This window comes from Cervus canadensis, chromosome 15 (assembly GCF_019320065.1).
Source record: "Cervus canadensis isolate Bull #8, Minnesota chromosome 15, ASM1932006v1, whole genome shotgun sequence".
Classification (NCBI taxonomy): domain Eukaryota; kingdom Metazoa; phylum Chordata; class Mammalia; order Artiodactyla; family Cervidae; genus Cervus; species Cervus canadensis.
This window is the reverse complement of record NC_057400.1, coordinates 54,972,171-55,116,349: the sequence shown is the minus strand read 5'-3', so window position 1 is coordinate 55,116,349 and position 144,179 is coordinate 54,972,171. Positions and strand designations below refer to the sequence as shown.

The 144,179-nt window shown below is 35.9% G+C and overlaps 1 protein-coding gene and 2 non-coding genes across 5 annotated transcripts; 2 read left to right on the top strand and 1 right to left on the bottom strand.

Annotated features, from left to right (window-relative positions):
- Positions 1-51,054: 51,054 nt before the first annotated feature.
- Positions 51,055-136,386, top strand: LNPK (lunapark, ER junction formation factor). 3 transcript variants are annotated; one of them, XM_043487569.1, is made up of 14 exons: positions 51,055-51,191; positions 56,409-56,497; positions 58,057-58,098; positions 58,861-59,048; positions 72,971-73,029; positions 76,874-76,914; positions 87,947-88,030; positions 88,110-88,161; positions 117,165-117,377; positions 125,313-125,418; positions 126,845-126,915; positions 127,682-127,852; positions 129,399-129,481; positions 135,371-135,513. In XM_043487569.1, exons 2-14 carry the CDS (start codon positions 56,471-56,473, stop codon positions 135,377-135,379), a joined length of 1,146 nt encoding a protein of 381 aa, XP_043343504.1. In that variant the 5' UTR covers positions 51,055-51,191; positions 56,409-56,470; the 3' UTR covers positions 135,380-135,513. The 3 variants fall into 3 exon arrangements, with proteins under 3 accessions (XP_043343504.1, XP_043343502.1, XP_043343503.1); XM_043487568.1 differs by lacking the exon at positions 129,399-129,481 and adding an exon at positions 54,183-54,210 and having other exon boundaries at positions 51,064-51,191; positions 135,371-136,386; XM_043487567.1 differs by lacking the exon at positions 129,399-129,481 and having other exon boundaries at positions 135,371-136,386.
- On the top strand, positions 89,506-89,578 carry TRNAG-UCC. The gene has a single exon. It is a non-coding gene; the product is annotated as a tRNA-Gly (tRNA).
- On the bottom strand, positions 120,924-121,030 carry LOC122454037. The gene has a single exon (XR_006273259.1). It is a non-coding gene; the product is annotated as a U6 spliceosomal RNA (small nuclear RNA).
- Positions 136,387-144,179: the final 7,793 nt, after the last annotated feature.

The window sequence follows — 144,179 nt, the reverse complement described above, 5'->3', positions numbered from 1 at the left end:
TTTTCTTTCTCCAAACAACTGGTCATGTAGGTCCCAAAGAAACAGTCATTTAACTGTTTGGTTAATCTCTAGCTGAAGGTCAAAGACAAGTGATTTTTAGGCATCTCTCTGATCAGCAGAAACCAGAGAATGTGAGGTGCAACACTAAAGGCCTGGGAGCTGGGAGCAGGAGGCTGGGCGTTGGGCTCAGTATCTGGTTAGTTTTAGTGTTGCCATGGACCAGGCCCTTCTCTTCTTTGGACCTCAGCTTCTTTCTTCCCCACGTGAAGGAACTGGGGCATCTGTCAGATCTAACACTCTGAGACTCTGTGGAGCTTTGTGTTTTCTACAGAGCCTTCCCTGGAGTGGTCCGGAAATTCCCAGACTGAACTCAACATTTTCTTCTCTAAGTTTGTTCCTCTTCCTACATTCTTTTTCTCAGCTTCTCAGCACTACCCTTGTGCATTCATTCATTCTGCAGATGCTCATTGAACCCACAGTGGGTTCCAGTGACTGCTCCAGGTGTTGGTGATACAGCGGTGAACAAAGAGACAAGATCTCTGCCCTTAAAACCCTCACATAATATAATGGGGGGGGAGATAGATGGTAATAGAATTGTATGATGTGTTAGAAAGCTGTAGAGAAAGAGGATAGGGAATGTCAGGAAGAATGATGTTGTAGTTTTTACGGGGATGGCCAAGAAAGACCTCTCTTGGAAAGTGATGGTAGGTAGATGCATGGAAATTGATTGTTCTTAATCCACCCCTATTGAACACTCCCCATGCTTAACCATCTTGTGAGTGTTCTAATTTCGCCATGTAATATTTCTCAACTTTATTTTTTCCCCTAACTACTAACACTCAGGTTCAAACCCTAATCATTTCCTCTCTGGATTACTACAAGAGTCTCCTAACTTCTGCCTGTCCCTTGTCTTGTCTCCTGAAATCAATTTTCTACAAAGTCATGCCAGAGTTGTCTGAAAGGCATATCTGACTATGTCATTCTCCTGCTTAAGACTCAACAATGGCTCTCCCCTGCCAACAAGGTAAAGTCCAGATGCCCTAATGAGGTCTTTAAGCCTTTTGTGACCTGGCTCCCAGAGTCTTCTCCAGCCCCATCCCTCACTCACACTTGACTTGATGGCTCTGTCCCAAAGTAGAATTTCCCCTGCATACACAACACAACGCAATGCCAAAATGCTGATATCTCTCTCTACATACCAATATAAGTCCTACTTTTAAGATCCATTTTATTAATTTTATTTTTTGGCCGTGCCTTGTGGCTTGCGGGGTCTTTGTTCCTTGACGAGGGATTGAACCTGGGGCCTTGGCTGTGAGAGCATTGAGTCCTAACCACTGGACCCCCAGCGAATTCCCTTAAGGTCCCTTAAGATCCACTTTAGTAATCTCCTCTTCTACCTGATTTCCAGACTCTGTAACTTAACCCGCATTGACTGGGTACCCCTCCTTTGTGGTCCCATGACAGCTTGAACACATCTTTTTTTAAAATCACTTTATTTGCCATATTGTTCTAAAGTAGCCTGGAGTGGCTCTGTTTCCCCTAGGTTATGAATTTCCTGGGCCTAGAACCATTTCTTAATCTTGACTGCAACCAAACATCAATCAATGACCGCATCTGGGTTCTGATCCTCCCATTCCCTGCCTCTCACTCATCTCAGTGAGCCAACATGATGATTTATAACTTGTGACTGAAAGACAGATATAGGAAATATCCCTATTTCAAGGCTGATTTCAACTCAAGTTAATCATCAGAGGATTACAGATACTTAGATTTAGGAGAACAATTCCAGGTAGTCCAGGTGCTAGTTCCACTACTCACCTAGCACTTGCAAGCCTTTCATCTTTTCTACAAGTTGTAAAGTTATACAGTCCTTCAAATGTGGTGTAATTTGTGTGGCTAAAAGTGTGGGGAATCCTCACTTCACTGAAGGCTTCCTCTTTCAGGATGTTGTATGAGAAAATCATGAAATAGAAAGTTATTTGTGTTAGAACAAACATGTTTTTCCTTATAGACACATGCATATACACAGTATAATTTTAAATCTGTAAATTGCTTAAGATGATAAATGGCAGTCTATTACCTAAAATGTTAAACATAAGTTAGGGACTGAGATTGTACCCAGAGAGAAAATTATTTGTAAATCGAAATTAAAACCATCTGTCAACGCAAGAGGCTCAGAGTCAAAAGCACATGGGTAGGTGGGCTCCCTAGATGGACGGCAGGGGACAAGAACCCACCTGGGAAAGTGACTGCCAGCTGGAATTGGCACTCTGGGCACCAGTCTAGCTCTATAAACAGAAGAGGAGACTGAGCTTGAAGCAGAAGCTTCAAGTATCACTTTGTCTCAGAGTTTTGTGAAGTATACCTTACTAACTTTTGCATATCCCAGTTGAACTCAACGTGCTTGACTTGCTTAAGCTTATATTTTATGAGTGAAGAGCTTCTCTCTCATCTTTTTTTTTTTTTTTGCCTGCTGATTTTGTAGGAAATAGAGACTTACATGTAAGTGAGAGGAATAACAAACTCTTAAGGAATCAGATGACAGAGGATGAGAAGGTTGAATGGTATCACCAGCTCAATAGACATGAATTTGAGCAACTCCAGGAGACGGTGAAGGACAAGGAAGCCTGGTGTGCTGCAGTCCATGGGGTCACAAAGAGTAGGATATGACTTAGCAACTGAAGAACAACAAAAGAATCAGAATTCTTTAAATTCTGTCTTTGCCTCTTGTTCTTAATCTCTAAGTAGTTTGGAAGTAAAAACCTACAAAGGAAAGCATTGAAGTGTTGAAAAGTGGAAAACTTACTTTGTCCAGAAGTCATTCAATCCATCTAGTATAGCCTCTTTGGTGGCTATTCCCTTGGTTGAGTCAAGGTCTATATTTTTATGGCTTCCACTCATTGATCCTAGTTCTAATGCAGGACCACATGGAACAAATCCAAATGACCTGTCACATTATATGGTCTTTGAATATTCTGAGGCAGTTGGCTTGTGTGAATGGAAGTCACTGAACTCATGAATATTGTGTGCTTAATACAGTGCTAAGATGCTTCAGCTGCTACATGATTCAGATGCTTCTTAGACCAAGAGCCATAGCATGAAAACAGGACAAGGTTTTTCCAGTACACTGATAAAACAGCTAAAGTATAAATGTTTAGAGCTGGAGGGAATTTTTAAGATTTCTCCAGGTCTTATTCCTCTGTTTCAGTGGTTCTCAACCTTAATGGAAAGTATGGGGGAATTTTAAAAACTCCGGAGGACTGAGTCCTACCCACAAAGATTCTCATGTAATTGACCTGGGGTGTAGCCTGGACATCAAGATTTTAAGTATCTTGTCCTAGGTTGCGGATTCCAGAGTGCTGATTTTGCGGATGGCGAAACTGGCTTCCAGAGGAGTCACACATCTTGCTCAAGTTGCATGGTGGGTGGCCACGCACAAAGGACTCAGCCCCCTGACATCTGTTATAACATACTATTCAGAATATATGAGTAGTACTAGTCATTTTTGCCTCAAACAGACACCCCTCTCCATTGAAGACTGAGGAGCAGGCCTCAGTTCAGCAGGGTACAGCTGAGCCTGCTCACCTTTCAATTTTAGGACAAGTTATTAGAAAGCAGCTTTCATCATTCTGCTTCTCAACTATCACCAAATAGTAATATTTTGTGTGGAAAAGTAGTATCACTTTCCTCATTGACATTTTAGTAAAGGGAATAATCTTATTTTTTAAGACATTTATTCCTCCTGTGGGACTTAATAAAAGTAACTCAATTTCAAGTGAAAACAAAATGCAGTCTGTAAACTTTTAAATTTATGACTCAATTGGCCTTTGTCTGTAAAGGATGTTTACCAGCAACCTTAGGATACAATGTTGAAGGCAGATTGTTGTGGTCTCTGCCTTCGGTGAGGGGGACCAGCATTGCACACCCACCAAATGCTTCTCCAAACCTCCTAAAACTTGACCGAGTGGCGTTTTTACTGATGCCACTCTTATAGGTCCATCATAAGAACCATCAGATGGATAGGAAGTAGGGGAAGCATGCTCTGGTTATCTGTTTCTGGGTGACAGAATTTGGTAATTCTGTGTTTAGTTTTTTGAGGAGCCATCAAACTGTTCTCCATAGCAGCTGCACCAATTTTACATTTCAGTAAGCAGTGCGTGAGTGTTCTAATTTCTACACATTTTCACCAAAATTTTATTTTCTGCTTTAAAAAAAAACCAAGAATTATTCTAATGGGTGCAAAGTGGTGTTTCATTGTGGTTTTGGTATACATTTTCCCAGTGACTAGTGATGTTGAACATCTTTTGATATACTTATTGACCATTTGTATATCTTCCTTGGAGAAATGTGTATTTAAGTCTTTTGCCCACTTTTATTTTTTTCAATGTGAAATATTTAATTTAAAAATTTTGACACTACAATATATAAAATAGCTGTTATAAATGCACACAGTGTATTCTATAGCTGCCAAGTTTACCTTTTCTTTTTTTTAAGGAAACTGTAAGTTACACTGTGGTTAAGACTTGTATCTTCACCCCTTGAAAAAGCCCACATTCTATCACAGTGACGTGTGGTCAGACTTCACAGCCCCAACTTTTAAACACTTGAATCAAAAGTCATAACCAGTTTTACTGCAAAAGGACTTTGTACATGTGTGTCAATTCTACTACCATAATAGCTACCCAACAACTCATTAACATACAGAAACATGCATCATGAGAAGCAAGAAATATCACTCATCCCTTCTGCATATCAGCAACTTGTCAGTCCTGACAAACAGTGCTCACATCACTAAAGTCTGTGAACATGCTCCTTTTGCATTCATCCTGAGTGAAGGATGGAATGACTTAAATACAAATGCAACATATTATAGAAAATTTCTTACCAAAAGAAGTCACAAGCCAAACCAAAGTGTTTTACAGAATTCACTACAAGATACCATAAAAACTGTCTTCACTTAAAGCTCTCCCCCTACCCCACCCCCTGCATCTAAAGAGCCAACTGGATGTCTTTGGGCATGATGGTGACTCTCTTAGTGAGGATGGCACACAGATCAGTATCTTCCAACAAACCAACCAGGTTTACTTCACTAGCCTCCTACAGCACACCAATGTTTGTTGCCCACTTTTAAATTGAGTTATTTTGTTTTTAAGTTGTACATTTGGATTTCTTACATGCCAAGTTCATGGTATTCAGAAAGAGGATTCCAAGAGACCAAGCTAGAAGCTGCAAGACTTCTTACAACTTAGCTTCAGAAGGCCTAGGACTTTACTTCTACTCTATTTCATAGGTCAGGTAGGCCAGCGAGGTCAGCCCAGATTCCATGGAGGGCTAGCAAAAATGCATGACCATCTTTAATCCAATAGAGTACAGTATTAAAATGAACTAAAAGAACTCAATTGTTTCAGTAGTGATAGCAATAGAAACGAATGCTGCTACAATTTTGGATTAATATGACTTCTTTTCTCCTGAGGTCTTGAAGTGCTGTCACCCATAAAAGCCTTCACCATGGGAGTTTTACACATTTTAGAGATCTTTTATTATGATAAGGAGCACAGTTACTTGCTTTTTAAAATCATTTAGCCAATTTGCTTTATAATGATGGGATGAGGCAGGGGACTTGGGTTTCAGTTTTGGCTCTGTTGTTAACTGGCTGACTGGCCTCTCTTGGGGGATATCCTCCAACTTCTCTTCTAGCTTGAACAAAGTATTGTTTTTAAGAAGGAAGATGAATTGATCAAGAATTAGGATATAGAAAATGTCTAAGTACAGGGCAATTTGTTGCCTAGAAATATTCCCATGTGTTATTTACTCACTGGGACAGAGAAATAACTTCAACTTAATGACCATTATTATAATAAGATTAAAAACAGCATCAGTAAACACACAAACACAGTTATGATAGGAGCTGAAGAGGGGCTGATGAAATATCTTGGAGTTTTGATGCAGAAGGGCAAGAAGATAAGACATAGAGCTGTTCACATCTCAGTCAGATGCAAAGGAACGAAGAATACGGTTTTCTGGATCAAAATCTTAGTTAAAGAGTTGTATATAGCAATAGATCTGCAAACCATGGCTAAATCCATAATACAAAATATACAGCAAAGGGGGTGGTGGGGTGAGGAGAAAAGGCACCTAGCATTTGTAGCATGTGTCTTTTATATGCCAAGTGCAGGACTGGTTGTTTTATACTAGACTCATTGGGCTTCCCTGGTAGCTCAACTGTACAAAATCCACCTGCAGGAGACTCCCGTTTGATTCCTAGGTCAGGAAGATCCCCTGGAGAAGGGATAGGTTACCCACTCCAGCATTCTTGAGCTTCCCTGGTGGCTCAGATGGTAAAGAATCTGCCTGCAATGTGGGAGACCTGGGTTCAACCCCTGGGTTGGGAAGATCCCCTGGAGGAGGGCATGGGAACCCATTCCAGTATTCTTGCCTGGAGAATCCTCACGGACCGAGCAGCCTGTCAGGCTACAGTTCATGGGGTCGCAGAGAGTTGGACACAACTGAGTGGCTAACCACAGCATTTTTCAAAAATAATTTTATTGAAATATAGTTGATTTACAATGTGTTTAATTTCTACTGTATAGCAAAGTGACTGAGTTATACATACATATTCTTTTTCCATATTCTTTTCCATTATGGTTTATCACAAGATATTGAATATAGTTCCCTGTGCTATTCAGTAGGACCTAGTTGTTTATCTATCCCACATATAATAGCTTATCTGCTAATCCCAAACTCTTAGTCCTTCCCTTCCCTCTCTGGCCTCACCCTTGGCAACCACAAGGGTGGTTCTCTATGTCTGTGAGCCAGTTTCTGCTTTGAAGATAAGTTCATTTGTGTTGTATTTAAAATTCCACATAGAAGTGATATCATATGGTATTTGTCTTTCTCTTTCTGAATTACTTTGCTTAATATGATAAGCATTAGGTCCATCTTTAGGTCCATCCATGTTGCTACAAATGGCATTATTTCATTCTTTGTAATGGCTATAGACTATATTTATTTGATTTTCATAGGCAAACACATACATAAGTAAGCATCACTTTCTCCTACTTCCTGTTTTACGAATGAGGAAACTGATGCTTAGCATTCTGCATGTGGTTCCACAGCTAAAGGCCTGGGAGATACCAAAGCTCATGTTTTTCCTGCATCAAGCTGCCTGCAATAAGCCAAGACACTATATTTACAGGGGAACACTGGGAAAAATTCTTATTGGTAGAGACAGTCCTCTCAATCTTAGAATGTAATCACCATCAGTTTTATAGGTCCTCTTTGAAAATGAAGAGAATATATCCTCTCAAGTTTAATTTGGACGATCACTCACTAGCTGTTTCTGATTACTTGCAAAATTCTTTACTATCATCTGATTACTTCATATAGAGAAAAATGATTCTTAATAGAAGAGATAATTTTAGTAGTTTAAGTAAGTTAGCTCTTTAAAAAGTATGCAATTTTTGGGTGGGTCTCAAGTACACTTAAATTGAGTCTAGAGAAGGTAATTATCCTGTTCTTCCCAGTGCAGAAAGGACCCCTACTTTATATTACCGCAGGATCTCAGGCCCATATATATATTTTTTTCCATAATTGAGATTTTTATTGTTTTTTATGAGGATCAGTACACAGACATTTCAATTTGTACACAATTCTTCACATATATACCAAAAATCTAAAAAATCATGTAGTTGTGATTCTTCTTTTAACAGTTACTCCAGTGACTTTCTAGCTTAAAATTTGGAGGTGAAATTTCCTTAACAGGGTATCAAGTACCAGTATCTTCAAATATTGATATGCTGTTACATCATAAATCCCACTGATTCACAATTAATTATCATATACACTACATACTCAAACTGTCAATCATTCACAGCACATCAACAAGGATATTAGGAAAACTGGACTACCAGGACCAGATGTTAGAGAGTGCACAAAATTCTAGCCAGGAGAACCAAGATCAAGGAGTGAGCAGCTTGCTGTTGGAAATAATTCTACCAAAACAATACAGAAAGAGAAGTAATTTAAAGTGTTCAAAAAAAAGTGTACAAAACATTAAACACGCAACTGACTCCAAATTGCCATTTAGTATGCTTTGTGTTATAGGATATAAAAGCTACCCCCTATCTATGGAATGTTAAGCTGACACCCAAGACAATCAAAGCCTCTCATATTCAATATCCCACTATTTTCTGGTTGTACCAAAATATAAACAACCAGCAAGTGATTTCACCTCTTTAAAAAAAAGCATTTTTACACTTAAAAAATGGGAGGAGGTGGGATTCCCTCCTTTTTGAAAATGTTTCTAGAGCTACTAAAACACTTACATTTACAAAAGAATTGGTAAAAATATTCCTCTGGATTGTACAAGAAGAGAGACAGGGACCACTGACAGGACTGGGTGTGTGACGTTAATCAGAGTTGGCTTCTTTCACCTCTGCTTCATCAGAGGCTGGGCTCTCCTCGTTTTTAGTCTCTCCATTTCCTGCAAGTGAGTCTTTTTATAGTCTTCTGATTGGCCACTGCCGCCTGTTTTCCCTTTGTTCCTCTTTTGTCTGAAATTTTTTGCCTGTAGATTGATCTTTTCCTGCTGTTTTTCTTGGCTTCGTTTTCACTTAAAAAAATTAATCAATTTATTTTAATTGGAGGCAAATTATTTTACTGGAATTTCAGTTGAGCTATTTCAAATCCTAAGAGATGATGCTGTGAAAGTGCTGCACTCAATATGCCAGCAAATTTGGAAAACTCAGCAGTGGCCACAGGACTGGAAAAGGTCAGTTTTCATTCTAATCCCAAAGAAAGGCAATGTTAAAGAATGTTCAAACTACTGCACAATTGCACTCATCTCACACGTTAGTAAAGTAATGCTCAAAATTCTCCAAGCCAGGCTTTAGCAATACATGAACCGTGAACCTCCAGATGTTCAAGCTGGTTTTAGAAAAGGCAGAGGAACCAGAGATCAAATTGCCAACATTCGCTGGATCATCGAAAAAGCAAGAGAGTTCCAGAAAACCATCTAGTTCTGCTTTGTTGGCTATGCCAAAGCCTTTGACTGTGTGGATCACAATAAACTGTGGAAAATTCTGAAGGAGATGGGACCTGACCTGCCTCTTGAGAAACCTGTATGCAGGTCAGGAAGCAACAGTTAGAACTGGACATGGAATGACAGACTGGTTCCAAATAGGAAAAGGAGTACGTCAAGGCTGTATATTGTCACCCTGCTTATTTAACTTATATGCAGAGTACATCATGAGAAAGGCTGGGCTGGCAGAAGTACAAGCTGGAATCAAGATTGCCAGGTTAGGGTTAGGGTTACGGCAATCAAGATTGCCATATTAACCTTAAATATGCAGATGACACCACCCTTATGGCAGAAAGGGAAGAGCTAAAGAGTCTATTGATGAAAGTGAAAAAGGAGAGTGAAAAAGTTGCCTTAAAGCTCAACATTCAGAAAACTAAGATCATGGTGGCCGGTCCCATCACTTCATGGCAAATAGATGGGGAAACAGTGCAAACTGTGGCTGACTTTATTTTTTTGAGCTCCAAAATCACTGCAGATGGTGATTGCAGCCATAAAATTAAAAGACGCTTATTCCTTGAAAGAAAAGTTATGACCAACCTAGACAGCATATTAAAAAGCAGAGACATTACTTTGCCAACAAAGGTCCATCTAGTCAAGGCTATGGTTTTTCCAGTGGTCATGTATGGATGTGACAGTATGGACTGTAAAGAAAGCTGAGCACCGAAGAATTGATGCTTTTGAACTATGGTGTTGGAGAAGACTCTTGAGAGTCCCTTGGACTGCAAGGAGATCCAACCAGTCCATCCTAAAGGAGATCAGTCCTGGGTGTTCATTGGAAGGACTGAGGTTGAAGCTGAAACTCCAATACTTTGGCCACCTGATGCGAAGAGCTGACTCATTTGAAAAGACCCTGATGCTGGGAAAGATTGAGGGCAGGAGGAGAAGGGGACGACAGAGGGTGAGATGGTTGGATAGCATCACCAACTCAATGGACATGGGTTTGGGTAGACTCCAGGAGTTGGTGATGGACAGGGAGGCCTGGTGTGCTGTGGTTCATGGGGTTGCAAAGAGTCAGACACGACTGAGCGACTGAACTGAACTGAACTGAATTATTTTACAATATTGTGGTGGCTTTTGCCATACATTGACATGAATCAGCCACAGGTGTACGTGTGTGCTCCCGTCCCAAACCCTCTTCCCACCTCCCTCCCCATCCCATCCCTCTGGGTTGTCCCGTGCACTGGCTTTGAGTGCCCTGTTTCATGCATTGAACTTGGACTGGTCATCTGTTTCACATATGGTAATATACATGTTTCAATACTATTCTCTCAAATCATCCCACCCTTGCCTTCTCCCACAGAGTCCAAAAGTCTATTCTTTATATCTGTGTCTCTTTTACTGTCTTGCTGATAGGGTCATCATTACCATCTTTTTAAATTCCATACATATGTGTTAATACACTGTACTGGTGTTATTCTTTCTGACTTACTTCACTCTGTATAATAGGCTCCAGTTTCAGCCACCTCATTAAAACTGACTCAAATGCATTCTTTTTAATAGCTGAGTAATATTCCATTGTGTATATGTACCACAGCTTTCTTATCCTTTTGTCTGCTGATGGACATCTAGGTTGCTTCCATGTCTTAGGTATTGTAAACAGTGCTGTGATGAAGATTGGGGTACACATGTCTCTTTCAATTCTGATTTCCTTGGTGTCTATGCCCAGCAGTGGGATTGCTGGGTCTCATGGCAGTTCTATTTCCAGTTTTTAAAGGAATCTCCACACTGTTCTCCATAGTGGCTGTACTAGTTTGCATTCCCACCAACAGTGTAAGAGGGTTCCCTTTCTCCACATCCTCTCCAGCATTTACTGTTTGTAGACTTTTTGATAGCAGCCATTCTGACTGGCATGAGATGGTACCTCATTGTGGTTTTGATTTGCATTTCTCTGATAATGAGTGATATTGAGCATCTTTTAATGTGTTTGTTAGCCATTTGTATGTCTTCTTTGGAGAAATGTCTATTTATTTCTTTGGCCCATTTTTTGATTGGGTTGTTTATTTTTCTGTTATTGAGCTGCATGAGCTGCTTGTATATTTTGGAGATTAATTCTTTGTCATTTGCTTTATTTGCTATTATTTCCTCCCATTCTGAAGGCTGTCTTTTCACCTTGCTTATAGTTTCCTTCGTTGTGCAAAAGCTTTTAAGTTTAGTTAGGTCTCATTTGTTTATTTTTGCTTTTATTTCCATTACTCTGGGAGGTGGGTCAAAGAGGATCTTGCTGTGATTTATGTCAGAGAGTGTTCTGCCTATGTTTTCCTCTAGGAGTTTTATAGTTTCTGGTCTTAAATTTAGATCTTTAATCCATTTTGAGTTTATTTTTGTGTATGGTGTTAGAAAGTGTTCTAGTTTCATTCTTTTACAGGTGGTTGACCAGTTTTCCAAGAACTCCTTGTTAAAGAGGTTGTTTTTCTCCGTTGTATACTTTTGCCTCCTTTGTCAAAGACAAGGTGTCCATGAAGTGAAGTGAAGTGAAAGTCGCTCAGTTGTATCTGACTCTTTGTGACCCCCATGGACTATCCATGGGGATTCTCCAGACCAGAATACTGGAGTGGGTGGCCATTCCCTTCTCCAGGGGATCTTCCCAACCCAGGGATTGAACCTAGGTCTCCCGTATTGTGGCCGCATTCTATACCCGCTGAATGACAATTAGGCCTTTAAGAATTTGTTAAAAGTTTAAGTGTTCTCTTCTTACCTACCTTAATGGTGGCCATCCCTTCCTTCCATGATGTGCCAAAGGTAAAATTTTATATATTCCCCTTTCCCTTTAGAAGTCTTTGTGACTTTTTAGAATTTAGTTCATTTATTTGCCTTGTATACCCAGTTCTGTAATGATTAAAAAATTTTTTTGTAGATTATCTGGGTTTTTCCTATTCTTAGGATAAGAGTGATGGTCTCTTGAAGTTTTCTAGATCCTAAGCAGAACTCTAGATGAAATTTTAAAAATTTGTATTGATATTATGGAAATATTCAAACATTTAAAGAGGTAGAGAGAGGAGTAAGTACTCACCATCCAGCTTCTGTAAGAATTTATCACTAAAATTTTTCCATATCAATATCTACACATCTACTTCATTATTTGTAGCAGCAGAATTGTATTGTAGAGAATCAGAATACTTTAGTTTATATAACCATTTCCATACTGGTGGTTATGATTATAACTAGTTATCTCTAACAAATGATTCAGTTTGGTCAGTTCAGTTCAGTTACTCAGTTGTGTCCAAATCTTTGTGATCCCCATGGACTGCAGCACTCCAGGCCTCCCTGTCCATCACCAATTCCTGGGGTTTACTCAAGCTCATGTCCATTGAGTTGGTGATGCCATCCAACCATCTCATCCTCTGTCATCCCCTTCTCCCACCTTCAATCTTTCCCAGCATCAGGATCTTTCCAATGAGTCAGCTCTTCTCATCAAGTGGCCAAAGTATTGGAGTTTCAGCTTCAGTATCAGTCCTTTCAATAAATATTGACTGGTTGGATCTCCTCCTGTCCAAGGGACTCTCAAGAGTCTTCTCCAATGTAACAGTTCAAAAGCATGAATTCTTTGGTGCTCAGCTTTCTTTATAGTCCAACTCTCCCATCCATACATGACTACTGGAAAAACCAGAGCTTTGACTAGATGGACCTTTGTTGGCAAAGTATTGTCTCTGCTTTTTAATATGCTGTCTAAGTTGGTCATAACTTTTCTTCCAAGCAGTAAGCGTCTTTTAATTTCATGGCTGCAATCACCATCTGCAGTGATTTTGGAGCCCAAGAAAATAAAGTCTGTCACTATTTCCAGATTTCCTCACCTATTTGCCATGAAGTGATGGGACCAGATGCCATGATCTTAGTTTTCTGAATGTTGAGTTTTAAGGCAACTTTTTCACTCTCTTCTTTCATGTTCATCAAGAGGCTCTTTATTTCTTCTTTGCTTTCTGCCATAAGGGTGGTGTCATCTGCATATCTGAGATTATTGATATTTTTCCTGGAAATCTTGATTCCAGTTTGTGCTTCATCCAGTCCAGCATTTCTCATGATGTACTCTGAATATAAGTTAAATAAACAGGGTGACAATATACAGCCTTGATGTACTCCTTTCCCAATTTGGAACCAGTCTGTTGTTCTTGTCCAGTTCTAACTGTTGCTTCTTGTTACAGATTTCTCAGGAGGCAGGTCAGGTGGTCTGGTATTCCAATCTCTTGAAGAATTTTACACTGTTTGTTGTGATCCACACAGTCAAAGAATTTAGGGTAGTCAATGAAGGCGAAATAGATGTTTTTTTGGAATTCTCTTGCTTTTTTGATGATCCAGTGGATGTTGGCAATTTGACCTCTGGTTCCTTTGCCTTTTCTAAATCCAGCTTGAACATCTGGAAGTTCACAGCTCACATACTGTTTAAGCCTGGCTTGGAGATTTTGAGCACTACTTTGCTAGCGTGTGAGATGAGTGCAGTTGTGTGAACTGTCTTTGGGGTGCCTTTCCTTAGAATTGGAATGAAAACTGACCTTTTCCAGTCCTGTGGCCACTGCTGAATTTTCCAAATTTGCTGGCATATTGAGTGCAGCACTTTCACAGCATAATCTTTTAGGATTTGAAATAGCTCAATTGTAATTCCATCACCTCCACTAGCTTTGATTTTATAACTAATGATTATATTGCTTCAAACATTTTTTGTACAGATTTCTTTGTGTTCTATTTTATCATTTGGGATGGATTTCTAAAAGCAAATTCAATGGGTTAAAGGTTAAGCATATATTTCAATAGATAATGTCCAATTATCATTCAAAAAATCTGTAAATCTGTGCCAATTACATTCCCCCCAAACACTGTATGAGTGGTACCAAAAATCTTAACCTAACTGAAAAATCTGAAGCTACTCGCTCTAAAGAAAATGATAAAGCAATTAAGTTTCCAGTTTGATCTGTTGAAAGACATTCTCACCATAAAATCCAATTTGCCATTTCCAAAGAGCATTTCCCAGAAGGAAGTAAACATTGGTCTTTATTCTTTCAGGCTATATCTGAAACTATTTGCTATTTAAATGCAATTCACCAAAATTTAGTGCTTACCTACATGAATAACACTTCTGGTTTCTATTAGCTTACTATCCTCGCATATCAGTGACTTTAGTAATGGCTTTGATGATTTATCTAATAAGTAAAGAAAGTGTTTAACTTTTGGCATTAAGGAAGAGTGACTAAATGATATTCTATAGCTACCATTAAAAAAGAGAGAGAAACATCAAACACAGATTTGCCTAAATTCTCATATTTTTGATTAAATTCTATCATCTCATGTAAGCTTTTTTTGTTCAAAAAATGCTTATATTTAGTTCATATAGTATACATGATGTATATTGTGCTATGTATCGAGAGGATTAAACATTAGCTATGGTAACTTCTTCTAAGAACATTTTACATATACCTATGTACATTTAGAGGATTCTATCCATCTATTCATCCTTCTAGTCATCCACTGTTCACTCAATAAACATGCGTCTCTAGTGTCTACTCTGTTGTAATAATGCAGTGGGAACTCAGAATTGAAGAAAAGATAGTTTCTGTCATTTAATTCAGTCGCTCAGTTGTGTCGGACTCTTTATGACCCCGTGAACCGCAGCACGCCAGGCCTCCTTGTCCATCACCAACTCCCGGAGTCTACCCAAACTCATGTCCATTAAGTCGGTGATGCCATCTATCTCATCCTCTGTTGTCCCCTTCTCCTCCTGCCTTCAATCTTTCCCAGCATCAGGGTCTTTTCCAATGAGTCAACTCTTCGCATCAGGTGACCAAAGTACTGGAGTTTCAGCTTTAACATCAGTCCTTCCGATGAACATCCAGGACCGATTTCCCTTAGGATGAACTGGTTGGATCTCCTTGCAGTCCATGGGACACTCAAGAGTCTTCTCCAACACCACAGTTCAAAAGCATCAATTCTTTGGCGCTCAGCTTTCTTTATAGTCCAACTCTCACATCCATAAATGATCACTGGAAAAACCATAGCCTTGACTAGATGAACCTTTGTTGACAAAGTAATGTCTCTGCTTTTTAATATGCTGTCTAGGTTGGTCATAACTTTCCTTAAAAGGAATAAGTGTCTTTTAATTTCATGGCTGCAATCACCATCTGCAGTGATTTTGGAACCCAAGAAAATAAAGTCTGTCACTGTTTGCACTATTTTCCCATCTATTTGCCATGAAGTGATGGGACTGGATGCCATGATCTTAGTTTTCTGAATGTTGAGCTTTAAGGCAACTTTTTCACTCTCCTCTTTCACTTTCATCAAGAGGCTCTTTAGTTCTTCCCTTTCTGCCATAAGGGTGGTGTCATCTGCATATTTGAGGTTATCGATATTTCTCCCAGCAATCTTAATTCCAGCTTGTGCTTCTTCCAGCCCAGACTTTCTCATGATGTACTCTGCATATAAGTTAAATAAGCAGGGTGACAATATACAGCCTTGACGTACTCCTTTTCCTATTTGGAACCAGTCTGTCATTCCATGTCCAGTCCTAACTGTTGCTTCCTGACCTGCATACAGGTTTCTCAAGAGGCAGGTCAGGTCCCGTCTCCTTCAGAATTTTCCACAGTTTATTGTGATCCACACAGTCAAAGGCTTTGGCATAGTCAATAAAGCAGAACTAGATGGTTTTCTGGAACTCTCTTGCTTTTTCGATGATCCAGCGAATGTTGGCAATTTGATCTCTGGTTCCTCTGCCTTTTCTAAAACCAGCTTGAACATCTGGAGGTTCACGGTTCATGTATTGCTAAAGCCTGGCTTGGAGAATTTTGAGCATTATTTTACTAGCGTGTGAGATGAGTGCAATTCTAAAGAAATGATTATAAGCCAGTAGTACTGCTGTCATTCAAAATATACATTTTGACTCATAGCTATTTCAAAATTTATTTTCATATTAATTCTGGGACAGTTTCAATTAGAGAGATTTAGGAAAAAATCAAGTCCCAACACTTTGAAATATTCATGTAATAAAATGTAGTTATACTCTGTCTATCAAACCTCAGCATCTGGTTAAAGATGTTTGGAGAAATACACCTATAGAGCCTTATTTAAATTTGGTCAAATTATTTGGACAGCCTTAATGTAATTACTTTCTCTGCTTTCAGTGGGAAGTCTCACTGTTATTTTGGTCCTGAATAAATACTGTTTTCATGACCACACAACTAGCTATTGATTTGATCACTTTTTAAGTGAACACATTTTGCATTGTTATGTAGACATACCAAAGTATTGTATGTTTAGATTCCTATCAGAATATGTGAAGAAATTTATATTTAATTTGATTTCATTCTAGCCTTTTATGTATTCTTAACTTATTTTGGGTTTATAGGGCCTGACATTTTCAATTCAGTAGTAGTAATATGGAAATTAGATTTAAGTAGTATTTGTTCCATAGGGAATCTAAAATCAGCATTTGGTAGGGTCGATGTGGGCTAACCTATTAGTATAATAACTTCATTTTGTTAGGTAATTTCTGGGAGTAAGCACTCATTTGAGAAAATAAATTGTCAGTTCAAATCATCTCCTCCTTCACCCATTGTTTGTCCTTATTGATTATTTCTTATGTTATATATAGTATTGGTTAAAATTTATAAGAATCTCATTATATGAAGAAACAAAGACAATACACACAAGAACGAAACATCCCAGGCCCTCACTTGACAACAAGGCATATTTTTTAGTTCATAAAACACAAATAAGACGGATTTTTGTATGGCTTCAGGATCTGTTCGCATTTTCTTTTTGTAAATCACACATCTCAGTCTTATTTTGTTCTGCTCATGAAAACATTTTCGACAAGTTTGCAATCATTACATGCTTCACAAAACTGAAACAGGAAATTGGCATTTCTTTGAAATATTTCATTTTTTGAGATGTTCCTGGCTGTTTGCCAAATCTAAGCTGGATTTTTAATATCCCGTAAGAGGACTGACTAGCTCACCCTGGTGAGGTGAAAATAGACAGTAGGACATCAGGGTTCCAGTCCTATTTCAATAGGAATTTGGGGTGACTGCCCAAGATTTCCATGTCTCAGTTTCCTCATCCATAAAATGCTTTGTAGGGGTGCTCAGTGTTTATTGAATGAATTAATTAAGTAATAATGATCAACACTTACCAAATGCTCACCACAGGCTAGACACTTTATGTGCATCATCATAGTGAAGCTCTATGAAATAGATGTTGTTATTAACTCTCATAGAGGGAAAAGCAGTTTAATTAACTTGTCCAAAGTCACACAGCTAGCAACGTGTGAAATTTGAATCCTGGCCACCTAAACCCAGTACCTGTATTCCTAAACATGCTAAGTCTAAATCTTCCCCTGGCTCCAGGGGCAGAAAATCAGTTAAAGGCAACTAACAGCCCTCCAGCTATCCTTTGCCTGGTGAATTCCTGTCTGCGCTGTGTTGTGTTACACACTGAAGAAGAATTTGGCAGGGCTGGAATCTATCACCATGTGGTGTCAGTGATTTTGGGTGCAGGAAAATTCCTTTACCTTTTGTGTCTTGGAGATTGCATAACTAAGATCCTTCTAAACTAAAGAGACAGAGTAATTGACCTCAAAATAGGTACTGCCCTTTGATCCCTCTGGGAGTAAGCAGGGGTTAAGCAGGAGCTAAGTAATACTGCCATCTCTTTCAGAAATCTCAATGTAACACTCGCAAAAAGAAATTTGACACCTGGCATAACAAATGGCCAATGGATGCTTCAGACACAGATGGCTGTGGAAATTTGGAGGAGGAGGCCTCACTATAATTTATCAAAGCTGCAGAGTATCCTAATTACTATTTAGAAAGTGTAAACATGGACATTGAGATTGAGTTTATGTCACTCTGAAAACCTCCATTTCATTTTGAAAACAGTGCTACAGAGTGACCTGGCTATGTGGAGTTTGAGAATAGATCTATCCTCTTCCTTATGGTTTAGAAATATACTCCCTGTTTTGGAGTTTTATTGAAATCTGATTTATAAAGTGAACACATTCTGGGCTATAAACTGAATATTTTACCAAGCTGAAGTTAAGTAAGAGTGACTCCAGTGGCATCGTGGGTGTCAAGGGTATGCGGAGGCAGAGCTAATCCCGTGTGTCTTGAACAAAATTGGAGATGCTGCTGCACATGTGAAAGATCAAGGGGAACTTACAACCTATTCAGTCAGGCATGAGAAACAGATATCACAACCGAATAAATTAAAAATTTTTGTTTTTGTTTTGGCTGCATTGCAAGGCATTCAGAATCTTAGTTCCCCTACCAGGGATCAAACCCCTGCACCCTGGCAGGGGAAGCATAGAGCCCTAACCACTGGACCTCCAGGGAAGTCCACAGCCAAACAAATTTATACCTTCCTGAATATATCTTTAAAATATATTTAAAAAATGGCAGTTTGGCTCAGAGGCAGAGAACAGAGAAGCCACCCCAATGTACAAGGAGGAGAGAGAGGCACATAGTAGAGGAGAGAATTGCAAAGAAAATGGAAGAAATATGATCTATATTTCCTTAACCAGAATCACACATCTAAAGAGATTAATGATTCATAAGCTCTCAAAAGTACCTATCAAAACAAAGACATTTAAAATGCCCCCTCTACAAAAACCAAAACCAAAAAACAAAACCCCCAAAACTATCAAGACTCTGATACAAGCCAGTAGGCAGCAAAATACTCTGTTAATTTTGGAAGCCTACCATATGTCATCGGAACACAGCCGAATGCTGTTTTAATGACTCTCTTAGCATACCCTGCGGTGTTTGAGTATTGGATGACACAGTATCTTTCTGGTGTAATTGTGCATTTCCTTGCTTCCTTTCCTTTCTGCATGTCAAAATAGAAGTATTCTAATGTTATGCATATAAATACAAAAATTTTAATAGTTAATAATGTAACAATTTAGCCTGCTCCAAATATTTTAAAAACTCAAAGCAAAGGATACATAAATATTTAAAAAACGTTCCATAGGAATCTCTAAAAACAGTTTTCTGTGTTAATAATTTATCTTCTAAATTGGATTCAGGGAGTGAGGTTTTAAGGTGGTTATTCAAACCATGCACAATACATAATTATTAAAATGATGAAAAAAAAAGATGTAAAAAATAGAAGTAACTAGTTCTGAAGAAATGAGTTAAATTATGTTAAAAAAAAAAAAAAACCCTGGTAAATGGCATAAATGTTCGGTGTACATTTATGATATCTTAGCACAGTAACTTATATTTACTGAAAGTACTTTTCCTTGTAGATATATCTGAAGAGTTGCACTTTAATCATGAAAATACTTGCATATGCATTTAAAATTTTGTGTTTTTGGAATCAAAATCTATTAAGAAAATATCTGAATGTTTGATTGTATGTAATTTATTAGGAAAAACTAAAAATAAGATGAACTTGCTTAGCATACTTTAAAGCAATATTAATACCAATGAACTCAAGAATGAGGACAAACAGAGGTCTTATTCATATCATGATATAGGTGAAGATTTCTTCCCTTTTCTCCACATGTCCTCTTATTTCCACATTAAACTAAAAGGAAATTCCTTTTTAGAAGAAATTGAGTATAATGAAATATTATGATTAATTTAACATTCTGAATAACAAAGACATTGCCACATATGTGAAACCTTTAATCCTGGATCATACGTTTCAAGGAAATAATACAGTGACTTTAATGGTGAGACTAAGTCAAGCATAATTGTACTGCTTTGTGCTTCAGAAGGCACTTTCATCTTGCAGAGTCATAGGACCATCTATAGGAACATGAATTATTGCCTATGACTACAAAGAATTCTGGTTATTTGGGTCTGGCTAGATGGGAGCTTATGGTATTTGTTTCAGTTCTCTTTTCAACTTCATATAAATAGAACCTTAAGTGAAATGGTTTTTAGAACTTCTCTTAATAGTCTTTTTACAGTACAATAGAGTATTTATGTTAGATGTTTTCTTCAAAACTACAAGTCACAAAAGACTTGCAGTAACTTATGTCCTATTTGTTAATTTACTTCTGATTTAATATACTATATTATTAACTAATATTATAATACAAAATATAATATATATTACATATATTAAGCCAGAAGTTAAAGTTTCTATCAGGAAAATCAATATAAAATTATGGTTATAAAATGCATGACAGCATAGTGCCTCCAATTAAAGAAGTAAGTTTATTTGGGAGATACGTGAGGTAGTATATCATTTCAAACTTTTCAATTTTTGAAATTATGTACATATATTACTGTTTCAAAAAAAAAGAAAACAGAATAATTAAGATTTTTTAGGCCAGACTGGGGACAGTAATATTCTATTATTTAATATAGGTAAAGTGGACTTTCTGCCTTTAAAAACCTTGTTTTTTTTTTGGAGTATAGTCGTTTACAATGTTGTGTTCAGGAGTACAGCAAAGTGAATCAGTTATACAGATACATATATACGCTCTTTTTAAAATCCTTCTCCCATTTAGATCATTACAGGGTACTGAGGAGCGTTCGCTGTGCTCTCCAGGAGGTCCCGATTGTCTGTTTCACAAATAGTAGCATGTACCTGTCAACCCCAATCTCCCAATTTATCCCTCATGGCTTTTTCCCTTTGGTAACCAAGGTTTATTTTCTACCATCTGTGACTCTATTTCTGTTTCATAAAAAAGTTTATTTGTGCCTAAGATGGCTTATTTTTAAAATTTTTTACTGGAGTATAGTTGCTTTACAATGTTATATTATTTTCTGTTGTACAGCAAAGCTAATCAGCTAGATATATTTATATATACATACACACACATACCCTCTTTATTTTAAAAGTAGCTTATAGAATTAGAATTATAATTTCACTCAATTCTATCTCATTGCTTTTTTCTGGTATTACTGCTTGATACTCAGTTACTAAGTATGGTTATTTCTTGAAAAAGTAGCAAAAATCATTCATTTTATGAGAACATTGTGACAAAGATGAGAGAATCCTGGAAAAGTCCTTTAATATTAAAAAAAAACATGTATCATGTTTTAAAAAAGCATGATTATGTTGAGTTTAGAAAAATGTAATTAGAAACCAGGTTCACAGTAGTTGTTTCAAAGAGAGTTGACGTTTCCCATATTGGAATATGTAGAAAACAGGTGGATGGCGGCAAGGGAGTTTATTTTCCCAGTTGACCTAATAAAACCACATTTATCCACTTATGTTTTATTCAAAGGAAGACATAGGACATGTACATTATTGTTAATACAACTTAAGGGAATTTAGGACAAAAGACAGAACCTAATAATCTGGTGTTTTTGTGGAATTATGAAGGCAAAATGATATTAAATACTTGGTTTTTGTGCCAGAAGTTGAGATTTGGAAACTAGTGACATCTCATCAATTTTTTAAATTGATCACCAGGCAACCTAAGTAATGGCAGTCACATAATTCTCATTTGGTTATGTCTCCAAATTTATTGGTGGTTTTTAATAAAAATATTTTATGGACTCCACTAATGAGATGACTTTGTAAGATAACTTTCTATCCACATAGAGAATTTTTCTTACTTACAAGTGTTTAACTGAGTATATATCATAGCAATAGTTCATTTTTATTGAGTGCATACCATGTGCAAAACATTTTATGTGAATTTTCCCATTTAATCCTCACAAAATCCTTACAATGTTGGCATTATTTTTATTTATACTTTACCAATAATGAAACTGAGACTCAGAGAAGCTAAAATATTTGTCCAAGAACCTGTTCATAAATATCAGAAGTGGTATTAATTCAGATCTGAGTCTAAATTCTGAGCTCTTCCTATTATGCTGTCATCAGACTCCAGACCTTAAGTTCATAACCAATCGCATAGATCTTATTTTGTGAAAAGCACATAAATTTATGAAAGATTAAACACCTCTAAGTGCTTTGACAAATTCTCTTATTCATTGCACTATCAGGTGGGTCACCTATTTCTTTTGAGGGTGTTTTGTTCCTGTACATCACTAATTGAGTTTTACGATCTATTGTTTCTTTTATATTTTTCCGGTTTTTCCAGATTAGATCCTAATCTGTACTGTGATGTTCCAGATGTTTAAAAGTGACTTATATAAGAAGATATTTTACATTTTTAGTTTCTTGCTGACTTTGGGGGGAGTCATTTTCTTTACATCATTATACAAGATCCCCAATTTCATCCTTATATCCTTACAGGGTAAGGAACCAAATGTTAAGAAATGGTTCTATCTATAAGATACTACTCATTTAAAAATAACAAAAATCTGAAATTTGTTTTCACAAGAAAATAATCAGTAACACAGAGAAATTGTGATGAAGAAAGTAAATAAAAGATAATTAAACATCAACTAAGGTTTATGTCATCATCCCTGGGTACTTTCCCTTTAATTTCTACTCCATTATTTTTCACTTATTCATCTGCCACTCTGTCACTTTTCTACAGTTTCATACATTCCTCTTTTGTCATTTCAACTACTTCATATTTTCACTGGAACAGAACCCCATCTTCTAGTTTTTTGTTTTTGTTTTTTAGATTATGATCCTGAAGATCCTGGTATTATGAATAAATTAGCACTCAATAAATGCCTACTAAAAGAATAATTAATCATTTATGTGTGAAGGGAAGAATTAACTCCGTTAACTCAGAAATAAGCTTTACTTCTGAGTCAGAGAAACAAGATGGAATAAAATACCTTTTTATAATTCTAAAATCCCAGTGTACTTTTAAAAAACATGTGCCTGCTTAAGAGCAAACGCCAAAGGATTAATTTATCAACCAACTTAGCATTTTTTATAGAAAAATCATGAAGAAAAAAATGTTTATTAAATTTTATTAAGGCAAAGTCTTCTGCTACAAGGTGTGAATATATCACAACTCCCTCTTGTAGGTTCTTAAGATGGAAATGGTATGACCATAGAAACCTTATAGTATTTGGGCATAGGAGCATCACACTCTCCCTGAGAAACTGCTCGAGTTTTGGCTTGTGGGAGTGTTACCCAGGCTACTAGTCCTTCATTAGCAACCCAAGAACTTTGGTTTTACTACGTAGTTTTTCTTTCTGTGTTAGATGTATTTGTGATCATTTGTCAACTATTTAGGCGCGTATTACTTGAATCTGGTCAATCTGGACTAAACCTTTTTCCATGACAGGAAGTGAAGGTATAAAAAGAATGAGTGACTTGCCCAGAGCATTTTTCTATTCAGATTCGATTTTTTCCCCCTTCTTGGAGCCTGGTTTTGGGGTATGAAATAAAAACCAGGTGAAATTAGCAATAAAACTTACCTCTAAAGATCCCAGAAAAGATGCCTGGATTCTATTGGTAGTGTTTGATTTATAATTTTTTGTTTTGGTTGCTAAGTGAAGTAAGGATTCACGCAAAGGACCCAGGATATTCCTGACTCCTCCAGTTGCCCCCTCCCACCCCACCAAAGTACTTGCTGGATTTCCTGAAGCTGGGACAGCAATTGGACCCATAAAATGAAGTTCATTAATGAAAGCTAATTGAAAATTAATTCACCACAACTCCAGGGAAGAGCTTGCATTTAAAATGTTGTGTTGTTAGCGAGCAAGTCTCTAATCATCAGAGCATGGCAAAATACTTCAGAATGACATATAGGTTAATGAGGTGGTGAAGCATCAGAAGAACAAAGTCTTGTAATACTAAAATAGCCACCAGGCCTGAAAGGACTGCCATGCCCCTCCCTCTGACTTCCCTTTGTGCTTTATTCCACCTTCTTGTTTCATTGTCACTGGACAGAACAGACCTCATGTTGTTATCCCTTCCCCCAAAAAGTCTTTCCTTGAGATGAAATCCCACAATAATCTCCAAGTTTTGGTTACTAAATATGAATTTTGTATATGCCACTTTACACTGCAAATCCTGAGGAATACACTTTTTCATTTTTTAAATATTTATTATGGAAGTTTTCAAACCTATACAAGAGAGAAAAATGAAAAACTTTACCTGACTCTAATAGTTATCTACCATGTATCCATTGAAAAATACATTTTAGTAAACTTGAAAGAGCAAATATTTAGATTTATAGTATTTTCTTTCTCACAAAATAGATACTGTGCTGTAATAGACTTGCTTTTCTTCTTTCTTTCTCATTCATCTAACAAAATATTCATTAATTATGTGCAAGATGAAACTAAGAAAGATTGGACAGTTATTCTTTAAAAATTCCACCCATATCTCTTCTAAAAAATCATCTAGGATCCTCTTGAAGCATCTTTACATGCAAATAGTTTCTAATCTTATATTTATATTTATGGATTTTTTTTCTCTGTTAGGTCTCAGTTCTCATTAACATTTTGTCATCTTTTGGGCACTCCAAGTGGGATTGTTGTCCACGAAAATATCTACATACATATTTTCATTTTGCTCTTAACACAATTCATAGTTATGCTGGTATTAAAAATATTGGTAAACTGGTATGTGAAAGAATCTGATGAATCACTGCCTTTCCTCTCTATAGTATTATTTTATTACTTTTGAAAATGATAAATTAAGGGAAAAATTTTGAAGATAAATCCTTTCTCTCCATTTGGTTGTTACTAGAGTCAATTTATATTTCCTTTATCATTATTTCTTTCAGCAAATCTCATCTCTCAACTTGTCCAAAATTTATTATTCAAGTATTCTAGCTTCAATCTCAATTCAAAGAAGATAATAAATACAATCTCTTTGTTATATCTCTTAGAAAATTTTTAAGAAAGCTATTCAAAACTATCCAACTATTCTGGAATTCTTTCAAAGGATGGAGTTTACATGTACTTTCACAGTAGAGCACGGCCCTCTTAAAATTCCTTCTTCACATCCTCCTGTATATGAGTTTAATTTTTCACTTCTTACAATATTATTTCAGAACAATTCTGCTTTGGTATTTTCTTTTTCAGATTTCTTTTTATTTTTGTATTTCCTCCCATATCATATCATTCTGATTTTTCCAACTAAAGGGTTTAGGCAAACATATATTTGTGATATGGCTATACTGTTATAATGTTTTGAAATAGGAACATTTTAAGTGGAGAAAAGGAAACTAGACAGTAAAAAGTTAACCAGCCTATGAAAACACCTAGCACTGCCCCAGGTGGCCAAAGAGGTTGGTATTGGGCTCTGTGATTTTGTTATTTATTTAATTACGAAGAAAAGGTCTTGTGTAATTCAGTTTTCAAAAGAAGGTTTGATATAAAACTAGCATCCACAACCTTATTAGTACTATAGCCAGTTTCAGAGGGAAAGTGGAGACATGAACCAGACACAGATTATCTCAATTTGAATACGTCAATTTAATATACTGGGTCAGGTATTTTCCTCCTTTCCTCCTTTCTTCTGCATTTTCTAGTTATTGATTGAAAGGAGGATTACATAGTCTATTTTGGGTTCCTTCCTTGCTCTGCTATGCAAGTATACTAGGCTTAGTAAGAAACAATGTGATGAGTTAACAAGAATCCTGCAACCGGAAGAGAAGTAAACTGTTTAACTGAAGGGATCCATTATAAGAGAGGAGCCCAAGATCGGATGCAAGAAGCAGCACATAAACTTGTCTTCTCCTTCAGAGAAATACGCGCTTAACCACCCCATGTGTACTAAATGAAACACATGCACACAACATTTCTTGAATTTTTGCACTAGTCTTTAGTTTCTAAAAGTCATACCCATTTTCTGTCAAGTTCCTTGACAGTGGCCAATGAGGGGAATTTTAGGATATGAGCAAAGTTTTTGAATGACGGTATCAAAGAAAGCTTGAGTGTTTTCCTTTATTAACAACTAGTTAATTAAATATCTCTAATTTTCCTTAGATAACTTACAGTGGAACTTATAGCTCAGACTTGATCTTGTAAAAAAAATTTTTAATGTAAAAAACAAAATAGAAAACAGCAAAAAAAGAATCCTTGGCTTAATTTGAGTTTGAGCATTTCAAAGCTGGTATTTGCAAACTCAGAAAAGAGCTTTTCATTAATCCATGATTTTGGAAACAGTTACTTTAACCCACAACCACATACAAATACAAAAATCCTAATGGGACTATTTTCTTACTAAGCCTGTAACAGTTTACATTCACCTAATGGCCTGGGGTTATGAGCAAACTACTCAATTAGAGAATTTAGGCTGGTTGCCCACATATTTTAGAGCAAATTATCCTTTCACAAATGCAGAACCCCCTATATAAAACGCCTAACCAGTATTTCCTGTAAAAAAATACTATTCCCTAAATTCCCACCTTGAACCTACTAAGAATTTCCCTTTTTGCTAGGGCAAAGATTTTATGGAAATATTTGTTTTTATATCACATACCTTACTGTCGGTCTTCCTGTGGGCTTGTGTTTTTGACCTTAAAGCAGTTAAGAATTTATAATCAAAACACTTCTAAATAAGATATTTCTTTTCTAAGTACTTTTGCTGAGTACTTAAGCTAAGAACCTTAAGTTGGAAGGTGTAGAATCCTGCCAATTCTTTGATAACAGATCTTCTGCTTGGGGGGTTAAATGAATTTCATGGTTATCCTTAACACTTACTATTTCTTCTTAGGCTTCTTTCATTTAAAAGGGGGTCGATGCTTCCAATCTATAAACACCTATTAAAAGTTCTCCACCCTTTTATACTTGGCTGCTGGTCTTAATTGTCTGCAGATGGGTGGATCACTGCATTTTTATTTCAAAGGTAGAGATTTGCAAAATGTAAACGAGCCTATTAAAAGTTCTAAATCAAGACTCTCAACATCCATTAAAGGGATCCATGTGTAAATGGGGATAGAACTCAGTCTGAAAGTGTCTTTTTGTAACTAATGTTTTCACCCACATCTCAGTAAGAGTGCCTGTTACCATCCGTGTGTCGCACATGTATTCAATACAAACAGTGCATCACTAGAGGGGTATTTAAAAATTTCCTGCAAAATTTGGAACTAAGGAAAATATGTCTGAAAATAATTTTCCCTTTTATAATAGTTGATAGATAAGAGATGCCATATAACTTATTCTACATTATAAGTTTTCACTGGGTTGAAAAGAAGCAAAAATACTTTTTACATTTTATTCAACAAAATAAAAAATCAATACCATATAAACCTATAGTACCAAGAAATATTTTATTGCCCTTACTATGAAATCTCAAAATATGACTGTTTTCAGTTCACCTACTAAATTATTATTATTTCCCCTCCTGGTAAAATTCTTTTTTAAAAATTGAACTTCAGTTCACAGTGTTGCTTGTGATGGAGAACTGAAACCTGAGCTAGCTGTTCTTGGCATTGTGGTGTTCTGGCTTATCTTGCCTAAGGGACTGACAGTTTATCTCAGATTCTACGGTTTCTTCCATCCTTCTTTCACTAGCATTTCCCCTTAGTCTTGCTTTTCATTAGCCCACCCTGATGGCCAGCCACTTCTAATCTATAAATTAAACAAAACAAAAACACAAAAGTATGCTTCTTTTATCTCTGGAAATCAAACCCATCACAAACGCGATTTAGTTGGAGTTCTTTAGGTCCAAAACAAGATATTACAAGTAGCACAAAATGTTGCTAGAAAGCCTGCACTTAAAAACCAGCCTGAGATACTAACCTTGCAATGGAGGATGTAATGAAATTGCTTTGGACTACTTTATTAACTTTGGCTTTGAGCCCCACAATCTGTATCCAGTAGTCAAATCAAGGTTTGAACATCTGACAACTATATTTCCTTCATACTTTCTCTAAATGCAAGACACAGTTTATTTAATTTTAGAAGAATGGTATTTTCCAGTTTTAATATACAGATTACAGTGACAATATTTCAGACACGGTCCAATCTTTAAAACTCCACTTTCTTTTCTTAATTGTTCTCTGTTACAAAAAGGGAAGCAGAAGTTGGGTATCTAAATAGAAACAAAAAGACAATTCAACTCTTTCTCCTTCAACTTGCAAACATACATTTACAAGCTCTCAACAAAATTTTACTTTTAAAAGCCATTTTAATATTTGTTATCTTTTTCTGAGTAAAATAAGCTGATGCTTTTACATGTGGATCTTATTAAGTGAAAAGCTGTCTAAGTCTGCCATTGAACATAATCATATGAATTACGAACTGTGACTTTATTTCTTTTATAATCTTTGTAGTTTTTGCCATTACTTTTACATGTCTATGTCTGGCATTATGTAGCTTTGAAACTATGCCAAAAATATTTATTGTCGTATATCTGGCATTCTCATACTATGTGGCTGAGTTTGGTTTCCAAGCTAGGCAAAACTTACTAGCAGATACAGTTCTTGGCATTTGTTTGAAAAAAAATCATATGTAATTTAGTCCTGCTCCCCGCCCCCAATACAACCTTTGCACTCTTCAAACACATATGGAGTTGAAATTCCAGTTTGAGCTGTCTCTTTTTCCAATTTTGAAAATTCCTCAGTTTTAAAGTATATAACATGGAGCAAAATAATGACAACAAAAGAAAACAGAAAATAAAAGAACAAATTTAACTGCAAACCAGGACAAGTGTTTTGAAATACTTGTACGGATGATCTCTGTAAAATATTTTCCTAGTATGCAAATCCTAGGAAGCTAGGGAAGGGTCTGAATGATACACTGCAGTGCTGGTACTTTGTTACATGAACTAACAATAGTGATAAAAAGCAAAATAGTAATAAAAAAGCTCCTTTAGTACTCTCTTTGTAGCTTGACTAATAAAATTCTTTAAAGAAGTATAGTCAGTTCCTGCTTAGGCACAGCATACTGCTCATGTAGTTTATTCTCATATATCTTCATATACATAAATAGACTATTAGCTTTATTTAAGATGTTTTTAAGGTATTAAAGCATACTTTCTAGAAGAAAGTAGTCATGATTCATACAAATACAAATACCTATCAAATATTTAACGCATTGATTAGTGAAGGAAACTGTAGAAAGTTACAAGCGATTCAAAGAAGAATTCAAAGAACCACATACATGTGGGCAATATGGAAAGCTAAAATATATTTGCAAATGATGCAAAACTGGTCTATGCATAGGTTAATAATCAGTGGCATTCTATTGTATATAACTTATTTGCATTTCTAAGGATAAGAATCATTTGTATTATCCATTTTCTATAATTTACAGAGTAATGTATGAGAATTCTTACACCAGGTACATTAGATGGTAAAGACTCTATTATTTGAAATTTAATATAAATTATTTTTATTTATATATTTATTAATTGCTTTGGATCAACAAAGTTTTTTTTGAGTATCTATGATGTGTTAGGCATTGCATTTGATGCTGGAGATACAACAATGATCAAAAGTAGCCCTCATAGATCTACAGTTTAATGTGGAGATAGATAATTAATCAAATAAGCACAAAAATAGATATACAATTTTAACTTTGAGTAAAGCACAGAGTCTTAGAGGAGTCCAGAGGGCTCTGACAGGGTAGAACTTGTAGAATTTTACTCTAAGTAAAATTTCCTAATTTTTTTATTTATCAAAGGTGATGCTTTAACTTAGAAATCTATTCCTAAAAATTTTATCTTGTTGGGTTAATTACTCATACAAAACCTAGTAATTCGGCAATACACAAATAAGTCTAATATTTACATATTTTAATATTATTATAAAACTACTGTGTAACATAAACTTCTTGTTAATTTATTAATTAGGATCATAGAAGAGATTCATAGATGGTAAGAATTAGTAAAGTCAAAACTAAATCAGTTCATCTTTTGCCAGTTGCTTCTTCTGCAGTCCTTCTTCCTCCTCACACCCAACACCCCCACCCCATTTTCCATATAGTTCGGCAATCATTACCCTTATTCAAAACAATGGCAGGCAATATATTTGGCCCCCCAAAAGAAGCCACTCTTCAGTGCTTTGGAATCCATGACATTCTGTATTTGGAAAGACTCTAAGTACCTGAGGGTTACCCAGTGCTGAAGTGTCACTGAGCACTTCTATTGCCCATTCTAGTAATTTTATTCCCTTTATCTTCAAAGATCCAATTCAAAGATTGCTTTTATGAAGCTCAAATTGATAATACACAAGATACAGATTCATTCACTTTTTGAACAGATTGTTCAAAAGCTAAATATGAATGTGCCCCTAGCAACAGAAATACACATTTTAGTTTTTCTTTTTTCCCATAGTAATAGTGATAGCTATGAGCTAAGTCATTCCTACTTTTCCAGATACTCCTTTTGATCTTATGTGTGAAGCCACTGAAAATGATCCAGCACCTTTAGCCCTTTACCTAGTGTCTTAGATCAGGCTTCCTAGAAGCAGACCATCAGATGAGGATTCGTGTGCAACTGATTCATAAAGAAAGTACTCCTGGGGGAAACTAAGAAGGGGATGTGGAAAGCAGGACAGGAAAGAGAAGACATACAAGCAAGGATGAATCTCAGGCCAACTCTGATAGAGAGTAGTTTCAGCCTGTGATTTGCAAGGGAATCTAGAATCTAAGTTATATCTCAGGATTGTCCTAATAGCAGAGGGTAAGGGGGCTGGTCTTTCATACTGTGGCACACATCAGTTCCCCCTGGGTGAGGTAGAGTGGGGGGAAATAAATTCCTAAGACTTTCTAGTGTTCCTAGGACATCTTCTGAAAAATAGTCCAGTGTTTGACTTTGAAAGCAGAAACACATAAAGAGGTAAAACAGGATCTGAGGCTATTGGGGAGAAACATGGGCAGTGCTTGCAACACCCTGTCTGGGCACTCCCCCCAAATCCATTCTCCTTTTCTTCATGAACACATAGTTAGCTGGTCTCCGTTGCCAAGCATGGCCCTGTAACTGTGTTCTCTTCAATGGTACAGAGTGCAAGTGGTATGTGCCACTTCTGGGCCTAGAATAGCTTCACCCATACTGTCTTTCTCCTCTCTGCTGGCTGGAACTCTGGGTGATCCAGCTTATACTATAAAAATAATGACAATGACCTAAGGTTTGATGATGCAATATGATGGAAGGGCTGGGGTCCCTGAACGACTTCTTGATGATCCAGAGCAGTCAGGGTGGACTGTTAGGTGAGAAACAAACCTCTTCTTCAAACCACTGAATTATTGTTGGGTCTTTATCACTGCGGGGGCTTTCTCTGGTGGCTCAGTGGTAAAGAATCTGCCTGCCAATGCAAGAGCTGTGTGTTCAATCCCTGGGTTGGGAAGATCCCCTAGAAAAGGAAATGGCAACCTACTCTAGCATTCTTGCTTGGGAAGTCACACAGACAGAGGAGCCTGGCGGGCTATAGTCCATGGCGTCACGAAAGCATCAGACATGACTTATAGACTAAACAACAACAATAGCTCATCACAGCAGCCTAGCTATTTTCTAATTAATACAAGATGCTTTTTTCTTATCATAACATTATATTATAGATTCATTTTAATTGCTTATTCTTGATTTCTTCTATTAAAATACATATTATATGAGAGCAGGAGCTTTATCTTTTTCTTGCTGGCATAAAATACTCAGTAAGTATTTATTTAGTGAATAAGCAAAAGCATAGTTACTTTGTCCCATAATTATTAAAAAATTTAAAACTACATTACAATTACAGAACTTACTATAAAACTAAATTCAGTGATATAGAAGAAATGAAAAGAGTTTAAGGAAAAGTAATCAAAATTTTAATGAGATCAAAGTGATATGAAGCTAAAAATACTGACATATTCAAAATGGATGGCAGATAAATCGTGTAAACTTGAAAAAACAAGGCTGAAGGGCACCTTGATAACTGTCTTTGCGTATTGGATAGGTGATTATAAAGAGGTTGCTGACCAACTGTTTTCCATGTCTGCAGAGGAAAAACTATCAGGAAAGAGCTTAAACTGACCTGACAGTAATAGTGATTAAACATTAGAAAAGGCTCCAGAGTAATATTGTAGAATCTCTGTCCCTGGTGAATTTTAAGAACAAACCATCTGTCTTAGACATTTCAGGCAGAGCCTTGCAGGAAGAGAGAGGTCTGGATTAAATGACTCCTTGAGCTGGCTCCCTTTCAATTCCAGGAGTCTGTGCCACTATACAAGGCATCAGGGGATCTGGCAGTGACATATTTCACTCCAGTGCCCAGCCAGATTGATTAACTGGCATCTCTTATCTGTAACTTGGGAGAACTATTTCTCTGGATGAGGATGATGGGGTGGGTTGAAAGTAGAGAATAAGAAAACTTATTTCCCCTTCCCCCAAAAAGATACGAAAAAGTATAGTTTGCACCTACAATTCTAAGATACTAAGTGATTTCCCTACTATCAATACAAACTAACTAGAAGAGTTCTAAGACTTTTATACCTTTCAAGTGCTAGATTTTATTTAGTAAGATTAACTTCTACAACGATTGAAAGATAATGGTTTACTACTATATATAAAATAGATAACTAATAAGCACCTACTGTATAGCACAGGGAACTCTACTCAGTACTCTGTAGTGACTATATGGGAAAGGAATCTAAAAAAGAGTGGATATATGTGTAACTGATTCACTTTGCTATATAACAGAAACTAACACAACATTATAAATCAACTACATTCCAATAAAAATTTTTAAAAATTAAAAAATATAGTGGTTTAATACCAACAGTGAAATGACATAGAATAGAGAAAAATGTTACTTTTGACATTTCTTTATATTTATTTACATTGTTTTGCAACGCTAGCAACAATGTAGGAATGCTATTTATGATATTGTGTTGAATTTATACTATACTTGTGTTACTCATCAATAATAATGTTAGAAGGCCCCTAAAGATGAGCTTTCATTAGAAGAGGGATTTTCTGTTTCAGAAGTTGACTTTTTTATTACTGAATAATATCACGGCTACAAAAGCAATTCAATAATCTCAGTGAAATTTCACATTTTTGCTACAATCCAAAGATATACTTTTGAATTCTTCCAGAAAAGGTGGAAAACCCCTTTAAATTCTAAGGTGTTTTAGTGTTTATTTATTTATTTCTCTCTATGTATTTATTCATTTATTTTAATGGTAGCTGTTGTAAAGTTACAACTCAGTAGGAGTCTTTTTTTTCATTGAAAGCAAAAAAATCGAGTCAAATTTGGAAAGAAATATTGACTACTCTTTATGTAATGAGTTTTGAAAGTAAATGTTGCTCTTAAATACAAAAGTGATAATCCACCTCCCTCATAATTAGAAAACTACAAAATTACAATGAGATACCATTTAAAAAAATTTAATTATAGTTGACTTACAGTGCTATGAGATACCATTTTTATCATACACTGTGTTGGCCAGGGTTGGGGAGAAAGACATTTCTGGTGGGAATGTAACTTAGTGCAACCTCTATGGAGGATAATTTGGCAATATCTATTGAAAGTATAGTTGTCTAGACCCTTTAGCCCAGCAGTTCTACTTCTAAATATTCTTTCTTACAGATGTACATGATATAGAAAGAAATGGCACATGTAAATGATTACGGGCTTTTTCTTATTGCTTGTAACTGTTAAAAGATCAGAAGCAACCTAAGTATTGATGATGAAGAATGCTACATCCTTTTAATTGAATATAACACAGCTATTAAAAAGACTGTCATTCTTAAGATATATGCTTAATAGTGTATAGGATGAACTAATCTTTGTGCAAAAATAAAAACAGTGAGTGAAATATATCCTTATATTCACAAAAGACGTCTGAGAAGCTAACCAAGAACTGGCAATAGTGGTTGCTTCTAGGGAAGGGAACTGTAAGTGCTGAGAACAGGGTAGAAGAGAGACAATTTTCACCTATGCCCTTTTGCAATTTTTAATTTTGTATCATATGCATGTGCTACCCATTCAAAAAGTAAACAAAATAATTAAAAAAGAAAAATATTGTGAATAATTCATTTATTCTGAGTTTGAGGATTTGTTTACATTAACACAAAATTATCTTTAATTTCAAAGTGTAGAATTATGGCAATATCAAACTTTTTTAGACTCTGCTTGTACTTTCTGTGTGGGCTATATTTATGGGTTATAATTGCTATTTATAATATGAAAACCCACTTTGAAACAGTTTTAATATATTGCCCTATGTAAAGACCAACATTATTCATTTCTCCTTCATCCTTAAAGTATGAGGTCCTTGAAGCCAGGGATCATGTACTCTTTTACCTAGAAAGATAAAACAAGACAAAATTGCTTTTTAAAAAATTATTACTTTAATTATAAAAGTAAGATATGCCATGCATATTTCAAATTTGGTGGTTATTTTAAAACTGACCTTAAGCAAGGGCCGAATTATACTTTCACCCACAGTGTATGAGAGTACACATTACAGAACTTGTGTCAGGTAGACTATGACATGTTTTACTCCATCACCCCAGCGCATGTGTGTGAGCTCAGTCGCTTCAGTCCTATCCGACTCTGCACCCCCATGGACCATAGCCCGCCAGGCTCCTCTGTCCATGGAATTCTCCAGGCAAGAATATTGGAGTGGGTTGTCATGCCCTTCTCCAATCACCTCAGAGAAATAAGGACAAATAAATAACTTTGGCTAAATAATTTAGATGGAAAATAAGAACAACTTACTGGTATAAAATAGAATTCCTAAAGGAAGCATAAGATCTCTGAAGTACTCTGAAATGAGTCATTTTGCAAAAGGTTGAGAGTGAAATTTAAATAGCTCCATTGTAGGAAAATATGGAGTAGATAATTCTAGAGTGAATTTATCTCTAATGGAAATTGATTTCCAAAGCAGTAACCTACTTTTCAATAATACAAACAATATTTCTAGGATAAAACAAAGATAATTTGCTCATAATAGTTTGTTGTGGAGGGTCAAAGTTTAATGCCAGAGAAATTAATACTGGAGGTGTTGAAAGATGGCATGTGTAAAAACAGCTGAATATAAAAACAATAAATTTGCTATGAATAGTTATAAAAAGTAGTATTCTAAATTCTTTCATCAAGATTTGATCACCAGTACCAATATTAATCATATTGGAGCCTAAGGCAAAGGAAAAATCTGCAATAGTTACTCCATTAAAAATTTTTTTGACATTTTATTAATTACAGATTTTTTTTGCATTGATCTTAACAAGTATAAAGTTTATGTTGATTACAGAGTTTTTTGACACCTCCCTATAGTTTGGACTGGATGCAAATGCCTCATTCACTTCATCCAGTTCTTTTGAACACTCAAATCATAAAATAGTGTTAAAAGAAGAGAACAAAAATAATTTAAAGCCTCTCTTATGTACCATTTTCTCAATGTTCCCAATATTCTATGGAAAGATATTAAAATGAGAAAAAATAGAACTGATGAAATGCTAAATTTTTAAAAATTCTTACAATTCAGCAAGATATGTATATTTTCTCCATATTTTATATATGAAGAAACTGAGGCTCAAAGAAGTTAGTACTTTGCTTTGGACACACAAAAAAACATGTGGCTCAGCTAAGATTGAAACCATTTCTCTGTCATTTACCAGAGCCTAAAGTCTTTCCAATACACTGGGTTCTTTCTCAGGGAATTATTGCCATTTGAATTAAGCCTCAAAAGAAGAGTAGGGATTTGCTAGGAGTAGAAAAAGAGACAAGACATTTCAGGCAGTTGGGAAAATTGTGAAGAAAGCCTGGAAGTAATGTCCAGAGGCAGATTTACCAAGAAACCAAGGAGGTTGATAGGTCAAGACTCCTTGGAATAAAATGTTAATAAAGCTTCTTGATAGGGACTCTAGTGATGGTGCTTTTTCACTCTCCTCTTCCACTTTCATCAAGAGGCTTTTTAGTTTCTCTTTGCTTTCTGCCATAAGGGTGGTGTCATCTGCATATCTGAGGTTAGTGATATTTCCCTCTGCTATCTTGATTCCAGCTTGTGCTTCATCCAGTCCAGCATTTCACATGATGTACTTTGTGTATAAGTTAAATAAGCAAGGTGACAATATTCGGCCTTGACATATTCCTTTCCCAATATGGAACCAGTTCATTGTTCCATGTCCTGTTCTAACTGTTGCTTCTTGACCTGCATACAGGTTGCCCAGGAGGCAGGTCAGGTGGTCTGGTATTCCCATCTCTTAAAGAATTTTCCACAGTTTGTTGTGATCCACACAGTCAAAGAATTTAGGGTAGTCAGTGAAGCTGAAGTAGACATCTTTCTGGAATTCTCTTGCTTTTTGTATGATCCACTGGATGTTGGCAATTTGGTCTTTGGTTCCTCTGCTTTTTCTAAATCCAGCTTGAACATCTGGAGCTTCACAGTTCACGTACTGTTGAAGCCTGGCTTGGAGAATTTTGAGTATTACTTTGCTACTGTGTGAAATGACTACAGTTGTCTGGTACTTTGAACATTCTTTGGCATTGCCTTGCTTTGGGATAGGATTGGAATGAAAACTGACCTTTTCCAGCCCTGTGGCCACTGCTGAGTTTTCCAGGTTTCCTGGCGTATTGAGAGCAGCACTTTCACAGCATCATCTTTTAGGATTTGAAATAGCTCAATCGGAATTCCATCACCTCCACTAACTTTGTTCATGGTGATGCTTTCTAAGGCCCACCTGACTTCCCGGGATGTCTGGCCCTAGGTGAGTGATCACACCATCGTGTTTATCTGGGTCATGAAGATCTTTTTTGTATAGTTCTTGTGTGTTTTCTGTTTGTGGGATATATTCACATGTTTCACAGCCACTCCTGTGCTTATTGCTAACCATCTCAGGGTAAGAATAACCTCTCAGCATACTTCAGTTGCCCTTTCTGCCAACTCACTTGGCATGGTGATATGAAGGTGCAAGGGCCAGGGGCTTCTGCCAGATGAGTGTTACCTGGATCATGGGAATAGCTTGCTAGTGGAGGAGAAACAAGGTTTTCAATGCATGGACTAGAAGACAGTTTGTGGAAAATTCTTTCAATCATCAGATGAGTAAAATTTTAAGTTGAAATTTGAGTTTTCGTTAAGAAAGTGTCCTTCTTAGAAGCCAAAAATTTAAACTGAAGACTCACAAAAGCTTCAAAATACCAAAAGATTTCTTATTATCTTGGAATACATGCTAAAAATGCCAAAATCATAAAGAAAAGGAAGGATCCATTAGAGGCAAGAAAATATAGATGATTATAGTGACAGTGGAAGAGATAAAGATTATGAGAATCAGGGCACTCCCAAAGAGGAAATGAAAAATCTGGAGAAACAGAAAATAATCAAGCAAAATACAATTTGTATAGTCAGCAAATGTTGGCAGCAGCTTCATGTTTATGACTTCATTGACTTTAATAAGAACTGTGGTTTTTTTATTATGGCCCTATTGCTAAAAAGTAATAATGTCATTCAGTATTTTAATTAAAGACATTTTTTCCTTCAAAATTGTGAGTCCAATAATATTTATATAGAATCAAACAGAACATAAAATGAGCAAGAGAGATGTTTCTCAAAAAGATATTTTGAAAAAAAGTTTTAAAGAGTCATACTCTTAGGAGATTCTGGCTAGGTTATCCCAAGCAAAAAAAGATTATAAATATTGTTTCATTTGTAAATTATTTTCAACAAGACAGACATTACATGCACTGGATGGTTTTTCAGACTAAATGAATTTATTGATAGCCCTCAAAAGCTGTGACTATTCTATGGAGCACAAGACAACTATCTTTTCTTAGATTACCCATAAATCAAAAACCAGCTGCGTAAGAACATTCCAAATTATTCTGAAGTGCTGAAAAGAAGTAGTTGAGGTTATTGCATTTTTAAGGTGACTTTCAGAGGTCATGATGAAATATAACCATTCAAATAACGGAAATTTAATGGGAATCCTAGAAATAACTATTAAATTTAATTCATCTTTGCATGAGAGCTTGGAAAAATGCCCAAAATGGGGGGAAAAAAAGTAACAGTTTATGAAGAATGAGTAGAAGTAATGGGAAAATACATAATAGAAGGGTTAACAGATAAATAAACCAGAAACCAAATGTTACTCCATTTTTGTAGATTCTAGGCCAGATGTATCTGACACTGATTAGTTGGCCACTGTTGTGCTCTACCGCTGTGATCGAAAACTCTATATATGATTTTGACATTTTTCACCAACTGAAAACCAGCCTTTGGCTTTATCCAACAATGTGAAATAACTTTTGGAAATAGTAACCTGTGGTTGAAAACATTCATGGAGTGTTGTCTGTCTAGACATAGGTGAGGAAAAGGGCTCCCAGCACTCTTTAAAGATATTAATAAGTATGCAGGATGTATACCATGTGCAGTTTATTCCTTTAATCTATAAGAGAAAAAGCTGCTTCCACAGTTGTTAACCATGTTGGCATTTTACGACAGCTATTTTCATTTCAATTTCCTCTCATAAATGGAGTATTTTACATAAACATATCAACTTGGATTTAAAAAAAAGTCTAAGGGTAATACAATGGGTTATCTACTGTAAAGTTGTTCAAGCTCTGCAACATGGGTAAAGGAAATTTTATAGGCTCTAAAATACATTTTTCAAAGATTTGGAAGGAAACCCCCAACACAAAAGTAAACCAAAAAGCTTATTCAAAAAATTGACACCCAGCAAATACATCACTATAACTGTAATATAGAAAGACACTTTAAAATGTTTCTATAAGATATTTAAGAAATTGCAGTCACTATATTTGAATTATATAAAGGGGACCATTTTTCTTCATCTTTAAATCTATTTGTAAAAAAATTGAGAAAAAATTCAGATAAAAATTAATGGAATATGAAACAAAAGTGGAAAAGGTAAGCAATTAAGTCAATAGAAATTATTCTGACATCAAGATGTATTTGTAAGAACAACAAAATGATTTGAAATCGTCACCAAAGGCAGGAATTAACCAAAGGAAGAGATACATTTCAAATAGAACTGATGAATAGGCTTCCTGTATAGTTTGATAATGCAGTTAATGAGAGGGAAGAATCATATGAACACAATAGAAAAGGATCTATAACTCTTTGATTTGACACAAAATGATTACATTGCAAAAAGTAATATAAAACTCATAGTATGCTATTGCAACAAAGACATCAAGAATGAGTAATAACTGTTATTGATTCAGACTATTTTTGATTAATTACTGCACAAAGAAATGTGAAAACTCTGACATTTTATGGTGCCTAGATGAAAAAAACTAGCAATCTGGTAGCACTTTTCCCACACTTGATAGCCATTCTTGAAATTTACATATTAACAGAAAGCTGAAATGTTTTCCTAAACAATCAATAATGCAAACCATTTAAATCAACAAAAAACTGGATTATCTTTCTACTCTTTATAGAAAATGATATTATAAAATTATTGTCACATGAAGAGTCAATGAAAAACTAGCAGGCTGAACTGATGTGGTCAAATTATAAGCCTACTAAAGCCTATCTTTCTGCTGATTACATCTAAAAGCACTAGACGAAATGCAAAAAGCAACTCTCTGAGGACTTTGGAAAGTAAAGAAAAGCAGGAAGATTGGGGAAAGGAGTCAAAACCTGGAGAAGTGAGCTGTATGGCGGTGAATTTCCCATATTTTGCCTTTTTCTTGCTCATGGTGTTAAGTGTAGGCTCCTGGTACAACTGGCACATCAGTACTACAGATAGCTAAAACTCAGAGAAATCCCATCTTTCTGTCCATAAGACCAGAAAAGGGGACCCCTGTGGGCCAGAGAGTATGGGGGTAACACTCTTTTCTCTCTCTTCTTTTACTTCCTTTTTTGTTTGTGTCTTACAGAGGGCTGACCTATAGTGGAGTTAAAGCGTGGGTTTCCTGTCTTTCTGTCCAGAAGAGTTGAGAAAGGGGAGCTGAGGGCCAGAGAAGGTAGGGAGCATTCCCATTTTTTAAAAAATCTTTCTTCCCACCCACTGCCTTGCCCAGTGGGTCGCCCCAACTGTGGGGAACTGGCAGCAACATGGACATCTAGAAATCCAAGAGAAATCCCACCTTTCCGGCCAGAAGATCAGAAAACAAGGCTTCAGAGGGCTGGAGAATGGGAGGAAAATCCTGGAAGGGAGAGACTTAGAGAAGATGATTCCCCCAAATCTGTGATAAACCAGCATAATGCCAGCCGACATGATTTAATTGCACATGAGTGGGTGAGGTATTTTACTCACAATACATCTAACACCAACTGTTTGGGTTTTTTTTTCTTTACAATGAACCAATTTTCTCACTCTCTGGACATCAACTGAGTGCCCTACAATTCAATTCAATTCTGACACTAATTATCAGAAATTAGCATCAGACGCCACAGGGTTAAGGGCTAGGTCCCGGAAGATTGGACTTCACAATGGCTCAGCAGTAAAGAAGCTGCCTAGAATGTAGGAGCTACAGGAAATGTGGGTTCGATCACTGGGTCAGGAAGATCCCCTGGAGGAGAGCACGGCAACCCACTCCAGTATTCTTGCCTGGAGAATCCCACAGACAGAGGAGCCTGGCAGGCTACAGTCCATAGGGTCACAAGGAGTTGAACACAAGTGAAGCAACTTAGCATGCATGCACGCCTGGATGATTGTCCTCACTTCAGATGCCAGTCACAAAACTATTGGGTCCCCAGGTTACCCATGCTTCTGTCTTACAGCTACAAATCAGGGTTCCCACAACCTCCCTCCCTCAGGTTTAATAATTTGCTCAATCAACTCATAGAACTAAGGAAAATATTTCACTCACTAGTACCAGTTTATTTCTGCTTTATGGCAGAAAGTGAAGAGGAACTAAAGAGCCTCTGGATGAAAGTGAAAGAGAAGAGTGAAGAAGCTGGCTTAAAACTCAATATCCAAAAAACGAAGATCATGGCATCCGGTCCTATCACTTCATGGCAAATAGATGGGAAAACAGTGGAAATAGTGACAGACTTTATTTTCTTGGGTTTCAAAATCACTGCAGATGGTGACTGCAGCCATGAAATTAAAAGATGCTTGTTCCTTGAAAGAAAGGCTATGACCAACCTAGACAGCATATTAAAAAGCAGAGACGTTACTTTGCCAGCAAAATTCTGTATAGTCAGAGCTATGGTTTTCCAGTAGTCACATATGGATGGAAGAGTTGAACCATAAAGAAGGCTGAGTGCAAAAGAATTGATGCTTTTGAACTGTGGTGTCGGAGAAGACTCTTGAGTCTGCAAGGAGTCTCCAAGGACTCTTGGACTGCAAGGAGATCCAACCAGTCAATCCTAACGGAAATCAATCCTGAATACTCACTGGAAGGACTGATGCTGAAGCAGAAACTACAATACTTTGGTCACCTGATGTGAAGGGCTGACTCAGAAAAGTCTCTGATGCTTGGAAGGATTGAAGGCAGGAGGAGAAGGGGATGACAGAGGATGAGATGGCTGGATGCCATCACTGACTCAATGGACATGAGTTTGAGCAAGCTCCTGGAGATGGTGAAGGACAGGGAAGACTGGCGTGCTACAGTCCATGGAGTCTCAAAGAGTCGGATGTGACCAAATGAGTGAACAACAACAGCAACTAGTTTATTATAAAGGAATAGCCGAATGAGAGAAATGCATATAAGGCAAGGTATGGGGAAAGTGGGTGGTTTGGAGCTCCCACACCCTCTCCAGGTGTACTCTCTTCCTAGTACAACATGTTTACCAATCTGGAAGATCTCTCAACTCATAGGTTTGAGATTTTTATGAAGGTTTCATTATGTAGGCATGATTGATTAAACCTTGGCCATTGGTGATTAACTCAATCTCCAGCCCTTATCCCTTCCCTGGAAGTTGGGAGATGGATCTGAATGTTCTAAGCTTCTAATCAAGGTTTGTCTTTCTGGTGATCTGCTCCCATTCTGAAATTATCTAGGAGCCCCTCAGCCAAGAATCATCTCATCAACATATCAAATGCATTTTTATCATATACAAGATTCCAAGGTTTTAGGAGTTCTATGACAAGAACCTGGAACAAAGCCCAAATATATATTTTATATTTTTTATTTTACCACAGTGGGACAGATCCAATTTATATAGCTAAGTCTTTGTAAATGGATCTACAAATCTCAAATCTCAGGCTAACATTTAAGTGGTACATGAAAAAATATAAAATAGCCTAGCAAATAAATTTAAAAAAATCAATCAATCAAAACAAAAGAAACCCCCAAACTAATATTGGGACCATGACCTACAGATAGTGAAGACAGAAGAAGAGATGAAACTTGTGTTCTTGAATGTAAATATGTTGATTGTATGCTACCTCAGTTCAGTTCAGTTCAGTTCAGTTGCTCAGTCGTGTCCAAACTCTTTGCGACCCCATGAATCGCAGCACGCCAGGCCTCCCTGTCCATCACCAACTCCTGGAGTTTACTCAAACTCATGCCCATCAAGTCAGTGATGCCATCCAGCCATCTCATCCTCTGTCGTCCCCTTCTCCTCCTGCCCCCAATTCCTCCCAGCATCAGGGTCTTTTCCAATGAGTTAACTCTTCGCATGAGGTGGCCAAAGTACTGGAGTTTCAGCTTCAGCATCAGTCCTTCCAATGAACACCCAGGACTGATCTCCTTCAGGATGGACTGGTTGGATCTCCTTGCAATCCAAGGGACTCTTAAGAGTCTTCTCCAACACCACAGTTCAAAAGCATCAATTTTTCGGCGCTCAGCCTTCTTCACAGTCCAACTCTCACATTCATACATGACCACTGGAAAAACCATAGCCTTGACCAAATGGACCTTTGTTGGCAAAGTAATGTCTCTGCTTTTTTTGCATGCTACCTAGAGTTAGTAAAAATGTGAAATTTGAGGGTTCAGTGCTCTAGACTTCTGACACCAATCTATATTCACATTCAATAATTCACTCAAAGCATTCAGAACTCATTGAGGATTATTATGCTTGTGGTTACAGCTTATTATAGGATTCAAGATTTGAAAATCAATATCACTCATCATATCGACTCACTAAAGAAGAAAAACTATGTGATCATCTTAATAGATGCAGAAAAAGCATTTGACAAAGTTCAACATTCAATCATACATTCGATATCAAACCATATTATCCCATCTATAACATTTGTATATATAAATAAAATTCCATACAAAAAATGGAATTCCTACAAAAAATAAAGGATTGATTTGATTGGTAAACCTCTGAAATTAGACAACTGGAAATCCTAACTACATAAACATTCAACATCATGATAAATACTTTCTGCAAACTAAGAAGGGACTTCCTTAATCTAATAAAAAGACTTACAAAATATTTACATCTATTATACTAAAATTGAAAGACTGAATGTTTCCCCTTAAGATTAGGAACAAAGCAAGGATGTCTGCTTTCAATACTTCTATTCAATATTGTACTAGAAGTACCATATAGTGCAAGAAAGCATGAGAAACAAATGAAAAACACAGATTAGAAAGGAAGAAAAAAAAAACTCTGTTAAAACTATGTGATTCTTCTACACAGAAAATACCAAGAAATTTATAAAAAACCTCCTAGTACTAATAAACCATTTTAGAGAAGTCACAGGATAAAAGGTCAAAATACAAAAATGTTTTATTTCTACATATTGCCAACAAATATTTGGGAATCAAATTTTAAAGCACAGTGTCATTTAAAATAGTACCAAAGCCATAAAATACTTAAACATAAATATAGCAAAAATAGGCAGGACATGTATGCTGAAAACTATAAGATAATGATGAAAGAAATCAAAGAATATCCAAGTAGATAGAAAGACATACTCTGTCTTTGGATTGGAAGACTCAGTATTGTTAATATGCCACTTTTCCTCAAGCTAATCTATGTATTCAATGCAATCCCAATAAAAATTGGAACAAAGTTTTTCCTAGAAATTGATACATTTACTTAAAACTTCATATAGAACTAGGATAGCCAAAACAATTTTCAAAAAGAGCGAAGTTGGAGGACTCACACCACCTCATTTGTTTACTGTAAAGGTATGTGAAAAAAAATGAAAGTGTTAGTTGCTCAATGTACTGGACTCTTTGGGACCGCATGGACTCTAGCCCGCCATGGAATTCTGTCCATGGAATTCTCCAGGCAAGAATACTGGAGTTGGTAGCCATTCCCTTCTAATAGGAGATCTTCCCGATGCAGGGATCAAACCCAGGTCTCCTGCATTGCAGGCAGATTCTTTACCACTAATCCACTGTAAAGGTATAGTAAACTTATTAATAAAAAGACAAATAATGCCATTTAAAAATCGGCAAATGTTTTGAACAGATAATTTCCTGAGTATGAACTATTTGGATAATAAAGAGAAAACTGTAGAGCTGCTGTGTCTAAAAAGGTAGCACAGGGAGGTGGTTTGTGCCCTGAATACACTACACAGTAAGTTTACCCTTATCTTGGAGAGAAATATTGGGTCTGATATCAGTATTGCCATAGCACTCAGACTTTTCTAGAACATATGTATATGTTAAGAAAACTAGTGCTTTTGAATATATGTATTTTAACACGAAGTTTCTTGTGCATTATCAGCTCAGTTCAGTTCAGTTCAGTCGCTCAGTCGTGTCTGACTCTTTCTAACCCCATGAACCGCAGCACGCCAGGCCTCCCTGTCCATCACCAACTCCTGGAGTCCACCCAAACCCATGTCCATTGAGTCAGTGTTACCATCCAGCCATCTCATCCTCTGTCGTCCCCTTCTCTTCCTGCCCCCAATCCCTGTTCATTATAGCGCAAAAATATTCATAAGCTTTATTGTTTTTTTTTTTCATTTTTTTTCTTCTTTTTTCCTTTTTTTTTCCTTCTTTTTTCTTCTTTTTTTATTCATAAGCTTTGAAGTTGTTCACAATTCAGCTGCATATAGAGTTGTATGGAATTTTATTTATATATACAAATGTTACAGATGGAATAATATGGTTTGAGCAAGAAGTTTGGTTTAGGGTCTACTGTTTGGGAAATTTAGCTTTTAACCTTTCTAAGAAATGAATTGTATAGTTAGGATTTCTGGTTGTCTATTTTCAGAAGTTTCCCAAGCAAATCAACCCTACATTTTTTTCTCATGTATTTGCTCATGCCTCACAGCAGCAAGTCTTTTCTTCTATTTTTACCTTCAGTTTTTTCTCCTTCCTCATTTCTTAGAACTTTCTCTTTAATTTCTCACATCTTTCATTCTTCCTTCAAGCTTTTTTTTCAAATCCCTGAGATTTCCCAATTCTCTGTTTTCATAAGACATATTTTTTTTTATATACCCAGTCTCCCTTTGGTGATCACCTGTAAATCATCATGACTTAATATTTTTCCTGTTAGCTACCACCTACACGTGTTTTACTAAGCTCAAGGCAGAAAATTTGTCTTCTATATTTTATGATTTGTAAAATCCCATGTACTCTTATGACTCTTATTAAAAATAAATCTCAGTGTGAATTAGTGAAAGCTATATCTTCCTTGTTTTATGTGTAAGCTTTACATGCATACAAGAGAAGACTCAAGTTTCACCAGATCCCTGATTTGCCATGTGTACCCTCATTTTTCAGGAAGCATTAGAATGCCATCTTTTTTGGACTTACTGGACAGCAAGCCAATAATTTATTTTACCTTAGTTTATATATATTTTCCAGAACAAGCAAAGTTTTTTTTTCTTTTCATTTCAAGAAGGAAATGTTTCTTTCTTTTACGATAATTAGTTTGGACTCACATGGAATTATCTACATGCCAGAATACTTTGTATTCTAATTTTAAATTATGCCTTTCAGACACAATTGGTCTCTGGAATTATGCATTACTTATGATAGTAGGAATCTTTAGCATTAGACTTGATGTCAATATTTACTTTCAGTTATTTCACTGCTATCTAGACTTTATGTCCCTTCTCTCTTATTGAAACACAGGAACCACATTTAGTGCTCATTTGCTTCTGGAGTGTGGGCTGGACTCATCTAAACGTGATATGAGCAAACAGGCTGAGGAGCTGTGGAGCTCCTTTTGTGGCATCCTAAGCGCTTGGCTTTTGGTGCTGTGCTTTCCCTGATTTGCCGTCCCTCTCCTCCCAAGTACTGTCTATCTATCAAACGTAGCTTCAGAGGCAGGTGTAGATACAGGTGCATTTTTAGTCTGGATTCTAAATGGTGAAGCAGTCTCAGCTGCAGGTCTTGAGTAGTGTGACCTCTGTGGTTATCATCCTACTTCAAGTGAAGGCTTACTTGATAAGCCACCAAGAAGATTTCTGCTCAATAAGAAAGGTGCATATTAATTTTCTTTTGCTGCTGTAACACATTACCACAATGTTAGCATCTTAAAATAACACTCATTTATTATCTCACAGTTCTGTAGATCAGAAATCCAGGCACGCTGCAGCTAACGTGCAGTTAACAGCATGCGGTTTAGCCTGGTGCAGGGCCCAGCCATGGCAGCATCTGCCACCTGTGTCCACCAAGGATGCACCGAACAGCCTCAGGTCAGAAAGCTGATTCTAGAGGCTAGTTTTAGAGTGGAGCCTGCTCACCTCCTGGTCCACACATGGGCCCTCCAACACAAACACATCCTTCAGGGTGTAGTCCCTGGAGTCTGGATTCTCTGGAGCTCAGAGTTACCTCTTTTACATCTGCAGAAATCCTTCACAGCAGTACTTAGACTATCGTTTTATTGATTAATCAGGGGGTGGGAATCTTGGAGGGCCATTTTTAGAATTCTACCTACTATAAAGGTATGAGACTCATGTGATGAAAATGAAAAAATTTTTTGGAAAACACATGGGCACACCTGAACAAATGTGGAGTCATATCATAAGCCAGAAAGGGGAGGCTCATGTTGAAAGATATTATTCTCCCTGAAATTAATACCTACAATTACAGAAATGTGAATAAAAACCTACAGCCACATGGATGAATCTTAAAGACATAACTTTGGGTAAAAGAAATCAAGGCATGAAAAAAAAATTTACTCTATGATTCAATTTACATTGAGTTAAAAACCAGGCATGAAATATACTGTTTGAGTAATTAAGCAATACAACTATAAAGAAAAGCAAGGAAGTCAATATTTTAATAATCATGATAGTGTTTATTAACCCTAGGTACTTGGGGGATATAAAGGAAGGGGCACTTTGGGGCCTTTTAGGGTGTTGGTAATGTTCTACTTTTTGACCCAGTGTGGGTTACATGAGTGTTTGGGTTATAGTCTTTAAGTAGTATACATCTGTTTGCTATATTTCCTATTCAAAAAATAATTCTAATCTCTTTTCCCCCCTTACTTTCTGATTATTCCTCTACATCTACAGTGCTTCATAGAGAAAAAGATGTTACAGTGAGACTACACAAACAATTCAGTCTTTAAAAAACAAAATGCTTACAAATTAAGTTCTTGAGAATTTGTTGAGAGTGAAACATAGCATTTGAACCTATTTCCCTCTCAACCCTGGCCAGATTAGCTAAAAGAAACCTCTGAATTGGTAGGAGTATATGGAGCATAACACCCATAACACCTTCCCCAGGGAGGGAAGGACAAGGTCTGATGGGAGTGGCAGAAAAAGAGAGCACTGGAGCAGGCTGAGCACCATGTCAGTGGAGAAGGCAGGAGTCCTGGGCTAGGAGCCAGGAAAGCTGGCACAGCAGCCTGTCAGGGCTGCCTGGTGCCCACATTTGCATCATTCAACAAAGGACACCAGCTTTCCTCTGAACTGCCTGATGGAGCACATAGGACACTTCTGTCAAAGATGGAGGGTGAAATCTTGGACTACCTGGTGCTGCATCATCTTTCTTTCTCCTGTCCTCGCATCCCTAGAGGGATGTGCTTTTAATAAGCACTTAGGATAACACTCCGGAGAAGGCAATGGCAACCCACTCCACTACTCTTGCCTGTAAAATCCCATGGGCAGAGGGGCCTGGTGGGCTGCAGTCCATGGGGTCACAGAGTCGGACACGACTGAAGTGACTTAGCAGCAGCAGCAGCAGGATAACTCTTATGCAGGTGGCCTCTGGCACTGCAGTACCACTGCCCAGAGAAACTCCCTGAGAAGAAGACTCGCTGGTGGCACTTGTTAAAATTCCAAAATTTGATGCCTCATACTAGAGAACTTTTTTTTTTTTTTAAATGAAGGCCCCAGGTAATGTGAAAAGAAGTTTGGCAAACAGCTTTAGAGACTTATACTTTTTGTTTTTCCACAATACTTATAATAGTTGCATTTTGAAAAAATAAGTACTTTGTGAAAAAGAACACATTACAAACCTGAACACTTTTTCTCTAGCTCAGACTTCTCAGTGCTGCAGACCCATAGATCTGTTTATGTGACATCTCTCCCTGAAGTCATGAAAACATCTGAGACTCAACCTGTTGAAATCAATTGAAGCCACCGTCTCCCCCCAAATCTGACTCTCTCTCAGTGTTCTCCACACCTCAGTGAACACTGCTTTCCATCCACTGTGCCTGCCAGATATCCTGTCATGACTCCTTCCTCTCCTTCAATCCCCATTCGTTCCACTCTACCTAAATCCATTCCCTAGACCTATTTCACTTCCTAAATTGTTCCATTTTCCCCACTTGTCTCCATCTCCTTGTGCTCATCCCAATCCACTTGAACTACTTACTACCAACATTAGCCATGATTCAAAGATCCTAACTGGTCCAAGATGGACCCTGTTCATATCTCCACGCTGCAGCTGGAATAATCTTTTCCAAACACGGATCTGATCTGGTTAAATCTCTACCCCATTTTGTTTTCAGTATGGCCAAGCAAGTCCTGCTTTGTCTGCTCTCCCTGCAAACTATGCTCTAGTCACAATGACTCCTTTCAGACCCTTGGGCTTGCACTGTTCATTCCCGACAAAAGGCTGTACACATATTGTTCCCTGTTTTCTTTTCTCCTTTCTTCAGTTTCTCATCCTTCAGATCTGTATTCCAGGCGACCTCCTCAAGCATGCCTTACCTAACTTTCCTGACCAGATAAATGACTGACTCTAAGCTCTCAGAGCACCTATTTCTTGCAACTTTCACTTATCTATCTAAATAAATGTGGCTCACTTATTTGTTGAATTGCTGCTGCTGCTGCTGCTGCTAAGTCGCTTCAGTCGTGTCCGACTCTGTGCGACCCCATAGACGGCAGCCCACCAGGCTCCGCCGTCCCTGGGATTCTCCAGGCAGGAACACTGGAGTGGGATGCCATTGCCTTCTCCGGTCAGTGGCTTTAGGGAAGCTATTTTACTTTTTTCTGTATTCTCAGCACTTAACACATGGTCTTGTCTTCAATAAATATTTGGAATGACTGTTGGAGCCTAGTTCAGCCATATAGTGCATATGCTGATCTTTCTGTTTCTAATATCTTTTCTCACTTTGCCTACAAACTCTTACCTCTTGATATAGAGGAGGCAGTGATATAGAGAAGGATAGCATTACTTTCAACAATATATGTATAATTTTTATTCAGTTCCTTTTTCTTTTCAATTTCATTTGAAAACTGATAATTACCTTAAAAGGTTATTGGGAGGGTTAAAAAAGTTAATGGTCTAATTAATACTCCTCTGTCTCCCCTTGTCAGGTCAAATTTCTCCTCTTTTATATCAACTACCTAAGGTATTTTGTCTCAGGATTAGGTTTTTGGAATTTCTTGCACCCAGTTAGCTCTTTTGTTTTTCCCCACCTATTTCTGTCCTCTTTTCAGTAAGTCTTGATGGATCAATTAAAACTAGAAAACAAATCATTAGCAAATAGAAAACATCTCTTCCTTGTTCTCTTAGGAAAAGAGATTGTCCTGAGGTGAGGAGCTGTATTTGCAAAACTGCACAGGCCTTTCAATTATTTATTTTAAATATATATACATATCCAAATTCTTTTCCCATTAGGATGTTATATAATACGGAGCAGAGTTCCCTGTGCTATACATAGGTCCTTGGTGGTTATATATTTTAAATATAGCAGTGTGTGCATGTCAGTCCCATACTGCCTAACCATCTCTCCCCACTACCCTTCCCCCATGGTAACCAAAAGTTCATTCTCTAAGTTGCTTTTTTTTTTTTTAAAAACTTTAAAATAATAAAGGATGAAAAACAAAATGGTTAAATTTCCATACCAAAATAAGTGAAATGTTTCATTTTCTTTTAGATATGTAAAGTGTCTTACCCAGAGTATGAGAAGAAACTTTGGTTTCCTTCCCCTCACGTTTACAAAGCTGTAACTAAACATTTTAGCAGTTAAGCAACTCTACAATGAATTATCTGGTAGCTTCCAATATAATAAATTACTCTTACCAACTAAATATTATGCTTTCTTTTCATAATTTACCTGTTTGGTTGTCAAAGTTTAAACATAGCATAATACAACGATTATACTCTTTAAAATACCATGGGCACTTAAAATGTGTAACTGAACAAAATAGAAAAATTCCATGAAAAATGTTTGCACACAGGGGTAAATCGTGACAAGAACTTTTGCTGAAGTTTCTCTATGCTTCTCCAACATTACCTTGTGTGATTCAAGTACTATTTGTTATTGAGACTTGTCATTCTCAGTTGACTAGTAAATTTAATGCACTTTAGCCAACGTTTCAAATCTGAGGCAAATAAAACCTAGGTGGTTTATTCGTGGGCCTAGTACCAAGACCTGCCAAGGGAGTGTTCTTAAGCGTTTTAAGAGAGAAAACTCAGTTTATGTTGTTAAGCCACCGGTTTGAAAGCAACATCCTCGGGCAGTTGACGTTTACCACATAATGGTGAGGTAAGCGGCCCAGTCATCAAAGGACCCTTTTTGAAGTCCATGAGTCATAAAAGTCTCCAGCAGTCCTGGAGTCCAGGCTGAATTTCTTCACTCGCTTGTCTGAGAACCCGTCTCTCCTTAGCTGTGTAGTATTAACTGGCTCCGCTGCCGGCAGGATGACAGCTGATCCCGCACTCTTCAGGGCGGGCTCGTGTCCAGGTGCACCTATCTCCACCGTCAAACCCACTCCTCTCTCGCGCGGCGGTCTTGGGCCATCAGGACCAATTTCGGGGTTTTCTTTAGCCAGTGAGACTCTGCAGAACAGGTTCCAAAAGAAAAACAGGAGGCAGAGGAGGAGTAAGAAGTAACTATTGGTAAGAGTCAAAACAAATGACACTCCACCTGTAAGACGCGACGACGAGCACCCCACTTGGCTGCGGAAGCCACAGGGATGCACTGAACTCCTCCCGCCAACCGCCCGCCTCTTCCCCCAACTGCCCGCCCTAGTCACGGTCACGTGACGAGGGAGCGGCGCGCGCCGGCCGCGGCGCCGATTGGCCGGCGGCGGGAGCGCGGGGTTTGATGGGAAGGAGTTGGCCGGGCTCATCGCTCTGTCACTGGCTGCTGCTGTCCGCTCCGGAGGCGGACTGCGCGGTGGTGGCCGAAACTGGCCGAGGTGGACGCCAGCGCCGGGCTTTGCCCGTTTCTCCTTGAAGGTAGAGGGCTCAAAATGAGGGTCATTGGGATGGTTGGGCAGAAGGGAGGCGCGCTGAGCTTTTCCCTGGGAAATACGCTTCCGATTACCTCGCTTGCCTCTCCCAGGCGCCTCCGCCTCCCGCCGAGTGGCCTACCAGTTCGGCGGCGGCGGCTAGTCGGGCTCCTGCCTGGCTGAGCGCTGACCCCGTCTCACCGCCTGATCCCCTTGGTTTCCCGGTGCAGTGGCTGGGATGGCTCTGGAGTGCTGGAGACACCTTTTTGTCTCCGGAGGGGAGTTGGTTCCCCAGCCTTTTTTCGGAGATTCGAGGCGGGGGTGGTGGTGCGGTGACTGGGTTGAGCTGAGCACCGTTCGTTTGGCCCACCTCCCTGTCCGAGCGAAGGGTCAGAAGGTCCTACAGTAAGCCATCGCTTTGCGTGGGTTCTACCCTTGTCATCTTTTGCTGAGTTGTGTGCGGAGGCGCCGCGAGTTGGAGAGATCGGGAGGGACCGAAAACTGTCAGTGTCATACTGCTCGGCCCAGGCGTGTGGGCGTGGATTGTGTGCTGCTTAGAGAAGCCTCTTTTCTGCCGTTGTCCTTATTTGAGCGACGGTGGGGTGAAGGGAAGGGCGAGATTGCGTGGGTGTCATAGGCCTGGCAGAAGAAGAGCAAATCTAGACCGCATCAATAGTTTTAATTCTTGAATATTGTGTTGGGGGATTAAGAGAAAGTTGGGATTGGTGCACTCAGTTTTGCTGATGGTGCGCTCGCTGTACTAAGTAAAATCTGTGACTCACTGAATTTTCCATGTTCCGTTTTTCCCAGTATGCTTCTGGTTTGTGGTTCCTATTGTCGACTGTTTTCTCCTTTCTCTGTGGCCTGGGTGTCACTGTTGACAAAATTGTTACCACACAAAATTCAACAGCAGTTTGTGTGGTTGTTGAGTAAGCTTGGTTTCAGGGATGTGTTCAAAGTGGCAGGGCATTGCTAATTTCTTGTCCTCAACAGCCCCCGTAGTTCAGTTTTAGGAGAATCAAGTTGGTTTTGAACACATTTTTAAACGAGTGATGCATTTACAATTAGAATTTCAGTTTTTCTGTCATCTACTGGGATGAGCACAATACTGTTAAAAACCTTAGTGTTCATATATTATTAACTTGAAAGAATATAAGGAAGAAATGGCTTACAACAGGTATGCTTTGTTATAGAAATCTTTCCAATCAAATAGTCATTTTTTGAGTAGTGTTTAGTTTAGAATGACTATTGACTTACCGTGAAGACCAGAACTTAATCATTAAATAATAAAAGTGCTTTTAGAAGTGTACTTCTTTTCAGTAATTTTGTTTTTGAGCAATAAATGTGGTGATTTGAGATATTTCAGAATTGTCTTTTCAGTTAGGATATTTGGAAGTTAGAGTTCTAGAACAAACCTTTTTAATCTCAAGTTGAATAGTCCAGTGTATTATAGAGGTTTCTATTGGTGGTGGCTGAATGGTTTCTACTTAAGTTTGGAACTTGATAAAACTAAACTTCCTTTGCTGTTAAAGGCCCTACAGGGTTATTTTAATGAAAGAGTTATCAGAGTATTTTGCTTTATTTTTTATACTGGAGGAAACGAGGGCAATACAATTTCAGTTTAAAATGCAAGCTAATTTTGTTTTCCAATTTTAAAATTATGAAACAGTTTCTTTATAAGAAGGTAGAAAGAAATGTGTTCCATATGAGAAGTGTTGCTGTACTACATGTGTTTTCTGGTAATAGTAATAAGTTCTATAGTTTATTATACACTTCATTATTTGTTGAACACTGTGCCAAATGATGTATGATTTCATTTAACTCATGCAACAATTATGTGAAGTGTATTTTCACGGCTAAACAAATGCTGAACTGAGGCTTGGAGAGTTTAGTTTATCCAAGATCACATAGTTAGTGTGTGGTTGAGTCATATTTTGAATCCAGACCTTTTTTATTCCGTTATGTCAATATGACTTGAAGTAAGCTGAAAATTTAAGAATAACATGTCCTGAGATTTTAAATTCTGACACCTAAACCTGAGTGTGAATAGCAGTTAGCAGAAAGCATTTGAATAATATGGTGGGCATCGTTATTTATTGAAAAACACATTAGATGCACCCAGCTCTTACGGTCATGTCAGGTCCCATTATATCAAAGTGGAAGGAGACTCTTTGTACATGTTCATAGAAGAGTTCTTGGAATAGGCCAGTTGAGATTGAACCATCTGTCCACTCAAGGGCAAGCAAATTGATTTATGCTTCAGAAAAAAATGCTAGTAGTCTGATTCTCATGTATTTTCCATGTGTTGAAAGGAAACAGAGATGGACTGGAGAAAGGGAACAGCCACAGCAGTAAAGACAATTTTTGTTGAGAAATTAGGATGTGTCCGACACTGCTGTAAATACTTGAGAATGCGTTATGTAAATACTTTAGAATGCTTTTTAACATTTGAGAGGGTTCTTATCTATTACTCTTTTGCACATGAAGATAATGAGTAACTGAGAGGTTAAGTAATTTATTTGCCCGAGGTTTCATAGTAATGTTAATGTTTCATTAATACCAAAACAATTCTCAAAGCAAATAATTGATGTGAAAGTTGGTATTAATTGTAGTATTATGCATATATTTCATATGACATGTATTTTAAAAGTGATATGCAGTAAACAAGTAGAGGCAGTACTTGCAGACTTCTAGTACCAGTTCTGCCCCTACCTGGAGGTACATGATTTTGGCACATCATTTAGCTTCTCTTCTATGTAGACTTAAGCATTCAAATTTAATCAGATAAAGGAATTGGGCTACTTGATACACTGTACCAACTCTGGATCTTGTGTTTATAACTTTCCACTGCAGTAACCCCATTTACCAGATGTTTGAGAATGTCTGAGGTGCTTTTATGTACAAATAATTCAGTCTAATCTACAGAAAGATTTTATTTCTGATTTTGAGTTGCTGGAAATAACTTGGTTTTTTTTTGGCCTTTTTTATTGAACTATAGCTGATTTACAATATCATATAAATTGCAGGTATGTAACTTGATGATTTACAATTTTTAAAGATTATTCTTGATTTATAGTTATAAAATGTTGGCTATATTCCCTTGCTGTACAATATATCCTTGTAACTTATTTGTTTTATACATAGTAGTTTGTAGTTCTTAATCCCCTATCCCTAACTTGTTGCTTTTTACAAAATCAAAACTAAAATACTGTGTCTGGCTCTTCTATTAGTACTTACTGTCTTTGGGAACTTAGCAAAATATTTCACTTCTGTAGCCTCAGTTTCCTCATTTGTAAAACAGATTGATAATAGTATCTATTTGACAAAATTTATGAAAAACATTTGTTTTAGGGCTTGCTAGAAGATTGAGTACTAAGTATTTAAATATTATTGTTGTCATTACTTTCAAATGTTAAAAAATCTAGTTTATGGTAGCTGTTAACTTGGAGGCACATCACTGTTTCAAACCAGAATGTGTAGGTCAGTTGTGTACAAATCACTGTCCTATACATCATGCATACGTGGGATAACGTATACTTTGAAAGTATACAAGTTAAGTGGTTCATCTGAATCTTCCCTCCTCAGTCACGTGTCTTGGTGATTTTTAGCATTTTATGGTTTTGAGATCTATTTAATGTCTTAGCTTAGAAATTTTAACTTTTATTCATTAAAGTTCCTGGGTTTCCTACAACCACATTTTAGAAATTTGAATACTGAGTTACTATTGAAGGATTAATAATAATATTTAGATTGCAACTTAAGTGTGACTTTATAGCATTGATTACATTTATAAACTGCAGGAATTGTTAGGATAGATGATAGATATTTCTGTCCATGAAAGTCACTTTGTAAGTTTTATAATTAGATTTTTTGTTACTTCTGTAACCAAGAAAGTCCAAGGTAGGCATGCCTTATGCTAATTCCAACCTAAAAGTAGTATCTCAGAGTGTATGTACTTACTTGGTGCTGGCATTATTTGGTGATTACATTTATAGGTTTTAAAAAATGTAAGAATTATGGCCTAACTTTTTTTTGGGTGGAAATGAAGCAGTTTTATGTTGGTAGTATATAACTGTAACCTTGTAAAAATATGTAAGTTTGAAAATATACCTCCACTATTTCAATTTAAAAGAATTAAAAATTATATAATTATTGACTGGTAAATTGATTTAGGTTATAATATTGCTGATACATTTTTTAAATGTATGGTAATATTTAATATAGCTTCCCTTGTGGCTTAGTGGTAAAGAATCTACCAGCAATTCAGGAGACTGCCTGCAATGCAGGAGATGGCGGTTTGATCCCTGGGTTGGGAAGATCCTCTGGAGAATGAAATGGCAACCTACTCCAGTATTCTTGCCTGGAGAATTGCATACATTTGAGAGTCATAGAAAACCAACCAAAAGATGGGGCTAGGAGATGCAACTAACTGACATGACACTTTAACTGGAGGGACTCAAACAGAGTTTCAGAGAGAAGTGCTTATTTGGGTGTTGACTGGTTGTGGACAGACCAGGAGTCTGAAGATAGAGTTCCTTTGGGTAATGTTTCTTCTGAGTTATTGGGCAAATCACTTGATTTCTTTCCACTTAATTTTTTTATCTGTGAAATGGTAGTAATGAGGATTGTTCTGTGAAAAGTGGTAATATTATTAACTTTAATGTACAGAAAAGAAAATTATGGCTCAGAAACATTAAATGATATGCTCATTGTCACAGGTAGCCTTGTAACCCTTATTTTCTTACTTAGAATCCAGTTGGCTTTCTATTATTGTAAAGTGATGTTATTCTGAACATTGTAGAGCACCCCTAACTCCAAATAACTAGTTTAGTTGGGAGACAGCCAAATGATAGAAATGGCTGTATTTAAAACTGGAGAATAAAAGTATAGCAGAACTTTTCTTGCAAGAACAACATAGGGGACCTACTTTAAGGAACAGAAAATTGCAAAGTGGTATAAATATACACTTTTAAAATGCCTCGCTACTTAAAAAGTCCTTCCAGCTTTATTTTCACTTTTAAATATGTTCTGCCTTGGAAGAAAGATTTTTTAAAAGGTGGACTATCTGCAAGTCTATCTGAATTAAAATCTCACATAAGTGGAATCCAAGGAAATTAATATTTTATAGTACTTTATTTATTTTATAGTATTGCAACATTTAAATTTTATAGTGAGTATGCTGTATATTTAACTTAAACTTTAAAAATAATTGCTTTATTTCTAGCTGTGAATTCCTTTGGACAACTGATGATATTTATTATTGTGCCCAGTTTCTACAAATGAAAAATGGGTGGATTATTTTCTCGATGGAGGGTAAGTTAGTTTTCTTTACAATAGTTCCTAGTCTAATGTAAAAGTGTCCCATAAAGTTATTTGTAAAGGTCTCCTTTGTGGTGTAGACTTGAGTAGTAGTTTAATATTATCCCTAACTATTTAATTTTTTTTCCTTCTTGTGAATTTGTTTTTTATTTGGACTTTAATGGTTATACTTGCTTTATAGGTGTCTCATGTCTCTGTTTAACAGGATTATTTCACCTTGACTTATGAATTATTTTTATTTCTCTCTTTATACCTTCATGTGCAAATGGTTATCTTTTTTTGTTTTCATAGTACCTAAATTTAAATCTTACTTGAAAGATAGTTGAAATTATTCTATGCAGTACCTAATGTTTTTATAGGTTGTATCTTTTTGCTTAAAGCTTATCACAAATATTTACTGAAGTCATACTAGATGTACTTTTAGGAATTACTAGGTTAAACACAATTAAAAATAGAGTTTTATTTTATTGGCTAAGTCTTTAAATTTAGGGTTATAAAATATATTGGTAAATGCTCTTCTTCAATATAGGAGAAGGTAATGTAGTCTAGGACAAACTGCTTTGCCTATTTTTTTTACTCCTTTTTACCATAATAATGGAATCTAGCAGTACTTGATATGCAGTTTAGTTTTTAAACTATTGCTGGAACTGCTTTGCTTTGGATTGATGTTTTATTGATACTCTCCACCTCCCTCACCCCACCTTTAAAACCTGATAATTGAATTTATCTGTTTTTCCTTTGTCTTTCTTGTTAGGTTGAACCATATGAAATTACCGGTCTTCAGCAGTTTTGACTACATAAACAGCAATTTCATATGGTTTAATCTAATATTAATAATTCCTGTGGGCACTACAATGAATTGGTTATCACTACCCTGTTAGATGGTTGAGTATATTTTTTCAAGTGTTATGTGAGCCATTTTGGCTGATTTTTATTCTAGGTGATATAAAAAATGTCTCTGAAAAACAAGCTCTGTTGTAACGAAGTATTCTTAGATGCCCTTTAAAAATCTGATCTTCAGAAAAGTACTTTAGGAATTCAGAGTGAAGGTAGCTAATTGGTTTTTGACCCCCAGCGTCCTAAGTGAACTTTTAGCAATAGTAGATCAGAACAACTTTAGTTTTGAATTTTAAAATAGAATTTATAGTTATAATAATTTATTATAATTATTTAGAATTAATAATTTATAATAATTTAATATAATTCTTTTGAATAATCATATCTAAGAAAAGCAAATTATCTCTCAGTAGTTTCTGAGTATGTTTTATTGGGGTTAAGAAGGGTAAACATTGAGCTACAGAGTTGAAAGTACTTTTGGGCCTAAAAATAAGTTAAATAGGAGCATCTTATTTCTTATTTCGTTAGTCTTGTGTAATTTTGTTTATATTTATAATTTTTATTTAAATCTAAATCTCATCTGTAAATAAACAGGAATACATATTGCTTGATAATACTGAAAAAACTTAGTTTTGGATTAAAATGTTCTTTTATGATTAAAAAAGTCAAAGTGTTTCCAAGTTAGCAATAACAAGCTATTTCTATTTATATAACAGACGAAACCTTCCACTGTAGAGGTTCTGGAAAATATAGATAAGGTATGTTCTTTGGCTCTGGGGTGTTACATAAATATTATTCCAGTATATATTACTTTGGAGACTAGATCTGGTATGGGAATTTAGAGGTGATATACAGTAAGCCTGAGAACTTTCATGTTAATGTCCAAAGTCTTATCAGTGACTTAAGAACTCTGTGTCAAATAATAATGACTGTTAGAATGAAATTAGATCTACGGCATGGTGTAAATCAATGTTACACCATTATAGATAAGTAGATTATAAAATAGTCTGCAACTATTTATATCAGTTTGCAAACTTCACAGCTTTTTACAGTTTCTATCATAAAAAATACTTATTCCTTGGGAATATTGAGAATGATGAATAGATTGAGGGAATCTAGTATGGATCATTGTTTCAATTTTTATTAATCCTTTTTATAGTCACTTTTTTTTTGGCCTTATACAAGGAGAATTACTACTTGTTTGTTTTAACAAATACTGTTTATTGATGCCAATTTTATACCTCTGAGCTTTGCTAGTTTGATAGGTTATCAAATATCATTTTTAAATATCTTGCATAAAAAGATGTGTCAAATCATTTTAGGCATTTTAATATATTTTAAACTTCATTTTTAATTGTCTTTTCATATTATATTCTGTTTCAAATATCAGGGTATTATATTTCATTGAATTTTTTTTTTTATTTCATTGAATTTTAAGGGTGGTTTCTCTATAACTTCTCTATCATGTTAAATGTTTTTTTTAAACAGTTTATTTTCTTTATGAATTTTTCTCTTCACAGGAAATCCAAGCATTGGAAGAATTTAGGGAAAAAAATCAGAGATTACAAAAATTATGGGTTGGAAGATTAATTTTGTACTCTTCAGTCCTCTATCTGTTTACATGTTTAATTGTATACTTATGGTATCTTCCGGATGAACTTACAGCAAGACTTGCCATGACACTCCCATTTTTTGCTTTTCCGTTAATGTAAGTAAAATATTCTTTTTGTTGACTTTTCTTCTTTCTGACTAGATAGTTTTAATATAGTCAGTTTCTTTTTATTATGAAATATAGTACTGTTGCAGATTGAATAAATTTCCTTTTTTTTTGCAGTTTGAAAACTATTTCTTTAAAAAAGTAGAACAGTTGTTCTAAACCTTTATTTACAGTCCAGTATACTTGACGAATATGACCCAGTGACATTTGTAATAATGGTTCTATGTGGTAAGCTTTTTGTGATTCTCTAATAGATGGTCATGCTCCCTAGGAGTATTGGGCATGGAGTGGGCATTTCTGATTGTGGGTAATAGTAAGTGAGGGAACGCTTATAAAACAAAAAGAACAATTCCCCCAGTGATTCCGAATGTATTCCATTCTCCCACTATTCCCCTCTTTTTTGTAACTGCTATAAAGCAATTGACCCTTATTATAGAAATATTTTGTAATATAGTACTTTACAGGAGGTGTGTCATGATTGAAAATTTTGACAGAAAGTTGAGTGAAAAATTTGTTAAGTCAGCAAATGTTTATAGGTACCAATTGTGTAGATGTTGGATTATTGTGGTTTATGGTATACAAAAATACTAAACCTTTGTCCATAGATCTTAGACTGCATACATTAAGTATAATGAGTATTATGAGAGTGTCAAATGGTCTGGGAGCATTTGACAGGGTCCCTAACACAGTCTGGAGTGGAGGTGGGGGTCAGAGAGGTGGAGGTGGGGGTCAGTCCTTTGTTTTTTACTACTGCTGCCACAAATTTAGTGATTTAAAGTAATACCCATTTATTATATCACAGAAGTAAGTCAGAAGTCCAGGTAGTTTGGGCTTTTTGCTTAGGGTCTTGTGGGTTTAAATCAGTTATCAGCTGGCCTGGAGTCTCTGGTGGGGAGAATCTGCTTCTAGGCCCAAACGAGGTGTTGGCTGACTTCTTTTGTCTCTCTCTGATTTCCTATTTTGTCCTTGATTGGGAGAAACTTCTGCATTAAGGGCTTAGCTGATTATATTAGATCCACCAGAATAATCCAGGTTAATCTTCCTATCTTAAAATCAATTGAGTAATAATTATATCTGCAAAGCCCCTTTATAGCAGTACCTAGATAATTGTTTGTATAACCAGAGAATGGAAATCTTGGGGAGAGAGAGGGAGGATATCTTTAGAATCCTGCCTACCGCAGCCTTTCGGAGGAAGTGATGTTTGAGTTTGAGATCTGAAGGTTGAATATGTGTAGCAAGGGTGGTGTGATATGGGTAGGTAGTGTAGTAGACAGAAGGAACGGCATATGTGAAGACGCCGAGGGAAGATAGAGCATGTAGGTTAAAGAACTGAAAGAAAGCTGAATACTGGATTATGGAGAAAAATCTGGTTAGGTGAAGGATATTTCTTGTGGGCCTTATAGTCCATGATAAGGATTTTAGCTTTTAATCTAAGAATAGTGGGCAGCCACTGAAGACTTTTAAGAAGTATGACGTGATTGTATTGTTATCTTGAAAATACCACTGAGGCTACAGCATGGAGAGTAAATTAGAGGGGGTAAGAGTGGATCTGGAGCAGCAAGGTAAAAGGTTATTGTAGCTGTCCAGGAGAGAAATAACGGTAATTTGCACTTGAATGGTGGTAGCAACATTGGAGAGGAACAGATGGTCTGAATGAAGTGGATGGGTTGAAGAGATTTAGGAGGTAGAATTGAGGTAATATGGAGAGGTTCTTCGTGATTGGTTGGATATGGGGTGAGGGGGAAGAATTGCATCAAGGATAAAATTGAAGTTCGTAGCTTGGGAAATTTGGTTGATGGTAGTGTCATTCATCTGAATAAGCAACAACATGAGGGGGAGCAGGTAGGTGACCCACTGAGACCGCAATACTTGTGTTCTATCCAGATAGAGCTGCTGAGTGGGATGGTTGAAATTTGAATAGAAGGTACAAATTTAGGATTTGGCAGTATGTAAATATTAGTCAAAGCCATCACTTGTTCATTCAGTAAATATTGAGTACCTGCAGTGTATTAGGTTTGGAGCTAGCCCCCAGAGATAATATCTTTGTCGTCATGGAGCTTGCATTCTTTTGGGGTTGGACAGACAAAAAATGAGAGCCAAGTAAACAAACACAGTTAATTTAGAGAAAGATAAATACAATGAGGGAAATAAACAGGTGATGTCATAGAGAGGAGTGGTTCAAAAGGCCTCTTTTGAGGACCTGGTATTTGAGGTGAGAACTAAAGTATGAGACAGAACCAGTATGGAAAGAGTTGGAATATATGGAAGATTATTTATATATACAATGTAGAATAGCACGTATACCTACAGAGAGATATAGGAAAGGATTATCCTCAAATTAATTATCCTCAAAATTATCCTCAAAATAATGTAATTTTCTCTAGGCTTTGGAATTTTAAGTAATCATTTCTTTCCATTTGCTTTTTTGGTGTTATTTGAATTTTTAATATCAATGTATTCTTCAAATTAACAAAATTCCAAGAAGATCTTTCCAAAAGAAAATGCAAAGGCTGTGAAGTATGAGAGTGTTACTTAGGCAAGGGTCAAAAACATAGGTATATCTGGAATGTGTGAGGAGAGGGTGAGCAATGGAGAGGAAGAGCAATACAAGGTAAGCTTGCACAATCTAGATCATGGAGATCACAGAGAGGAGTCTGAATTTCATTTTGGGTGAAATGGTAAATGTGTAAAGGTTTAGGAGAAGATGGCATGATGATATCTAAGTTAAGATCATATGCGCTGTCTTAGGGAGATGGAGTAAGAGGAGGACAAAAGTAGAAGCCAGGAGATCAGCTCAGAGGCTGTTATAGAAGTTTAATTTAAAAATGAATTGGATTGGACTTCCCAGTGACAGTAGAGATGAACAAATGATTTGGAAATATTTTGGAAGTAAAACTGAGACAACTTGATGGGAAGAAATGGAAGGTAAGGGAAAAGGAGGAATCAGGGTGATAAGTTTTTTGCTTTGACATTGGTGGGTAGGATCTTTTCCTTTGGGACTTCTATAGTAAACATTTTTTGTTTAGTCTTTAGGAACTCCTGGAGCTGATACAATTTTAACTTTGTGTGTAGGTTAAAGAGCCAAAAATCAAGTGCATGCATATTACAAAATAACTGTTTCTGCCACTTAAAAGTTTTTTCTTCTCTTTTGAAATCTGTTGGAATGCTTCTTAACCCCACATGTAGTCACAGATTTCATAATGCTGAGCTGCTTTCCCTTGTTTCCTTCCTATTTTTTTTTCCTTTAAATGAAGAGAGAAAAATTCAGAAAGCGAGTAAGTGGGAATATTATTTAAGTGTCTTTACATACTTAAACTTCACTTGACATCCATTTCCGTATAAAAATTAATTTTCTGATTATAAAAGATTTTTTATCTAGTTGTAAAAGAACACCTGTCAGGAAACGCTACTGTGTTAATTCCAGTGCCTATCCACAGATTGTCATCAGCTATTTTGACTCAAGAAGACTTTTTTTCCCCCAAATAAATCATACACTGTTTTTAAAAGTAAAAAATACTTAGTTTCTTTAAAAATGTTTGTTATTTCTTCCGTTTGATCTTTCTACTCTTTTGAGTATGAAACTTTGTTATCCTTACTGTGTCCTTCTGCTTGTTCTGCATCAGCTACATCTAGTATTTCTCGGCATGTTACACTTCAGAGCTGTTTCTCGGCCTCTCATTCACATCTGTGACCTGATTCTCTGCTGCAGCTTCTATTTCAATGTGCTCGTCACTTTTGGGAGCATAGCCCAGTTATCCAACAAAGAATAGAATTGTCCTTCTGATTGATGACAGTCAAAAGCGTGAAATAAAATATAGCAACCTGAGAGGGAATGTGGTAAATAGAAAGAAGACTCACCACAGGACATTTTCTTTTGCGTGTAATGTGAGCTGTTGCCCAAGCTTACCCCTGGGCTGTTTTTCATTGGAAACTTTTTTTTTTTTTTGAGGTTTTTTTTCCCTTTGGAAACTTTTTTTTTTTTTTTTGAGGTCTTAGCCAGGTTTTGCTTAAAGAAATGGAGGCAGAAGAAGCAATAAAATACTTTGCTTCACTCTCATCACTGTCTACATTGTTAAAGTTTAGACATCTACCTCATAACTACAAGAAGTGACTGCTGTCTCTGCATTCCAAGTTTCCCAAATGCTTTTACTGGCAGAGAAGTTATAGATTTAGGACTGAGCATATATTGCCTAATCATAACTATTCCAAAATTATCTTTTATGATAGAATATCAGTACTCAAGATTTTATTATGTCTTCTTTTTAGGATGTAATATGGAGGAACTTGGTGAGATTCCAATCTATTGTTTTTCTGTTTTTCAGATTTGATAATATATTTATATTTTTCTGATCTCTCCAACTGTTACTAAAACTGAAATTATGGTGAACTGATTTCATAGGAATTATTAAGACTGCATGCTCCATAGTGAGGGAAGTTCTGGGTTACAATTAAATTTTTATATTTCTGCATTATGCTGGCTGATAAATGCATTACTTTGGGAGCTGGCTCATTTTTTGGGTGAACAACCATAAAGTTCATCTCTATCCTTAACTAACTCTTGGAGCAATCTTATAAACTTTTATTTCTGGATACCTTATTCTTACAAGTTATACGTTTCTAGAAATTCCATTCAAAGATCATTTCAGAGACCAATTAGCATAAAATATTGACTTCCCCATAGGATTTAACCATGTTTTCTTACCTTGTATGTGTGTTTTCCTCTTAAAATGAGTTTATGAGGGGGAGAATTTAAGCAAAGTAACTGAGGCAGGTGGTTTTGTTCTGTTTCATATGTTTTCTTACTTTTCTGCTTGAAAGCTGTTTGAGGATAGAGCTTTGATCTTATATTGATACAATTTTTATGCCTCTTTCCCACTTTCTCTTCTCCCAACCAGCTTGTGATATGTATTTCCTCAATCCCTCTAGATAGCTAATGGACATAATTTGTAGCCTTTTGAGGAAAGTTAAAAGTTTGTTTCATGGACTCTAATAATAAAGTATCAAGTATAATAAAGTATCTCTCATCAACTATAGTTGTAAAGAAGAAGGTATCTGAACATCTCTTGATATTTACTCAAGGAGACTACTTAGTTTTTGTAGGTAAGAAAATAGTTTTGCAAGCATCCCTTTTATAATATTGATAGCTATTAAAACATAGATATTCACTTGATATAAATTTGTATTTAAAGAATTATGTACTGAGACATAATTGAGACAAATCCTGTTCTTGGATAGGGAGATTCAGTATTGTAATGAGATTGGTTCTCCCTAAATTAATCTAAAAATGTGTAATCACAATAAAAATACTAATGATACTTAAAAAATCTTGGTACACTTATTCCATAATTTTTAATGGAAAAATAAGCACATAAGAATGTCTTGGAAAATCTAGAAAAGGAGTAGAGGTCTACCAGGCTTCAGATGCATTATAAAATTTCATTAAGTAAAAGTTTGGTCTAAATAGAGACACAGACCAAAGGAAGAGAGACACAAGAATCCAGAAATAAATCTCCAAAGGAATTTTTATTGCATATGGATTTTATACATGATAAAGATAACATTTGAACTCATTGGGGGAAAATGGTGTTGAGTTATATCTCCCTTTCCATTATAAAATAAAATTAAAAAAATAAAGCTTGTATATATATGGAATTTAGAAAGATGGTAACAATGACCCTATATATGAGACAGCAAAAGAGACACAGATAAAAAGAACAGCCTTTGGACTCTGTGGGAGAAGTCGAGGGTGGGATGATTTGAAAGAATAGCATTGAAACATGTATATTACCATGTGTGAAATAGATGACCTGTCCAAGTTCGATGTATGAAACAGGGCACTCAAAGCTGGGCACTGGGACAACCCAGAGGGATGGGATGGGGAGGGAGGGGGGAAGGGAGTTTGGGACTGGGGGACACATGTACACCCATGGCTGATTCATGTCAATGTATGGCAAAAACCACCTCAATATTGTAATTAGTCTCCAATTAAATTGATTAATTAAAAAATAATTCTACTCAACATTGTGTAATAAAAATTATTTTCTTAAAAAAATAAAGCTTGTTCATTATACCAAAATAAATTATTTTCATTTGTCTGAATGTGAAAATAATTTTTGCTAAAGCCTTTGATGATTAAATAAACTGACAAAATAGTCAGTTGAGTTCAGTTCAGTCGCTCAGTCGTGTCCAACTCTTTGCGACCCCATGAATCACAGCACGCCAGGCCTCCCTGTCCATCACCAACTCCCGGAGTTTACCCAAACTCATGCCCATCGAGTCGGTGATGCCATCCAGCCATCTCATCCTCTGTTGTCCCCTTCTCCTCCTGCCCCCAATCCCTCCCAGCATCAGGGTCTTTTCCAGTGAGTCAACTCTTCGCATGAGGTGGCCAAAATATTGGAGTTTCAACTTCAGCATCAGTCCTTCCAATGAACACCCAGGACTGATCTCCTTTAGGATGGACTGGCTGGATCTCCTTGCAGTCCAAGGGACTCTCAAGAGTCTTCTCCAACACCACAGTTCAAAAGCATCAATTTTTTGGTGCTCAGCTTTCTTCACAGTCCAACTCTCACATTCATACATGACCACTGGAAAAACTATAGCCTTGATTAGTTATATATACCGAGACCTGTATTTTTTCACTTTTAGCTTTATGTATTGCTAAGTCTCATCTTAAAACGTTTCAATAAATTGGATGGGTTTTATGTAGTTGTTAGAAAGCACTTAAATTTGGCAGAAAGGTCCAAATAAGTAAAAACTCCTTTGTATATGATGATTGCTGAAAAATCATCAGAGATTATGGAATGTTAATCCTTCAGTAAAAATGAGGAAGGTTTATGTTGCTAAGTTTTAGACATTCTGATGCATTTAACTTTTATCATTTTTAACTTTAATACAATAAAAACACTTAATATGAAGGATTTAAAATGTTTACTGAATCTAGGATATAATTCTGTTTTATTGAAACTCCAATTTTTCATGTTAGAGCACCTTTATAAATTTACAGTGCAAGTCACTGATAATATTCAACAGAAAATCATGCTGACTGACTTTTCAAATAACATCAAGTTCATTCAGAAAGGAATAACAGAAATAATTTAATGAATGTGAGTTAAGGGTTTTTAGTATGTCTTAGTATTACTATCTTGGAACTGATTGTATATATGAACTTAACTGATTTTCTATACTAATTTTGTATTGAACCATAATAATTGTCTTATTGTTTCTTTTTAAAATTTTACTTTTTGACCCTTTTAATTTTGTATTAGAGTGTAGCTGACTAACAATATAGTGATAGTTTCAGGTGAACAGTTTCTAATAAGTATTTTAGTTGATTCTCTGAGAGTTTACAAGTATGCAATCTTATTATTTGTACATAGCAATAATTTTACCACCTCCTTTTAGATTTTTTGGCTCTTTTCAGATCTTTTTTCCCCTCTTTGCTAATTGTGTTGGCTAATACTTGCAGGACAGTGTTAACTTACAGAGAAAATAATTGTCATCCTTGACTTGTTCTTTGGGAATGTTTCTAATTTCCCCATTGGGCATTATTCTGACTTTTGGTTTGAGACATATATTTTATGTTAAAGAATTTTCTAGCTTTCTGTATTTCATTTAGCTTTTTTTAAGAAACATAATTGAATTTTGTTAAATGCTGTTTCATCATCTATGGAGATAGCCAGATAATTTTTCATCTTACACCTCTATATATGATAGATTATATTAAATACTGAATTCAAATGCTAAAATCTAGGTTTCTAGGAAAATTTCTACTTTCTTAGTTGCAGTCATTTTATGAAAAATTAGAAAGCTTTTCTTTCTTTTTAAATGGTCTGTAACAGTTTAAATAGTATTGGCATTATCTGTCCTTTATAGGTTTAGTAGTATTCCATTTGAAATCTTTTTGGCTTAGTGTTTTTTAATAGTGGCGAGCTCTTAAGAACTTTTTAAAATTCAATAGTAGTTAATTTTTTAGGCTTTCTTTCTCTCCCAAGTTTAGTTTTGTTAATCATTCTGCAGTTTTAAAATATATTTGCAGTGTTGTAATAGTAGTAATCACTGGCTCTAGTTGATTTTTAAAATCTTCCTTGTAGCTATGATTGTTGCTTCCTTATTGTTTCTTATTTTGTATATTTATAATTCTTTTTTGATTGGATTGTTTTTATTAGCTATTTTATTCCAAACAACCAGCTTAAAAAATGACTTCTTTTTATTAATTATTTTTTCACACTTAGATTTACTTTATTCTTGTAACTCAAAATTGATGCTTTAATATATTTATTTTCATTCTTACTTCTTAAAACAATACACAGTGCATATATTTGAGGCCATGGTATTTTCTGACTTTTAGTTTTATCCCACAGGACTTAATATGTAGTGATGTATATTTACTTTGGTTATTTTAAGACATCATTGCATTTTTTTTTAGTTTTTTCTTTTTTAAGTTTTTGTAATTTAAGAGTTATTTCTAGATGGCAGGGTGTGTTTGTATGTTTGGTTTTTTGGCTTTGTTATTATTTCTGTTTTTTTTCCACAATAATAAAAGATATTTATCAGTTTTCACAATCAATAGACAAAAAAATAAAAGATAGTCACAGTTGCAAGCCATAATAGGAACATGATTAATCTAACAGTATAAAATAATTGCAAACAATTTGGAAGATCAAGCAGTGATGTAAGTGAAAGTGTATACATGCACATGTTTTCATCCACCCAGCCAGTCTGTGTCTTTTGGTTGATAACGTTTAATCCATTTACATTTAAGGTAATTATTGATCTGTATGATCCTGTTACCATTTTCTTAATTGTTTTGGATTTATTTTCTGTAGGTCTTTTCCTTCTCTTGTGTTTCCTGCCTGGAGAAGTTCCTTTAGCATTTGTTGTAAAGCTGGTTTGGTGGTGCTGAAATCTCATAACTTTTTTGGAATTGGCTTTTTAAACTCAGCATATTCTTGATATCCACCCAAAATGTTATATTCTTGTGATCCATTCAAAATGTTAAGTATAACAGTAATGCCTTTTTATTGCTGAGTAGCCTTTCATGGCACTAATGTAGCACAGTTTGTTAGTCATATACTTGTTGAAGGACAGTTGGATGTTTTCTAGTTTTTGGCTCTTACAAATGAGGCTTCCATGAATATATGTGTACAGGTTTTTTCTGAATGTAAGTTTTCATTTCTCTGGTGTATATGCCTGAGTGTAATGTCAGAGGCACATGTAAATACATGTTTACTTTTATAAGAAATTGCTGAACTTTTTTTTCAGAGTGTGTGTGTGTGTATTCAGTCGCTCAGTTGTGTCCGACTCTTTACAATTCCATGGACTGTAGCCCGCTGGGTTCCTCTGTCCATGGAATTCTTCAGGCAAGGATGCTGAAGTGAGTTGCCATTCCCTTCTCTAGGGTATCTTCCCAACCCAGGGACTGAATCTGGGTCTCCTGCATTGCAGGCAGATTCTTTTCCATCTGAGCCAACAGGTTTTTTTTTTTTTTTCCAGAGTGGAGGTACCTTTTTACACTTCCACTATAATGTTTAAGTGATCTAGTTTCTCTGCATCCTTGCCAGCATTTGGTATTATCACTATTTTCTAATTTGATCATTCTGATAGGTGTGTATTGATAGATCACTGTGGTTTTAACTTACATTTCCCTGATGGCTGTGATGTTGAACATCTTTTCATGTGTTTATTTTCGATTTGTATTATCTTCTCAGTGAAATGTCTATTCATGTCTGCTGTCTGATTTTCTAATTGAATTATTAGTCTTTTTGCTGTTGAGTTTTGAAAGTTCTTTATATATTTTAGATAGAAGTTTTTTGTTGGATATATGGTTTGTAAATACTTTTTTCCAGTCTGTAGTTTGTCTTTTCATCCTTATAAAGGATTTTTCACAGAGCCAAGTGTGTTATTTACAATTTTCCTTTTATGGATTGTGCTTTTGTTATCAAGAACCCCTCTGTAACAGGCTCACAGACTTAGGCAATGAGCTTATGTTTGACAGGGGGAAGGATGGGGAGGGATACCTAGGGAGTTTGGGATGGACATGTACACATTGCTATATTTAAAATGGATAACCAACAAGGACCTACTGTATAGCACGTAGAACTCTGCTCAATGTTACGTGGCAGCCTGGATGGGAAGGGTGGATTTGGGGGAGAGTGGATATGTGTATGTGTGTGGTGGAGTCCTTTCGCAGTTCACCTGAATGTATCACAACACTGTTAATGGCTATACCTCAATGCAAAATAAAAAGTTTAAAAAAAAACCTCCCCTGTAGCTGTAGGTCTTGAAGATTTTCTTCTTTATTTGCTGTACTTTTTTCCTTCTAACATTTTACATTTGAGTTCATAACCCATTTTGAGCCTGTTTTTAAATATAAGATGTGAGGTTACATTGAGATCCTGTCTGTCGCTTTCTTTCTTTGCCTGTGGATGCCCATTGCTTCAGCTGTATTTGTTGGAAAGAAGCTTCATCCTTTTTAATGCTATAAAATGACCTTTTTCTAGTTTAAAGCTTTGTTTGGTTGGGGGAGGTAGTCTTGAATTTAATTTTGTATCATATTATGATCAAACCTTATTTTGTGTGTATTTGCCTACTATATTTTTTGTCCATTGTTTTATTTTCAACCTTCAAAAAACTTAGTTTTAGGTGTCAGTTTACGTTATAGGGTTGTTTTTTATTTTATGATATAGCCTGAAAGTCGTTTTCTTTCGCTCTGGTGAGCTTAGCTCATTTACATTCATTTAAATGAAAGATGTTGGTCTAAGTTTTGAAACATAATTTTCTATTTTGATTTTGGTTTTTATAACTTAGAAACAAAATATCTAGGTATGTGGTATGTTTACCTTTCGTCCAGTTATTTGTAAGAGGTTTATGTGAGAGTATGGGAGAAGGCGATGGCACCCCACTCCAGTCCCCTTGCCTGGAAAATCCCACGGACGGAGGAGCCTGGTAGGCTGCAGTCCATGGGGTTGCGAAGAGTCAGACACGACTGAGCAACTTCACTTTCACTTTTTACTTTTATGCATTGGAGAAGGAAATGGCAACCCACTGCAGTTTTCTTGCCTGGAGAATCCCAGGGATGGGGTCGCACAGAGTCAGACACGACTGAAGTGACTTAGCAGCAGCAGTAGCAGTATGTGAGAGTATAGAGGCAAATCTTCCTACATTTTAGGCTATCTGTAATTTTCCTTATGATCCAGGGTTTAGTATGTTAGTTTATTCAGCTTTTATTTGTCTCTGGCTAATAAGGTTAGGCAACTGTATATAAAATTTTTCATAATACAAAACTCTGCCCTGCTGCCATAGAAACAGAGTATTCTTTGTATATAGGGCATTTATGAGTGATTTCTCTTTAAGCCCTGATTTTTCTGTTTCATTGTTGGAACCAAACTGGGGAATTTCTGCCTGCAGCATGTGTATCTTGTTCTCACTGTAATAAACAGGAGTTCTAACCTTTACACTTTGAGAAGTTTATCTTCCTGTCTTTTAGTGAGATAAGCAGTTTTCCTTCTCTGCTTTTATTCTTTTGAGCCCCTGCATGATCTCTATTGTTTTGGGGAACTCTTTCACGTATTTTGAGAGATGAGTTTTAGCTTATCTTAATTTTATCAGAAAATGAATTTGTGTTTTTGTTTTTGTTTCCCTGCTGTTTGGATGATTTCCAAGAAGAGAAGGGGGAAATGGAGACTATGCCACTATTCTACAAGTAGGAGTCAGTAGAAATATCCTTAATATCTTGACAAACATGTTACTGTATTGTCATAAATTATGTTTAATTATTGGGAGAACAACATCTTTGTTGGGATAACTAGAACACATATTCCTGAAGTACTTTAGTTCTTTTCCTAAATTTTATTTTAAAGAATTATCTATTTAAAAGAATTTCATTTAACTCCTTAAAAAATAGCTAACTCTATTACAGTCTGTCTTTTTAAGTCTTGAAGACTTGACACTTAAAAATGTGTATTGTTTGACAGCTCCTTTTCTCCACCAGTTGTTCTGATAAAAACCAAAAGAAGAATTTGTTGTTCAGAAAGGGGTATTAGTAAGTTTTATTGTGAAATAAGGGACTGTATTTTCATTCTTATAACTTTTACACTTTGAAAATTACATATACTTTAACAAATATCTACCATTTAAGAAAATTAATAGGTTTCCTACAGAGTTTTAGTCTTTATCTCTGCAGTTCCTTCTCCTGTTTTCTCCTTATATTTTTGTTTTCACCCCCAAATCATCTGTCAGTTTGCCACTGTTTCAGTGGGTTTCCAGCGGGGAAATACTGTGGGACTTTTCTACTTTGTAGAATATTTGAGGGTTGTCAGTTGTGTGTTTAACCTTTTTTTTCATCTCCCTTCCCTTGATAAAGAAGGCCGATGTCCTTTTTTTTCAGTATGAGGGTAGTTGTCCAAGAACCATGTAGGAATCTGCTGCTGGTTATTTTGGTGTTTTCATGTCATAAAAATGAACTGTCATAATACAAAAAACATGGACAAGTTATCTGTTGCTCTGTAACAAATTGCCCTAGAACTTTAGAGCTTAACAAATGTTTATTCTCTCTTTCAGTTCTTGAGGGGCAGAATGTGGGAGCAGCTTATTAGCTGGATGGTTCTGGCCCAGGGTCTTTTTTCATATATAAATTGCAGTTAAGCTATTGGCTGGGGCTACAATCATCTCAAGGCTTAACTAAGGCTGGAGAATTTACTTCTAAGCTCACGCGTGTAGTTGTTGGCAGGCCTCAGCTCCTTCCTGGCTGTTTGCCAGAGACCTCTGTTCTCATGAAATGGGCTTTTCTATAGAGTTCCCTGAAGGTCTTCATGTCATAGCAGCTGGCTTCTCTCAGAGTGAGTAATCTGAGAGAGAGAAAGATAGCAAGCTGAAGAGGAGGCCTGAGATGGAAACTGTATTTTTATAACCTAATCTTGAAGTGACATACTATCACTTCTGTCATATGCTATTGGTCACAGAGACCAACACTGGTGAGAGAGGGCTACACAAAGTTCAGAGTTGTGAATACCAGGAGACAGAGTTCTCTGGTGATGACCCTGTAGGCTGATTCCTAAGAAGAGCAATGATATATTTCAGAGTGAAGAACTAGTTTTCATACATATTATTTGAATTTACATTTAGATACAATGTATTTCTTTTATAAAATGATGGATAATGTTTGTATACTTATTCTGATATGTTCTATGGAGAAAGGAATTTTGGTTTATTTACATTGAATTTAAGAGATGACCTGGACCAGTCTGTGATTAGGATCATTCTTCGATTTTCTTTTAATTCTCTTAATATCATTTGATGTCTTACTAATGTAAAACCTAAAGAATAACTCACAAAATTTATGAAAGGAGATGTTTAGCTAAATTTACTTGTCAATTATTTATTTGATTGTACTATTTTGGTTTTTTCTCAAGATAGCTTAACTTGTTTGGTAAAGTTCCCTCTAATATTCAATAACGGGGAAGGAGTATCAACTTACATTTGTATAATGCTCTGGATTTGTAAAATGTGTTTTTCCTAATGTATAGAAATAGATAAAGCTTTAGGGTTCTTATTTACCTAGTAAGAAGGAATTTTATAATTTGTTCTTAATCTTTTGGAGGATTCATAGATCCCTCTGAGAATGATAAGGGCAATGGTCTCTCCAGAGAAATGCACTTAGGTGCACAAAGGCAATTTCGTAATTTGGAGGGACCGTCGGGAGGTTCATGAATTTTGGATTGAGAATTCCTCCTTTGAAAACACAGGTAGATTTCTGCTGGCTTCTGAAAGGAGTGCTTTTTTATTTTCAAAATACAAAGGAAAACATTGTCTCTGACTGTAATTAGAAATGTGTATTTGTTTTCATTTAATGTGGCTTCTAATTCATGTATCCTAATTATGGTTTTTGTTTCTGATTTTTGCTTCTTGTATAGCATCTGGAGCATAAGAACAGTGCTTATTTTCTTCTTTTCCAAGAGAACAGAAAGAAATAGTAAGTTTAATTTTGAAGTTTTTATAAATACATTAAAAAAACCCATCTTATATGGTGTGTTGGTTTGTAACTGAATGACAGGTTATGAAATGGTATACTGAAATGACAGTGTGGTAAATATTGAGAAGTTGTTCACTTTAAAGCATCAGAAAGTTTATGAATGATCAAACTGGTTCTATTTTTCAGTTGTGTTATTTCTGTCTTGTCCATTTAGAATTTTTTTTACTCAATACACAAAATAAGTCATTTCTTTAGGTGAAGAGAAATCATACTGCTTATCTTTATAGGAAATTTATGTTATTAGGGGGTAAAATATAGTTAAACATCTTGTGATTTATTCCATTAGTTGCATCTATTCCTTTCAGTCTCACAGTGGTGTGGAATGTATTATTACCAAAACATAAAGCATGGTGCTTTTTATGCATTGATGGTATAATTGTACTAAAGAATACACATATATACTGACTACCATGTTAAGTATTCATCATGATAGTCCCAACACTCAGAAAAGCAATGTTAAAAAAATTAGAACATTTAAAATAGGATATCTCATCATAGCAGAATTTCTTTGTAAAACTAAAAAGTGAAAATGGATCTTCAAAGTAAGTTTCTGAGTGGCTTATTTCTGAAGTAAAGATAGCTATTTACCAGTTGTGAGTTAATTAAATTATGTAATTGCAGCAGATGAAAAAATGTATTTAGGGAAGATGCTTGCTTGGCTAGTAGCCTTTTTAGCAAGAACAATTGGTTGAAGAGTTAAGAACACTGGAAGCAACGTAGTTCATTTAAAAACAAGACAGATGATTTCAAGTGATTGTCAGCTGGCTCTTTTTTTTTTTTTGGCCACACTGTTTGGCTTGTGGGATCAGTTCCCTGATCAGAGACTGAACCTGGACCATTGCAGTGAAAGTGCTGAGTCCTAACCACTGGACTGCTAGGGAATTCCCTGTCATTGGTTCTTGATGAGTTGACAGATGTTACTGATACAGCTCAATTGTAGTTTATTTGAGGCGTCAGTACTGAACTTGAAGTGACTAAAGACAGCTTCTGTAAACAGTCTGTGTAGAGCATGCTGGGAGAGAATATTTTTAAAGAAGTTGAAAAAGCACTAATTTAATACAACCAGAAGTGGACTCTGCCGAGATTCATTTACAACTGTTGGTGGTAAAAATATGTGTGAAGCAGAAAAAGGCTTAGTGGATTAATTTACAAAGCTCATGAAACTGTAAGGTGTTTAAATTCTGTGGTTATTCACTGTGTTACTCAACAGAAGATAGCAATACTTGCAGAGCATATTTGAACTTGTCATGGGTTATTGAACTCATAGTCAATGGGGAACTTCATTTGCTTTCACAGACTTAATCATCATCAGTTATGTGATCTTTTATCAGAAATAGAAGTGGGGGTACTTCCCTGGTAGTCCAGTGGTTAAGAATCTGCCTTGTAATGCAAGGGGTGCAGGTTCAATCCCTAGTTGGGAAACTAAGATCCTGTTTGCCATGGAGCAATTAAGCCCATGCACTGCAACTAGGGAGTTGTGTGCCTCAAAAAAGGATCCTGCATGATGCAATGAAGATCCTGCGTGCCACAACTAAGACCTGACACAGTCAAATAAATAAAAGAAATAGAAGCAGTTGGATGGATTAGTAATAGTAGTAAAGTTTTATTATGATATTTTGAGCTCAGCCAGGACTGACATGTTTCTGAGGCAGACTGCCTTCAATCACTGTGAATGAACTGGCTTTGGAAATTAGGTCTTGTAGACTTGATAATGGTTCTTAATGAACTCAGCCTAAGATTGCAAGGTGAAACAATCCTCATATGTGAAACCTACAGTGCTATAAAGTGATTTAGAAAGCAAATAACAATTTAATGACAAAAAGTACTTTTTAAAAAAGTGCTATGAAAAGTTAAGAAGCAAGATCTCCATTCCCACACACATTTGTAACAGATAGGTTATATGAGCTCAAACTGCAGTTCCAGCAGTGTTTTTCACACCTCATGCAAGTACAAAGAAAATTTCCATATTTCAAAATCCATTTAACTGAAAGTGATTAATTTGCAGTGACATAATAAAGACAAATATCAAGAGAAGGATCTAAAGAATTTTATAAATGCCTTTCACACAGTGAATATGCTCAATTAAAATCATGTGGTTATTGATTAATTTAAATATTTAGCAGCACCTATCTGTGTGAAAAAGTTTTTTTTTTGTTTGGTGAAAAAGTTTTCAAAAATAAAATGTGTGAAAAACTACAGATAAACTAACAGATTGACTTTTGCAATCAGTTTTGGTGGTAGGGGATACTAATTTTGAATCTCAATTAAGTGAAATGTTATCCCCCACCTACCTCCTAAAATTTTTCTTTTCATTGGTAGACCTGCGTTATGAACAATTGACCACAACAATTATTATTATATTTGAATTTTGTCATTAAAAGTTTTGTGGAAATTCATTTACTATTTTGCTTTAAACCAATTTAACTTTGGCTTTTGGCCCATAAAGCCATTTGTTGTCTGGCCCTTTATAGAAAAAGTCTGCTCATCTCTGCATTAGAGGCTAAATATTTGGCTTGGTCTTATCTGAGTAAAGATGATTGTTCTCTTTAAAGATGTCAGCAGTTTTTTTCTCCTTTCAGTAATAAATCAGCTATAACATTAAAGACTACTTAATACATTTTGGAAAAAATATAGTAAAATCATCTTTTCTGAAGTTTATATTTCTTTGAATTTTTATGTAAATAATATTATTTGAATTGATATTTAGATGTTTGCTACTCCAAAACTTCAATGAAGAGATAATTTTGTAAGTAAATTTAATGAAAAATTAAGAACAATTATTTAAATTCTATTTGGTAAAAGTTTTAAAAATTAATCTAGTTTTTAATTGAAGGATAATTGCTTTACAGAATTTCGTTGTTTTCTGTCAAACCTCAACCTAAATCAGCCATAGCTATACATATATCCCCTCCCTTCTGAACCTCCCCCCATCTCCCTCCCCATCCCACCCCTCTAGGTTGATACAGAAGCCCTGTTTGAGTTTCCTGAGCCATACAGCAAATTCCTGTTGGCTATCTATTTTGCATATGGTGGTAAAATGTTTAAATCAAGTTTTATGTCTCTTCTTTCTTGCTGAGATAGTACTCCTATTTATGCTAGTTCAATATTTCTAGAGAGAAACTAGAAACCTAAAATAAATTTGTAAAGCAGATACTGATGTTCATAAATTACGTAAATTATATACTTTGAAATGATTCTTTATGTTTTACCAGTGCAACCTAACTAAGCATGCAAATCTTGGGAAAGTTTAATTTTGAAAAGTAATTAGTAACATCTTTCTTTCCAAGTCCCTCCTCAGGTGTAATACTGTAGGTTTTCAAAGGTTTTCTTTTTACTGCTCATTTTCTTGAAGATCAAATAGCTTAATAAAATGTTCTTTCCTTATAAATAAAGAGAACATTTTTATTACCAATGTATAAAAAGAGAATCAGTTTTAATTTTGTAAATTAACATGGGTGGGATGTTGAAAGGAAGGAGAAATTATAAAAAGTGATGTGTCTGAAAATATTTAAAAATACATATTTTTTTACATTTGGGAAAAGTGTTTTATCCTATGTAAAGTCCATTTATTTCCAGCTGAGCTTGTAGTATATAATATAGGCAAATATATAAAATATATGTGGGTAAAGATGAGATAACTTCTGTCAGTACACATCAATGAGAAATCCTAAAATGAGAACGTTTTCTTGCAGTTGCTTAATGTATATCATTTGACATGATTTTTTTCTTGTATCTTAAGCATCTTAGTATCTGATTTACTTTTGGTTTAAATCTTGTTTTCTAGATGAAGCATTGGATGATTTAAAAAAAAAAAAAAAAAAAATAGTAAGTTAACTTTTATTTAAGTTAATTTGTATAAAGCTAATAAATTAAGGACTGAATAATTAATGTTTATATGCTGTAAGTAATGACTCTCTAAGGAACACATATGCTTTTAAATAGCAATTTAATGGTGAAGCTAAATTATGAATATTTTTGCTAGTAAATAATGATTGACAGGAAGAAGTAGTTAGATGGACTTATGAGCTTCTGAGAGTCCATGTCAGTTGGAAACTGAGAAGTTAGTAAATGAATTATTTTGGAGCACTAAATGAGCAGAGGGGTAAAAAGGTGAGTATCTAGTTTTATTATTGGGGCCAAAAAAGGACCAAACATCATATGTCAGTTCTCAGATTTTTTTGACATAGTAAGACTAAGAGAGAGGGGAATCAAGAGGATTGGCTATAAAAGAAATTTAACAGTGAAAAAAGAAAAATAACCCTAAAGAAAAGGTGGGGGTGGGGAAGAGAATATTTCTTATTTGATTTCTTCCATTGTCTATCAGCAGTTCTAATTATATGGGCATCTTTTGTGGGGCCAGTTAAATGCATCCTTCAGATGACTTGGAAAGATGAGGACCAAGAGAGAAGAAGGACTTCAGATATTTAGAGATTGATATTTAGTAGTTTTACTAAGTGAATTGAACTTGGTGTTTGACTTGAATTTACATATACTTTTTTCACATAATTATTTTTGAAATATAAAAATGATAGTTGACAGGAGTATCATGTTATATGGAAACTTATTTAGTGATATTTAATCATATGCAAAGTCAGTTTAATGTAGTTTAGTCTAACATCCCATCTGAGCTATTTAAAATCCTAAAAGCTGACGCTATTAAAGTGCTGCATTCAATACGCCAGCAAATTTGGAAATCTCAGCAGTGGTCACAGTACTGGAAAAGGTCCTTTTTCATTCCAATCCCAAGAAGGACAGTGCCAAAGAATGTTCAAACTACCATACAGTTGCACTTTTTTCACATGCTTGCAAGATAATGCTCAAAATCCCTCAGGCTAGACTTCAGCAGTATGTCAACCGAGAACTTGCAGTTGTACAAGCTGGATTTAGAAAAGGCAGAAGAACCAGCAATCAAATCTACAGCATCCGTTGGATCATAGAGAAAGCAAAGTAATTTTAGAAGAGCATCTATTTCTGCGTCATTGACTTTGCTAAAGCCTTTGACTGTGTGGATCACAACAAACTGTGGAAAATTCTTAAAGAGATAGGAGTACCAGACCACCTTACCTGCCTCCTGAGAAACCTGTATGCAGGTCAAGAAGCAATAGTTAGAACTGACTGGTTCAGAATTGGGAAAGGAGTAAGACAGGCTGTATATTGTCACCCTCCTTATTTAACTTATATGCAGAGTACATCATGTGAAATGCTGGGCTGGATAAATCAGAAGTTGGAATCAAGATTGCCAGGAGAAATATCAGCAGCATCAGATATGCAGATGATACCACTCTAATGGCAGAAGTTTAAGAAGAACTAAAGACCATCTTGATGAGGATGAAAGAGGTGAGTAACAAAGGTGGCTTGAAACTCAACGTTGAGAAAAGTTAAGATCATGGCATCTGGTCCCATCACTTCACGGTAAATAAAAGGGGAGAAAGTGGAAGCAGTAACAAATTTTATTTTCTTGAGCTCCAAAATCACCGTGGATGGTGACTTCAGCCATGAAATTAAAAAATGCTTGCTCCTTGGAAGAAAAGCTGTGACAAACCTAGATAGCCTGTTAAGGAGCAGAGACATAACTTTGCTGACAAAGGTCTGTATAGTAAAAGCTATGGTTTTTCTAGTAGTCACGTACTGATGTGAGAGTTGGACCAAAAAGAGGACTGAGCACTGAAAAATTGATGCTTTCAAACTGTTGCTGAAGAAGACTCTTGAGAGTCCCTTAAACTGCAAGGAGACCAAACCAGTCAATTCTAAAGGAAATCAACCCTAAATATTCATTGAAAGGACTGAGGCTGAAGCCGAAGCTCCAATACTTTGGCCGCCTGATACGAAGAACCGACTCATTGGAGAAGACCCTGACTGAGGGAAAGATTGAAGACAAAAGGAGAAGAGAGAGGGTGTCAGAGGAGAAGATGGTTGGATGATATCACTGACTCAATGGACATGAATTTTAGCAAACTCAGGGAGATAGTGGATGACAGAGGAGCCTAGAGGAGCCTGGTGTGCTGTAGTCCATGGAGTGGCAAAGAGTCAGATAGTACTTAAGAGACTGAACAACAACAATGTAATAAGTAACAATTATGGGTGAAACTAATAAAAGTTATGAAGGTTAAGATTAATGTTAAAAATTGTTCTGTGAACTGATAAGATACTAGTCAAGGGATTTAAGTACCTGAAAAATAAAGAAGCTTTAATTTTGAAAGGATTCCTTAATCTTTTTTTGTTTGATGTCCCTCAGTATTCTGTGAGGTATTTATCAAAATTGCATTGACATTTTTGATGGTCGTAAATTGAGTTGTAAACATATTCCCATTGTATCTTATTATATTTCTGGCATTTTACATGTTATGGAACAGCCAGAAGTTCAAAATGAGGAAATGCCAACAATTCTCAATAATATAAAAGTTGTGATATGATTGGTTTGGTTTGCTGGTGTGATGAAGAAGATCTGATAGTGTTGATGAAAGCCAAGCCCTACTTGTACCAAAATGGAGAAATACTGATTAACATAGAAAAGGCAAAGAGGAAGACAAAAAAGGAAAAAAGAAAAGTTCCAAGTGATGAGAAGCTGATTCAATGTCAGTGGAATTACATGACTAGAAAACAGAATCTTAGAGAACATATATGATTGGGGAAAAATTCTCAGTAGAGGAACAGAACAGACTTAGAAAATTCTGTGAGAGAGCAAACTAAGCTATTTACTTCTTAAATAGCCCTTGATGGAATTGCAAAATAGAAAATGTGCATCTAGGTCTGCCAGTTGGGAAATTCAGTTCAAAGTTCTATTGTTTTGTATGTATAAATGGTTTATGAGGCATCAGTGTTAAAGAATAGTTTAGAATGGCATTTCTCTTGCAGTATGATTAGAAAAAAATAAGTTGGCTGCACTCTTAAGGGAACACAATTTGCATTGAATTGATTGTTGCAGGTTACAGTACTGTTGCTATTAGGAACTAGTCCCTTGTCTTTAATGCTCAAGCCCTCAACAGAGCTGCTTTGTTTCAGAAGTACTTTATACTTTGTTTAGAACAATGGGTGTTAAAAGGTGAATTTATAAGGAGTACAGTGTTAGCTAATGATTGTACTGGTAATGAGAGGAAAAAGAAGGGACATTGCTTTTCAGCGAAAACAAAATGTAATCAAAACTGATATTGTTCATTGATATTTTACCCTACATTTAAAGCTTTAAATATACTGACATGACAAATAACTATTAGTTTAAAATTACCCAACTCTTAATTCTTTCATTAAAAAAATTAATATAAATTGTATTTACTACTTGATGTTTTATTGAAGGTGGTTTCCTCAGGGATGCATCTCTTTAATCTGGATAGATCTGTAATGTAATTTGTAATTTGTGAACGTGTAATTTGTAACAGTAAACATGAATTATCAATTGATTAAAACATTACTTAGAAAGGAAAATGAGTAAGAACAATCTTTTAAAACAATGTTTTAAATCTAAGAACTTAATATAAGTATTTACTTACTAAAATAAAACTAGGAATTAATCTTTAGTTACCTAAAAAGTCTCCCAAGTCAAGATGTGAACATTTTGCCACTCACATATTTTGTGGTCTTTTTTTTTTTTAAACTTTTAGTTTTAAAAAATATCACTGTTCAACAGATAATCTGTCTCTATCCATGAGCATTCCATTAAAACAGTTCAAAGTCAAAATCCATCAAAACACGAGTCAAAATGACCTCTTTAAGTGGCTTCATGAAAATTCTGTGCTTTTTTCTGAGTAGTACAGGTATTTCTGTGTGGTAAGTCCTTCCTGCCATTTCTCAGGCAATTTATATTTTTCCAAGTCCTGAGGAGAATCGTTTGAAAAATTGGGAACATGGGAAGAAGTATTATAACTCTCTGAGAATTAAAACTTAACAATCACTACAAATGTTACTGGTTCAAAAGAATCTACTGCCAATTGAAAGCAGGAGCTAAAAACTGCTGACATGCTTGCTGCTAAGTCGCTTCAGTCGTGTCCGACTCTGCGTGACCCCTTAGACGGCAGCCCACCAGGCTCCCCCGTCCCTGGGATTCTTCAGGCAAGAACCCTGGAGTGGGCTGCCATTTCCTTCTCTAATGCATGAAAGTGAAAAGTGAAAGTGAAGTCACTCAGTCGTGTCCGACTCTTTGTGACCCCATGGACTGCAGCCCACCAGGCTCCTCTGCCCATGGGATTTTCCAGGCAAGAGTAGCTGTCAGTTAATGTGGACATTTCAGGTAACAGGACAGAAGCACATAGAAGAGAAGTGGCACAATCTACATAGTCTTGCTTTTGTGGCCGTGTTCGAAGTATGTTTTGGGCCTTGTCTCTTATAATAGTGAGTTATTCTTACAAATTAATGTTAGTAAGTTTATTTATTATTTTTTTAAGGACTTCTTTTGCTTCTACAGTTTATTCCATGGAATGTCACTCACAGTATACTGTAGTATACTCTGTACAGAATCCTGTGCAAAGTGACATTCCATAAAATAAATTTTGGAAGCAAAAGAAGTCCTTAAATTGACAATTTTAGCATATGATTCTGTGTGGGGCTATTAACCACACTAGAAGTTTCAAATGTTACATTTTTATATTACCCAATAATATTTTCTGGCATTTTCCAGTGTTTGAATATTCACTATAGGCTACAGATCTTTGTAAATACTTTAACAGAAGAAATGCAGAGAAGTTAGTGTTATTGTGGACTATGCCTATGTGAAATCAAAAAATAATTTAAAATCTGAATTGTTAAAAAAATATTGATTTCAACAGCAATACTAAAATCAGGGTGAGCAGACAATATTTTCTGGTTCAAAATTGGGAAAGAAGTATGTCAAGGCTGTATATTGTCACCCTGCTTTTTCAGCTTATATGCAGGGTACATCATGTGAAATGTCAGGCTGGATGAAGCTCAACCTGGAATCACGATCCAGAAGAAATATCAATTACCTCAAATAGGCAGATGACACCCACCCTAATGGCAGAAAGCAAAGAGGAACTGAAAAGCCTCTTGATGAAGGTGAAAGAGGAGTGAAAAAACTGGCTTAAAACTCAACATTCAAAAAATGAAGATTGTGGCAACTGGTCTCATCACTTCATGGCAAGTAGATCAGGAAACAACGGAAACAGTGAGAGACTTTATTTTCTTGGGCTCCAAAATCACTGCTGATGGTGACCGCAGCCATGAAATTAAAAGATGCTTGCTCCTTGAAATATAAGCTATGACAAACCTAGAAGTGTATTAAAAAGCAGAGACATCAGTTTGCTGACAAAGGTGCATATAGGCAAAGCTATGATTTTTCTAGTGGTCATGTGTGGATGTGAGAGTTGTACCATAAAGAAGGATAAGCGCAGAAGAATTGATACTTTTGAACTGTGGTGCTGGAGAAGACTCTTTAGAGTTCCTTGGACAGCAAGGAGATCAAATCAGTCAATCCTAAAGGAAATCAGCCTGGAATATTCATTGGTAGGACTGATGCTGAAGCTCCGATACTTTGGCCATCTGCTGAGAAGAGCAAACTCATTGGAAAGGACCCTGATGCTGGGAAAGATTGAAGGCAGGAGGAGAAAGGGACGACAGAGGATGAGATAGCTGGATGGTGTCACTGATTCAGTGGCCATTAGTTTGAGCAAACTCTGGGAGATGATGAAGGACAGAATCCTGGCATGCTGCAGTCCATGGAGTTGCAAAGAGTCAGTCATGCCTGAGTGACTGAACAACAACAGCAAGACATTATTTTATCAGTTTAAAAATATGTGTTTAAATGGTGAAACATGTACCCTGATGCTGTGAATTGAAGATGTTTTGGGGCACACTCTTAATAATTTGACCAAAGTCAATGCAAAACAGAAGACATTTTTAAAGAAAATGTTATGTATTTATTTTCTGCTGCACTGAATCTTCCTTGCTGTGTGTGCGCTTTCTCTAGTTTCAGTGATCAGGGGCTGCTCTTCATTGTGGTGTGTGGGCTTCTCGTTGCAGTAGCTTCTCTTGTTATGTCGCGTGGGCTCTTGGGCATGCAGTCTTCAGTAACTGCAGTTTGTGGGCTTCATTGGTTGTGGTTGCTCTGTAGCATGTGGGATGTCCCAGACCAGGGATCAAACTGGTGTCCCCTGCATTGGCAGGTGGATTCTTAATGAATGGAGCACCAGGGAAGTCCAAAAGACATTTTTCTCTTTTTAAAAATTTTATTTTTTAATATATTTTTGGCTGCGTTGGGTCTTTGTTGCTGTGTGGGCTTTTCTCTAGTTATGGCGAGCCGGGGCTACTCTCCAGTTGCAGTGTGCAGGCTTCTCATTGCAGTGGCTTCTCTTGTTACGGAGCATGGGCTATAAGGCATGTGGGCTCAGTAGTTGTGGCTCCTGGGCTCTAGAACACAGCCTCAGTAGTTGTAGTGCATGGTCTTAGTTGCTCTGAGGCCTGTGGGATCTTCCCGACTCAGGGATAGAATCTGTGTCTCCTGCATTGGTAGGTGGATTCTTTACCACTGAGCCACCAGGGAAACCCCAAAAGATGGTTTTCTACATGTGGAATATTCATTATGAGACAGGGAACAAGAATATTGGATAGGGCAATTAATGCTTTCTGTGTTTTAAAATTTTATTTCAAGAATTATTATTTAAATATTGTAGAATTTTCTCTCAAAATTAAAAAAAATTGACATTTATTTTGTGTTAGTGTTCCCTTCTTTTAGTGTTCTCTGATGAAATTCTATATCAGGTAGAAATAATTTTTATATGTTCTCAAAGTATATAAGCTTGCCAAAATAATGTTGGTTCATAATAAGCAATCATGTGTTTATTTTTCTCTTTTTTATATTATGTATTTAAATTTTTGGCTGTGCCGGATCTTTGTTGCTGCCCAGGCTTTTTTCTAGTTGCAGCAAGTGGAGGCTGCTCTCTGCTTGCAGTACGAAGGCTTCTCATTGCTGAGGCTTCTCTTGTTGAGGAGCACAGGCTCGGCCTTTAGTGTTTGTGGTGCACGGGCTCCGTAGTTGCAGCTCCTGGCTCTACAGCCCAGGTTCCGTTCTTACGGTGCACGGGCTTAGCTACCCCGTGGCATGTGGAAGCTTCCCGCACCAGGGATCAAACCCGTATCTCCTGCATTGGTAGGTGGATTCTGTACCACAGGGTATCAGGGATGGGGAAACAGTGACAGACTATTTTTTGGGGCTCCAAAATCACTGCAGATGGTGACTGCAGCCATAAAGTTAAAAGACACTTGCTCCTTGGAAGAAAAGCTATGACCAACCTAGACAGCATATTAAAAAGCAGAAACATTACTTTGCCAACAAAGGTCCATCTAGTCAAAGCTGTGGTTTTTCCAGTGATCATGTATGAATGTGAGAGTTGGACTGTGAAGAAAGCTGTGCACCAAAGACTTGATGCTTTTGAACTGTGGTGTTGGAGAAGACTTTTGAGAGTCCCTTGGACAGCAGGGAGATCCAACCAGTCCATCCTAAAGGAGATCAGACCTGAATATTCATTGGAAGACTGATGTTGAAGCTGAAACTCCAATACTTTGGTCACCTAATGTGAAGAGCTGACTCATTGGAAAAGACCTGATGCTGGGAAAGATTGAAGGCAGGAGGAGAAGGGAACAACAGAGGATGAGATGGTTGGATGGCATCACCGACTCAATGGACATGAGTTTGAATAAACTCCGGGAGTTGGTGATGGACAGGGAGGCCTGGCGTGCTGCAGTCCGTGGGGTCACAAAGAGTCGGACACGACTGAGCGACTGAACTGAACTGAACCAGTGGCTCCCTCTCTATATTAAATAAAAAACTCTGGAACTTTCAATATAATCATATCACAGAAAAGCAATCCATTCTTTGTTACATCATTCATTATTATCTAAAGTATGTAAAATATTTTGAAGAATACAGAGTAATTTATAATTTCGGGTATTCTGAGAATTCAATTTCTCATTCCTGAGTCCTGGTATTAATATGTTGGGTAGTTGAAAATGTGTTTGAAAACTTGTTTCAGTTCCACTATGAAAAATTGAAGGTAATCTCTGAAGATCGTGTGTTTTGTGTTAGGTACTATTGTAGACTCTCCTATATTATTTAAATTACACAACAGTATTATGAGAAAGTAGTAGTATTTTTTCAGCTCTACAAAAGGAGAAACTGAGGCTAACAGATTTGTTTAAAGTCTTTCTACAGCTAATTGAGAATGGAGATGTACTTTGAACCTAGATCTTTTCTGATGCTGTGGTTTCAAGTTTGTATTCTTCCCACTGATCAGATGTCTCCCTATATGAAAGAGATTATTCACTTAAAATGTGGTAGGAATAAATGTGTGAATTAAGCTATTACCTGAAAAAAGATTTTTGATGCAAAGAGCTGACTCATTTGAAAAGACCCTGATGATGCTGGGAAAGATCGAGGGCAGGAGAAGAAGGGGCGACAGAGGATAAGATGGTTGAATGGCATCACCAACTCAATGGACGTGGGTTTGGGTGGACTCCGGGAGTTGATGATGGACAGGGAGGCCCGACGTTCTGCGGTTCATGGGGTCGAAAAGAGTCGGACACGACTGAGCGACTGAACTGAACTGAAGTGCAAAAGAGAATGGATTTGTATTTTTTGCTTTTTAAAATGATTTTAAGGTACTTTACATGTACATAGACATAAACATGAATATTTGCTGAATGATGTACTAGGAGTGACAGTCGTTTGTTAAAGTGGCATTTTAGTTTTTAGTTTTGTGTATTGTTTTATAGATCACAGTTATATCTAATCTTTTTAAACCTAGCTATAGTCTTACTCTCGGAGAAGGCAATGGCACCCCACTCCAGTACTCTTGCCTGGAAAATCCCATGGATGGAGGAGCCTGGTAGGCTGCGGTCCATGGGGTCACTAAGAGTCGGACACAACTGAGCGACTTCACTTTCACACATTGGAGAAGGAAATGGCAACCCACTCCAGTGTTCTTGCCTGGAGAATCCCAGGGACGGGGGAGCCTGGTGGGCTGCCATCTATGGGATCACACAGAGTCAGACACGACTGAAGTGACTTAGCAGCAGCAGCATAGTCTTACTCTAGAATTGTGCTGTCCAAATCAGCCACTAGACCCACGTAGCTTTTAAAATTTACGTTATTTGAAGTAGGATAAAGAGGCTTCCTAGGTGGTCCTAGTGGTAAAGAAGCCACCTGCCAGTGCAGAAGATGCTGGAGATGTGGGTTCTATCCCTGGTGAGGAAGAAGATCCCCTGGAGGAGGAGATGGCAACCCATTCCAATACTCTTGCCTGGAGAATTCCATGGACAGAGGAGCCTGGCGGGCTGCAGTACATGGGGTCCCAAAGAGTTGGACATGACTGAGTGATTGAGTACAAAGTAGAATACAAGCTACAGTTGGGTTCCTTAGTTGTACAAGCAATATTTTAAGTGATCATTTATCACATATTGTATTGTAGCTATTGTATTATGTGCATATAAACCACTTTCATTATTACATATAATTCTGTTGTTATAACTGGTCTGGACTATCAAAAATTAATTTGTAGAGGTCAGGGATTCAGTTCTCTGCTATTTCATGTAGATTATGTTCATTTGGGGATAGATCATATCTTGCCTTCTGTCCCCACTCCCAGTTTTTCCCCAACCCTAAAGAAATAATGTTACAAACATTTTCTTTACATCAGAAATTTAGATGTGCTTGTTTTAAGACTTTATGAAGATTTTGAAATAATTAGAAAAATGTTTTAGTTTCACTAAACCAAGATTAATAAATCATTCATCTAAGCACTTTAACTTCTTAAATATTATATTGAGTTTTTAATGAGAAATCTATTAACTACTATTGTGGCACCGTATTTTAATTATAGTTTAACTTGGTAAATGTGCTCTGCTTTGCGTTTTAAAATAAATGGCCTTTGTAATAAACATGACATTTAATGAATCTAAGTGGCTGTCAGTGGTCACTGAAAAGGAAGTTCCTCTTCCAGGTTTTGCAAAAGCATTTTCATTCTGTATATTAGCTATCTGTCATAATTATGACTGTCTTGCATTAAAGTAAAACTTTTTCTGATATTGGGCTTTAACTGCTAAGATGATGCTTTACTAGTGATTGCTTTTGAAATTAAACCCACATATTAAGCCATAAAGCGACTTGAGTGCATTGTAAATAAAATGCTATAATAATGAAGTGCTTTAATTATAGTCACTAGTGTGAGCATAGAACTCAGTAAGATTTTTACTTAAATTCTTACTGTGTTCTCTTTTTTTCCCTCTAAAGTTGTTTGAATCTAAGTAAAAAAGGGAGAGCTTCACCTTGTAAAGTCATTTGAGCAAATTCCATGAGAGAGCATGGCTGTTCTCCCAGTTACTGAGTTTTCACTGCATTTTGCAGCAAGCTAATTGCTTCTGCTAATAAATAATCTAAAATCGATGCTGACAGCAGTTAATTGGCACAGAGATTTTATTTTGTAAAGCTCTTGGCTAACGACCTTCTTTAAATTAATAGCATTAAGTGCTATGAGGAAATAAATCTGAGGAATTGCCTGTCATTTGCTTGTCATGTCTAATAACTTCCAATAATGATGGCTGATAGATTTTTGCACATTCCATTATTGAAGTTGGTGCATGTAATTATTCTCCTCATTATACATAAACAATTAGCAATATTTGGTATTTCCTTGTAGTAAAGCTGTTAACTACAAGTAGCATATTACAGGTTAGAAGCCATTTTAAATTCTGAATTTTATTATTTGAATGTAGGAAGTCTTTCATGCTATCTGGATGTATTATGTGCTATTTATTTTAAGCCTTGTACTTGAATACTTTTTGAATAGGGTTTATAAAAATATGTAGTGTATGAGTGTTTTAAAATGTGACAATTTGTGGAAATTCTTGTTTGCAGCTTGAAGAAGTCATGGAAAAAGAAACTTATAAAACAGCTAAATTAATTCTTGAAAGGTTTGATCCAGATTCAAAGAAAGCAAAGGTAAGGCTGTGATATCACCATTTCATTATAAATTGCTCATTGTAGTAGGACACTGTAATAACATTTCTGTATTTGATAGGAGTTTGAGCCACCATCTGCTGGAGCAACTGCAACTCCCAGACCTGGACAAGGTAAATAAACTTTGTAGAAACTGCTGCTGCTGTTGGAAAGATCCCTGTTTACCCAAGTGAGTTCAAAAGTGTGATAGAGGTGTGAAAAACTTAATGTAAAATGCTTTTATATTAATTTGTATTGGTTATTTGGGATATGACTTAAAGTAGATGGCAGTAAGTTTATTTCATTTTCATTAAAGATGTTATCTATTGAGATTAAATATATAATTGGTTACAGTCTTTTGAAATTTAAGTGATTTCACCAGTATTTTGTAATCCCCCCCCGCCCCCTTTAAATAAGAGCCTCCTGGAATATCTGCTATTATGAAAATTCCTACATCTTTATGATTTATTTTTGAGGAAATTAAATGAAGGTTTCTGTCAAATTTGAGTTTCTTCTAAAATAACACTTTTAGTTAGGAAGAGGAAAATAATTTAGAAATGAGAAGAATATTGAATTACTGCTATATAAAAGCATTAACTCTTGCTTTTTGAGGTTGTATTGCCAGATTACTAGTGAAACCATTACTATTATATCATTAAATATTTTGTAATTTAAAAGTTATTAATTTAAGTGATTATATAGAGAATTCCCATGACTAGTGTGTGAAAAGATATTTTTGAGTTTGCTTTGGCTTCCCTTTTTGTTCTTGTCTCTAGAATATAATAATACATAGGCATACCTCAGAGATACTGCAGGTTTGGTTCCAGACCATCCCCAAAAGTAAATATCGTAATAAAGTGAGTCACATGAATTTTTTGGTTTCCTGGTATATATTAAAGTTATCTTTACACCATACTGTAGTCTATTAAGTGTGCAACAGCATTATGTCAAGAAAAAAATGTATATCCCTTAATTAAAAAATACTTTGTTGCTAAAAAATGCTAATCATCATCTGATAATGCAGAGTTGCCATAAACCTTCAATTTGTATAGTTTATTTTGTAAAAAAAGAAAAAAAGAATTCAGTATACATAAAACACAATAAAGTGAAGCACCGTAGAATGAGGTATGCCTGTAGTTTGTAAGGCTTTTGTTGCAATACAGAATATACTGTATTTAATTTTTACTCTTATAAATCATCAGAATTGGAGCTGGTTTATAAAGTTAGGGTGATATTTAGAACTTTGAGAAGTCAGTACTTTTATTAGTTTCCCCGGTGACCAGGGGTATTAATAAGCCGTAATAGTTTTAGGTATTCTAATTGGTGGAGATATGTGGATAGAATCTCATCTCTGCCATCTTTTATAAGTAGAATTCTGGTTAATAGAAATATTAGCCTGCTCTTTCAATGAATATAGAAGTTTATCAAAAGTTATGTTAAAGTTTAAAGATGATTAAAATAAATTAGTTTTAGGGAATTCCCTGGTGGTCCAGTGGTTAGGACTCTGTACTTCCACTGCAGGGGGTTCGGGTTCAATCCCTGGCTGGGGAACTAAGATCCAGCAAGTTGCATGGCATGGCCGAAGAAAAGAAAATTATTTGCAGTATAACACCTACTTTCATAATCAGTTTAAATTTTTCTACAATTTATACTTCTTACTAGTAATTATAAGAAATATTGTGGCCTGCAGGCCAGGTTTCTATACTTTTTACTTATATAACTGGTACTAACTTTACAAAAGTACTTTTTAAATAACCTTCGTGAATATATTTTTAAAATGTGATATTTTGCAGAAAGCTGGTGCTGTTACTTTAAAAAAATCTATTTTCTCTCATTATAAAAGAACAGATGTATGACTTTCTTAAGCATTTATTAATAATTAGGCAGCATTAATTCATTTAGGAATCTGAACTTATCTTTCCTTAGAAACTTTTGAAACTCCAACTTTTTTTCTTCTGATGTCATATTGTAACTATAGAAAAACCATCTCTGGTCTCTCTGATTTGGATTCCTGAGGCACTACTTTTGGATATTCTTTTAGGGAGAATTAACATTTAGCTATAATACAAATGAATTATTCACTTAAAAAATGTACTAAATTACTCTTATGTGTAGACACCAGGGGGAATAAAGAGATGAATATAGTATAGCTTTTGACCTTAAGAAGCTTATAATCTATTTTTTGAAATATTTTTTCTGGAGTACACTATTCTAGTATTCCTAACTTTTCCAGATCTGTAGATATTAATTACTATTTGGAATTTTTTCCTCTATTTGAAAAAAATTCTAAACTATATCTCAACTTTATTCTCCTTATTGAGAATTACAGTTTTCTTGTTAATTTGATCTTGTTACTATTATTTTGATAGGTGACTTAGTCATACATTTTATTTATGTTTAAGTTCTGTGTTTCTGTGTGTTTAAAATTGTCTTTATTTCTTTGCTTTAAACCATTGTTGGTCCCTTCCTCCCTTCCTCCCCATTACTCCCTCCCTCCCCATTACTCTTTTCTCTCCCTCCTTTTTTTTGCTTTTGTTTCTTTCACCTATTTCTGAGCTTATATAATAGGAAAGGGGAAAAACTACTAAAGGGTGTTTGTATGTACATTATATGGCCCTTGAACAAATCTGCTCTCCAAACTGAATCTAATTGGGGTGTCCTTATTTTACTAGCTTTCTTTAATGTTTAGTAAACCGGAACTTAGATTCATGTATAATAGATAGCTTTCTCTCATTTTTTATTATTTAGATGTAAATGATATATATTATGGACTTCCCAGGAGGCGCTAGTGGTAAAGAACCTGCATGCCCTTGCAGAAGACGTAAGAGATGTGGGTTCAATCCTTGGGTTGGGAGGATCCCCTGGAGGAGTGCGTGGCAACTCACTACAGTAGTCTTGCCTGGAGAATCCCATGGATAGAGAAGCCTGGTGGGCTATAGTCCATAGGGTCGAAAAGAGTTGAACATAATTGAAGTGATGGGAGGGATTGGGGACAGGAGGAGAAGGGGACGACAGAGGATGAGATGGCTGGATGGCATCACTGACTTGATGGGCATGAGTTTGAGTAAACTCCGGGAGTTGGTGATGGATAGGGAGGCCTGGCGTGCTGCGATTCATGGGGTCGCAAAGAGTCGGACACGACTGAGTGACTGAACTGAACTGAACACAATGTATATTATACTCAGATTTATTATGAAATTTGTGAATAGTTTTTATTAATTTGTTTAGGTTTTAGCACTAAAAGGAATATAGTATTTACTGACATAATACTAACCCGACTGCCAGCCTCCTACCCCCCTTTTTATCTCTTGTATTTAATTTTTAAAAAATTATTGAAGTATAGTTGACATACAGTATTGGTTTCAGGTGTACAACATAGTGATTCATCATTTATATGCATTAAAAAATGCTCTCCTTGGAAAGTATAGCAACCATCTGTCACCATACAAAGTTATTATAATACTATTGACTACATTCCTCATGCCGTACATTATATTATATCCTCAAAACTTATTTATTATGTGACTGGAAGTTTGTACCTTTTAATCTCTTTCACCTATTTTGACCATTTGCCAACTCCCCATTTCTTTGGCAACTACTAGTTTGTTCTCTGTATCTGAGTCTGTTTCTGTTTTGTTTGTTCGTTTTGGTTTTTAGGTATGACGTATAAGTAAAATCATCTGGTTTTTTTTTACCTTTCTTTGCCTGACTTACTTCACTTACCAGAATAACCCATAGGTCCATTCATGTTGTTGCGTATGGCAAGATTTCATTCTGTTTTATGGCTGAGTAGTAGTCCATTGTATACATAAATGTATACCATATTTTCTTTATCTATCTATGGGTGAACACTTAGTTTGCTTCCATATCTTGCTATTTGACATAATGTTGCAGTGAACATAGGTGTGCATATATCTTTTCAAATTAGTATTTTGTTTTCTTCTCAAATAGAAACCCAGGAGTGGAATTGCTGGATCTTCTGGTAGTTCTTTTTATTATTTGAGCAACCTTCATATTGTTTTCTGTAGTGGCTGCACCAGTTTATCCCACCAACATGTGAGGGTTCGTTTTTCCTTTGCCAACACTTTTTATTTGTTGTCTTCTTGGTAATAGCCATTTTGACACGTGTGAGGTGACACCTCATCATGATTTTGATTTGCATTTCCCTGATAATTAGTGATATTAAGCAACTTTTCATGTTTCTGTTGGTCATGTGTGTGTCATCTTTGGAAGAATGTCTCTTCTGTTCCTCTGCCCATTTTTTAATCAGATTCCTTGGTTTTTTGATATTGAGTTGTGTATATTATTTTTATATTTTGTATATTAGCCCTTTGTTGGCTATATCACTTGCAAATATCTTTTCCCAATAAAAAGGTTGGCTTTTTCTTTTGTTGTTGTTTTTCTTTACTATGCAAAAGCTTTTAGTTTGATTAGTCCTGTTTGTTTATTCTTGCTTTTGTTTCTCTTGCTTGAGGAGATAGATGCAAAAAGATACTGTTGTCAGGATTTATTGCCTATGTTTTCTTACAGGGGTTTTATATTTTTAGTCTTTAATCCATTTTTGAGTTTATTTTTGTATATGGTATAAGAAAGTGGTCTAGTTTGATTCTTTTGCGTTTAACTGTCCAATTTTCCCAACACTATTTATTGAAGAGACTTTCACCACTTGATATTTTTGCCTCCTTTGTCATAGATTAATTGATTATAATCATGGCTTATTCCTGAGCTTTGTTCCTTTCTGTTGATCTATGTGACTGCTTTTGTGAGTACTACACTATTTTGATTAGTATGTGTGCATGCATGCTCAGTCACTTTGTTGTGTCTGGCTCTTTGTGACTCCACGGACTTCAGCCTGTCAGTCTCCTCTGTCCATAGGATTTTCCAGGCAAGAATACTACAGTGGATTGTCATTTCCTCCTCCAAGAGATCTTCCCAGCCCAGAGACTGAACCCGTGTCTCCTGCATTGGCATGCATGCTAAGTTGCTTCAGTTGTGTCTGACTGTTTGCTACCTCATGGACTGTAGCCCACCAGGCTCCTCTGTCCATGGGATTCTGCAGGCAGGAATATTGGAGTGGGTTGCCATGCCCTCCTCCAGGGGATCTTCCTGACCCAGGGATCAAACCGATGTCTCTTATGTCTCCTGCATTGGTAGGTGGGTTCTTTACCACTAGTGCCATCTGGGAAGCCCTTTGATTATTATAGCTCTGTAGTATAATTTGAACTCTGGGAGTATGCTAACTCTGTCTTTGTTCTTCTTTACTTATTTGGAGTCTTTTGTGGTTCCATATCAATTTTAGGATTATTTGTTCTAGTTTTGTGTAAACTGCCATTAATATTTTGATAGAGCTTGCACTGATGTAGTATGGACATTTTGAGTGTTAATTCTTCCAACCCATGAGCATGGTATATCTTTCCATTTATTTGTTTCATTATCAATTTTTTTCATTAGTATCTTACAGTTTTCAGAGTACAGGTCTTTCACCATCTTACTTAAATTTATTTCTAGTTATTTTATTCTTTTTGATACAATTATAAATGGGATTGTTTTCTTAATTTTTTTCCTTTCTGATAGTACATTATTAGTGTATAGAAATGAAACAGACTTCCATATATTAAATTTGTATCCTTCAACTTTATTGAATTCATAAGTTGGTTTGAAAGTTTTTTTGTGATGTCTTTAGGGTTTTGTATATTCAATATCATGTTCTCTGCAAATAATGACAGTTTTATTTCTTCTCTTCCAATTTGGATTCTTTTTCTTGTCTGATGGCTGTGGCTGGGACTTCCAATACATGTTGAATAAATGTGGTGAGAGTGGGCATTTTTGTCTCTTTCCTGATCTTAGAGGAAAAGGTTTCAGCTTTCTCTGCTGAGTCTTAGCTGTGGGTTTGTCATCAGTTCAGTTCAGTCACTGAGTAGTGTCCAACTCTTTGTGACCCCATGGATTGCAGCATGCCAGGCCTCCCTGTCCATCACCAGTTCCCGGAGTTTACTCAAACTCATGTCCATTGAGTCAGTGATGCCATCCAACCATCTCATCCCATCTCATCTTCACATCAGGTGACCAAAGTATTGGCGTTTCAGCTTCAACATCAGTCCTTCCAATGAATATTCAGGACTGATTTCCTTTAGCATTGACTGGTTGGATCTCCTTGCAGTCCAATGGACTCTCAAGAGTCTTCTCCAATATCACAGTTCAAAAGCATCAATTCTTCAGCACTCAGCTTTCTTTACAGTCCTACTCTCACATCCACACACAACTACTGGAAAAATCAGAACTTTGACTAGGCGGACCTTTGTTGGCAAAGTAATGTTTCTGCTTTTTAATATGCTGTCTAGGTTGGTCATAACTTTTCTTCCAAGGAGCAAGCATCTTTTAATTTCATGGTTGCAGTCACTATCTGTAGTGATTTTGAAGCCCTGAGAAGTCGTCATTGTTTCCACTATTTCCCCATCTATTTGCCATGAAGTGATGGGACCAGACCATGATCTTAGTTTTCTGAATGTTGAGTTTTAAGCCAACTTTTTCACTCTCCTCTTTCACTTTCATCAAGAGGCTCCTTTGCTTTCTCCCATAAGGGTGGTATCATCTGCATATCTTGAGATTATTGATATTTCTCCCAGCAGTCTTGATTCCAGCTTGCGCTTCATCAAGCCCAGCATTTCTCGTGATATACTCTGCATGTAAGTTAAATAAGCAAGGTGTCATATATGGACTTTATTATATTGAGGTGTATTTCCACCATACCCATTTTGTTGAGAGTTTTTATCATAAATGGATGTTGGATTTTTTGTCAAATGCTTTTTTGACATCTATTGAGATAATCGTGATTTTTATCTTTTTATCTTTTGTCTTGTTAACATGATATATAACATTAATTGATTTTTGGATATTGAACCATCCTTGCAACCTTGGGATAAACCCCACTTGATTGTGGTGTATGATCCTTTTAATGTATTGTTCAATTTGGTTTGCTAGTATTTTATTGAAGATTTTTGCATCTTTGTTTATCCAGGGGTATTGGCTTATAATCTTTTTACAATGTCTTTATCTGATTTTGGTATAAGGGTAAAGGGGACACTGTTGGAATGCATTTGGGTGTGATCCTTCTTTTTTTGGGATAGTTTGCGAAAGGTAGATATTTACTCTTCTTTAAATGTTTGATAGAATTCTCTTGTGAAGCCATTTGGTCCTGGACTTTTGTTGGGGTTTTTGTTTGATTACCAATTCAGTTTCATTATTGATAACTATAGTCTGTTCATCTTTGCTGTTTCTTTATGGTTCAGTCTTGGGAGATTGTATGTTTCTGGGAGTTCATCCATTTCTCCTGCTTTGTGCATTTTGTGGTGGTGGTGGGGGGTTAGTTGCTAAGTTGTGTCTGACTCTTGCAACACCATGAACTGTAGTTTGCCATGCTCCTCTGTTCATGGGATTTTCCAAGCACGAATACTGGAGTGGGTTGCCATTTCCTTCTCCAGGGCATATTCCCAACCTAGGGATCGAACCCAGGTCTTCTACATTCCAGGTGGTCTCCTGCATTGCCGGTGGAATCTTTACCAACTGAACCACCGGGGTAGCCTTTGTGTATTTTATTGGCTTATAATTATTCATAGAAATCTTTTATGATTCTTTCTGTGGTATTTCTGTTGTGTTGATTGTAACTTCTTTTATTTCTGATTTTATTTATTTGGGTCCTGTCTTTTTTTTTCTTGATGAGTCTGGATAAAGTTTTATCAATTTTGTTTATCTTTTCAAAGAATCAGTTTTTAGTTTCACTGATCTTTATTATTTTTTAGTTTCTGTTTGATTTATTTCTGCTCTGATCTTTATTAGTTTCTTCCTTCTGCTAACTTTGGGGTTTTGTTTATTCTTTTTTCCCCCAGTTTCTTTAGGTGTAATGTTAAATGGTTTACTTGAGATTTTTCTCATTTCTTAAGTAGGCTTGTATCACTGTAAACTTAGCTGTTAGAACTGCTTTTGCTGTGCCCCATAGATTTGATGTGTTGTATTTCTGTTTTTGTTTATCTCAAGGTATTTTTAAATTTCCCCTTTGATTTCTTCATTGACCAGTTTGTTGTTTAGTAGCATATTGCTTAGCCTCTGTGTGTTTGTATTTTTCTATTTTTTTCTTGTAACTGTTTTCTAGTCTTATACTGTTGTGATCAGAAAAGATGCTTGATATAATTTCAGTCTTCTTAATTTATTGGGACTTGTTTTGTGGCCAAGCATGTGATCTATCTTGGAGAATGTTCGATATGCAATTGAAAAGAATGTATTCTGCTGCTTTTGGATGGAATGTTTAGTGTATTTATATATAAAGTCTTTCTGGTATAATGTGTCATGTAAGGCCAATGTTTTAAATTGATTTTTGCCTGGCTAATCTATCTATTGATGTAATTGGGGCATTAATGGTCCCTACTATTATTGTGTTATTGTCTCTTTCTCCCTTTATGTCTGTTAATATTTGCTTTATATTTTTAGATGCTTTTACGTTGGTACATAGATATTTATAAGTGATATGACTTGTAAGATTCATCCATTTATCCTTGTGTAATGCCCTTTGTTTCTTGTTACAATTTTTGCTTTAAAGTCTGTAGTTTAAAGTTTTCTCATGTAAGTATTGCTGCCCCAGCTTTCTTTTTGTTTCCATTTGTATGAAATATCTTTCCCTATTCTACTGCTTTCCATCTGTAAGTATCTTTAAATCTGAAGTGTCTTGTAGACAGTGTATGTATGGGTCTTGATATTGTAACCCATTCAGCCACCCATTGTCTTTGGATTACGGTATTTTGGTCCATTTATATATAAAGTAATTATTGCCATTTTGTTATTTGTTTCTGGTGTTTTTGTAGTTCTTCTCTGTTTCTTCTTCTCTTGCGATTTTATGAATATCTTTAGCATTATGTTTGGATTCTTTTTTTGTTCTGTGTGTATGTTTTGTACTTTTATTTGTTTCTGTATATGTATTATATATTGCTGTCTGTTTTAAGTGATGATCTTCTTTAAGTTCAAATGCTTTCTTAAAGCCCTACATTTTTACCCACCACATCATATTTTATGTTTTTGATGTCATATTTCACATTTTTAATTTTGTGTATTCCTTAACTACTTGTTGTAGATAAACTGATTTTACTACTTTTGCCTTTCATCCTTTCTACTAGCTTTATAAGTGACTGATCCACTTCCTCCATTATATATTTACCATTACAAGTGAGACTTTTCCTTCATAATTTTCTTATTTCTAGTTTTTTTTTTTTCCCTTTCCCCCTAGAGAAGTGGCTTTAACTTTACTTGTCAGTTCAGTCACTCAGTCGTGTCTGACTCTTTGCAACTCCATGGACTGTAGCTCGCCAGGCTTCCCCATTCATCACGAATTCCCAGAGCTTGCTCAAACTCATGTCCATTGTGTCGGTCATGCCATCCAAATATCTCATCCTCTGTCATCCCCTTCTGCTTTTGATCTTTCCCAGTCAGGTTCTTTTCAAATGAGTCAGCTCTTCGCATCAGGTGGCTAAAGTATTGGAGTTTCAGCTTCAACATCAGTCTTTCCAATGAATATTCAGGACTGATTTCCTTTAGGATTGACTGGTTGGATCTCCTTGCAGTCTAATGGACTCTCAAGAGTCTTCTCCAACACAACAGTTCAAAAGCATCAATTCTCTGGCGCTCAGCTTTCTTTATCGTCCAACTCTCACATCCATACTTGACTATTGGAAAAACCATAGCTTTGACTAGATGGACCTTTGTTGGTGAAGTAATATTTCTGCTTTTTAATATGCTGTCTAGGTTGGTCATAGCTTTTCTTCCAAGGAGCAAGCATCTTTTAATTTCATGGCTGCAGTCACCATTTGCAGTGATTTTGGAGCCCAAGAAAATAAAGTCTTTCATTGTTTCTATTGTTTCCCCATCTGCTTGCCATGAAGTGATGGGACCAGATGCTGTGATCTTAGTTTTCTGAATGTTGAGTTTTAAGCCAACTTTTCACTCTCCTCTTTCACGTTCATCAAGAGGCTCTTTAGTTTTTTGCTTTCTGCCATAAGGGTAGTGTCATCTGTGTATCTGAGGTTATTGCTATTTCTCCTGGCAATCTTGATTCCAGCTTGTGCTTCCTCCAGCCCAGCATTTCTCATGATGAACTCTGCATAGAAGTTAAGTAAGGAGGGTGACAATATACAGCCTTGACGTACTCCTTCCCCAATTTGGAACCCGTCTGTTGTTCCATGTCTGGTTCTAACTGGTGCTTCTTGGTCTGCATACAGGTTGCTCAGGAGATAGGTAAAGGTCTGGTATTCCCATCTCTTTAAGAATTTTCCAGTTTGTCATGATCCACACATTCAAAAGTTTTGACATAGTCAATAAAGCAGAAGTAGATATTTTTCTGGAACTCTCTTGCTTTTTCAATGATCCAACGGATGTTGGGAATTTGATCTCTGGTTTCTCTGCCTTTTCTGAATCCAGCTTGAACACCTGGAAGTTCATGGTTCACATACTGTTGAAGCCTGGCTTGGAGAATTTTGAGCATTACTTTGCTAGTGTGCGAGAGGAGTGCAATTGTGTGGTAATTTGAGTGTTGTTTGGCATTGCCTTTCTTTGGGATTGAAACTGACCAAATTCCTTTCATTTCTTTGGGAATGACAACTGACGTTTTCCAGTCCTGTGGCCACTGATGAGTTTTCCAAATTTGCTGGGATATTGAGTGCAACACTTTCACAGCATCATCTTTTATGATTTGAAATAGCTCAGCTGGAATTCCATCACCTCCACTAGCTTTGTTGGTAGTGATGATTCCTAAGGCCCACTTGACTTTGCCTTCTAGGATATTTGGCTCTAGGTGGGTGGTCACACCATTCTGGTTACCTGGGTCATGAGGATTTTTTTTGGTATAGTTATTCTGTATAATCTGCCATCTCTTCTTAATATCTTCTTCTTCTGTTAGGTACATACCATTTCTGCCCTTTATTATGCCCATCTTTGCATGAAATGTTCCCTTGGTATCTCTAATTTTCTTGAAGAGATCTCTAGTCTTTCCCATTCCATTCTATTCTCTAGTCTATCCCATTCTTTTCCTCCTTTTCTTTGCATTGATCACTGAGGAAGGCTTTCTTACCTTGCCTTGCTATTCTTTGGAAATCTGCCTTCAAATGTGTATATCTTTCCTTTTCTCTTTTGCCTTTAGCTTGTCTTCTTTTCTCAGCTAACTTGTAAGGCCTCCTCAGACAACCTTTTGCATTTCTTTTTCTTGGGGATGGTCTTGATCTCTGTCTCCTGTACAGTGTTACGAACCTCTGTCCATAGTTCTTCAGGGACTCTGTCTATCAGATATAATCCCTTGAATCTATTTCTCACTTCTAGTGTATAGTTGTAGGGATTTGATTTAGGTCATACTTGAGTGGTCTAGTGGTTTTCCCTACTTTCTTCAATTTAAGTCTGACTTTTGCAATAAGTTCTCGATCTGATCTACAATCAGCTCCTAGCCTCTTTTTTGCTGACCAAATAGAGCTTCTCCATCTTTGGCTGCAAAGAATGTAGTCAGTCTGATTTTGGTATTGACTGTCTGGTGATGTTCATGTGTAGAGTCTTCTCTTTTGTTGTTGGAAGAGGGTGGTTGCTATGACCAGTGCGTTCTCTTGGCAAAACTCTGTTAGCCTTTGCCTTGCTTCATTTTGTACTGCAAAGCCAAATCTGCCCATTACTCCAGGTATCTCTTGTCTTCCTACTTTTGCATTCCAGTCCCCTATAATGAAAAGATATCTTTTTTGGGTGTTTATTCTAGAGGGTTTTGTAGGTCTTCATAGACCTGTTCAGCTTCAGCTTCTTCAGCATTACTGGCTGGAGCATAGACTTGGATTACTGTGATATTGAATGGTTTGCCTTGGAAATGAACAGAGATCATTCTGTCATTTTTGAGATTGCACCCAAGCACTGCATTTTGGACTCTTGTTGACTATAGGGCTATTCCATTTCTTCTAAGGGATTCTTGCCCACAGTAGTAGATATAATGGTCATCTGAGTTAAATTCTCCCATTCTAGTCCATTTTAGTTCACTGATTCCTCAAATTTTGTTGTTCACTCTTGCCATCTTCTGTTTGACCACTTCCAATTTACCTTGATTCATGGACCTAACATTTCAGGTTCCTATGCAATATTGTACTTTACAGCATTGGACTTTTTTCCATCACCAGGCACATCCACAACTGGGTGTTGTTTTCTCTTTGGCTCTGTCTCTTCATTCTTTTTGGTTATTTCTCCACTATTCTCCAGTAGCATATTGGGTACCTACTGACCTGGGAATTTCATCTTTCCATATCCCATCCTTTTGCCTTTTCATACTGCTCATGGTGTTCTCAAGGCAAGAATACTGAATGGTTTGCCATTGCCTTCTCCAGTGGACCAACACCCCAACAGTGTTCATGGGGTTCTCAATACTGAAGTATTCTTGCCTTGAGAACTCCATGAACAGTATGAACTTTCCTTGTAAGGTTGGTTTAATGGTGGTGATCTCCTCCAGCTTTTTGTTGTCTAAAACTCTACCTCTCATTCAATTCTGAATGATAACCTTGCTGGGTAGTTTTCTTGATTGAAGCTTCTTTTTTTCCCTCCATTACTTTGATTATATTTTGCCACTCTTTTCTGACCTGCGAAGTTTCTGCTGATAGTCTTATGGGTGACTAGTTGTTTTTCTCCTGTTGGTTTTAAGATTTTCTGTTTATCTTTTGACATTTTAAATATAATGTGTCTTGGTGTGGACCTCATTGGGTTTATCTTTTTTGGGACTGTCTGTTCTTCCAGGACCTGGATGTTTGTTTCCTTCCTCACACTGGGGCGGTTTTAGGCCATTATTTCTTCAAATAACTTCTCTACCCTTTTGTCTGTCTCTTCCTTCTGAATCCCTGTAATGCGAATGTTAGTGCACTTACTTGATGTTGTCCCCCAGGTCCCTTACCAGTGGTCCCCAGTGTTTTTGGCCCCTGGGATCGGTTTTGCAGAAGACAGTTTTTTCACGGACTGGGGAGGAGAGGTGGTTTCAGGATGATTCAAGCACATTACACTTACTGTACACTTACTTTCTTTCTTTTATTATTACATCAGCTTCACCTCACATCATCAGACATTAGATCCCAAACGTTTGAGACCCCTGCCTTAAACTTTCTCATTTTTCTGAGTTCTTTATCTTTTTTTCTGTTCAGCATGTGTAGTTTCCCACTTCTGTGTCTTTCAGATAACCAGTCTGTTCTTCTGTATCATCTAATCTCCCATTGATTCCCTCTCGTATGTTTTCCATTTGGGTTATTGTACTTCAGCTCTGATATTAAGCATATTTTCCATCTCTGTGAAGTTCTCATTGTGGTCATCCATTCTTATTCTGAGTTTGGTGAGCATCTTTATAATTATTACCTTCAATTCTTTATCAGATAGATTGTTTATTTCCATTTCATGTAGTCATTTTTCTGAGAGTGTCTTGTTCTTTCATTTGGATCATTCTCATTTGGCCTAATTCTCTGTGTTTGTTTCTTTGTGTTAGGTGGGCTCATTACATTTCTTGATTTTGGAGAAGTGGTCTTATGTAGGAGGTGTCCAGGTACATGCTTTCCTCTGTCCATCAAAAGATGCTTCAGGGGTGTACCCTTTGTGGACTGTATGCACCGTTCTATTGTTGCAGGACCAACCGATATGGGTTTGCTGGTATGTGGAGCTGGCCCCTGGGCCAGGTAGCTGAGATGAACTGCTTCATGTTATTTATTAGGGGTACTTTGGTGGACAATGCAGGCTCTTCACATCTGGCTCTGAGGCCTGCTGCCATGCAATTTCTGTTAGCACAGTGGTAGGTGAGGCAGGCCCCTGGTGTTAATAAGCTCAAGAAAGGATTCCAAAATGGCACCTGCCACTTTTAGTGTCATCAAGGTAATATGAGATCACAAAAGTGGCTGCTTGACAGCATGTCAGTCCTCAGGGGGAGTCCCAGCAGAATGTTTTTTAAAATCAGCAGGTAGGTTTGACCCTGGCATGTTTCACACTGCTGCCTTGTGCTTAATTTCAGATTGTGTGTGTTTTTTCCTGCACCTTTAAAGAGGTGTGTCTCAGTTTCCTACACCCTTCTGGCTCTCCCAAGTGTGAGCCCTGTTGATTTTCAAAGTCAGACATTTTGGGGGCTTATCATGGTGCAGGACTCATGGGCTGGGGAGCCCAGTGTGTAGATTGGACTCCTCAGTCCTTGAGGAGGACCTCTATAGTTGTGATTTTCCTCCCCCTTGTGGGTTGCCACACTGGGGTGGTGGGGTGGGTCCTGAATAGACTGTGTCTCTGCCCCTCCTACCTGCTTTTTGTGGCTTCTTTATATCTTAGTTATGGAAAATCTTTTCTTCTTGTCTTCTGGTCATTCTCAGAGATGGTTGCTGTCTAAGTAGTTGTAATTTTGGTGTGCCTTTGGGAGGAGGTGAGCTCATGCTCATCCTACTCTGTAATCTTGATATAGGCCCTCTTCCCCCCTTTTAGTCGATTGAATCTTTTTGAACATTTTTAGATTTACAGAAAATTTACAAAGCAGTAGCTTTGTAAAGAGTTCCTATATACCTTTGCACTGCCTTTTCCTTATTATTAATGTCTTACGTTAATGTAGTGCATTTGTTAAAATTGATGGACCAGTAACAAAATTGATGAACCATTATTAACCTAAAGTCCATGGTTTATAATAATTTCCTTAGTTTTTCCCTAATGTTCTTTCTCTGTTCCAGGATCTCACCCAGGATATCACATCATATTTAGTTGTTATGTTTATTAGGTTTTATTTGGCTGTGCCAGTTTCTCAGACTTTTCTTTGGTTTTGATAATCTTAACTGTTTGAACCTGACCCTTTTTTTTTTTATAAGGAATTTTAATCAGTGAGTACTTAATTTTAGAAAATCAATATTGTCATTTGATATGAAATTATTGAGTTGGCCAAAAAGTTCCATAATATCTTATGGAAATGAACATGTTGGCCAATCCAATATAACTGACAGAAAAATAGATATATGTGCATATATGTGTGTGTGCTCAGTGGCTCAGCTCTGTGAGCTCGTTGACTGTAACCCACTAGGCTCCTCTGTCCATGAAATTTTCCAGGCAAATTTTGAGTGGGTTGCCATTTTCTACTCCAAGGGACCCTCTCAACCCAGGGATTGAACTCATGTCTCTTGCATCTCCTGCATTGGCAGGCAGATTCTTTACCACTCTGCCACCTGGGGAGCCCGTGTGTATATATACATATATGTATTAAATAGAGTGATATGGTTACTAGATGTGCAGCATTTATTTTAGTTCTATAGAAATAATGGGCTGAAAAATGGAAGAATTTTATATCCTTACTGGATTAAAAAGTAATGAAGTTTGGATTTAGTGAAAACTGAATTTGCCATAGTGGGAATTCCTGAATAGCTTCTCTGCTACTGCTGCTAAGTCACTTCAGTTGTGTCCGACTCTGTGCGACCCCATAGACGGCACCCCACCAGGCTCCTCTGTCCCTGGGATTCTCAAGGCAAGAACACTGGAGTGGGTTGCCATTTCCTTCTCCAGTGCATGAAAGTGAAAAGTGAAAGTGAAGTCGATCAGTCGTGTCTGACTCTCCGAAACCCCATGGACTGCAGCCTACCAGGCTCCTCTGTCCATGGGATTTTCCAGGCGAGAGTACTGGAGTGGGGTGCCCTTGCCTTCTCTGGAATAGCTTCTCTAGGATAAATTAATATAGATATTTGGGGTTAGTGAAAAATTAAATTTCTTTTTAAGGTTTTAATTGGTATAGCAGAATAAATTTGACCTGTATGTGCTAATCTGATTTTTTGTTTTGTTTTGTAGTGAGTATGTACTGCCAGGCATTGTTTTAGGCCCTGAGTTCATAGCAGTGAACAAAAGATAGTAAAAAAATCACCTTTTGTGCATTTGGTGGGGGTAGACAATTTTATTTATCAATTTATTTGTATAATGTTGGAGGAAAATGATAAAAGGATAATGCATAGGTAGTGTCTTGATTGAGAATGGAGTTTTAATGTTACATAGGGTTGTCAGGGAATGCCACATTGATGAGGTAACATTTGATCAAAGTTATGAAAGAGGGTTTCCCTAGTAGCTCAGATGGTAAAGAATCTGCCAGCAATGTGGGAGACCTGGGTTTGACCCCTGGGTCAGGAAGATCCCCTGGAGAAGGAACTGGCAACCCACTCTGGTATTATTGCCTAGAGAATCCCATGGACAGAGAAGCCTGGCGGACTACAGTCCATGGGGTCACAAAGAGTCAGACATGAGTGAGCAGCTAACACACATACATACATACACACATGAAAGAGGTGAGGGGATGAGTCATGCAGATATCTGAGGGAAGTTACATTCCAGACAGAGGGATCATTAAGTGCAAAAATTGAATACAAAGCATGCCTGGATTACTCTAGAAATAGCGTGGAGGCCAGTATGGCTGGGACTGGGTTGAACAATTGGGAGAATAGTAAGAGAGGCAATAAAAGAGGCAGCAAAGGATCGTATCACATGGGATCTTGTAGAATGCAGACCATTTTAAGAACTTCAGTTTTTAGTTTTTAAAAAAGTTTGTTTTGTCTTTTGAGCTGAGGTTTGACATGATTTAAATTATATTTTAAAAGAAAGGTGATTGTGTTGGGGCTGCAAAGGAAACAAAAGTGGAGTTGCAGTTACCTAGGAAAGCATTGATGTGACCTGAACCTTTTAGTAACATAGGAGTGGTTTAAGATTCTGCATACGTTTTAAAGTTGAAACCCAAAAGAGTTCCTGATGGATTGGGTATGGTTGGGGTCAGAGACAGAGAAGTCAGAGATAACTTCAGGATTTTGGCCTGAGTAACTGGTAAGGTATTTACTGAGATGGTAAGTAAATAAGTAAGTGTTAGTCGCCCAGTCATGCCTGACTCTTTGCGATCCCATGGACTGTAGCCCACAGGCTCTTCTGTCCATGAGATTTTCCTGGCAAGGATACTGGAGTGGGTTGCCTTTTCCTTCTCCAAGGGATCTTCCTGACCCAGGGATCGAACCCAGGTCTCCTGCACCGCAGGCAGATTCTTTACCAACTGAGCTACAAGGGAAGCCCCACTGAGATGGCAGAAATTACAAAAGAAGCACTTTTTGAGGGGTTCAGATGAGGTGATGAAGAACAGGGTTTGATTTTGGATATGTATCTTTGAGATGCCTATTAGACAGATGTCCAAGTGGGGATTCTAAGGAAGTAGTTGAATATGAGTCTGGTAAATAGGAATTATCTGGATTAGAGGTACAAATTTGGGTGTCATCAGTTTGTAGATTGTTTTAAAACCATGAAACTAGATGAGATTATCAAGGATGTAAACGTGGAGAAAGAAGAGAAAAGGACCAAGGCCACCCTTGGGTACTCTAACATTAAGGTATTTGGAGTAACAAAGAAGAACCAGAAAAAGAAACTGAGCAATGGTCAGTGAGATAGGAAACCCAAAAGTATGTGATGTCCTGAACACTAATTGAAGAGTTTCTAGGTAGTGATCATTTGTGATAAATACCGCTGCCAAATAAGTTGAGGGTCTAGAATTGGCCATTGATTTTAGCAATTTTGAGGAACTTGATGACCTTGAAAAGAATAGTTTTGGTGGAGGAATGGATTCATTAGAGTAGATTTAAGAAAGTAAGGGAGTAGAGAAGTTGTAAACAATGAGAAGAGACAAGTCTTTTGCGTAAAGAGACTTGAAAAACATGGGTAGCTGGAGGGGGAAGCATTTTGTATGTATGGGTGAACATGATGTGTGAAAGAAATGATAGCATGTTTATGTGCTACTTGGAATGGCCTAGAAGACATAGATGATGATGGAGAGAGTGCGACAGTTGGTGGAGAACCATCCATGAGGAGACAAGAAGGAATAGGATTTAGTGTACAAGTTTGGAGTTGGCTCTTGATAAGAGTGTGCTTACTTCGTCTGTATTAGGAAGGCAGGCAGAGAACTTAGGCAGTTATAGGTAGGTGATTGGAATTGTTTTCTGATTGTGTTTATTTTCTTAATGAGAGTGAGGATGAGGACGATGTTGTTGAGGGACCTGAAGAGAAGGAATAAAATAATTCTCAGAATGTAGGATACCAGGGGACATTTATGTCCACTGAAAGTTAATGGTTATGTATTTAAAGCATAGTTGTCTGAATGTTTTCCAGTTGAATTTAGCTGTATGAATGCAGGCTTGGAGTAGGCAGAGAGTTGATTTTAAGCAGGGTTGGGGTTTAGTATAATGGATTATCAAAGGGCAAGGAGGTGAAGTTGTATGCAAGGAGGTAATTATAATGATGTGTTATTGAATCTGAAATGGTCATAAAGGAAATGATATAACAGGGGGATGATGGACAGTCAAAAGGTTGATAGTATTATTAATAATACAGGGATTTGCAGTCTTCAGTCTGCAAATTTGGGCCAAGATCTGTTTTCTGTGGTGCTTGAGCTTACAGTTAAACATTTTAAAGTGTTCCAAGGGACTTCCCTGGCCATTGAATGGTTAAGACTCTGTGCTCCCAATGCAGGGTGCATGGGTTTAATCCCTAGTTGAGGAAAGGAACTAAGATCCCCATGCCATACACCAAAAAAAAAAAAAAAAAGTGTTCCAGAAAAAAAGAAAAAAACCAAAGAATTAAGAATATGCAACAGAAATTCATATGTGATCTACAAAGTCTTAAATATTTGCTATGTGATCATTTACCAAAAAAAGTTTGCTGACCTCTTTAATAGTTAATGGATTATAGATCCCCTTATTCTGGAAGAGATGGGAACACCAGACTACCTGATCTGCTTCCTAAGAAATCTGTATGCAGGTCAGGAAACAACAGTTAGAACTGGACATAGAACAACAGACTGGTTCCAAATTGGGAAAGGAGTACGTCAAGGCTGTATATTGTCACCCTGCTTATTTAACTTATATGCAGAGTACATCATGAGAAATGCTGGGCTGGATGAAGCAGAAGCTGGAATCAAGATTGCCGGGAGAAATATCGATAACCTCAGATAAGCAGATAACACCACCCTTATGGCAGAAAGTGAAGAAGAACTAAAGAGCCTCTTGAAAGTGAAAAAGGAGAGTGAAAAAGTGGGCTTAAAGCTCAACATTCAGAAAACTAAGATCATGGCATCCGGTTCCATCACTTCATGGCAAATAGATGGGGAAACAGTGGCTGACTTTATTTTCTTGGGCTCCAAAATCACTGCAGATTGTGACCACAACCATGAAATTAAAAGACACTTGCTCCTTGGAAGAAAAGTTATAACTAACCTAGACAGCATAGTAAAAAGCAGAGACATTACTGTGCCAACAAAGGTCCATCTAGTCAAGGTTCTGGTTTCTCCAGTAGTCATGTATGGATGTGAGAGTTGGACTGTAAAGAAAGCTGAGCACTGAAGAATTGAACACTGAGCACTGAAGAATTGAACACCAAAACTATGGTGTTGGAGAAGACTCTTGAGAGTCTGTTGGACTGCAAGGAGATTCAACCAGTCAGTCCTGTGTATTCATTGGAAGGACTGATGCTGAAGCTGAAACTCCAGTACTGTGGACACCTGATGTGAAGAACTGACTCATTTGAAAAGACCCTGATGCTGGGAAAAATTGAAGGTGGGAGGAGAAGGGGACGACAGAGGAGGAGATGGTTGGATGGCATCACTGACTCAATGGACATGAGTTTGAGTAAACTCCGGGAGTTGGTGATGGACAGGGAAGCCTGGCTTGCTATGGTCCATGGGGTTGAAAAGAATCTGACACTACTGAGCAACTGAACTGAACTGAGAGCCCCTTGGAATTGGAAGAGTCATAGAGGAAGGAAGTAGGAAATGTAAGTGTGGTTTGAGAGTGGTATGCTTGAACTTGAGTGGAGTTCAGTTATCTTTAATGGCAAGGTTCTAGAACTAGGTTATGACCGTAACAATGAATGACTGAAGTAGGAAGGCTGATAAGATTTTTGGAGGATGTCATCTGATAGCTGAAAATAACCCCCTTAACAGATCGTCTAATATTTGCTTTAAAAGGAAGGCACTCATACATTCTCTTTTACCTTTGTATATAACCCTGCATCTCTACTAGTGAAGTTAATAAAAGGAAGGTCAATCAAAAGTCAAAATTGTGCCACAGCTAAGTTTGAAATCAAGAAGTTTTGAAAAAAAATTTAATGGTTCTGGCAAATGGATTACAACTTATTTAAGTAGGTTTTTACAGTTTACTCACTTGTGTTCCATGACATACATGGAAGTTTAAAGTAGAAATCATTAATCTTTTTTGCTTTTGTTAGCAAACATAATGATATTTCATATTTTGATGTTTCAGGGGTCATACATTTGATTAAGAAAATCTGGGAAGACATAAAATAGCAAATTCACTTTTTTGGGTGTTCTTACATGTTACAGCTGTGCTTTTATTTATTGTATTACAAACCATTCCACAACTTAGTGGCTTAAAACAACATTTATTTGTTTTGCTCATGAATTTACAATTTTGGCAGAGTTTGGTAGAAATATCTCATCTCTACTCAACATGGGTTGGAGGAACTACCTGATTGGGGATGGAGGAACTACCTGATTGGGGATGGAGGAACTACTACCAGGATGGCTTACTCACATGACTGACAAGTTGGTGCTGGCCGTTGGTTCCTCTCTGCATGGATCTCTTTAGTGGAGCCACTTGAACTTTCCTAATATGATGGCTGGATTCTAAGAGCAAGCTGCCCAAGAGACAGAAAGTAGTTTTGAAAACCAGAACCTATATTCTCTTGGTCAAACAGCAGTAGTACAGATTCAAGGGAGGAGACATAGACATTCTCTTTCTTCCATTTTAATGGAGGCAACTCAGATAATTTTGGACTTTTAAAAATGCCACATATACCTTAATACAGGTAACGAAAACATTTCTTCCCCCAGTGTTTATCTTAAATGTTTATCACCATTACCACAAAACCTTTCTTCAGCCCATCCCTGAGTTTAATATCATCCTTCCTGAACCCTCCATAGTACCTTATTAGTTCCTTTTTTTGTGGCACTTACCTTGAGTTAGTGTAATTTGTAACTTTGTGTTATCTTTGCTTGCCACTTTTATACACAGCTCTGAATCCCATTCTGAAGTGTCTTACTCATAGTGGTTGCTTAGTAAATGTGTTGTTAAAGGAAATACGAAGAAATTTTTTTTAAAAGAACTCACAAATTTTGTATGAATGTTATAAAAAATGTGACTAACCAAATGAGACCTTGACAAACTGCAAGGTGCGGGTTTTTAACGCTGAGAGATAAGAGAGAACTAGAAATAAATTATCAAGGTGATGAAGAAAAGTAAATGTTTAGATAAATTGAAAGTACATTTTGCTTTATAGTTCTTTAAAAAGCAGAGCAACAAAAAAGTGAACTCAACTAAATTTTGGCATGTCATATATACTATTAGAAAATAATAGTATTTGAAAATGTTTGAAAAAGAAAGCTTTTTTGTGTGGTCTCTTGAAATTAGGCTGAAATTCTCAATGTAGCAGGCAACAAATTGGACATGACTGAGCAACTAATACTTTCACTTTCACTATGTAAGTTAAATAAGCAGGGTGACAATATACAGCCTTGACGTACTCCTTTCCCGAGTGCAATTGTGCGGTAGTTTGAACATTCTTTGGCCTTGCCCTTCTTTGGACTTGGAATAAAAACAGGTTGCACAAGCTATCGCACAGTTCCGCTTATTTCACATGCTAGCAAGGTAATGCTCAAAATCCTTCAAGCTGGACTTCAACAGTACGTGAACTTAGAACTTTCAGATGTACTGGCTAGATTTAGAAAAGGCAGAAGAACCAGAGACCAAATTGCTGACATCCATTAGATCGTAGAGAAAGCAAGGGAATTCCAGAAAAACATCTACTTCTGCCTCATTGACTATGCTAAAGCCTTTGTGTTGATAATAGCAAACTGGAAAATTCTGAAAGAGATGGGAATTCCAGACCACCTTACCTGCCTCCCGAGAAACTTGTATGCAGGTCAAGAAGCAACTGGACATGGAACAACAGACTGGTTCAAAATCGGGAAAGGAGTACATCAAGGCTGTATATTGTCACCCTGCTTATTTAACTTACATACAGAGTGAAAGTGAAAGTGTTAGTTGCTCAGTCATGTCGACCTTTTACAACCCCATGGACAATAGCCCACTAGAGTCCTCTGCCCGTGGAATTCTCCAGGCAAGAATACTAGAGTGGGTTGCCATTCCTTTCTCCAGGGGCCTTCCCGACCCAGGGATCGAACCCAGGTCTCTTGCATTGCAGACAGATTCTGTACCAACTGAGCCACTAGGGAAGCCCTATATACAGAGTACATCATGCAAAACTGCCAAGTTGGATGAATCATGAGTTGGAATCAAGGTTGTCGGGAGAAATATCAGCAACCTCAGATATGCAGATGATACCACCCTAATGGCAGAAAGCAAAGAGGAACTAAAGAGCCTTTTGATGAAGGTGAAAGAGGACAGTGGAAAAGCTGGCTTAAAACTCAACGTTCAGAAAACTAAGATCATGGCATCTAATCCCATCACTTCATAACTAATAGATGGGGAAACAATGGAAATAGTGAGAGACTTTATTTTCTTGGGCTTCAAAATCACTGCAGGTGGTAATTGCAACCATGAAATTAAAAGACGCTTGCTCCTTGGAAGAAAAGCTATGTCAAACCTAGACAGTGTATTAAAAAGCAGAGACATCACTTTGCTGGCAAAGGTCCATATAATCAAAGCTGTTTTTTCCAGTAGTCATGTACCAATGTGAGAGTTGGACCATAAAGAAGGCTGAGCGCTGAAGAATTGATGCTTTTGAATGCGGTGTTGGAGAAGACTCTTGAGAGTCCCTTGGACTGCAGGGTGATAAAGCCAGTCAATCCTAAAGGAAGTCAACCCTGAGTATTCATTGGAAGGACTGATACTGAAGCTGAGGCTCCAATACTTGGGCCACCTGATGAGAAGAGCTGACTCACTGGAAAGACCCTGATGCTGGGAAAGATTGAAGGCAGGAGGAGAAGGGGACGACAGAGGATGAAATGGTTGTATGGCATCACTGACTTAATGGACATGAGTTTGAGCAAACTCCAGGAGATGGTGAAGGATAGGGAAGCCTGGCGTGCTGCAGTCCATGGGATCACAAAGAGTTGGACACGACTTAGGGACTGAATAACAACAGCAACAAAGGGATAATTATGAAAGATTTTGTATGCAACATTACAGAGCTTGGGACTTTATTTTATATGCAACATGGAAAGCCACTGGAGGCTTTGTGTTTTAGAAACAACAGCCTTTTTGTTTGTTTTTGGTTTTTTTGGTAACATGGATAATGGATTCCAGAATGCCAGGCTGAACACATGGAGATGAATTAGGATACCAGCTAATATAGGTAAAAGATAAGGGCCTGCACTAGATAGATTATTGCAACAATGTTGGAAGAGATTTAAAAGAGAATTCAGACTTAAGAGTAGATTGACAGGAATTGTTGGATTAGATTTTAAAAGTGTGGAGTGGAAGGAGGAGTAAAGGTTTTTGGCTTGGGCAACTGTTTAGATGTTAGTATTTTAAGCAAGATAAGGAACATAAGAGTTGAAGTCATAGATTTGTGTCAAAGATAATGAATTTGCTTTTGTATCTGTTGAGTGGGAGTTAAATCCAGGTGATATAACGTATAGATAGTTAATTATTTCAAGTGGAGCATAGAAAAAAGTTGAGTTTATAGATACAGATTAGGAGTCATTGGGAAGTATAAGTGATATTTGTTGAAACAATGTGATCAAGTGAAATTTTCTCTCCAGGGAGAGAAAATGAAGGGTAGGTGGAGAAAGGGGAAAAGAAAATGATCAGAGTTAAAAGTAGAACTAAATTGGCATCTAGAAAGTTGAAGTATAATTAGGGATGATACCCACTGCCATATTCTGCAAAGGGTCAAGTGGGTAGAAGAGAAGTGAGTCCATTGAATCTGGCAGGATATATAACAGAGTGAGGGTATCTGTCATGAAACCTTGGATTTGAATCCTGGCTCCATCTCTTATTTTACTGTAAGACTTCTGGGAGGGTACTTGACTTCTAAGCTTTGGTTTCTTTTGAAAACAGGATAGGAGTTATCACAAAAAGTTGGTCTGAGTACTGTATGAAATTAGTAAACACAAACAAAATGCCTCATATAGTTCCTAGCAAATAGTAGGGATTTGATAAAATGTATATATAATAACGAAAATCCCATGGACAGAGGAGCCTGGCAGACTGTAGTCAATGGGATCACAAGAGTTGGATACGACTTAGTGACTAAACCACTGCCACCATATGTAATAACAGTAATGATGATGTTATAAGTTGGTAACCAAAGCAATAGTACTCCGAGTGGTAGGTGATACTTTGGTTGCTAAGGAGGAGGACAAAAACTATATTGCGTTAGGTTGAAGAATGAACTCTTAGGAAAGTTTTTCTTCTTTCTTTTCTTTTTTCCCTTAAAGCTTTGCCTCTATGGGAAGAGAAAGGTTATGGAGTCTCTTTTGTTAATAAAAGGCCATTGACCTATTGAGAAAACAAATCAGATAGAAAAGCAGGGCAGAAGCTGAATTTAAAGGAGCTTAGTATGAGTAGGATGTGAAGAAGATGATACAGTGAATGTAGACTTTAGATCATTTAGAAAGTAAAAGGAGGAGATATCAGATGCATAATCTTTATTATTTTATTTAAAGGAATCATATAAATTTAAATAAGAGAGACCTGAATTTATATAAATTCAAAAATAGAAACTCTCCTGAAAATACATCTCCATGTTCCACCTAACTACATGTCATGATCACATTTATAAAGAACCAAATTCCCCTAAATTTAAGTGTCCACATCTGCATATGCTAATCGTTCATAGACTTAAAGACCTTTTTCTGTTTGTTGCTAAAATCCTAGTCATGGAAATTTCTTCGTATGACGCTTGGAACTGAACACGATAGTTCAAAAAGCCTTTAACCAGTATTAGGGAAAATATGAGGATTGTCTTTGTAGTTCTGCCAACACTCTTTTAAAGAAATTTGAAACCCAGAGTGGATAAAAGACTTTTAGTTCACATAAGGAAGTGGTGGTATCAGCTAGGATGAAAATATAGGCCTCCTAACTATTGTATGATGTTTTTGCTACTACAGCTTAATACCAAAACAAAGACAAAACCTTCTACCTGTATGTATAAGGAATCATTATTTAAGAATCTGATAAATTAAGGGATAATTATTGGTATTATAGAACATTCATCTCAAGAAGTATTTAATAGCAAGCTAGAGTAATAGATTTAAGTTTTATATAATGCATTTAAACAATTAAACAAGTTCACAAATAACTCTAGGAAAACATTTAATTTGCAAATTAATATATATTTTGTTTTAATAATTACTTTAGAACTTCTAGATTGCTTAGCTTTAGATTTATTGTCCAAGTTGGAACCTTTAGATGTATACCACTTCTAATAGTTATTAGTTATTAACTACTTTTCTTGTGCTCTGGCTAAGCTCTTTGTGTTGATTATCTCATTTATTCTTTATAACAACCGTAAGAGGTAAGTATTCTCATTATGAGGAAACTGAGAGATGTCATCAACTTGGAAAAGCCTTCCTGCACATCTAATAAACAGGGTGGAGATGAAATTTAAATCCAGACAATTTGATTCCATAATTTATGTTTTTAACAACTAGTTTGTTTCATTACTTTAAAGTTTGTTTTCTTCCTTTTGTTTATCATAAAATAGTAGTTTTCAATCTCATTTTGATTCTGTTTGACTCATTTTGAATTTAAAATTGGGCTTCCCAAGTGGTGCTAGTGGTAAAGAACCTGCCTGCTCATGCAGAAAACATTAAGAGATGCTGGTTCAATCCCTGGTTCAGGAAGATCCCCTGGAGGAGGGCATGGCAACCCACTCCAATATTCTTGCCTGGAGAATCCCATGGACAGTGGGGCCTAGCAGGCTACAGTCCATAGGGTCTCAGAGAGTCGGACATGGCTGAAGCGAATGTCCTCATACTTAGTGTGATTTTTCATTGAATTATTGATCGGTCATTGATAAGGATATCCTCTAGTCAGGAGGTAATTTTATGGGATAGTCCTTGTACCTAACGAGACTTATGGAGAGTGCTTGGTAAATGTTGTTAGGGGATGGTATTTTACGTTTGAATGTGGGAAATGTTCAGTATGTCCAATATGACTATTTTGTTGAATGCAAAAAACTTTTTAAGAGATTTAATAATACAAAGCATTTGTAAATGGCACATAGCTAAAAGTAGATAAATCTTAGCTATTTTTCATTGAGACTACCAGAATATTCTATAGTACTTTACCAAATATAGATTTGGCATTGTATTGCTAGCTGTTTTCAACCATAGTCATTGTAACTCTTTGTTACCTTCTTTTCCTTTGTAAATACTGAAACTATGTTTTCTCCCTTTCCTGACTCTTTTATATCAGTTTTCACTTTTGTCTGCCTAATTTTGGATTTAGAAATAATATGAAGCCAAGTCTCTTTTATGGAATGCTGGATATGGTGTCCTTTTAGTTATAGACCTTACCTTTCAGTAGCATATGAGCAACGTTAAAAGTGTCTTTAGTTAATTTTCGCTGGGTAAACGCACACTCAGAGGAAGCAGTCTCAAGTCTTTGTTCAAGAAGTTAAAGACTTTTAAGATAGTATAATAAATGCTAAGCATTTATCTGAAGAAAAATAGCATTTTTGAGTTGAAAGTGAAGTGAAAGTCACATAGTCGTGTCCTACTCTTTGTTATGCCATGGACTGTATCTTGCCCAGCTCCTCTGTCCATGGAATTCTCCAGGCAAGGATACCCTTCTCCAGAGAATTTTCCTGACCCAGGGATGGAACCTGGGTCTCTTGCATTGCAGGCAGATTCTTTACCAACTAAGCCACTAGGGAAGCCCATTTTGGAGTTATGTTTTACCTAAAAACCTAAAGATAAAGACCAATACAGTATACTAACACGTATATATGGAATTTAGAAAGATGGTAACGATAACCCTATATGCAAAACAGAAAAAGAGACACAGATATACAGAACAGACTTTTGGACTCTGTGGGAGAAGGCGAGGGTGGGATGTTTCGAGAGAACAGCATTGAAACATGTATATTATCTAGGGTGAAACAGATCACCAGCCCAGGTTGGATGCGTGAGACAAGTGCTCAGGGCTGGTGCACTGGGAAGACCCAGAGGAATCGTGTGGAGAGGGAGGTGGGAGGGGGGATCGGGATGGGGAATACATGTAAATCCATGGCTGATTCATGTCAATGTATGACAAAAACCACTACAATATTGTAAAGTAATTAGCCCCCAACTAATTAAAATAAATGAAAAAAAAATGTTGATGCCTTGTATTTTAAATTAATTCCAGTAATCAGATCCTTATATGATTTCACTGATCTCAGTACCTTTTGTAGAATTTAATGGCTTTCCTAATGTGTAACCATCTTTTAAGAAGTTCCTTGTGAATAAAAGATAATTAAATGACCAGTTAATTTGCTAGAATTAATTAGGAAATAATTAGTCTAGGGTAAAATTCAAAATTTTCTATAAACTGTAAGGAAAATAGCCAAATATAAGGACATTTCCATTTATGTAATGATGACATGCTTGTAATTTATTATTGCAGTGGCTGGGTTAGAGACTAAATTAAGAACCTATGGAAAGTTTGTTGGTCCTGGTAATTACAGCTAAATGGTGATTTGAAAATACTTAATTGTATGAAAGCACTGTCATCTGAAATTTGTATTCAATAAATGTGAGCTGTCAACTTAAAGACATTATCTTATTTAATTCTCATAACAATTCTGAGTTAGGATATTATTATCCTAATTTTGCAAATAAATAGAGGCTTAACAAAGTTAACCCATTTGGGGTCATGGAGCTGTAGCTGGGATTCTAACCAAACCTTTTTGACCGCAGGACCCAGGTTCTTAATAGTTGACGAGATTATAGTAAACTGAAATCTGGTGTTCAAGTTGTACTTTTGATTGCAGTGAGCTTTTTATGAAAATCTTTAACTGTCAAATGAGTCCAAATCTAAAGTATTTTGCTTCTGAAACTGCATTTTTTACCAATCATGCTAATTAAAATTTATTAATAACTTCTTTAGTTTTAGCTTACCGTTTCAGGATTTGTAATAATTTAAGGTGATATGTAGAATTACAAAGTTAGAAGTGCATCTTTATTTGAGATCGTACCGTCAACATTCAAGTAAGATATTGGTGAGAATGGGGAATGATAGAATTGAATTTTATGTTACTGAGTACAGAGGGGGATCATGAAACTTTCTGTAAAGGAATAGATAGTAAATATAGTGAATGACTTTGAGAGCCATGTGGTCTCTTGTATTTACTCAAACTTTTCTAAAACAGCCATAGACAGTATGTAAAGAACTGTGTTATTGTGTTTCAGTGAAAAACTACAAAAAGAGGCGGCAGCCTGGATTTGACTCATTTACCAACTTCTTGTAATTTCTGCAACAAAAAGATAAAATTTGTTATTCTATTGTGTTATTTGTGCAGAGTAAAAGTTTTCCTCTGTTGAATGTATTGACAAAAAAAATTTACCCCAAAAGATAGTAGAATAAAGGAGAATAGGAATGGTACCTTTCTTCAGCATTTCTATGACTACTTAGATTAATTACTTCATAAATTACATGACAATTCCAGATACACTTATTTGCTCATTTCTTAGCATTACCATTTTTTATCTTGAAAAAACAATTCTGCAGTTTTCACTGGTGTTTTCTCTGATTCTGATAAACTTTCTTTATCATAACTTGGGAGGGATTTATTATAAAAAGATATAATGCATAATTGGGTGATGATTCTATTTTATTTGAATTTATTTTGAAAAATAGTATCAGTAGGTAGACTTAGATCAAGACTTATGTAAATATATACATGTAGTTGAATTTTAGGTTCAGAAATGGAGTACTCTGTAGTCAGTTTTCAGTGTTACATTGTACAGATTTTTTATTCACAAGCAGTTTGATCTTGTAGATGATTTCTAGTGCTGCAAAGCTTTATTGAATGTAAGTCATTTGTGATATTGACTAATGGTGGTAGCTAAATATTAAACCTAATATATACTTTTTATTCTTATTTTCAGAGATTCGTCAGCGAACTGCTGCTCAAAGAAACCTTTCTCCAACACCAGCAGGCTCCAGCCAGGGCCCTCCTCCACAAATTCCAGTTTCTCCTGGACCACCAAAGGACACTTCAGCCCCTGGTGGACCCCCAGAAAGAACTGTTACTCCAGCCTTATCATCAAATGTGTTACCAAGACGTTTTGGATCCCCTGCTACTTCAGTGCCTGGAATGGGTAAACAGAGCACTTAATGTTATTTACAGTTTATATTGTTTTCTCTGGTTACCAATAAAACAGGCCATTTTTCAGACAGTGTGGAAATGGCATTTCATTTGGAAATAGCAGAGCAGTTATCTGATTAAGCAGGAGTTCCATATTCAATTAGCCATAACTCTTTACAGCTGGCACCTTGTGATACTGAAACCTATTTCTTGAGCTCATTTAACTGTTATGGCTTCTTTGTTTAAATGGCAATAAAACTTTGTAGTATTCTGTAGTCAACAGTATAGCATATCTTTTTATATTCGGCTTTAGAGTGGCTCCAGATTTATATAAAATGAGGATAGAAGAGAACATTTTGGGAATGTATTCATGCTTTTTGCTAAACCCTTCGTATATATTTTTAAACTTGACAGATTAACATTTCAGGAATATTCATGTGCTGTAGTGTGTAATACTACTAATGTTAATGTGAGCTTGGTAGATTTTTCTTTTTTTAAGCCGTAGAGCCTCAATATTTTCTGACAGATACTTTAATATAAAGTCCTATTGAATTAACATACTGCCTTTACTACTGTTTCGTCTCTTTGGATTCTCCTTTTTCAGTTTTGTAGAACTCTAGGGGAAGATCCCATTTTAGGAGTGTAGTAGACTATATTACCCTGGAACTTTCTTTTGGACTGTGATTGGGACATAAAAGCCTTCTTCTTCAGCAGATCACATTATTGTATGTAGAGTCCCATGTCAGATTCTTAAATATGATAATAAATTATTTATTTTATTTTAGGATATTTAATTTTAATTTAGATTAATTTCATATTTCATGACTAATTACATATAATTTATGACTTTGAGCCTCATCAGAAGTTGATATCAGATATTCAGGGCATTTACATAGTCTTAATAAAATCAGTAAGCAATCTAAATGTTACTAATACAGTAGATTTTTTCCCCCTCCTTTTTCTTCGAAAACAGTGTAAGATTTTAGGAAACTTAAAAACTATTTATTTATAAATATATTAATAACGCTAACTACAAATGAAATGAATACAAATCATAACTTTTAATTGTTGGTTATTGAAAAATACTTTTAAACTTAACATATAATGATGCCACTCAGGGCAACTGTATATTTTGTGAAATTGAGTAAGTTAAACTGGTTGAAAATTTTTCATCTTTCAGTTGTTACTGGTTGATTTGAGATACCCATGACTTGTAAAGTAAAGCTCTTAGTTGTTTAATGGAAGAACTATTTTGTGAGAATGCGTTTTGTATATCTAACTATTTGTAAAGAAATTAGTTTATCAACTTATACAGAGTAATAAAAACTATATAATAGCACATGTAAGAACAAGGTTTCAATAACCTACCATTTCATGATCATGTAAACATAATATATTTTACTAAAGTTTTTAATTAGTTTCTGTGTAAAAGACTTTGTATTTAAGTTGTACATTGCCAAAAATGTGAGTGAGCTAAGTGATTTCTTATAGAGAAGATTAATAATTCATTTTTTCATTACGCCATATTTGTGAAAGAGAATCAATTTAATGTGTATTACCACAGGGCTCCCATATGTTTGAAAATTAATAACCAGCAGGTACTTGATAATTTGCCAAGCTGTGTAAAAATGACCAATATTCCTACAATGATTGCTCTTGATGTTTGTATTAATTACTGTTACCCATAATAGCGTGAATACAAAGATGTGTTATTTTAAAAGTTATTAGTATGAAGGAAGTTAAAATGTTTTTATGAAATCTGTTGTTTTATTTATCCAGATTCCTTTATGGACATTTTCATTTTAAGCATGTAGAAGTAAAATACTCCAGCAAAAGTTAAGCTGGCTTAAATGCTTTTAAAATTTAATTTGGCATGCTTATTTAAGTTGAAAATTTCATAACGAGGAATGACATTTAATGTCTGCGTTCAAGTTTATTTTTTGATGCTAATGATTGAATGTTAAGTATGACTCTACTTAACATTAGCCAAAGAAATGCCAATAGCCAATGAAATGTGAAAAATGCACTTGATTCCTAATACTGAAAACTTATTTTAGAACCTAATTTCGTTTACTAGCTATAATTCTATATCATTTTCCCCTTTTTAAGGTGGTAACAGCCTTAAGATTTGTGACTATTTACAAAGCAAATCTCTTATCTTTTAGAATATTAATATCATATTGCTGCCTTAAAGCCATTTTTTAATGCTTTAAAGGTTTTGTCACATTTTGAAGACCTTTAATCTATGTATTGCAGGGCTTGTTTCAACAAGACCTCATTTTGTTTGAAAGTCTTCTACAAGGTCTCCATGTAAACGTCCCTTGCTACCTGTCTTCCTCTTATCTGGCCTTGTTTTACGAAGGCCAGCGTCACATCTCGTTTATTTTATTCTCTCGCTTTCTTCCCAGTGCCTTCTGTGTGGTCTCTCGTTTTAGAATATCTCCTGCAAACAGGCCTCTTTCAGTTTTCAGAGATCGTGGAGTCACAATTCATAATTTTGAAGGTGTAACTTTATTTTTGTTACTGTTTTTATATGATGTAATCATTAACTAAATTCCAAGTTATTCTTCTACTCCTGACTCTCCATTCATCATCTCTGATACTGGCTAATTTATTATAGGAATACAGTGTATCGCTCCATTTATTTAGATCTTCTCTAGTTTCTCTTAGCAATGTTTGGCAGTGTTCATAGCTTTTTTACCTTTTTTGATTAAATGTACATCTTATTATTTCATGTTTTTATCCTAGTTTAAATACTTTATTACCTGTTTCCATTGTTCATTGGTAACATACATAGAAATTGATTTTTGTATAGTGATCTTATATCCTGTAATATTGCTAAAGTCACTGGTTCTTATAACTTTTATATAGATTCCATAATATATCCTAAACAGGCTGTCAGATTGTTGGTGGCTGAATACAGTTCTACTTCTTCCTTTTAAATCTAGATTCCTTTCATTTCTTTTTCTTGCCTTATTACACTAGCTAGAATTTTCAGTGCAGTGTTAAATAGAAGTGGTGAGAGCAGACATCATTGTCTTATTGCTGATCTTAGGAGGAAAGCATTTACATTTTTACCATTCAACTCAGTGTAAGCTATAGGGTTTTTTTTTTTTTTTTTCTTTGAATAGATAGCCTCTATCAGATTGAGGAGAAGTACCCTTCCATTCCTAGTTAGCTGAAGGTTTTTATCAGTAACAGATAATGGATTTTTTTGAATCCTTTTTTTACATCTATTGAGATGCTCTTATCGGGTTTTAGTTTAGTTTTTTTTTTAATATCACTATTTCATATGGTGAAATACATTGATTTTTTTTTTAACATTGACTTTTTTTAGACATTAAACCACCATGCTTTTGTGAGGTAAATTTGACTTGGTCGTGATGTTTTATTTTTGTATATATTATTGGGTTCAGTTTGTTAAAATTTTTTTAGAAATGTGTACATCAGTTTTCCTTAGAGATACTGGTCTGTTTTGTTTTTGCTTTTTGGTTTTTTTTCTTGTAATTTTGTTTTGTCTGTTTTCTTATTTTCTCTCTTTTTCTCTTTTTTTTTTAAAAAAAATATGGAACGCTTCACGAATTCGCGTGTCATCCTTGCGCAGGGGCCATGCTAATCTTCTCTGTATCGTTCCAATTTTAGTACACGTGCCGCCGAAGCGAGCACTTGTCTGTTTTCTTTATTTGTTTTCTTGTAATTTTTTTGGTCTGGTTTTGGTATAAGAGTATTGTTGGCCTCAGTATGAGAAAGCATTTTCTTGTCTTTAGTTTTATGGACAAGTTTGTATAGAATTGGTATTATTTCTTAGTAATAAATTTAAATGTTACAGGTTGAAGTGGCTAGGCATGGTGTTTTCTTTGTGGAAGGATTTTTCTTTTTTAAAAAAGCATTCAACTTGTTTTAAAAAAAGAAAACTACAGACTAATATCCCTATAAATATAGATGCAAAAATTCTTAACAAAATTTTAGCAAGTTGAAGTTTCTGTTTCTTGTTGAGGAAGTTGTGGTAGTTTGGTAGTCTTTTGAGGAATTTCTTTCTCCTAACTTACAGAATTTATTGGCATAAAGTTATTCATAATATACCCTTATTATTCTTTTAATATCTTTACTATCTGGATTTATGTCATTCCTCTCATTGTTAATATTTTGTATCTTTCCTTTTTATCCTGATTAGTCTGACTAGAGCTTTATCAGTTTTGTCTTTATCAGTTTGGTCTTCTCAAAGAACCAGCTTTTCTCTATTATTACAGTATATTTTTATTAATTTCCATTCTGACCTTTATTATTTCATTTATTCTGTTTACTTTGGGTTTCATTTGCTCTTTCCTTTTAGGTTCTTAATGTAGAAACTGAATTCATGGATTTTAGATCTATCCTCTTTTGTAGGTGTTTAGCAGTATAGGTGTTTAGTGTTATAGATTTTCCTCTAAGTATTGTTTTAGTTGCATATCATAAATTTGATCTGTGTTTTTGTTCTTTCAGTTAAAAATACTTTCTAATTTCTTTATTTTTCTTTAAAAGCTTGGATTATTTAGTTATATATTATTGAGTCTTCAAATATTTGGATATTTTCCTGATGTCTTTTTGTTGCTGATTTCTAGTTTAATTCTGTTGTGGTCAGAAAACATACTTTGTAATATTGAATCTTCTTGAATGTATTGAGATTTGGTTTATGTTTCAGACTATCATTTATCTTGGTATATGCTTTACGTTCACTTGGAAAGAATATATGTTTTGTTCCTATTGGGTAGAATGGCTATAAATGTTGATTGCATCAAGTTGGTTAAGTAGATAGTATTATGTATCATTAATGATTTTTTGCTGTTTATTCTGTTAGTGCTTGAGAGAGTGCTGTTGATATCTCCAGCTGTAATTGTGTACTTACTTCTTTTTGTATTACTTTTAGTTTTTGCATAATGTGTTTTGAAAACTCTATTATAATGCACATACATCATAGGTTTAGGATTATTATGTCCTCTTGATGAATTGGCTCCTTGTCATTATGAAATTACATTTTTATTCCTGTTTATATTCTTTGCTCCAGAATCTACTTTGATTGCTATTAATACAGATGCTCTCGGTTTCTTTTGATTAGTGTCAGCATATTTATGTAGTTTTCCCTATCATTTATGTTTAGTCTGTTTGTGTTTTTATATTTAAAATGGATCTTTTGTAAGCAACATCTGTTGGGTCTTGCTTTTTTATCCATTCTGACAATCTTTACCTTACAGTGAGGCTGCTCAGGCCACTTATATTTAATGTAATGATTGGTATGTTTAGGTTTGAGTTTAAATCTTTTATTGTGCTAGTTTTCTCTTTGTCCCATCTGTTCTGCTACCTTTCTTGTTTTCTGCCTCTTGTGGGTTGAGTATCTTTTGTGATTGCTTTTAATAATTTTTTTGTTGTTGCCTTATTAGCTATAGTGCTTTTTTGTTGTTATTTTAGTGGGTACTTTAGAGTTTGCAGTATGTATCATTAATTTATCATAGCTCATGTCAAATGGTATGACACCAGTTCTCATACAGATTAAGAATCAAATTACAGTATTCTTAATGTTTCTCTCCCCTTGGCCTTTGTGGTATTGTTGTCATACATTTTACTTATACATGTGTTATAAACCCCACAAGGAATTACAGATATCCTCTGCAGTTTGAAAGTTCACTTTACACCACTTTGATTTTATGAAAGACCTACATTAGTGCCTGTTTCCACTAATTGAAAGAATCAGAAGAAGGTTTTCGCTTTTAGAAAAAAAGATGAAAAGCGAAAATAGCGTTCAGCATTTGTTTTGCAGCGAGCCGTTGTAGAGGCAGCGTGCATCCCGAGCAGCAAGAGTGGCACCGCCAAGCTCCTTCCCTGGGAACTACACTCGGCATCTCATCATCGAGCCGCCATAGCTTTGAACTTTGTCTGTGAGCATCTGTGCTTTGTCTCAATTTATTTTGTGCATCCGTTAGCAAGATGTGTCCTAAGGTAATTGCTTCTTCACTTTATGCCATTTTGGCTTACGAAAGCTTTCATGGGAACTTATGGATAGCAAGGGAAACCTGTATTACTTTTTCTTTAAGCCATCAATTGTTTTTTAAAGCAATATAAATAATGTTTTATATATTTACCCACATGGTAACCATTTCAAGTACTCTTTCTTTTGTGTGATCCAGCTTTCTTTATGGTGTCAGTTTCCTTCTGCGTGAAGGATTTCTTTTAACATTTCTTATAGTACAGTTCTGTTAGTTATGAATTCTTTCAGTTTTGTATGTCTGAAAAAAGTCTTCATTTTGCCTTCATTTTTAAAAGATGTCTTCACTAATACAGGTAGTTTCACTAATTTGATAGTTTTTCTTTCAGAACTTTAAAGATACTGTTTCATTGTCTTCTCCCTTGCTTATTTTCTGATGAGTAATCTGTCATTCTTATCTTTGTTTCTCTGTACTAATGTATCTTTTTCTGACTGCTTTTAAGATTTTCTGTCACTGGTTTTAAGAAGGTTGATTATGCTGTATCTTGGTGCGAAATTGTTTCTTGTACTTAGGGTTTGTTGATATTCTTGGGTCTGTATGTTTACAGTTTTCATCAGGTTTTGAAATTTTGTGCATTATTTCTTTGAGTCAATTTTTCTTCCTCTCTTCTTCTGAACTCCAATTATGTGTATACTAGATGCTTGAGGTTATTACACAGCTCACTGAAGATTTGTTCATTTAAAAATCTTTTTAGTCTTTGTGTTTCATTTTGCATGGCTTCTATTGCTGTCTTCAGATTTACTAATTTTTTTGTAATGTCAAAACTGCTGTTCATTTCATCTGTGAATTTTTAAATCTAAGACATTGTAGATTTCATCTGTAGAGGTTCAGTTTGGATCTTTTATAAATTCTTTTCATGTCTTTGCTTAACATATTACAGTTTTCGCCTAGATTCTCAAGCATATGGAATATAGTCATAATAAGTGTTTTAATATGTTTGTCTCTTAATGCTATCATCTTCATCATTTCTGGGTCACTTTTGATTGATTCTTCTCATTATGGGTTTTATTTTCTTGCCAATTTGCATGACTAATAATTTTTTATCTGATGTCAGACGTTGTAAATTTTGCCATATTGGGTACAGGATATTTTTAAATTACTGTACAGGGCCTCTCTGAATATTTACCCAGTGACCTGTGAGTTACGAAGTTTTCCATCCTGGCTGGTGGGAACGTGTGATATTTTTGGCCCCATGTGAGCGCTGGTACCTTTAGTATTTTGGGGGCAGTTCTTCCTCTGTCCTCAGGTGGTTTTTCTCATTTGCATCCTGGGCATATCTTTGGTGTTCTGGCTTTCTGCATTCCCTCCTCTCTGGTACTGTTCCCAGTGAACTCAGCCTGCCTTGTCCTCTCCAGCGTTCCAGCTTTCTCTCTTCAACTCAGGGAGACTAATGAACTTCACCTGGATTTACTCTGCCTGAGTTGCTATCTGGAAAACTCTCCAGGCAATAAGTTGGGGCAGTTGTAGGGCTCATCTTATTTGCTTTATGTGTCTCAGGGGTCTTTATCCTACATTACTTGATATCCAGTGTCTCTAAAACCATTGCATAATATATTTTACATGGTATTTTAGTTGTTTTAAGTGGGAGATTAAATCTGACTCTGATTACTGTATTACGGTACAAAGTGTAAGTTTCCTAGTTTATTATTACATAAACTTTTAAGAGTCTGAGCATTGAAAAAATTAATTTGTACAGAACTCAACATAGTTTTATTCCTTAATAGATTATGTTGCTGGTTCTAATATAGCACATATATAAATATATTTTTGTAGTGTAGTATTTTTAATGAAAATTTGAATACAGAGATGATAATATCATTTTTGTTTTGTTAACATTTAAAAACTCTTAATGAGCATAGGTAGTTCTTGGCAACTGAATTGAAGTTTAAATGTATTTTACACATATGAATTTTGTGTATATTTACTAGGTCTTCATCCTCCGGGTCCACCTTTAGCAAGACCCATTCTGCCTCGAGAACGAGGTGCTCTGGATAGAATTGTTGAATATTTAGTTGGTGATGGTCCGCAGAACAGGTAATGTTTACTAGGGTGTAGCTAAATGAAAATGAAGAAAGTTTATTGGTCAGAGTGGGGGGATGTGTGTGTGTACGCGCATGTGCACATGTACTAAATGTTCTATGATTTTTTGGTTCTTGTCTCCTGACTTTAGAACATAATGGAGTATTTTATGGCCCTGCAAAAGAGTACATACTCAGTTATTTTTCAGTAGTAGATTAGATAAAGTATTTGGATAAAATATCTTAAAACATATTATATATAACAAAACAATATTGTAACTGCTGTTATAACCCTGCTATAACATTATTTTTAGAGGATTTGAATCATTTTGTTGCATCTTTTGAACTTGAAGAGTTTGTAAATAGTGAAAAGTTGGTAGGTTATAAGAAATGGAGTTTTATAGATGTGAGTACTGGGCTTAATGATGCTGGTAATTTTAATAACAGTGAGGACAGTTTCATGTATTTGACACTTACAGTTCCAAAATGCTTCTCCAGTTATTTTAATTGATCCTTATAATAACTCTAGGATTATAAGTATGATATGAACAGAGCAAACATCATAGTATAGACTTTTAAATAATTCTTAAGGTATTTTAAGAATAGATATTTGACAAGGTTATTGGTTAATATTATTGTATTTTTTTTTCATTTATTTTTATTAGTTGGAGGCTAATTACTTTACAATATAGTAGTGGTTTTTGCCATACATTGACATGAATCAGCCATGGATTTACATGTGTTCCCCATCCTGATCCCCGCTCCTGCCTCCCTCCCCATCCCATCCCTCTGGGTCTTAATAAAGAGACTAGAATTTAATGTTAATGTGAAAAATTATATGTTCTTCAAAACAGATAGAATGTTGTTTGATAGGGCCAGGTATTTATTAAGTACTTACTTGGAGAACAGAAAGGGTATATAAATAGAAAATGTGGAAGATGTTTAAGTGTAACTGGGATAGCTAAGAAATCATGATATACAGAAATTAACCTTTGGACTGGACTAAACAAAATTAAATAAATTTCTTTACTACAGAGGTTTTAATAATACTCATTTGTGAATCTCTAAGAGGCTTCATCTTTTCTACTCTTTATCTGACCACAGATTTGGGGTCTATCATCCCCAGGAATATAAGTTAGGAAACGTTAAAATTTAAGTGTTCTGTTACCAAATACATTTCTGCTTACTTAGTAAGAAAATTCTATTTGTTTCTTAGTTTATTTTTAATTTGATATATAATATTTTAAAATAATTGAAATTTTGACTGTTGTCATAAAGAGTGTTGTTTATTGTTTACAAAGTAATATCTGTTATGGCACATCTAGCTACATTAAATGCTATGTAATCTAACTGTGTACTTTAGCTGTGATGGCTAAAGTAGCTTCTCCTGCTTGTTTTGTCTGCATTTGTAACTGATCTGTTCATTTTTCCTTTCGCTGTAGGTATGCTCTTATATGTCAGCAGTGTTTTTCTCACAATGGCATGGCTTTGAAAGAAGAATTTGAGTACATTGGTAAGAATTATTTGGCAGTTAGATTTTAAATATTTTACTCTTAAATATTTCATTCTGTGCCAATTCCCATGTAATGCCATTTTGTTTTCGGTATCGCTGTGTATATGTTGTTCAGGCATATTATAGAACACAGAGCAAAGTAGAAAAGACAGCTCAGGTTTTTTCTTCATACAATATACAACTTCTAGGCTAGCTATTCTTAAACTTTCACTGTGCACCAGAATTATCCTGGAGAGCTTTTAAACATTGTGATGCCCAGATTCCACCTACAAATAATCTGCTTTAGTTGATCTGAGGTGGGGCCCAGGCATCAGCATTTTTTTAAAGCTCTTCAGAGTATTTTCATGTGCAGCTACTGTTTAAAAATACTGAACTAAATTAATCATGCTTCTCAAATATAATATGCAGCATTTCGGGGGGCAGATGAGTAAAGTTCTGGCTTTTAAGATACCTAGTGGTGACTAGAAATGTAATCTCTGTAATACATTTAGATCATTATTATTGTTTTGCTATTAGTTAACCTGCTATGTAACTTATTATCTTTGCTGCTTTAAATTGATATTATAATTCTAATAATAATTTTAAAATATGCTTTAAAATAAACTTTGGTTAGAACACCTGCCATAATATTATTAAAACTATGTGTTATTTCACAAGGAATAAATGGCTTTTGAAAAGTTCTTTGTAAAAATAACCATGAGGGTTACTTGATTAGTCCTTAAAGTTTCTTTGGTTAATGGTATTTTTTTTTTTTAATTCTCTACAGCTTTTCGTTGTGCCTACTGTTTTTTCTTGAATCCTGCAAGAAAAACCAGACCCCAGGCTCCAAGACTTCCAGAATTTAGTTTTGAAAGGAGGCAGGCATTGGAAGGCTCAAGTACAGTTGGCGCCTTGCCCTCAGGAAGCGTAATTTCATCAGAGGACCAGATCAATGATGGTATGAATATGTTAATTAAAAAGTTTTGTCTCTTGATAATGTTTGCTTTCAACAATAAAGGCATAAATGTTTTAGACAAAAATGGATCAGATTTTGCAGCATGCATATATCAGGTATTGCTCTGATATTATGGGCTCCTATGCAATTGGTTTGATGTGTTTGAGTTTTAAAATATATATTGTATTAAGCAGGATCTAGAAATAGCTTGGTAAATATTATTTATGGAGTTATCTTTTTAATTAACTGTTGGGAGATTTAACTAGTAGTACTTTCATGGAATTGTTTTTCAATTTATGTAAATGAAGCAGATTTAAGACAATTATGAAGCCACTACTCATAAGGGTCAATTTCTTATAATAATTGTAGTTAACACTGATAAATATAGGTTTGTGCCTTACCATTTCTATGACTAGAAGTTACTTGAAAACAGGAAACTCTGAAGTTGAAAAATCAGCCTTATATTCTTTGGATGACTATATTAACAGGACTGGTGTTCCTTTGAAATACGCAATTTATCGAGGTCCACAGGATTTAATATTGCTGATGAATGCCTTTGTTGTAAAGCAACCTTATTTTAAAGGAATGGAAGTTATCAGGATTCATTGAGTTTTAGAACTTATCTTTCAGTTCTGTTTTAGGAATTCCTGAGGAAGTTTCATGAAAAAATGGAAAAGATGAGATGGAAGATCTATTAATTGCCAACTATTTCTTGTTATTAATATTGGGTGAGGAACTATTTGTTAAGCAGCTCTGAATTATGAAGATTGCTAAAGTTATGACACAGTCCCTGATGTTTTGGTGCTTCACCCATACAGAAAAAAAAAAAAATCCATATGGGAAATTTCGTTCACATAGTTTAAGGTAGCAGTCAGTATTCATTCTTTTAACTTCTAGAAGTTATCATTTACATATATTTGATTTCTTTATAAAATCACTGAGTAGTGAAAAAAGTGCTTTAACTGAGAATAATATACAAGGCAGTGAATTTTCACATATCTGACGTTTAGTATGAGAATTTGACTGTATTTGTTTTTTTAAACTTTGAAGAATGAACCTAAAATATGTGTGTTGACTTGGGCTTGGCTTTTGGCTTACTAACAAATATCAAAATGAATTTGAATACAGATAGCCATGACAGGAGGCCTGTGTACTTCAACGCTGAATCATTATATTTGTCTTCTCCATGTCTGCAACATCAACTCCAAACACAATGTCAGACTTTTTTCTTTTGCTTAAGTCATGCTCTGAGCTGCATGCTGTCACATGCAAATCATCTGCCTTGCCATTGCAGCCTCTTGGAACTGAAAATTAAAGAATTTCAACCTGAAGATGCCTAGAGGAAAAATTGGAGTCCCTGCCATGAGTAACTTTGCTTATGAAAGCTAAAGTGAATATTTGAAAGCCAATAGTTGGGACAAAAAAAGAAAAAACAGCCAACAAAATAGATATCTTTGATAGAGGCCCATGCTTTGTATCTTCTGCTAAGGTCAAGATGCAAAGTTAGCAAACCACACCCAGCTATACCTTTCCTTCTCATCTAATCTAGGAGGAGCAATACCCCAGATGTCTCATTTTCTGTCAGAAACCTCCGGAATGAAGTCTAACTGGCTCAAACTCAACCCTAATAAGGTAACGTTAATAGGTGAAGACATTGAGGCAAGATACGATAGCTCCACAATGCTAGACACTGAAGCAACAATTCCATTTGGTTAAGATAGTCACTATAGTAGCAACTTCTTCATTCTTCTCTTTGGATTCATCAAAATGGCTATTATGAGCATCGTTTTACTTCTTTGGTTTGTCAGAAGACAAAATTTTTTCCAAGACTCTTGTCTCAACACTGTGATATACCATTATCAATTTCAAGCTGGATTCCATTAGTAAATGGCGGGAAGTATTTCTGATGAAGAGATGAAGCTACATTTATTTAAACACTGGTGGCATACCTTTATGATTAAATTGAACTGTGAAATAAGGAGCATATCATCTCAATCAGCTACTCCCTCTGTTGACAGCCAATGTGATTAAGAGCTTAGATTGCTGATTTCTACACTTTTGTGTAGAAAAATTACACAAAACTTAGTGTCTGAAAGAAAAACTTTTCCTGTTTTAATTTTTATATGTTTTTTAAAGTGTTGAACCAGCTTCTTGAAATTGCATTACTGAATTTACAGCTGAAACCAAAAGGTAACTTTCTTTCGTCTGAATGTTTTTTCCAAAGAATAATTCATAACTGTTTATGTGAATCTAGAATTAATACAAGAAATCCTTTTTTCAATTTATGATGCAAGACTTTACATTTTGTCTTCATTCTACTGGAATATTTTGCATTTAGGATGAGGCATAAGGCTTTTGAAATTTTTGGATCACTCTTGGAACAACACATGAAACCTTGGAAAGTTTTCATCAAAGAAGGAACGCTAGAAGAAAGAAATTCCTCCTGTTAAAAAAAAAAAAAAAAAAGAAATTCCTCCTGTTAACTGCTCATTTGAATTCCTAAAATTTTTTCTAAAACTATGTACACAGATGTTTTGGTAATAAACTATTAGAGAAAACAAAAAAATTAAGATTGTCACTTTATCCTAAGAGCATACTAGATATGGTATGCCAAAGTAATGAGCTGGTTTTTAGTTTCCTTGGTTTCTTTTATTGTGAAATGAATAGTACAGTAATATTTGAGTGTCTGCTAAGCCATGTTAAAATCAGTTTATCACTTTTTCTTCTTTTTTAAATGTGTTTTTCAAAATAATTGATTCATAGCATTCTTTTTGTTAGATATGGTAATAGTTAGAGTACAAGGGTACTACACTGTTAATATTCCAGTATAGTGATTTGGAGTTAGCATGTTTAAAAAATGTTAATATTGTTTTCATTGTTCAGTTATATTTAGTTAGATTTTATGTAATTCTTTTAGTAGAATATAGCTTTTATTCACTGGAAATAACTTGCTAGTAATAAAACTCATGGCATCTACTTAGTACTATCAAAAATAGCAAGTAAAATTTATATAAGGTAAAATTTATCTTGATAGTCTGATTTTTGCTCTTCCCTTTCTTTTGTTTAAGCAATGTACTGTTACCATTAGGTTACGTTGAACTAGGGAAAGTTCTGTTTTTAGTTTTGCTTACTAGGTGCTTTAGGAAATTGTACTATTTGATAATGTAGGTTTTATTGAATTCTATGTATCAGATCAGAAAAACTTATGTCTATTTTTAGCTATGTATAGCTTACCCAAGATGTAAACTTGCCTATAATATGTTTTTTTCATGCTTGTTTTAGACATAGAGATCTTTTAGCCTTTTGATTTCCTTTTCTGAAACACCTTCACCTAATAGTTTTACATTATTGCTCAATAATGACATTCTAATGATTCATCTAATGGATTTGTTCACACATGGTAAATAATTACACAGCATTTTTATGTCTAAAATGAGCTATTTTCTCATAGGTGGTTATCATTTATTTGAATTTTAGTCATTGAGCCATTAAGTTGCATTGTGGGATGAAATTCATGTCTTTAGTCCTTGAATATAAGTTGGCTGTTTTTCTTAAGGCAGAAAAATCTTTAAAAAACTTTAAAATCTTGAGTTAGAGACAAATTGTCCATTTTAATTTAACAAATTTCTTTTGGGTAAGTTTTATAGTCTGTACATATAGTAGGTACTGATGTGTTAGCAAGGCAAAATTTTTTTAAAGTTATTGTAAAAAGGAATAAGAAGTAAGAATCTAAATTACCAAAATATTAGGAGTTTTGGAATACATAATATAAATAGAATCATGTATTTTGCTGCAGAAATTATGTGTTTCTTTTGGAGATGTATGAAATTGTTTTGTTAACTATTCTTTAATTTTTTTAGAGAATTATTGTTTCAAGAGCTAGAAGAAAAACCTAAAGGGACGATGGTCTTCTTAAATGATTTGCATGTTTGTGGTTTATAGGTGAGGCAGTGGTGGTGTTCATTATACAGTTACATTCAGTTTTATGAGGTTGAGCTATCTAGGTGAATTGAAGTTTTACCCAAACAACCAGAAGCCAATTGTTACAATTTGGTGGGAAAAGCTTTTCTCTCAAGAATATTGGGGTAGGATAGTAGAAGGGAAAGGATCAGGTAAGGAACAAATCCCATGGGTCATTTTTGTTTTATCACATTGTGATAGATTGTTTTCTTGGCATTACAGTTGTCAAAGGTGATTTTAAAAATTTTCTTACAGATGGAATTAGGTCATTTGGGTAACCTTGTATTAATTTTAGTCTTAAGCTGGTGCTGAACAGGGGAGAGTAGACCTGTTTAATTAGTGTGAACATGAAATACGGTTTCTCTTTTGGTATTTTATGCCCAAATATTGACATCTACTGTAATGAATTTTATACCACCAAGCTATTATATATAAACTACAGCTTCACAGAAAAAATTTACTGTTTTTATTAGAACAGGCAAATGATACTCTCCCACAGAAATAAAGTAAGTACTTTTGGAATATATTTAATAATCTTTTTTATAAAGTTCTGTGGTTTAGTTATTAAACTGGTATGTAATTAAATCTCTGTTAATCTTGTGCACCTAGTTCACTTAAAGCTTGTTGGGATGACCTCTCACGAAATGACATTGACATCCATACATTGAATATCTATGTTGTTTAGACTAGCTAATATCTGCATTATATCATGACACATACCAAATTTTTATAGCATTAACTGCTATTAATATTACTTTTCTACAGATTAACCTGGGGGAAGAAAAGTAGTCATTAATAGGCTTTTTGTTTTCAAACCCTATTCATCATTTCACCATTTTTTAGTCTCTTGTATATTTTCTGAAATACAGTATTGATGAGCAAGTTTTGTATATAATGCTATTTTCTGATTATGAAAATAATTGACTTTCATAGAATTCACATGGTATTTCTTAGAATTCACCTCTATAGGCATTAAAAAAAAATTTTCTCTTTGTATTAACTGCTTCTTTAAGATCCCAGAATTTTTAAATTTGCATTGTATTTGACTGGGGATGTGTCTGTTTCTGAAAAGAATTACATTACAAAGCTTTAATATGATAAATCATAAACTTTGATACCTCTACTGTTTAATACTGAGTTAATCTGTCAAACAGATAACAAACTATGTGGGCCCATGTTCACTGAAGCATGTTTATTGATGAGTTGAGTCCTGAGTTCTGAGCTTTTTATTTTTTTCATTTCATGTAACTTTATTGGAGGGTTTACTAAATCATAACAACTTGTAAAATTCTTGGCAAGTAAGTATTGCTCTATGGCCAGAGAGTCGTAGAAAACCGTGACTCTTAAAATTCTACCCTGGATAAATTCTGTGAAGGTAGAATTACAAATGGTTATTGACTTCCCTTATGGCTCAGCTGGTAAAGAATCTGCCTGCAATGCAGGAGACCTGGGTTCAATCCCTGGGTTGGGAAGATCCCCTGGAGAAGGGAAGGGCTATCCACTCCAGTATTCTCCATGGGGCTGCAAAGGGTTGGACATGACTGAGTGACTTTCACTTATTGACTCCTGAAGGTATCCACTGAAGAGTTTGCTTGCCCTTGTAGCAGAAATGGTCTGTACATGTCCATAGAGTTTCATTTCACTTTCTGCTTTTCCTTTGACCACTGGATATAACACAACTTCATATAACACAACTCGACCTACTGCTTTTCAACTTTGGATTTTTGTAAGATTTCAAGTGGTGCACAGTGCCATTTTATGTTCCTTTTACAATAAAAATAGCATTTTTGTGACACGTGAACATTCCTCATCTTTTTGTGAGCATATGAATTTTCCATACAGTAAACCTCATTAACTTGGATGTCCCTAGCTATGCAGTTTTGGCTTTTTGTTCTATATATAAAAAGAGAGAAAGAGATTGTAATTAATTCCATAAACTAGAGTCTAAAATATCTGTTTAAAAATAAGTTAAAAAATTCTTTTCAACTCCACATAGAGTATGTTATATAGATAATTTGTATTTATTAAAACTGATATGATAAAACCATGAATTTATAAAACCTCCATGTCAACAGGTGTGCATATTTTCTTTAAAAAGTATTAATTTTGTTATCAAAATACTGGCATTTACTATGTGCTAAGTTACTTTAGTTGTGTCCGACTCTTTGCGACTCTGTGGATTATAGCCCACCTGATTCCTCTGTCCATGGGATTCTCCAGCAAGAATACTGGAGTGGGTTACTATTCTACAAGGAGCAAAACTAGAACATTTTACTAGTGTAAACTGGCCTGTCCTCCAGATTTTTGAATCAATAGCATTTGTAATGTATTATAAGGGATCATCTGTGAGGGTATGAAAATCTCCTTATTTGCTTTGCTGATGTAGTTTAACCATATTTCTCCTAGCAGTAATATTAGTTGCTATTACAGAAACAAAACAAAGAAACACCTCAAAGTTAGGTGTTTATCTTTGATTTGGAAATTGAGTGGCCCAAAACTCTGCTCCTGTCATTTCCTTCCCTATCCTATTCTTTAAACTTTGAAGAATTAAATTATTATTATTCAATTATTATTAAGAGATTTGAGATTAATGAAACTCAAAAGAGAGTTTGAAGGGAGTAAACTTTCAGGTTAGGAACCAATGCCCTTACTTGGCCTCTGCTAATGGAGTCAGAGGCAAAAGACTCTTCCCTGTCTCTCCCTAGCATTCAAGGTATGTAGCATATTCTGACCCAGAGGTTTAAATCCCAAGGACTTGTCTTGCACAGGGATGAAGGAAGACTTGTCTTGACTTTGGAAAAGGTGAATCCAGACCCCCACAGTCATGGATAATAGAGATGTAAATCAGTGTGGGAAATCATACCACCTATACACACACATGCACACATACAAAGGTACACATTTACACATTGGTCACAGTGTTGCCTGGACGCAAGAGAGACTCGTTCCTTCAGGAAACATAATCTGGGAGTTAGTGCATTTGCTGTTTTTGCTGGGCTGTTGTCTTATAATACATAATTCTGTTGGAATTTTGATGTATTCGGACATTCAGCTTTCAAATCCATCTTTAGGAAAGTTCTGAAAGTTCATTTATTTTGTGAACGATGGAGCTTTAGGTAAAATTATTTTAGGGGTATGTTTCCCCCAAATTGTTTTTTCCTTACCATTTTTCCATACCATTTCATATATGGTATGCTATAGGGATAGGCTTCCAAAGTGGCTCAGTGGTAAAGAATCTGCCTGCCAATGCAGGAGATGTGGGTTTGATCCTTGGGTTGGGAATATCCCCTGGAGAAGGGCATGGCAACCCACGCCAGTATTCTTGCCTGGAAGATCCCATGAACAGAAGAGTCTGGTGAGCTACAGTCCATGGGATAGCAGAAGAATCTACATGACTTGGCGACTTGAGTATGCATGCGTGATGTACTTAAGTACATTAAAAAGATATATTTTAAGGATAATGTTAGACTATTCTTCTGTTTCTTAGTCTCTGTTTGCATGTGCTTATCTTATTTAGTAGTTATTGGCTATTCCTAAAGTCTTTACTCTTTATCTTTTCAGAATCTTTAGAAGAACAAGATGTTCTAGATAATAGTACAGAACAGACAGATGGCAAAATACCAGATACGGAGCAGACAAACCCAGTGATTGAACAAGCATCTGGCATAGAGGAACCAGAGGAGAAACAAGAGACCGAGAATGAAGAAACCTCAATGAGTGAGGACAAGCCAACAGTTCCCAGAGCTGATGCTGTTCCTGATCCTGGACTAAGTGGAGAATCTTTGACAATGTAGTAGATGCTTCCATGTGCCTTCAGCTGGACATTTGTAGTCTTGCTGATGTCAGTTATTGCTTTTTTAGGTGGTGCTTTCTTTTTTTGCCCCTTCAAAGACATGCTTGGTATCGTTTGAATTTCAGATTGCCTAGCTATTTCATATATCAAAGTTACGTCTACTCGGTAGTAAAAGTAAAAGCACGTGGTGTCAGTAAAGTAAAATCCTTTTGAATGTACAGAAACCCACACTGTTTAGGCAACGTTTAGGTATTTTTTTCTGTTCTAAAAGTAAACAAATATAAGAGAAGTTTTGTTTTCTACTTGTGACCTGTAAATACATTTGGCATAGGAAGAACTTTGGTTAGGAAAAAGTTCTAATAGCATTTGTTTTAAGGAATGAAACTCAATTAAGATTTTTAATACTTCATTATTAAAATGGATAGAATTTTAACTCTTGAGATATTTGCCAGGGGGTAAAATATCTATTTAGGCATTTACATTAAGAGGTATGAAAGTTACTACAGTGACAATATAGGCATTTGTGTGAATTCTTAGTAAGAATGCAGTTGAACAGTCAAGTGCAGTGTTACTTTTGATGTCTCTTATTTTGCAGCTGGGCCAGAGGTACCTGATGTATATAATTAGCTTATGTTTACATATTAACATATAGGAAATATCTCTGCACTTGACTGTACTTGAATTTTGAACATTATTTATATTTGTAAAATAATGATGATATTATAAGTGAATTTTGTGCTCTTATGTGTATTTTGTTAAGGAAAATAAAGATGATCTGGCAGCAGTTTCTTTTTGTTAAATATCTAGACTTCTTCAGACAATGATGACATAGCTACCTGAAAAGTCTTAGGAAGAGCTCACAATTCAGTAAATGTATAGATTATGCTGAGAAAAATTATGATCTTTTTTTCAAATTTTAACTTTCAAGTTCAGAGAATTAGTGACATTTAGAGGTTCTAATCAGAGGTTAGATTTTTTTGATTCAGGAAAACCTTAGACCATTTGTAGTTTTTAATTTTGAGAGACATAGTTTTGTGAGATTAGGCAGTTAATTGCTAGTAGTTCATTGGACTTAATATGTGTATTAAGGATTAACTGTCAGTTTTTTGGACCCAGAATAGTAATTCTTGTTGTTATCTTTTCTATCTTCTTTTTATCTATTACTAAGAAAAAACTATCAAGTTATGCCAAAGGAAGGAATATACAGGAATGGTGTATATGGCAAGTATTTCTAAGTTATATATGGTTTGTTAAAAATTAAATAAAATACCATTTGTTATTTAAAAATTCATCTTTATGATTTAATATCTCATATATGATAGGGTTTTTTAAGGAACCCAAATCTGTTAATGGTCTGAGAGTTTTTAAGATTATAGGATTGGGCTAGCTCTGCAGTCTCGGGCAAGTCACCTGACCTCACTGAGGTCATGTTTTTTCATTTTAAAATTGAAAGAATACCTACTTTTTGGAGTATGAGGACAATAAAAAGTAATTTATGTAGTGGGCCTAGCTGACTATCTGACAATAGATATTAAGTGGTAGCATTTTATACTCTTGATGTCTTTGTGAAATATGGAAGGGCTCTGAATTCTCCTTCTTGCAGATAAAGAAATGAAAAAACAATATGAAATATAATTTGGCTGTTCAGAATCAAGCCAAAGTTTCCTGCATCAGGTTTTCTTTATCATATACATGTATATAAATGCATAGATTAAGGAAATAGGAACCTGAAACTGTGGAATATAATAATACTACAGAATATAGTCTCCTTTTTTTCTTTTTTGATGAAGCCCATCAGTTTTTTTGGTGTGTGTGTTATTGGCCCATAACAATTTAGTAACACTTTGCAGAGTCTTCTTGTTATAAAACATTCAAATTCTGAAAAATGAGTAATCTCAGATTGATCTCAGTAATCTCAGATAATCTCAAATTAAATTATATTTTAATTTAGTGATAGAATTAAGTAGATATCAGAAGTATCTATGGAAGAAGGTTAAAATAGGTAAATTAATGTAACGGGTAACATGCTATAATCATGTAGTACCTATTAAAATAGAAAAGTTTCTTCTGATATTGTAATAAACAGTTAATGGTTGAAGAGTGGTATAATGTCCTATTTCTGATTATTAAGACTAGTATAAATGAGGAAAAGCAAACTAATCAGTGCTGTTAGCTAGAGTAACCTTCACTTCCCTACTACTAATGCTCAACAGGTCATCATCTAAACTTCTCACTATGCCCTGAGCATAATCTGCAAACATGTCTGGCTTTTCTCTCCATCTCTCTTCCACCATTATGCTGTAGCCTTAGGGTGTCTTTCAATTTTCTGACTAAGCTAAACCCTTTCCCACCTTAGGTCTCAGTTTAAATGTTCTTTCCTCAGAGAGATGCCCTCCCAAGCTCCGTATCTAAAGCTGGTCTCTGCCTTTTATTCGATCCTGTCACTCTATCTGTTATTACAATCTGTGAGTATTTTGTCTGTATATTAGTTTACTGTATTTCTTCAAGACTTAAGAGTCTTTGTTTGCAAGGTTCTGTCTTATTTACCTTTGTATCTCCAGAGCCTGGCACAATGTTTGACACATTTATTATTTATTATGTGAATGAATAGCTTTGTTGCTAAATCCAGCAAAAACTCAGTTCTTACCTTATTCCATTGACACTCTTGGGTGCTCCCTTTAGTTTGAAACACTTTTTTTCTTTTGGCTTTTAAGTTCTGACACTATTTTTCTCTTATTCCTCTGCCCCTTTTCTCTCAGTGTCCTTTGCAGGTTTCTCTTCCTCTGCCCATCATTTACATGTTGGTGTTTCACCTTTCTACCTTGTCAGCATTTCTTTGCTCTATGTCTTCTCTCTCTAAAGGCTCTCATCAACCCCCATGGACTTAATTACCATCTGTCTCTCTCATTCTCAGATCTTCAGCCTTGATCTCTTTCCTTCACTTCAGAGTGATAGATACACCTGCCTACTGGAATCTCCCAATCAATTTATTAAAAAGTGAACACTGTTTTCTCCTTCAAAACCTTCAAAAAGTTTCTGTGTTTCAGTTTAATTTCTGTGTTTCTTATCTTATCAAATAGTGCTATTATGCAAGCTAGAAACTATAGAGTTTGTCCACTCTTTCCTTTCCCCTTTTTCTGTACCCTAACTGTCAATTTCTGTTTCCTAAGCATCTTTCGGTTATATTCTAATTTCTCCATCCCCATTAATGTTACATTAATGATAGTAAACATTTGCATTCTTCCTATGTACCAAGCAACATGCTAACTGTTGTGTGAGTATTATTTGTTCCTTGGCAACAACCCTGTGAGGATTTTCCCCCCTGGATTATAGATAGGGAAACATGTATAGGTAGTAAGCAACTGGATAAGTGAAAAATCTGAGGTTTGAATGCAGGCAAGTGACTTCAGGTGGCTCAGACCGTAAAGAATCTGCCTGCAATGCAGGAAACCCAGGTTCAATCCCTGGGTCAGGAAAATTCCCTGGAGAAGAGAATGGCTACCCACTCCAGTATTCTTGTCTGGAGAATTCCATGGATGGAGCAGCCTGGTGGGCTACAGTCCATGGTGTTGCAAAGAGTCAGATACAACTGAGCAACTAACACATATACACACAAATGACTTTAGAAGTCTTACTTCTTATTACGGTTGTACTGCCTTCTAATTCAGGCCTCCTTCGTCTCAGAACTGTTTCTTAACTGGTTTCCTTGTCTCCATTCTTGTCCATGGCTGTCTATTCTATCCACTTCAGCCTGAAAGAGTTTTCATAACTGGAAAACAAATCGTGTCGTACCATTGCTTAAACCCTTTAATTATTCCTCACTGTTCTTAGAATGAGGTCCAAAGTTACCCATACGGCTTACAAAGCCTGTGTAACTTTGCTCCTAGTTTCTTCTGGCATTTCTCACTACAACTGTTGGCACTGTTCCTCTGCCCCTGTACCCCCACACTTTTAATATAGCTATACTGTTTTCTCTGTTTGGAAATGCAGTGTTTTTTCCCTAATCCCCCGGTCTCCTGGTGCTCTTTCTCTGCTTGGGATATCTTCCCACTTGCACAGACAGGAGGACACTCAGTTGTTGGATTCAATTGAAATAGTTCCAGTCAGAATCCAAGTTTAGAAATCTTGCTAATTATTAAGCTATGCTCTTTATTCTTGTACTTGGTCTTTCTCATTACCAGGCAAGAATACTGGAGTGGGTAGCCGTTCCCTTCTCTGGGGGTTCTTCCCAACCCAGGGATCAAACCTGGGTCTTCGGCATCACAGGCATATTCTTTACTGTCTGAGCCACTGGGGAAGCCCAATGCATTGGACACACAATCACTATTGTTTGCTGAACATAACTGAATCTGAAGAGCTATCGTTTCATGTAGTGAGGGGAGAGGTTCTAATTATATAATGATTTTCATTAAACATTGTATGCTGAGTGCTGGAAATACTAAATGTCTTACATGAAGTCATGGGGAGAGTTAGCACCTAAGCAAGTCAAAACTCGAATCTTAGCTCTTAGTGTAGGATGCTTTATATTGAACCACTATTTTTATACTGCCAGTCATTATTGGTGTTAGAGTTTATGTATTTAAAATATGTAACATGTTTATTTCTATTTTCAGCTGACAGTAACTACTTAACTATCTTAAAACTTCTTTTCTTATTTTTTCCCTTATATTACCTTATAGTATTACTCTACAGTATTGCCTGTTGGATTGCACTCAAATCAGTGGAAGGGTCAAAGAATGAGGATAATTTGTGGAATTATAGCAATTTTGAGACAATTATGGAGACAGATCTGCTTTAGAAAATTGAAAGAAAATAATGTGGTGTCATTATCTAGTATAACATGAATTCACTGTAAGAATTATAGAAGAGATTTACATATAGTTTATGAACTCTTAGGCTATTAAAATAATAAAAGTATTTACATGAAGACGGACCAAGAGAGATGATTGTGAATTGATGATCTGCCAAATCTTACAGTTTGTAATTTGACTTGTTTTAGAATTATTAAAGACCTAAATATATTGACTCTACCAAATTAGTGTATTGTCACCCTTGTTATTTAACTTATATGCAGAGTACATCATGTGAAACACTGGGCTGGATGAAGCACAGGCTGGAATCAAGATTGCCGGGAGGAATACCAATAGCCTCAGATATGCAGATGACACCACCCTCATAGCAGAAAGCAAAGAGGAACTAAAGAGCCTCTTGGTGAAAGTGAAAGAGGAGAGTGAAAAAGCTGGCTTCAAACTCAACATTCAAAAAATAGATCATGGCATCTGATCCTGTCACTTCATGGCAAATAGAGGGGAAAAAAATGGAAACTGACAGGTGACTTCATTTTCTTGGGCTCCAAAATCACTGCAGATGGTGACTGCAGCCATGAAACTAAAAGATGCTTGCTCCTTGGAAGAAAAGCTATGACCAACCTGGACAGCATATTAAAAAGCAGAGACATTACTTTGCCAACAAAGGTCCATCTGGTCAAAGCTCTGGTTTTTCCAGTAGTCATGTGTGGATGGGAGAGTTGGACTATAAAGAAGGAAGGCTGAGTGCCAGAGAGTTGATTTTTTTTTAAACTGTGGTGTTGGAGAAGACTTTTGAGAGTCCGTTGGACTGCAAGGAGATCAAACCAGTAAATTCTAAAGGAAATCAGTCCTGAATATTCATTGGAAGGACTGATGCTGAAGCTGAAGCTCCAATACTTTGGCCACCTGATGCGAAGAGCCACCTCATTGGAAAAGATCCTGATACTGGGAAAGTTTGAAGGCAGGAGGAGAAGGCGATGAGAGAGGATGAGATGATTGGATGGCATCACCGACTCGATGGACATGAGTTTGAGCACACTTTGGGAGATAATGAAGGATAGGGAAGTCTGGTGTGCTACAGTCCATGGGGTTGCAGAAAGTTGGACACAACTGCGTAACTGAACAGCACCACCAAATTAGTAAAGCAATAAAGAGTTTTTGTTTAAATAGTTCACTACTAGAGCTTCAGTTTCTGTCTCAGTGAAACGCAGTTGAGATAATCATACAGTAACATGGTCAGTGATAATGAGGAACAGCTGCTAGAAAAAAAAAAAACAGGAACCCTAGTTGGTCCTCCTCATGGTCACTTGGTCAGATGACTTTATTATGCACACACAGAAAAACAGAAGCAGATGAGACTGGTTAACAGGTGTGCTGGTGACCTTCTTTAAAGTGTTTGATTTATACCCACAGATTCAGGCTCTGAGTTTAGCCTGATAAACATATAAATATAGAAAAGTACATTTATTAGAATATAACCATAAGAATACAAATAAAGTGAAGAATTAAAATTATTAATGAGTACAGAATTTGTATCAATCCATAAACTATCTATTTGTATCAGCCTAATTTCTTTCCTCCTTGGAAACTAGTCTCATTTTCTACTTTAATACTATTTAAAAATGCCTTTAAAAATTATTTAATTTATTAGAGAGTAGGTGTCCCCCCAGTTACCTTTATCAGTTTACCTTTGTATGAAACTTAGATTGCATTCAATTTCCTATTCTTTTCCCTCCAAAGCTCCTTTTATATGTAGTTTAATTTATACTACTCATGGGTTTTAGGAAAAGAAAATACTATCCACTTTCATAGCTCTATATTATTTGATGTTTTTTAAAACCTAGATTTTCTGTTTTATGCATTTTTCTCTTTTTTAAAAAAATATTTATGCCTTCCTTTTTTTTTTTTTTGTTTTGGCAGCAAAATTGATAGAATCTGGAAGCACTCTGAGAAGATTAAAAAGAGTTCTCAAAATCTCCCTCATAAATTAGTTTAAGTTCTTATTCCAGGATTATATGAGAATAGGCCAAATTTTCAACTGCCAAAGACATTTACCAGATCCCTGGCACTTGATTTAGGAAAACTGGGAAAAATTTATTTTTGTGAAAATAAATATTTCTATCTTAAGTTTGGTTTTGAAGGATGAAGAAAGTGGGGAATTGAACATTTTTTTTTTTTTTGGAATACCTGTTCTTGGTCAGGCCATGTGCCCTGGATACTCTCATATACATTCTCATATAGTCTCACACAGCCATGTGAGGGGCTGGAATCCTGTCAAGCAGGGATTAAATGAATTCCCCAAGATCACTTAATTTATGGATATTGTAAATGGAATTGAAACCTAGGATCTCTAAGTTCTGTCCTTTTCACTACCTATGAGCTTTTTCTTCCTCTTTTGGCTGAAAGAAGTAGACTCAGGCTCTTGGGTTTCTCATTTTTGTGGTAACTCAATTGTTACTTCTTCAGGGCGGTCTTCTCTTAACCTAACACCTGTCAGACTTTCCACTCAGACATACCCTCCTCTTGAAATTCTTTCATAATATTATCTTTTGCAGCAAACTATGAACTCGTTGAAGTCAAGGCCATATCTGGTTTTGCTTATTATGTTCCCAGTGCCTGGTGTATAGAAGAGACAGTAAATTATCTGTTGAATAGTAGTATGCGTGAACCTACACGTATACACAATGGGAAATACTGCTGTAGTCTTTAGTGCAGATTTTATAGTGAAGAATTTTGCAAATCTCAAATTATTTGAATTATTGAGAAGGGAAAGGGCCAAAAAGTTTGTTCCTCACAACTTAGGAAAGGATTCATGTGTTTTGAATTCTTAATGTCTGAGATAGGTGCTTAATAACTGTGAATGAACCGAGCTGAAGATGGCCTAAGAGCAGGTGTGCTGAGGGGTACCAGAGTCAGAGCTCTTCCTTGATTCACGTGAGTCCGTTATCTCGGTATGATTTCTAAATTGGGTTCTTTAGCAAACTTCCATTCTTGAAGATCCCTACTCTCCCCACCCTCGATCCCATATTTTACTTACCTATGAAATGGCATTTTAAAAAAATCTCATTTTTATGTTTATTTTCTCATTTCTGACCAGTTAATGTTGCATCTGACATTAAGTTAGAATTTTCTGGATTAAGCAGCTGGTTTTGGACATTGTATCTGTTGGAGCCCAGACACACAAACATCTTAAAGTTGAGTACTTTGCTCAAAAAAATCATTAAACATGAGGTAAACTGTACATAGCAAATATAATTAAAACTTGGTTATTGCGTTATATTTTATGAATTATAGTCAGCTAAGTTATTTTTTTTTCTGAAAATGAGAAAGGCTACTTCTGCCTTAATGTCTATAGCAAGAATTATAAAGGCTTTGCCTACCTGCCAAGAGTTGACATATTTTATTAAATTATAAGTGGTAGGGTTAAAAAAAAAACCTTTCCTAGGAACAGACAAAATCAAATTTTGGAATGAACTTGTATTCTCAATTATGAGTCTTCATAGAGCCAAAGAATACATGACTTTTCAGAATAGGATGTTGTGAATTTTATAACATGAACTGAGTATTGACTGAAATAAAATTTATACACTTGAAACATGTTTTGGGTGGATGTTGTAGACACTTTTCAACACGATTTTTTTCTTTTGGTTTTTAAAGACCTGGATTCTTTTTGATGTTTGTATGATCTTTCTTCAACAGGGCACTCTCCTGTAGTTGGGCTTGATGAAAGTAAATGGTATTTTATTTATTTAATACAGCCACAGTCCTT

Coding starts and splice junctions, on each gene's coding strand:
- LNPK (XM_043487567.1), top strand. CDS start 56,471: ATGGGTGGATTATTTTCTCGATGGAGG. Junction 59,049..72,970: donor TTTTTTGCTTTTCCGTTAAT/GTAAGTAAAATA, acceptor CTTCTTGTATAG/CATCTGGAGCATAAGAACAG. Junction 127,853..135,370: donor AGAGGACCAGATCAATGATG/GTATGAATATGT, acceptor TTATCTTTTCAG/AATCTTTAGAAGAACAAGAT.